The sequence below is a fragment of the Felis catus genome, chromosome B1, assembly GCF_018350175.1.
Source record: "Felis catus isolate Fca126 chromosome B1, F.catus_Fca126_mat1.0, whole genome shotgun sequence".
In the NCBI taxonomy this organism is placed as follows: Eukaryota; Metazoa; Chordata; class Mammalia; order Carnivora; family Felidae; genus Felis; species Felis catus.
In genome coordinates, this window is record NC_058371.1 from 83,193,192 (window position 1) to 83,337,370 (window position 144,179).

The 144,179-nt window shown below is 37.0% G+C and overlaps 1 protein-coding gene and 2 long non-coding RNA genes across 4 annotated transcripts; 1 reads left to right on the forward strand and 2 right to left on the reverse strand.

The window, feature by feature from the left end:
* Positions 1-17,796: 17,796 nt before the first annotated feature.
* Positions 17,797-44,911, reverse strand: LOC109498958. Its single transcript, XR_002741765.2, has 5 exons — positions 43,644-44,911; positions 39,032-39,123; positions 30,520-30,703; positions 25,078-25,131; positions 17,797-17,982 (listed from the first exon to the last, which is right to left on the reverse strand). It is a non-coding gene; the product is annotated as an uncharacterized LOC109498958 (long non-coding RNA).
* A 9,510-nt stretch (positions 44,912-54,421) lies between these two features.
* Positions 54,422-87,821, reverse strand: USP38 (ubiquitin specific peptidase 38). Of its 2 annotated transcripts, XR_006596727.1 has the most exons (11): positions 86,559-87,821; positions 84,820-84,955; positions 77,954-78,083; positions 75,909-76,010; positions 72,134-72,292; positions 68,366-68,559; positions 65,452-65,545; positions 63,002-63,108; positions 60,517-61,870; positions 57,868-58,011; positions 55,419-55,620 (listed from the first exon to the last, which is right to left on the reverse strand). XR_006596727.1 is itself a non-coding variant. In XM_003984982.6 (10 exons), exons 1-10 carry the CDS (start codon positions 87,238-87,240, stop codon positions 55,459-55,461), a joined length of 3,120 nt encoding a protein of 1,039 aa, XP_003985031.2. In that variant the 5' UTR covers positions 87,241-87,820; the 3' UTR covers positions 54,422-55,458. The 2 variants fall into 2 exon arrangements, 1 of the variants encoding a protein (XP_003985031.2); XM_003984982.6 differs by lacking the exon at positions 57,868-58,011 and having other exon boundaries at positions 54,422-55,620; positions 86,559-87,820.
* A 4,626-nt stretch (positions 87,822-92,447) lies between these two features.
* Positions 92,448-107,646, forward strand: LOC123384927. The gene is made up of 3 exons (XR_006596728.1): positions 92,448-92,649; positions 104,056-104,143; positions 104,686-107,646. It is a non-coding gene; the product is annotated as an uncharacterized LOC123384927 (long non-coding RNA).
* The last annotated feature ends 36,533 nt before the right edge of the window (positions 107,647-144,179 follow it).

Below are 144,179 nucleotides of genomic sequence, written 5' to 3' on the forward strand. Positions count from 1 at the left end.
AGGAATATGTTGTCTGGAATTCATATTTGAATACATCTCAGACCCAGTTTTGTGCAAAGGTATTTGAGGAAAGTCTCCTTGGGGCTTCTAGGAAGGAACTTTTCTCCATGATAAGAAAGACACATGAGGAGAAACCCATGTCCCTCTCTCCCTGCTCTTAAATATCATTGTGTGAGAACAATATTCTTGTAGTTGTTGTACCCATCATGGGACCATGAGGGGAGACATGACCAACACTCTAATGTTCAAAGAAGGGGAAAAATGGAGTCTGTTTGATTATGGGGTGCTGCCCCATCCTCTCTGGAGAGTAGTGTATATGCCCCATATTAACCTTTTAAAAATCTGAAAGATTCCAAATTCTGAAACACATCTGGCCTTCAGGGTTTTGAATCATGGATCCTGGACCTGTACTATAATTTGTATCCTGCATAGGGTAACAAAATCTCGTTTCTAGGGTGAATAGTACCCCCACGTTCCAGGAAAACTTATTTTTCATATGCTAACAAAGAAGCAGCCTTTCGGTAACCAGCATCTCCCCAGAGTCTTCATGGCATTGAATTCAAAGCAACAAATGAAAAGAAATTACTGGCTACTACCCGTGAGAATTCAGGGGTAGCTTCTCCCTTGGCACACATTTACTTATATGTAGAAAATTCCACATAAGGGTATAACTAGCTGGAAGTCTCCTTCCTTCCTCAAGGTACAGTGGTGGAATGCAGCAAACCAATGTGGAGTCAGAGATCAATTCTCTCTCCTGACATTGTGTGCAAATCAAGCTGAAATATGCAATGATAATATGTGACTTATCATTCTCACTGAAGCTTCTCATTTCAACAAATTTCTCCCATTTTATCATCAAAATCACTATATCTGCTTGGCTGATAAAATTCTGTTTTAATAAGGCCTATCTACTTTGGGTGGCCTACAACAAATCTGTCAGGGCAGTAAATTGCATCTTGGAAATGCAGGCTTTTTGGAAATGCGTCTGCATCAGGACTCTGGGGGATTTAAATGCTGAGGGATTTGCAAGGTTTGCATTTTTCATTCATTAAGACTGTGTTGCTGCCAAACTTCTCTTCCTGTTAGTCATACAGGGAGGAGGGCTCGACACAGCGGGCTGGTCATAAATTACTGTGTGGCTTAAGGCAGCCCAAATGTAATACCGAGGGGGCCATAGATCTTGGCACAGGTTTTGTGAATAATTTCTGAGAAATCCAAATGTATTGAAAAATCACATGTTTACAGAAGAATGAAAGACTCAGACTGTCTTTAAATTGAGCAGTCCAAGAATTAAGCTGGTCCTTTATCCAAACCAGTGTGAGAAACCCAGAATTAGATGACTGTAAATAGTCTATTTTTATAGCATTCCGTAGAAAAATTACTACAATTAAATGATTCTTTAGTCCTGATCTGTGGTTCTTAACCTTTTTTTTTTATTTCGTTGAGACTATGAAGAAAGCCCTAGACCTTCTGACAGAAATTGCCCACAAATACACATGCAATTGTGTATACAATTTCAGAAGGTTCATGGATCTTCTGAGGCTCATCCGTAACCCTCAGGTTAAGAATCCCTGCTCTTTATACTGGAAGCTCCTTGATGGCAACAATTATGTCTAATCATTGTATCTAATTATGTCCAATCTGCATAATATTCCTCCTGTTCTTGCCTAATACCCCATTATATCTTAAAAATCTTAGTGTTTCCTGACGTGAGCTTATAGTAAAATAAAGTTCTATTTTTACAGTCCTCTTTTGAAAAGTCCAAGGTGTTTATTTGATTAAATGTGCAAGCTTTTCCTTTAAGTGAGTTCTACAAGGTATCATTATATTCCCCTGATATGGGAAAATTAGTAAAAGGGGGTTACCTCCTCCCTAGCTCCAGAATTGCCCTGAACCAAATTTACACTTAGGCAAAAATGAAAGTGCTATTGTTGCTGCTGAGAATTGCCCACAAGCTATTCAATTTCTGCTTCACATGGGCTTTGAAAGGTCTCCCCTTTTACTTACATCTCCCCAGAGTTACAGAATAAAATTTCCCCGCAGGCATGGCGCTGATCAATTCCAGGGAGCATCTCTCACCCATGTTACCATGTGGACGTGAGTCCTCACTCAGTCCTGTTAATGACGACCATTGCTGAATCCTTACTGTGCTAAAGATGTGTATTATCTTTACAGCACCTGGCAGGTTAGATGTTACCTCCATTATTCACTTGAAAAAAGAAAAGCCAAGAAAACAAAAATAATCTGCTCAAAGCCATAAAGCTCATGAGTTGCAGAGTCACAATTTGAACCGAGATTTTTTTTTATGGCAAGACCCTTGCACTTAACTACTACACTTTGTATTTCGCACTCCTTTGCACTTGTAAATGTGCCAAAGCAAGTCAAATTAGAGAAACAGGCGAGGAAGAGATCAATTATCCACCTTCCCATCCCAGGCAAAAGTTCCCAGAAGGTGTGTCTGAGGAGCTTCAAGGTAATTGACACTTCTTTTTTTTTTTTTTTAATTTTTTTAACGTTTTATTTATTTTTGAGACAGGGAGAGACAGAGCATGAACAGGGGAGGGTCAGAGAGAGGGAGACACAGAATCTGAAACAGGCTTCAGGCTCCGAGCTGTCAGCACAGAGCCTGACATGGGGCTGGAACTCACGGACCGTGAGATCATGACCTGAGCCGAAGTCGGCCGCTTAACCGACTGAGCCACCCAGGCACCCTGGTAATTGACACTTCTGTACATACTAGCCAGCATGCCCACTGAAAGTGTGCTGTGATGTGCATGGGATGGCACCTTTGTGAACAGCTTGTACTGCTGGAGAGAGCTGAAGAGAAATGGTTGAAGATTCTCAAGAATGACCCCAGGAAAAACTGTAAAGCAGACAGACATTGTCTTGGGCCCCCTCAGCTTTTCTCTCATCCTTCTATCACTTGGTAGCACCACTCTTTGCACGGGTGGAAAGTGTGCTGATGTGGGGGCTTTGGGTGTTTTCTCACTGACCTATAGGAAAGCGACAGCAGTTTGCTATACAGGCTTTCATTGCCAGGCAACAAAGGAGGGGGTCCACGTGAGAAGAGAGACAGAGGAGACGACTGAGGCTGGGAAGTTCAAAACCTGATACGGGTGTTATGGGCAGGGGGCGGGGGATTTGGGGTATGCAGGAGAGGCACACGTGCAAGCTAGCTAAAATGAATCGATTTCTCTTTTCTCAGGTCTGGCTTGTCTAGGACGTGCCCCTGGGGACATCCCATTGGAGAAAGATTCGTTCTCTAGTCTGAGAACACTAACCATATCATCTGGATCTCCCAGCTCTGTTCCCTGAGCCTCTGATTAGGCTGTTTCCGAGGAAAACCAAGAGGTCATGGGCAATAACAACATCTGGACTAGTTGGTGAGAAAGCTGAAGAATAACCAAATACTGTTCAGTTGTGTACTTCCAAGCTGGACTTCAGATAATGGAAATAGATTATCCTGGAGTTTATGCCTTAACAAAGGGGGACCAGACGGCAGTTACCTGGTTGAAGCCGAGGTTGACAGCGTGTGCGGGACAGAGAGGAAGGAAGAGGAAGGAGGCTGCATTGGAAAATACTGCGAGGCAATGTCCCGGACAGAAGCATGAGAGCCAAGGGCAAGCCTCTCCTTAGCCTCACATCACCCTTGGACAGGGGCCAAAGTCTCCTGGAAACTGTGCACACTGCCGCAAATGGACTTCTCCTCCTTCAGTTGAGGCCATCTGGGAGTGCTAGCACCCTGTGCACAGAAGGCTGGCCCCGACCCCTGATGGGCAGTGGTGGTGTGGGAGGAAAAGCCTCTGCAGCAGAACTTGGGTGAGGCTGGCTGGTGGGGAAGTCCACTCTTGCTGTAAGGTGAACCGGTAAATTACTTAGTAAAATTAAAATGCCTCAAGCGTAATCGGGCAAAATTTAAAAACTTCACGTGGAGAATCTTTCCTGATTGCCGTTTAATCGGACATTTTGATTGGGGTCAAAAGAAATCAAGCTGGTCTATACTATTGCCTGGCAAGGATTACTAAAGCACAGGATGATAGACTCTGCTGTTGAAGGTCCTCAGAGGTGAGAAAGTCACCAAGTATAATTTTTTTGGACCAGATATAAAGCCTTGTAGGATTAACCTACAAAACCACTAAGCAAGTCAGTGTGGGAGACGAATAAACAATCCTGGTTATCTAAATTTTAGTCTCCTGTTACTTCTTTTTCTGCATGGTGAACGCTAGCCTGTGCCCACTCTTATCCCTCCGGATGAGTATTGTCATCCCTGGGCAGCATCACAACTAACTGAGGGGAAAGCACAAAAACAATAACTTGAATTTCATATTCAGGACTTTAGCCCTTTCACTTCCCTGAAATATGGGAACAGCTTAAAAACCATCCTTCTTTCCCTTTTCCAAGGGAGAAAGAAGGGAATATTCTAGGATTATTTCTCTTCCTTAGCCTGCTACTATTTTCTTCTCACTTCCATTAAAAAACACACTTATTGACTATCTTCTGTGTTCAAGACATTGTGACAAGCATTGATGAAGGTACAAGGGTGGGGTGCCTGGGTGGCTCAGTCAGTTAAGCATCCGATTCTTGCTTTCGGCTCAGGTCATGGTTCCACGGTTCGTGGGTTCAAGCCCTATGTCTCGCTCTGTGCTGACAGACTGCCTGGGATTCTCTCTCCCCCTCTCTTTCTCTGCCCCTCCCTTACCTGCACACGCACCCACTCTCTCTCTCTCCCAAAAATAAATAAACTTAAAAAAATAAAATAAAAGTACAAGGATGGACAAGCCTTGGTTCCCCTTCTGGTGGGAGTTCTGGTAGGGGGAATATGGCAATATGAAACAAAAAGAACTATATATCAGAGTCCTGTTCAATAAATATGAAGATAGTGCTTGAGAGGCTCAACAGGAAGAGATATGCTCCTGTTGGGAAGGACCAGGAAAGACATTCTGAAGAATGGACCTTGATGAATGACTGATATTTAATGAGTGAGAGGAAGATTGAGGGCTGAGTGTGTGCCTGGAGGAGGAAAGGGCTTGAGTGTAGGCCTGAGGTACACCAGAGAAATAGCTGAGGTACACCAGAGAAATAGGTGTAGGCCTGAGGTACACCAGAGAAATAGCTAGGATGCTGGTGGGACTGAAATACATGTTATGGACAGAAGAGGGCCTCCAGGGCAATCATCTGCAGTAGCCCACTCTTCCGATGTCACTAAAAGCCTGCCTTATAGCAGGTGCCTTAAGAGCCAGTGATTGGGCGGATTACAGAGTAGTGATAGAAAACAGGTGGTAGGGTTTTCTGTGACCTCACCTGCTTTTCCTCTCCCCACTATTTGTATTTACCCCTCCTTCTATTTCCAACTGTAGTAGGAAGCAAGCTTAGCTTTTACTACCAGTAAGGGACTCCACATCCATTCTGCTTTGGAAAACATACCATTGGATTTTTAAACATACAGGCAACTTTTACACTTTCACAACTTTCACAAGGGGACTCCAAGTCTTGGACTGCCCATGACTAGGGAAGAGTGAAAATTGATAGAGACAAGAAAAAATACATTTTGAAAACCCTCCCAAGCTCATAAAATTCCCCACGCAGCATTAGCAACTTAATAAAAGCTGTAAAATACATATATCTCTTTGAAGAGGTGAACCTGCTTGTCATTCAGATAGCACAAACTACTTTACTCAGCCACAGTTTACTCTCATTTCGCAAGCCGAGGTAAGGAATGTGGAAGCGTTGGAAGGGTTGCTAAGAGGTTGGTAGTGGGAGGGGAAGGGTTCATTTTTAAGCAAGGGGCGCTTGCCTCCCTACTATTGGTAGGTGGGTTTCTTCCTGTACAGTGGAGTGGATGCTAGTGTAACTACATGGTCTTGATGACATTGAATGAAACCACATCAGGGCTCTGGAAGATTCCAGGAGCTGGATGGGAACTCTCCTAGAAGGGACAATGTAGTCCCTGGGTGGCAGGAGAGGGAGGTTGGGAGATGGGAAGTTTGTAAACCCAACATCACCTACTTCACAATGTCGCTCAAGGACCTGGTGGTGGGAATTATTCCTGACGCGGGGAAAGACCTGAGAACTTATTTCCCACTCAATGTCTGAGTGGCTTAATTGTAGAGCTGTTTTGAATTGTTCCCTTTCCTGTAGTTAATTAGAGGGAACTGGTGGAGAAGATGGTTACTTTTGAGCGAAACAGGCTCTGGTCCTTTTCCTGGTTCTGTCATTAATGTGCTGTGTGATGCTGGGCATATTACTTGACCTCTCTGAATGCAGAGGCAATAATCCTGACTTGCAGCATTAATGTTAGAACAAAATAATGTATGTTAAAAAAGCTCAGCAGGATACTTTGAGTAAATACTACACTTCTTTCCCATAATGCTTCATTTCATTTTGGAATTGTGGAAGGACAGTCTCACAGTGAAAAGAGCAGGGCATTAGGGTTATTCTTTATAGGTCCTCCAGATCTCCTCAGCCGCAGCCCACACCTCTAGGGCCCTGAAGCTGACTCATTCTCTCAGGGGAACTGGGAGCAGAAGAAGAAATGGACTTTGGTTAACCGCCAACTGGAGCAGATCCTTTCCAGAGCTGTCCCAAGCCCAAGGCGTTTCCCTGGAATTGGACCAGCCATGAATGGAAGAGTCCTGGCTTCACTGTGTTTAGCTTGTGTTGTAGTTTCCAAAGAACTCAGCCAGGGTCCTGCCAGAGATGCTGTTCCCTTTTTCTTCAGAGCTATTTATGTTAATTAATCAAGGCATTTTGAAGCAGAAATTCGTCATGTAGAGGATATTTCCCACAAACATTCCTGTAAGACATCTTCCAAGCTAAAATTATTTTGTATATTCTAACCCCTAAAACTTTATTGATTTATTTTTATGTATTTTTACTTAAAATTTTTTTTAATGTTTATTCATTTTTGAGACAGAACGTGCGCGTGGGGGAGAGAGAGAGAGAGAGAGGAAGAGAGGTGGGGGGAGGGGCAGAGAGAGGGAGAGGAAGACACAGAATCCAAAGCAGGCTCCATGATGCTGTCAGCACAGAGCCCATCGTTGTTGCTCAAACCCACGGACTGTGAGATCATGGCCTGAGTTGTCGGACGCTTAACCGACTGAGCCACCCAGGCACCCCCTAAAACTTTATAAATTACCATTCAAACTGGAAGCAGTGATGATTTATTTGTACATGTTCCTTAATTGAATGTCTTTTGAGGTGAAAAAAAAATCAATAGTTATCCCAGCAACCATCTAATGCATTATAGAATTAACTCGAGCCTCTCTAATTTGCATGATTAAAAGCACTTGCAGAGACCATAGGCCTAAGAGAAAAAATAATTACAGAGTTACCATGTGTTGATGTGTAGATTCATTTTTGTGCATGTTTCTTGGAATGGTCGGATAAAATTTCTGAAAAGATATTTTTAGTAGACATGCCAATTCCTTTACATTATGGTAAATGTCTCTGCAAAACATAGTTCTCCTGACACAGACCGAGGCTGTAAACCTTGTTAATGGCACGACTAAGCTTAACCCCGTTCCCGCATGAGAAAGGAAGATCAATAATTAGGTCGTTGTGATAAGAAGTGGCGTTCCTGGGGGAAAAGCAAGGAGGTTAACCATTTTTTCCTACTCTTTGGTGTACTCTCTGGAAGGGGAGGAGGACTTACTTTGATCTTCAGATTGTCCTTTCAATTTTTTCTATTTCTTTTTTTTTTTTCCATGTGGCTGGTTCAAAGAGAGGTAAACTGAGGTAGCCTGTCAATTGGCAGGGAAGTCCTGGGCCTTTGGAAGTCCTGGAGGGAAGTGAACGGGGCTCTGAGAAAGGGAGGCATTTACCAGCTGTTCTTGCCCTGGTGTGGAAGTGCCCTTTCCTTGAATTTGTCTTGTCTCTTCCTGCTTCTGGAGATGTAGGACCCTGGAGTCAAGGCCTGAGTGTAGGTCTACAAGACTGATTCTCAAAATGTGGTCCCCAGACCAGCTACATCAATCAATATCACCAAAGGACCAGTAAAAATGCAAATTCCCAGGCCCCAGATCTGCTGAATCAAAAACTGGGTGGAGCCCAGTGAGTTATGTTTTAACAAGTCTACAAGATGATGCTAAAGCAGGTTAAAGTTGGAGAACCACTAGCCTAGGAAAGTTTAGCCTACTTCTAGGCTAAGCTTTAATTAAGTTAGAGGGGCTGTACTTACCCAGCTCAAAAGTGGAAGAGGGATTGGGGTCAGAACCTCAGTGAGTGATGAAGTACTTGGACATGGGATGACTCTGTAGATACCCTTACGGAACCTGCAGTAAGTAACTGGTGGACGAATCTGGATTTTGACTCAATTTGCTTCTTTTTTACAATTTTTAAAAACTTTTTAAAATGTTTATTTAATTTTGAAGGAAAGAGAGACAGACTATGAGCGAGGAGGGGCAGAGAGGGAGGGAGACACAGAAACCAAAGCAGGCTCCAGGCTCTGAGCCGTCAGCATAGAGCCTGATGTGGGACTGGAACTCACAAACTGTGAGATCATGACCTGAGCTGAAGTCAGATGCTTAAATGACTGAGCCACCCAGGCACCCCTGACTCAATTTGCTTCCTGAAGACACAATTTAAACACTAGCTCTGTCTTCCAAGTATATTTTCTCTACTAGCAGCTGGGCATCCTGGGCCCCATTGCTGGTTTAACCACTGCTTTGCCGACAGATCTTATATAGGCCATTCTCCACATGTCACAGGGGAGGGCTGCTAGCCAAAGCAAGCCTGGGTCCAACGGTTGGGATGAACCTTGTAGCTGAGGACGTTTTCTACTTCACCCGGGCATCCAATGCCCTTCTGTCACCACTTGTATACTGAGACCTCTTTTGACTATCTCTCAGGCCTCTTCCCCCAAAGCTGATCTGCTATCATGCCAGTTATCCCAGCTTGCTCCTGATACCAACTAGTTCTTCTAGTCAGATGACTGAAAGTGTGAAAATTTCAAGCCCTAAGTCAGCCCAGCGGTGAAGGGTTCTGGGCACTGGACCCATTCAGATTTCTTAGTCTTGTGACTTTCCATCATCCAATATTTTTGAGAGACTGAGAAGTCATCACATGAAGGGTTGTAAATACAAACAGCTCTTTGGCATAGATATTAGTGCAGTAGGAAGGAAGTGAGTATATAAAGACCTAGGTTTGAATTGAGGTTCTAGTACCTACTAGATCAGCGATCTTGAGCAAGTTGCTTAGTTTTAGTTTTGTCAACTTGATATAGGAATAATAATTTCTAATTTCTAGATAGAGCTAACATGATCCATACTTAATGGTAACTTTTATTGTTGGAATTAATAAAGTGATAGATCCAAGCTTTTTTCAAGTTGGGTCTTTTCTGTTTGACTTGGAATGAATCAGATATCTTGATGTTGTTTTCCCATTTTGGTTTTATTTTTGCAATGCTATGTTTTGGGGCTAATATTAATATGATTCTTGTCAATGAACACATACATTGACAGGGCCCTGAAGCTTACTAGATATAAGGAAAAGGCCAGAATAAAATGTAACATTTACTGTAAGTAGCTGACAAGGTGTAAGGCTGGATAATTGAGCCAAAGTTTTAACTGTTTTTAATCATGCTTTTAAAGAAAAGGAATGTTTCCCCTTCATTTCACTCTGATGTTCGTTTCATTGGGAAGGGAATGCCTTACCAAAGGTAAATGTGGTTCAAGAGCCTCACTTCTGGCAACTGCTAGCTGTATGGCCTGGGGCAAGTTGCTTAACCTTTGAGACTTATTTTCATCATCTATAAAAATAGACTAACACCTAGTTCAGTGCTGGTGTAAGGTTAGAGATTCCAGGTAACCCCAATTTTCTGCCTTAATGGAGGAGAGCAATAGATAATCTAAAGAGAATGAGTTTCTCTTTCGCTTTGGAGGCATCATATGCTTCCTTTTGCCTACAGATTTATATTCCTAATTCTTTGCTCATGCCAAAAGGAAAATTCTCTTACATCAAGGGACTCATCCCCTTGTATTGTGGGAATACACCTAAGTGGCAGGAGTTTGCCAAGGAGATGCATAAGCCTTTTGCAGATAACTGAGAGTTGGCTGTCAAACATTGTTGGGTTCAAAGGTCACAGGCTACTGGAAACATCTTCAGTGCTCATTTAGGTGCCAGCTAGTGTGTCTGGGTGCCAGATGGAGGGTGAGCAGAGCGGGGCAGAGCAGGTGAGTGGAGGTAAGTCTGTGCTCAGGGAACAAGACAGTCCTGGTGGGTGAGAGAGGACAGCCTTTCATGTTGGAGGGGACAGGTTCTCACTCAACACAAATGACTGCTCCAGAGACACCTTGGGGAAAACACAAGGGTCATTGAACCTCAATTTTCTCATCTGCAAAACAGTGATCTAGCATGTACTTTACATTAATGTCCTAAGGATGGAATGAGATAGCTGTATACAGCCAGCTTATAACAGACTATTTTATAAAGGAGTCTCTTTAAATTCTTGTTGGCCTTGAGTAGTTTTCATGATTCTATGTTTCCCTGTTCTGTCCCAGAAAAGCAACATTTTTAATCTGTGAAGCGTAAACATACATTATTTCCCTCTGATATGTCATACTGTGGCTAAAAAGAAAACACCTTCATTTCTTGAGGAGAGCTAGCTAATTCTTTCATTTTTTCATACTGCAGAATACAGCTTTAGCCTAGTCTAGGTAAGAGAGGTGCTGCTGGGGTCTGAGTTCAAACACAAACTCACAAAAACTCCCAAGGTTCTCAGGGCCTCCTTCTGCTCCAGTGTTGGAAGAAAGAAAGACTAGGACAAGGACCTCTGTGAGCATCCTCATACCTGCTTTTTTTGGTCTCAAGTTCAAAGTTACTTCATCTCATTTTCTGAGACTCCTCTTGAGAGTAACTTGGATTTGTTCTTTTTTTTTTTTTCTTGAAATATGGTAAATCAATGTTTTCCTTGATGGTTGTTTTATCAATCTCCATATTTTAATGAGTGCCATAGTAACCTGTTTATTAATACATTTTGTTCTGTAATGCAAAATGGAGACACAGCAAAATGGCAGCATGATGCTGTGGGAATTATGCATGCTTTTAAGTTCAATAGGCTGAAGTTCAATAGATTCAGTAGAGTCTGTTGAATGCAGCTGTAGGACTTCAGAGAAATCACTTAAACTCTCTGGCCTTCAATTTCCTTGTCTATGAAAGGGAAATAATGATGCCTATTTCATAGGATTATTGTATAAGTTAAAGACAGTATCTTAAGGGACTTTGCATAGGTAAGCAAAAACAGAGTATAGCTATGACTGATTCCTAACACTAGAAATTTTAGCACTTATCTGAAAATTTAACGTTCTCTTCACAATTACCCTTTGAGGCCCTACTGTTCTCTTTTTGTAGATGAGGGAATGAGGCTCGAAGTTAAATAATGTGCTTAGAGGTATGCAACTAGGAAATGGAAGAAGCAGGATTCAGCCCAGACTTTTCACCCTAAATTCACGGCGTCTTTTACTCTACACTGCTGTCATGATGAAAACTTAATTCTTTGTGGTATCATAGGACCAAAAATTGCGGAATGCAAAAGACACAGACTTTGTCTGTTCCCGATCACCTTTAGCCTCACAGTCTGATTACTTACTCATTTGTAAAGTAGCCTATGCAAAAAATATATCTCTCAAAGCAGAGGCTGATTCTGGGCAGTTTTGTATTCTCCAGTACAGGGCCTTGGGCCCAGCGTGTACTCAACATATGTGCATTGAATAAATATAGAGCTGAGTGGTATAAGTTTATATCCAGCTTTGCAAAATGGTTACACCAGCATGCCACCCCACTCCTCTTTTGTGTCCCTCAGAGCTCATGTTTTAAAAATACTTTTCTACACCTGTCTCGATTTCCAAAATGCTGGAGGTGGCTCATCGCTTGAATTAATCTGTACCTGATTTCCCTGACTCACTTGGAGAGATCAACAAGTTTGCACACCGATGTGAATAAAGAAGAGGGAGGGAACAGGCATTTTCTAATTTATCAAGAGACAAGCACTGACATATCAAAAATGTTGTATGCAAATGAAACCATCTTTTAAATAAATCAATTAACAGAAGTATATGTTGCAATCATTTCCAAGCAATGCCCTGAAAAAAAAAATTAATGTAGTGGAAGGACTTACCAGATAACCAAATCGAAAAGCATCCGTCTGCTTGGCTAAGTCGTCCTGTGGGCTCCTCCTGCACCCATCCTGCCCACAAGCCTCCTTGCTCTTAGTAAACACTTTATAGTATCAGTGATTCTGCACATAAGTTATAGGCTTGCTGCTCGTCCATTTCATACTACATGGACGTGCCCCCTTTGAGAGAAGAGTTGGTCTCAGAAGTTCCTTAGTGAGTCCCAGGAAAATAACACCAATCAGACATACTGAACACAGCCAAGCATCCAGTACATCATGAGGGAAAATTTATATTGACCACTGAGTCCTAGTGGTTATTGGTCAGAACTAACCAACCCGAGGAATAAATTAGGGACTCAGGGGAATAACTTAGGGACCTGCACGACTTTCCATGGAGGTAGGCAGCAGTGGTGGTAAGCGTCACCTGCTTCGGACTCAAGAATCATCATTTTCTTCTTCCAGTTTGGCCACTGTTTTCTGGCTGGTGCTGTTGTGCAAGTTTATTGACTGCTTTGTCCTTGGTTTATTCATTTAGAACAGTGTTTCTCAACTGGGGAAGATTTTGCCCTCCAAAGGACACATGGCAATGTCTGAAGACATTTTTGGTAGTCATGACCAAAAGGTAAGGGGGTAGAGGGGGTAGAGGTAGACCTCTAAGGGGTAGAGGTCAAGGATGCTGCATTGCAGGGGATCCCGCCCCCCCACTCCCACCCCCCCCCAACAAAGAATTAATCAAGCTCTAAATGTCAATAATGCTGAGGTTGAGAAACTCTAGTTTAGAAGGACCATGGTAATTTCCTAAATCTACCCCCACCATGGAATGTTAGACGATTTTACTTTTGTAGAATACTTTGAGATCCTTGAATAAAAGTTGCTGTGTAATTTTTTTTTTCTTCTTCTCTTCTTTTTTTTTAATCATGTTGCTACAAGTCCCCAGGCCTCAGTGAAGCTTGCTGACAGGGTCTGACTCAGCCTCTTCCCACATTTTAAAGGGTTATCTTTGTTCTCCTTGGAATGTCACTTTTTTAAAAATCTTGTTTTTCTCCCCAAAGTACTTTATATTTTAAAAGTTTGGTCTCAAACCACCTAATTATCTAAGTCATTTCTGGCATAATTACCAGGATCCTTAAAAAGAACTTTTCAAACTGGTCTTCATTTAAGAACTAACGGATACTTACTTTCCTGAGGTCAAGGAGCTAGGTGAGCTTTCAACGATAATCCCATTGCTGGCTGACTGACAGCTCACCCACAAGTAAGAAAGAGTTACGTTAGTAAAAGCAAACTGAGTCTTTCACTGACTCTTCTCTTCCTTTTGCTCCCGGAAAATTTTCTTCAGCAGCCCCTTGGAATTCACACAGAGAATGACAAAGAAGGGAAAAAAAAAAAAAAAAACAACAAATTTCCAAAGTAGACACTCACAAAGAATTGGATTTATTTTTTCTGGAACCATCTAGGAAAAAAGAAAACAATCAGACAGACAAGACAATTTTAAACCAAGCCTGCTTCTGATTTAAGTCATTTCCTTTCTGCTAGCCTGTCAAAATTCAACTGCATCATATCAAGTAGGTCTGAAAAACAGATTGGTGCGTGAGGTATTTTTGGAACTCCTCTGACTTTAGCAGACTCTAGAAAATATCAAATGTGTCAGAAATCTGGGAGGTTAGGGGAATGGAGAAATGGAGTTTATTTTCATGGAAAGTTGGTTGTATACTTAGGTTGCTGGGAATATTTTTCCCTATGAAAAGATGATTTAACTAAAGGCTGAAGATTGGGGGGGAAATTAAACCACTAAGGACCAGGCAAAGAAGTAGAATTTCTACGTAAGAAAATTTCTTTTGGCATAGAAACTTCAATCTCATCAGCCAAGGAAGAGCTTCCTACCAGCCCATTAATAATAGTTCATTGCTGTTCAATGAATTCCTTTAGTGGACAGCAAGAGCCATAAATATTATGAACTGGAGGGTACCACTGGAAAGCATTGGGGACGTGTCCAGGGAGGCAGCTCTGAGACCTGAGAAGCAAGGGCTGCAGAAACAGGCTACCCATTTGTTGTGAAGGCAGCACTGCTCTCAGTCTCACCTTTTAAGTCCCTGGGATAGACATTTCTCTCATTTTCTTCCTTCCACTGTTTCAAGGAGACTATGAGACTGCAGTTGGATCATGGTGATGACATTCGCATTATGAATAATGCTTGGGGGCTAGAAGAAGGGTGCTGAGAACTGACTCTTGGATTCCCAGAACATTTGCACAATGATGTCTGGGATGCCAGGTCAGCAGAGTAAGTGTCAGAGGAAATGCAGGCAGCAAAAATCTATTGGAAGAAGATGTTAAAGACTAGATATTTATACAGAATTTTGCAATAGCTTCTTTGTTTTGTTTGCATTGTGGCATGGTGATGTTTACCTTGCCATCACTTTGTTATTCTTTATTCATAGGATTATGTAGCTTGAAACAAATATTCTCTTGATGCTACTTAAGTGGGGTCTCTCTCTTGGCTTGGTGTAGGATTCCTATAATCAGTCATGGTGTTGGCAGAAATGTGTGTTTTATCAAGAAACTAGCAGTCATGTCTATGTGCTTGTTTATGGTTTTCTTTCCCACATAGACTAGAATTGAATTAGACAAGAGTTTGACTTGATCTGATTGGTAGAACATTAAGTAGGAATGAGATTTCTTTTGCAGGCTGGAGGTTGCAAGCAGGGAAATTGAGAAAAAGAGATGTGGATCAGGAATATTGGTTATGTCTACAGTGAGGAAAGAAGGCCTGTCAATGTTGGGATTATTATTTTTCAAAATGAAATTTTAAGGAAATTGCTACTACCAAATTAGGGTGCAAAGTGATATAGAGCAGGGGTCAGCAAGTGTTATTATAAGGAGTCCGACAGTAAATATTTTAGGCTGTGGGCTGTGAGGTCTCTGTAGTGGCTGCTCAACTCTGCCACTGTGGTGGGCATGCCACATAGACAGGTAAGGAAACGAATGGGCATGGCCGTGTTCCAACAAAGCTTCGTTTATGGACATTGAAATTTGAATGTCACATGCCACAAAATAATTATTTTCACACGTCACGAAATGGTATTCTTCTTTGGATTTTTCTCAGCCATTTAAAGGTGTAAAAACCAGTAGTCTGCAGACTGTGAGGTGGCCCAGTGAACTTGGCGTGTGGTCTGTAGCCTGCAGAGTCCCGGTTTAGAAGAGAGAACGGTGACTTGGGACTAAGATAGACTCAGGTTAAAAATACAGCCCCATGACTAAAGCTGCTTCATTAGCCTAAGGACAGATCATTTTTCTAAGCTTCAGTTTCTTTATAGTAAAATCTTCTATTCATGGTTAAAATGAAGATTAATAAAAGTAACACAAATAAAATGCTTAGTACTCTGTTCTCCCTTAACAATTGGTAACAATTTCATAAAACTATTATTGTTAGCTACACATACCAAATTTTCACCCATATTTGTAGTTGGAACATACCATTGTACATTTCTTTGAATGGTAGCATAAGATCAGATTTTTGAGGTCGGTCAATTTAGTTTTATTCCACAAGGATTTTCTTCATCCAAATGCATTTCTGTGGTCTCCTGCTAGAGTCTACAGATTCAGACTTAATACGTATGAAGCCTGGTTGACATATCCTTTCCCACAACATTCAAAACATGTTTTTCCTGAACCTTCTGACATTGCTCTAGGGAGAAGCTTGTCAGGTTCATAGTGCATTTTTTTATATTACTTTTTAAATTTTATTTTAGAGAGAGTGAGAGAGCAGGGGAGAGGGCAGGAGAGAGAATCTAAAGTGAGCTCCACACTCAGCACGAAGCCCAATCCGGGGTTTAATCCCACGACCCTGAGATCATGACCTGAGCCTAAATCAAGAGTTGGATGTGCAACTGACTGAGCCACCCAGGTGCCCCTCAAATTGCAGTTTAAACCTGGGAGTTGCTGTGTTTCTGTTTTGCCCTTCTCATCAGATTTGGCAGGACAAGAGTCTTTGGTTTCATATTTGGGCCTTACATCTGTGACAGAGCAAGAGAGAACCAGGAGAAAATTACTTGCCTGGCTTTGGCTAGATGACATCAATGAGCACTTGGAGGAAACTTTACTCAAAGTCTTCACATCTGATTCTTCAGGTACAAGCGTTTCTCTAACCATATAATCTGCGAAAATAGCTTCTCAAGAGACCTTCCAGTCCTAAAAATCTGTGTTCACCTCAACTGAGACACTTAATTAGACTTTCCATTTGAAAGAAGTATTTTTTCTCCATCTCATTTTCTGAGAAGACCAAATCAAATTTTGATGAAAAGCCTGGTCTATGAGGCCAGGACTAGGGTAAGGCATGAGAGGCAACCCCCTCAAGGTACAAAATTTAGGGGACACCAAAAAACACAGTAATCAGGATAAATAATATTTAAAAAATAAAAAAATCCAGGATGAACAGAATTTTAAAATATTAAAGAAAGGCAGGATCAGTAATAGTGCTTGCCAGCCCATACTGGAACTTAAGACACAAGGAAAAGTCAGTATTACTAATCTTATTTAGGATCCTTTGTAACCCTTTTTTTTTTTTTCCTTGAAAGCTGTGTCTAAAATTATCACCGTGATTAAAAACATAGGATTAGAAATTGAGTTGATCTTGTTGCACTGTTTTTCCCTCTTCACTGCTTGCTCTTTCTTTCCACATACTCTTCTTTGACGATTCTTTTCTTTCCTCTTTATTCTGTTATCATTCACTCACATTTCTTTTTGCTACTTTCTCTCTGCCCATCAGCCATGGCCTATTTACTCTCCCTCAGATTTTGTAAGGAAAACGGTCAAAGAGCTCTTTCGCTTATAGTAACTGAGTGGTTTCCTATAAGTCAATACGAACTCTAAGGCTAAAAAGCCTTTCATTGGTGGTGGTTTATGTCCTTTTGGCTTGAAGCCAAAATGGTGACCTCTTTAACAATTCTCATGATTCCCTGGGGGTATGGAAGTCTCCAATCTGGGAAACATTGTGCTCTGTGAAAGCTGATAAACCACAATATGGTCCAGGGATTTCCCTTTATTCTGTCAGTGGCAATCTTAGAGTAAGTGTTCATGAAAGTAGTGTAGGACTCACTCCTCTGTGATTCCTGACAGTTCCCAGCACATCCTTTAGAGAGGAGGGCTTGAAAACCAAATGTTTGAAGTAAGCACCATTGGGATGTACAGGACAATTAATGTGGCAGGATCTGGCATTTATAATCTGAACAAAAGCTCCCTCCCTTTTTCTTAATATTTATCCCAGATGAGAGCATGGCTCAGTACCAAGAAAGCATCCAGTTTTTCTTCCCAGGGAAAGCTAAGCCAGAAGCACAGAAAGCCACAGGGAAGTGGCCATGGGAACAGGGGCCAGGCTGTCATATATTCCATGCAGTAGTTAGAGCACCATGGGGACATAACCTCTGAGGAACAATTTTAAATGCAAGCAATTACATGAACACTGATTCAATCCAGCCCTGGGATTCTACAGCAGATAATCGGGCAGAATCATGATTTGGGAGTATTTTCACAATTATACAGTGTTTAAAAATGTATTTGGCTCCTCTGTTGCCCAAGAGTAAATATATGTTATTGTTCCTTGAGTCCAGAAGTTTAAGTTCTAAAGCAGTAAAATAAACATGTCACATGTTTACTCACATATCATCTAAACACACACCAAATGCTTTCTGTGGTTGGTTTGAAGTTTTGATTCTGGTTTTCTGTATTTATTTATTTTTGTTTAAAGAAACAATGTGAATATCCTCTGCTGGGTCAGGGCGGGGGTCAGAAAGGTGACTCTTTCCAGATGATGGGAGAAACCAAATTTAGTTCTTCCAGGCTTGGAAAGCTTCCTGCATTAAGTAGCATTAGAGATGAGCCTGAAAAAGACAAAAAAATGGGGGGGGGGGAAGAGGGGAGGGGGGAATGTGTTCTCAGAAGAGAAGAGAGGAAGACTTTCTTGTTCAGATGAGAACTAGTGGCTTTCTGAGGTAAATCCAAGGGCGGTATAGAGATGTGTCTTCAAACTCTGCACACATCCAAATCACCCAGGAGAATTGGTAAAAATGAGAGTCACTGGGCCCCACCCTCAGAGTTTCTGATTCAGCAGGTCTAGATGAGGCTTGAGAGCTGGTATCTCCTTTCTTTTTTTTCTTTGAGAGAGGGAGAGAGAGCATGCATGAGTGGGGAGAAAAGCAGAGAGAGAGAGAGAGAGAGAGAGAGAGAGAGAGAGAGAGAGAGAATCCTAAGCAGGCTCCACGCTTTGCATGGAGAGAGAGTAAAAATTTTATGTCTATAATTCAGTTTCTTTATATTTTTGTCACCAATATTTGCATGTTTAAATAATATATTTTTTAGTTTTGCCTTGCTTTGTATTTTCTATAAATACAACCATAGTTTATGTATACTTTTATACTTGCTTATTTTATTCTACATTATGTTTGTGATATTCAACAGTGTAGATGTAGTCCCTTCCTTTTCATTGCTGGTTAGTATCTATATTTTATTTACCCAAATGTTGGTCATAGGCTTTGTGTTGTTTTAAGTTTGGAGCTATTGTGAACAATCCTGCTTTGATTATTCTTACACTTGTCCCCAGGTGCTCATGGGCATGAATCGATGATCTAGGGTACATATGTTGGAGTGAAATTACTAAAACTGCAGTGTATGTACAAATTTACATTTACTAGTGATGAAAAATTGGTTTTCAAAAACAGTTATACCCCATTTCTACCCCCTAAAATGCATGAAAATCTCTACTGACTCACTTCTTTGCATTTGGTTGTGGCAGATTTTTAAAATTATACAAACCTTAAGGATATGTAATGATATTTTATGATTTTTATTTGCATTTATCTAATTATTCATAAAGTTGAATACTTTTAATATGTTTGTCATTTGAGTTTCTTCTTTAATGACACACATGTACATATCTTTTGCTAAATTTTATCTTTTTTTTCCTTTATGTATTAATTCAATAGCATTCTTATATATTCTTACCCTCCCTCCAGTGGCAGCAGACCTTTAACTTATACCAGTACAGGAATATGAGCCCAGGAGGTACTCCTGTCTTTTCCCTAGGAGCAGGGCTTTTATTTCTTCTTCTTCTTCTTTTAAATTTATTTATTTTGAGAGGGTGGGGGGAGAGAGGGAGAGAGAATGAATGAGCAGGGGAGGGGTAGAGAGAGAGGGAGAGAGAGAATCCCAAGTAGGTTCCTCATTATCAGAGCAGAGCCCAATGCAAGGCTCGAATCATGAACCATGAGATCATGACTGGAACCAAAATCAAGAGTGGGATGCTTAACCAAATGAGCCACTCAGGTGCCCTGCAGGATCTTTATTTCTACCCTCCCTTCAGGAAGTAGGTCTCAGCATGACGGTTTGCTTCCCCTATCCAAATGGTATAGAGCTTTTGCTTCATATGAAAGAAGGGTTTAGGGAAGCAGGCAGTGTTTCTCACCTTTTCCTCCAGCATCATCTCAGACCAAGAGGTCCTGACCTGACCTGAAATCAAGTCAGACGTTCAGCAGGCCGAGCCACCCAGGTGCTCCCCCACTACATATTAGTTATTAATTTCAAAGAGAAACATTGCTTTTACCACAGAGAAATCTGGCAGAAACTACCTTAGCCAAATGATCAAATTCAGCATTACCACAAACTGACCTTATTTGCCCATGATATGGTTCACTGAGAAGGCTCCACTTTGTCTAAATGTTATCCTTTCCAAAATGTTTTACCTGCATCCAATCATGAGGAAGCAATAAAATGAATCTAAACTGAGGGACAATCTGCAACAATAACTGTCTGTCCTGGACTAAAAAAAAAAAAAAAAGTCAATGTGATGAAAGGAAAAAAGTCATGTTGGGGAAGGGGAAGAACATATTTTGTTAGGTTCATACATTAGCTTGTCCCTGGGTTTTATTTCAAGTCCCCATTGTGGGTTTAACAGAAGGAAAAGTCTTGAAAGAAGCAGTTTTGAAAGCATAATTGAATTTAAATATTAAAATTAAAATTAAAATTATTTTAAGTGAAAATATTTCTTTTTTAATTTTAATTTTTGTAATTATTTAAAATTTTAGTTTATTTATTTATTTTGAGAGAGAGAGTAAGCATGAGAAGGAGAGAGGTAGAGAGAGAGAGAGGGAGAGAATCCCAAGCAAGCTCTGCACTGTCAGCATGGAGCCTGATGTGGAGCTCAAACTCACAAACCCTGAGATCATGACCTAAGCCGAAACCAAGAGTCAAGACACTTAACTGACTGAGCCACCCAGGCACCCTAAGTGAAAATATTTCTAAAATATTTCCCTGTCATATTTAATAGAGATTATCAAGCATAATTTAACTTTTTTTGCTTACTCAGAATAATCGTTGTGAGTATCCTTGGACTTCTAATCATAACAATAACCCTACCAGGAAGATATTATTAAAATTGTTCATTAAAAAAAACCCATAAGCCACTAAACTGAAGTTCTGAGAATACCAGAGAGAGAATAAGAAATAATAAAAATATTCCCAGATGATAATTTTTATTATTGGTGAGATCCACAATTATTACATTTTAAAGGATGTATTCTCTCACTGACATCTTTTGAGGACATTCAGTCTTGCCTTAAGAGACCATTGGGGTGAAATACTAATAGCTTATGTTTATTGACTTCTTTATTTGCCAGCATCACTTTATACACTTTCACCCTCACAAAAACTTTATGTGGTTGGTGCTAGTTTTATTCCCATTTTATAGGAAACTAAGGAACAAGGAAGTTAAGTGATTTGTTCAAAGCCACAGAGTTACTATGCAAAAAATTGAAATAGGAACCCAGGAAGTTTGGCTCCAGAGCCTATTCCTTTACCACAATAAGTTCAGCTAGCATCCACCCTCTCATATAGATACAATAAAAAGAAAAAGAAAAAAGAAAAGAGAAAAAAATTATTTGTGTGATGAGAACTCTTAGGATTTACTCTCTTAATAACTTTCCTACATATCATACATCAGTGTTAGTTATGTCATCATGTTGTACATTACATCCCTAGTATGCATTTTTTGTATGACTGGAAGTTTATGCCTTTTGAGAACCTTCCTCCTTCAAGTCTGATCTCTTTTTGTGTGAGTTTGTTTTTTTTCTTCTTTTTTGATTCCACATATAAGTAAGACCAATATTTGTCTTTCTCTGTCTGACTTATTTCACTTAGCATAATGCTTCAAAATCCCTCCATATTGTTGCAAATGGTGGAATTTCCTCTTTACCACCACACCATGCTACCTTTCACCATGCTGTTCTGCACAGTGACTGAATGGAGAAAGCTGTTCTCTACTCTTAGAGAATAAATATTAAATAAATAAAATAAATCTCCACCTCTGGAGACAGAGCACTTGCATTGTTTTCTTTTCATTGTTGATGATGAGATTTCAAATCTCCAGAACATTTGCAAGATGAGAGCAATGAGCAACTATATATTTATCTATTTATCTAGGCTAGCTCATTTTTAATCCTTTGCTTCTCCATTTCTCTCTTTCTGAGCCATCTGAAAATATCATAATCCACCAACCCTTAGGAGGTACAAGTAGCTTGTGTATGAAACTATTCTCTTATATATGGCCCATTATCAAATTTCTGTAATTATCTGAATGATATCCTCTATAGCTTTATTTTTTTAATCCAGGATCCAAAAAAGAATAACTCATTGCATTTAGTTGTTGCACTTCTTTAGCCCACAATCCAGAACAGTTTCCTATCCCTTTTTTTTTAAAGGCTGAATAATATTCCATTGTATATATATCTTAATCCATTCGTCCATCAATAGACACTTAGATTGTTCCTGTATCTTGGCTATTTTAAATAATACTGCTATGAACATGGGGTGCAGATATCTTTTTGAGTTGATATTTTTGTTTATGTTGGATATATTCTCAGAATTGGAATTGCTGGATCACATGGTAGTTCTATTTTTAATTTTTTTGAGGAACCTCCATACTGTTTTCCATAGTGGTTATACCTATTTACATTCCCACCAACAGTGCACAAGGGATCCCTTTCCCCCATATCCATGCCAGCATTTGTTTTCTCTTGTCTTTATGATGATGGCCAGTTTCAAAGGCATAAAGTGATATATCATTATGTTTTAATTTGCATTTCCCTGAGGACTAGTGATGTCGAGCATCTTCTCATGTACCTGTTGGCCTTTCATATATCTTTGGAGAAATGTCTACGCAGGTCCTTTGCCCATTTTTAAATTGGGTTATTTATTTATTTTTGCTATTGAGTTGTATAAATTCTTTATATATGTTGGATAGAAACCCCTCATCAGGTATATGGTTTGGAAATATTTTTTTCCCATCTTATAGGTTGTCTTTTCACTTCTTTCATGGGAGAAAAAGAAGGGGAAGGAGAAGGAGAGGGAGAAAAAGAAGAAGGAGGAGAAGGAGAGGGAGAAAAAGAAGAAGGAGAAGGAGAAGGAACAATCCCCAAACTCTAAAGTAACCACAGATTTTATAGTTGTAAGATAACTTACGTGCAATAGGTCATCAATAATTATTAATTGAATGAATAATTCATAATTTCTGTTTCCATTTTAATTTTCTTAGTGTTATCTGAATGCTGTTTTTTTTCTCAAGTTTTGATAATCACTTACTCATAGTTCAAATGAATGTGTGTTGAAACTACGTTGTATGCTCTGTGTGTTTCCACAGTTTCCTGTACTTTCCTTCGTGCAAGGGATATCTACCAGCGCAGTTCATTGAACTCCTCATGAAAGATGAAGCTCGTACACGTGTTAGCACAAGCAAACACTGGACTTCAGAAATATGTAGAAAGACATTCATTAAAAGGAACAATCAACAAAGCTGGGGCATTGGGGGTTAGAGTTCCCTCCTCCCCATCCTAAAGCCTCAGGGTACCTGTTGGGACCTTTTCATTTTAGTGCATACACAGTCTGAGTGTGAGGCTCACGTGATTCTTATCAGACTCAAAGACAAGGAACTGACATCTGAACTCACCCAGCTTTCCATGAATTTATATTCAATCTCATATGGAATGCTACTGAACAAACTACACTTCAGGTATTCATACCCATGAGGTATTCATAATGCAGGCATGCCACGGAAATGAGCCCTCCTTGAACACCTCAACTCCTATCCCAGGATGCATGGCATTTTGTTGTTATTGCTTATTCAATCGTATCTCTTATACATTCTAGATTTTAAGCAGGAGGCAAAGAGTACTGTACTAATTTTGTTGTCCATTTTCTGTCTGGTAGCTTACACAATGCCTGACGCATAGTACAAGTTATTATTAACTATTCCAGACACTGTGGGGGCAAGGAGGAGTCAAAAATGTGAAAGAACTGGTTGTTTCCTCCCAAGAACTTGTAACTTTGGTGAGGAAGATTGATGGGGAAATAACTAACAGTAGTGTAAGTTAATAACATAAATGCTAGGAAGAGATTAAAATTATCAGCCCTGGTAGTCTCCAACACAGGGAAGTTAATTGCTAATTTATGGGATCAAAAAAGGTTTTACAAAGGAGTGGTTTTCAGTTGCATCTGCAAATAATGTAGTCTAATATATAGTGAATTCCCCTTTTCCGGACTTCCAGTCTTTTTCCTGAAAGGAGAAATTTTTAGAAAGTCTTCCTGTTACTAAGGGTCTGCTTCCTGAGGAAAGTCCTGAATAGCAGTTAATGATTTAAAAAACAAGAACCTCTGTGTGACAATAATGGATCCAGATCTGGGTGCTTCAGTCTGGAAGGAATATATTAACCAAATTTTCAACCCAAATGCTATTCCAGAGCCTTTGGGTGTCTGTCTCTTTGCTTTAGTTTAAGCAATCGGTTTTTGACTCACAAATAGTTTCAGATAATAGCATTTCTAATTGTATTTTAGTCCTCCTTACTATCATTCATTCAAGGGTGTGAACATTTATTTTTCTTAACTGGATTCATAGTGTTTCTTGAATGCTCTGATGACCAAGATAAAATATATAGACTTTAGTAATTGGGTTTTCCAGCTGAAGAGCTATTACCTCTCTCAAAAAAGAGAGAATATACAACAAATCCATTTGAACTCTGGTATTTTCTTAAAAGAACTACACATTTTCATAAAATATTTTGCTAAAATACTACAAGTTTTGGTGGGCTATTTCCCTGATTTACATCAGAAACTCAGTTGAAAAGGTGAAAAAGAAACAAATCATATTATTTTTTCCTTTAAATGATTTCTTCAGCACAGAAAATTTAAGAGACTTGCTCTTTATCACACAGAAAACCAAAAGCAGAATCATTAACTGTGTCCTATATTATGTGTTTGCTTCATGGCTATAAAAGAGATTAGAAAAATTTTGTCCCTAATAATACAGTTTTCACTAACCACTCAGAAAATGACAGTGAGAAGTGGAAGGAGTTAAAATGAATGTCTTGAAAAAGGCAAGAAGAGGTGGAAAAGATGAAGGCTGCCTGAAAGAAGCAGGATTTCTTGAAGCAATCTCTAAGGCCACACCATTGGCCCATGCCATCAAAATGGTGGGCTATATAACATAAGAAGAGGCTGAGACCCTGGGTGACCAGTGACCAAGAAAGAGCTGTGGCACAGCTGACTACATGAGGGTTGTTGAAGGAATTAAACATTTCCAGGCCTTTTCTCCTTTCACCTGAAATAGTTTATGTGCCATTCTCTTTAACAAAGTTGTCAGGGTACAAAACATTTATGGTCTGTATCTTAAAATTAGCTCTCATCTATTCCCTGTAGTGCTATCTATACTCCTGAAATGGATTGTAGTCACTTTAGGGACAAGGACAGGGGATATACATTGCATCCCCACAGGATCTGGTACAATTTCTTCTACAAGTTAGGGAATCAATAAATATCTTTTGATGGTATTTTGTTTAATTTAGATGTAAGGGATATACATTGTGCTTATTGCTGTTTAAGACAATTCCCTTTTTTTTTTTTTTTTTTAAGGCTGATGCTCTCCCCTTTCCCACCTGTGAATCATCAGATGAGGCATCAGAAGCCATACTTTCACTCTGAGGTGCTCTCTGAAAGGCAAATGGAACCAATAAGACTCTTAGACATTTGTAGTTTGATCTAAGGAAAAAAACAGACATTTGAGTTTCTTGTCAATGAAAAGTTTATAGAAAAAAAGAAGGTTCACAAACTCCCTGGTTCCCATATGTGTCACACAATCTGGTTGTCTACCTAGAGGCATAGCTTCTATTCTTATCCATTATCAAACACCACAATTTCCCTCCAGTGTTAGCTGAAGACTCCTTGATCTCATAGAAAGTGGTCCTAACTTCCAGGCTAGGGATGGTCATAACCAAGTTCAGTCTAATAAGTCTAATAATAATCATAAACTCAGTTTTATTTACTGTGACACAATAGGAAGTGTGCTAAGTGTCTTCTGAGAAATGCTTATTACTCCTTGAGAAAAAGAGAAAGAATAAGTTCCTTTCTACCCTAGCCACCATCCTCACCTACTGCTTTCTGTCTTTGAATGGAGTACCTGGTGTCAAGGCAACCATCTTGTGACCATGAGACAACTAAGCCCCCAAATGGCTGGCATACTGAGGCTGGTGAAATAAAAGGATGGAAAGAGTCTGGCTCCTTGATAACATCGTCAAGTGGCAGAACCAGCCCTGGAATATGTAGAATATTATTTTGCTAGATAATTAAATCTCTTTATTTATAAAGCCACTCTTAAATTTTCAGTTACTTGCAATAAAATATATCCTAAATGATAGACCATATGACCCAGAATCTTCCTTATATTTTATTAGATTCATTAGTATACTGCCTACAAATTCTTTTTCTCACTTGGGTAACTAATGTAAATTTATATTTTGTGCAGCCAAAGAAACATTAACTTATTATATAGGCTTATTAACTCATATATAAGCTTTTCACTAAATATTTGAGGGTTTTTGGTTTTTTTTTTTTTTTTACATCACAGGAGAAAGTCAGGAAAGGGTTTATCAAAACACAAAGGATAAATGATACTTCCTTTGAGTGTTTTCCTCTGCAATTTGATTTACATTTGGATGAAAGCAACACAAGCTCATAAACTGCTATTGCTCTTATACTTTCCACTGTAAGAGTCGCGAATGAGGGGCCCCTGGGTGGCTCAGTTGGTTGAGCCTCCAACTTCAGCTCAGGTCATGATCTCGTGGCCCCACATCGGCTCTGTGCTGACATCTCAGAGCCTGGAGGCTGCTTCAGATTCTGTGTCTCCTTCTCTCTCTGCCCCTTTCCTTTGCACACTCTGCCCCTCTCTCTCTCAAAAATAAATAATAAAAACATTTAACAAAAGAATTGCAAATGAGTAGGGAGGTAATTTGAGCATAGCTTAATCAAAGGTAGGTGCTCTTGCTAATAACCAAAGAAATGCAATTGAGAGTTATTATTTTGTGTCATCTGGGTTGAAAGTAAAGTAGAGATATAAATATGTAGCGATGAGCATTTCAAATGGACATATCTCCTTTTTTTTTTTTTTAATGTTTATTTATTTTTGAGACAGAGACAGAGCATGAACAGGGGAGGATCAGAGAGAGAGGGAGACACAGAATCCGAAACAGGCTCTGGGCTCCGAGCGGTCAGCACAGAGCCCTACGCAGGGCTCGAACTCACGGACTGCGAGATCATGACCTGGGCTGAAGTCGGACGCTCAACCGACTGAGCCACCCAGGCACTCCTGGACATATCTCCTTTTAAAAGGTATAAGGTAACCCTAAGTAAAACCTACAAAGACATTCATCTCATTTGACCAAGTAATCCTATGCTAGAGAATTTTTTCTAAGGAAATATTTTGACAGATGTAGGACAGATGTTTTTATCTGTAAGAGAAAAAAAGAAAAAGAAAAACATTAAATATTCAACAATAAGAAAAGAATGTAGCTAATTACAGATTATAAATGAGAGGGACTCTAGTACCACCATTAAATATAGTAATGGTTATGTAAGCAAGTAAGAATACAGAAAATGTGATGTACTTTTTAAAAGCACAATAAGTAATGACATGTAAACTGATTGCAATTATAGATAGGATCTACACAGGAAAAAATAAAAAATAGTTTTTGGAGTGAGGTGGAATTGAGGGTGATCTCTTTCATTTGTTTGGTCTTATTCCAAAATGCTTTACTGTTCATGGCAAGCATTATGTCATGCCAAGATCACCACCTATGCATCGAAATAAATGTTTTACCTCTCTCCAAACATCATGTGGACTTAAGGATTTGCTTTTTCTATGTTCTCATGCTGAATAATCTGACTAATGGAAAATTCTTGATGAGGACAGACCTGAGAACTGATAAGACCACCATCACAAGGGATAGAAATGTTCAACACAAAGCTCTTCAAGGCCTTAGCATGATTGATGAGATAGTATCTGGGTGGTATCAGAGTGGCCTACTTTCTTCCTAATCCATAACTTCTCCCTGTTTCCTCCCAGGCAGCTGTTTGTCTCTTATCTTTAGGAAGGTTCCTGAGCCTAAAAAGCCCTTTCCTAGGCCTGCTGAAATTCTTTCATGTGGCTGAGGTTGCACCAGATATGCTGCTGGGAAAAGATCTCAGTGAATAAAAGTAGTTCCTCTTACTAGAACTGAGAATCCTTTTCTTGAAAAGAATGTAATTGGTGCAACAGCAATATCTAGGGAACACTTTCTTTTTTAAAAAAAATCTTTCTTAATGTTTATTTTTGAAACAGAGAAAGACAGAATGTGAACAGGGGAGGGTCAGAGAGAGGGAGGCACAGAATCTGAAGCAGGCTCCAGGCTCTGAGCTGTCAGCACACAGCCAGACATGGGGCTTGAACTCACGGAATGTGAGATCATGACCTGAGCCGAAGTCGGATACTTAACTGACTGAGCCACCCAGGCGCCCGTAGGGAACACTTTCATTTGTCCTTTCGGATGAGGAAGTGGTATAAAGTGATGAATGTGTACAGAGCTGCGCTGAGAGAACTTGAGAGGGAACTCCTAGGTGAAGAAAATACATTTACTTCTACTTCCACATTGGTCTGTGTCTTTATATAAGATAGGAGAACACTAAACAACACTGATCATGTGTAATGGTCAAAATGGGCCCACGTTCTATAGGAACCATGTCTTCAGCAGAGAGGAATACATCGATGGAGAGAAATCACCACATTCTGAGAAGAAATCTTGTGTCCCAGCCACAAGAAGTATAAATTGCCTTTTGGGATTGGGAGAGATAGTAGTCCGTACAGAAGCATTTATTAGAGGCATTAGTGCTTCTCAACCAGAGGAGTACCACCTCCTGGTAGGCATTTGGAAATGTGGGGGAGAATGTGTGATGTCAGAATGACTAGGAGGTGTTACTCAATGTAGTGAGTGAGGGCTGGGAATACTAATGTTGTCCTATAGTGTCGTAGACTGTCCTGAATAATGAGGAATCATCCCCCATAGAATTCCAGTAATGACCCTATAAGAAAACGCTAGAAGAGCAAAGATGGGAATGATCATGAAATTATCATCAAAAATGGAAGGAGGAGGGGGACTACAGAAGAAAAACACACTTCTCTGAATATCAAGTTTTGTTTTGATGGTAATGATTCCACAGTGCAGGAATGTACCTAGTATATTAGGAAGGGCTTTATTAGATACCCTTATGCAACATCATCCAGGGAGAAAACAGCTGCTTTGGAATTCTCCAGTTAGAGTCTGAAAGTGGTAACACTGTGAAATTTATTTTAGAGAGAAGCTTACAAAAAATCAGGTTTCAAAAATATACCTGCTGGAATTTTTATCAGCCTTTATACTTTTTCTGGGCTTTATAATTTTATCTAGACTTCTGGGATGGCAAATTTGAATACAGAGAAGGCCAATCAAACAGATAAAGAATATTTTTCATTTACATTTTTCATTTTGAGCCTAATACTTACTCGAAACAATCCAATAGATAAAGAATATCCAATGCACGAAGATGTGGTATATATACAATGGAAGATTACACAGCCATAAAAAGGAGCAAAATCTTGCCCTTTGTGGTAACATGGGTGGACCTAGAAGGTATTATGCTAAGTGAAATAAGTCAGACAGAGAAAGACAAATATCCTATGATTTCACTTACATGTGGAATGTAAAAAAAACAAGACAAAACAAATGAACCGACAAAACAACACAAAACAGAAACAGACTAATAGATACAGAGACCAATCTGGTTTGCTGGAGGGGCGGGCCATCTTGGGATGGGTGAAATAAGGGAAGAGAATTAAAAGGTACAAACTTAAAGTTATAGAATAAAGCAGTCATACGGTTGTAATGAACACAGGGAATATAGTTAATAATATTGTTACAACTTTGGTAACAGATGGAAGCTAAATTTATCTTGGTGATCATTTCCTAATGTATACAAATGTTTAATCACTACGTTGTACACCTGAAATTAGCATAATATTGTATGTTAATTATACCTAAAAAAGTCCAATAGTCTATTGGCCTAATATTTATTGATTGATTGACTGATTGATTGTCATTGTCGTTCCAATTTGGGGAAAGTTGGGTTTGTACTAATGTGTTTAGCCATGCAGCATGATAGGCTTTGAACTAAAACTGTCACACAGGGGCGCCTGGGTGGCTCAGTCAGTTAAGCGTCTAACTTCGGCTCAGGTCATGATCTCACAGCTTGTGGGTTGAAGCCCCACATCAGGCTCTGTGCTGACAGCTCAGAGCCTGGACCTGCTTTGGATTCTGTGTCTCCCTCTCTCTCTCTCTCTCTGCCCCTCCAGTGCTCATTCTTTGTCTCTCAAAAATGAATAAACGTTAAGAAAAAAAACTATTGCTTAATGAACTGATTGAGCATAAGGACGTTTCTGTAACACATATTCTTCATCTATTGGCTTCACGCAAAGGTATTCAGGCAATCACACAACTGCAGCTATGTGCTCAACCTGTAGTTTTAGGATTTGACTAAGCCTTTTATTTTAATCTTCTTTTCCCTGTGACTGATTATTCATTATTACAGAAGATTATTATAAGGGAAGGTTTAGTCTACTGATGACCCTTCCTTAATTGCATTTTATACTATATAATGAGGAAAAGCACAAATCGAAGCATACCACCCACTGAGCTGAGAGCAAGTAAACACATTGAAAAGCGATGTATTATCAACTTATTTTCAGTCTTTTCTGTATGCCACTGATATATTTGAAAGTGTTTGCAATCCTAAATCTAGGCTTCCTCATATAAGAGACTTTAGTTTCCCCTAAAGAAAAATTAAAATCTTCTCTCTCTCCTTCATTCACTCATCACTCTCTCTCCCTCCCTTCCTTTTTCCTCCTTCTTTTATGAAGAGGATTCTAGTGCTTTGGCTACTTCTCAATGTGTTTTTGTTCTCCAAGTGCTTCATTTTTATCCGTCTTGAGTAATGGAACCCAGGGAAGAAGAAATAACTTTAAAATCTTAACACACCTTCTCACCCCTCTGCTCCTCTCCTGGCACGGCTCCTACCATGTTGCTTTTGGCTAAGTCCTCCGGTACATTACTGCTGGGTCTTGAGGGGTGTGGGTCTTAAGTTGGCCATGGGTCAGCTTCCTAGGTGGCTTTTTGGAGCCTGAACTTCCACTGCACTTACAGGAGAAAAACTCTCTAGGGTCTGGTGGGAAAAAAGATAAAAGAATGTTTTTCTTAGTTTACAGATCAGAATAAGAAACTGATACTTGAGCTTTGTTTTGGGGGCTCCCTAACCCAGGGAAACTGGTCAGAAGAGGGAGGGCAGGGAGTTTCTCTCCACTTAGGAGGCCATAATCCAGTTCCCAGAGGCATTCCCTCCAGAGCAGAACACTGCTCACAGCCTGGGTGGCCCTTAAGTTCCTCCTGGAGAGATGAACTGAGAGTAAGGGAGTGGTCAGAGCAATGGGTAGGTGAGTGGTTTGTGCTCATTCTTCCCCACACTGCCCAGGGGGCTTTTGTTTGGAGCTTAAGTTGGGAGGGCTGCTGGAAATAATTTCTTTTCTGTGTTGTTTTAAATGAGAGAAATATGATTGTATTATTCCATTCTTTATCTTTTCTTCAGCCCTACCTCTAGAGTATGCCTTTTTTTCTTTTTCCTCAACAGATATCACTAACTTAAAGAGTTTGTAATGTAGGTTTCTTAAGCGGATATGAGAAAACATGCAAGGTGGTCAGGGGAGACATGTTTTCCCCCTTCTGTTAAATTCTAGGACAGGCTTATCACACGCTGTTTCTGTTGCTTTCACTGTCCACTGCTTTCTTGTCTGTTCAGCGACTACTACTCTGCAAAACCTTCCCTGAGAGCATTTCCTTTCCATCTTGTTATGACCTCCCAGTGACTTACCCTGGTGGAAATAAAGCTTTATTGAAACAGCATTCTCTGAGCAACCTATAGGCAAGCTGCTTAACAGGTTTTTGTCCCTTCTGGGACAAGTGGGAACAAGTTGAGCCCACCCAGTCCAATTGCTTTCTGTGATGGTACCTAGAGGGGTTCTTAAATGAGATTTTTAGAAAGACAACAAAAACAACAGAACTACAAAAGGAAGATGACTGAATCTACATGATGAATGAAAACAATTTATATTTAGCTATATTCTTTTTTTGGGGGGTTGGTTTTGGTTTTTTGCTTTTGGGTGTTTTGTTTATGTTTTTGTTTTATTTTGTTTTCTGTTTTTTGTTTGTTTGTTTGTTGGCTATAGTCTTTAAAAAAATTTTTTTTTCCCAACGTTTATTTATTTTTGGGACAGAGAGAGACAGAGCATGAACGGGGGAGGGGCAGAGAGAGAGGGAGACACAGAATCGGAAACAGGCTCCAGGCTCTGAGCCATCAGCCCAGAGCCTGACGCGGGGCTCGAACTCACGGACCGCGAGATCGTGACCTGGCTGAAGTCGGACGCTTAACCAACTGCGCCACCCAGGCGCCCCAGCCATAGTCTTAACTTAAATATTTTTGTTGGATTTTCTGTTGGGATCTAAGCAACATTGCAACTCCTCTCCATTCCTCCCTGCATTGTACGTTTGGAAGCCTGGAAACTACTTTTTAAAAACTGCTTTGTCATCAGGCTTCCAGTATAGGTTCCAGAAATGAGAAGGCACTCCTTGAGATTTACAACACAACAGAAGGAAAAAAGAGAAGTAGAAGCCATCATTGACTCAGTTGCTGTGGATAAGTATGTGAGCTCTAGTAACGGGCAGACATGAGGCTTTGCCAGAAGTTTCTAAGTATTCTTCTAGAAATCACCCACTTTGGTGCTGCAGAAAGCTGAGATCAGTGGCAGAGATTTCTTCTGATCCCTGCACTTTCTGAATGCTGTGAGGAGCTTCCCTGACCTTTATTCTCTTCACCCTTAAAGTGGTTTTGTGTAAGAGTTCTGACTGTCTGTATTAAATACCTTACTGCTTGAAATACCTAGAGTGGTTTCTGTTTTCTTGACCAAATTCTGACTGGTACAATCTATATAACCAAGCAGAAGAGACATTAAGGGTAAAAGGGTAGACTTTTGTTATGCGATTTTAGTTACTACTCATCAAGGCTCATATGATTAAAACAAGAGTCATTCTTTTTCTTATACTATCCACTGTGCTCATTCTCTTGTGTGTTCTACTCCTGTTTTGTCTTATACCTGTATTGTGATTTGCTTTTCACATAAGAGCTCTTACTTTTATTTATTATGATGGTCTGCACATAGTAGGTCTACAATGACTTATTTCTTGAAATAAAAAGATAAAGTATGCTTATGCTTTTGCTTTGAACTCATTTCAGATATAATATTTGGTAGCTGAATAGCAAGTGAAAGAGGCAACTATACTTCTAAAACATTTTGCAAAATGTCTGATAGTTACACCAAGGAATAGTTTATCCATCAGTGCAAATAATGTTGAATCATTGCTTACTCACTTTTTGCATATATCATTCACTCAGTAAATATTTATTGATCATCTGCTAGGTGTCAGGAATCGTTATAAGTACTTGGAACTTATCAGGGAACAAAACAGGGAGAAATCCCTGACCTATCCAACGCACTGCTCTGATGTGAGTTTTGAAACTTGAGATAGGATGTTGTTTCCTTTGCTTCTTTGTGTTAAGTGCTTCATTGTGACTAAGGCAGTTATTCTTGGTGGGGTAACAAGTGTCCTGATTGTGGATCCAAATGGAAAACAGAGTCTCCATATTAAGAAGCATAGAGTCCAAAGCCCTGTTGGTGAAACTCATCTTCCTGGGATGCTTAATAAAGGGATGGCACTTTCTGTCTTCCTTGCTACTCAATGTCACATGCATATCTAGACAAATTTTTTTCCCGTGTGAAGATCCAAACTTCTTCCTCTTTATTAGTAGCGAGTAAAGCATAGTTTCTCCCCAAGTCTTGGCAAGTTGTTCTCCTGAGATGGATAATATGCAGAAGCACTCACTCAAGTTCTTACTTGTCTATGGTTTATAATATTGCTCTTATTGTTTATATTTAGACATAAAATAGTTTGGAGTGGTTTCTTATTCTATATCTTATTTTTGGCATGTCTCCATGAAAAAGTCCTCATTATCTTTGCTCGTACGCCACTTCTGAGTGATTTCTTGGATGAGACTGACTCATTACTTATGACTATCTTCAGTAGATTTTCTTTGGAAAGGATTATAGTTAATCCTAATACATCTGAAATATTAAGTAATTTAATTGTGGGTAAATGATGGAAATGTATTGGCTTCATGTATATATGTGTTGTCCTTCTTAGTAAATTGAATACATGAGGAAGAGAATTCACCCAAATATCATTTAGGTTAATTTTACTTCTTTTCATGAATAAAGGAGGCTGACATAGTCACTATACTCCCAGTGGTCTCAAAGAGTGGCCAGAAGGAAACCAGGGACTGTTAGCATTTCTGGATGTTAAAGAGTCCTGAGTCCTTGACATAACATCTCTACCTTTATTTCCTTATTGAGTCTTTAGTTCCTACCTTACACCAAAGGCGCGATCCTCTAATGAGGGCTGAGAAGGGCAGGGCCAGGAGTGGTCAAGGTATGATCTGTGGATCTGAGCCAGAAGAGCCATGGGGATCCAGGCAATAGCATGGATCCAGCCTAAAAGATGGTTGATTTGGGCAGCTAGAATTTGGCTCTATTCAAAATAACCTGTGAAAGTCATAACAAACATAGGCCAACTGAACTTGGATTTAAAAAATTTAAACCAATTGGTACAGCATGGCTTTTCAGAAGGTGGGAAACCTACGCTTCCCAAATTTTATTCTCTGTCCAAACATAAAGATAGAAAACAGCAAGTCAGGACAACTGTCTTTTATAGTGTGCATATCATGCTGCCTGCATATAGAAACTGACTGAACTAGATAGCAGAAAGACCAAAAAATTGAGAAGGGAGTAGGCAGAGAAAAAAAAAAAAAAGAGCAAGGTATTGGGAAGACTTATAAATCATTTATAAAAAAAAAATACAAGGAAAGGAAATACTAAAGGCCTACTTTCATCAATGCCTATGAATGGTCTTAAATCAATAAAAGAACCCAAGCAAAAAAAAAAAAAAAAAAAAAAAAAAAAAAAACTAAAATAAAAACAACAACAACAAAAGAAACCTGAAACAAAAAATTAATTTTACTGTGTGTCGTATAAATAAAATCATAATCAACAATTTTTTAAAACTCAGGAAAAAGAAGTGTTCCAAGCCTGAGGCAGAGCTGGAAGAAGCAGAAAGATGAGGCTTAATGATTGCTCTCTCTTTTGTAGTGTGTTTCCACTTTAATCCGATCTATTAACATTCTGTGTGTTATTTATTCAAATAGGGGAAGGTATGTAAATACACTAAACATAGGAAGGCATAGGTGGAGATGTGCCAGCTTTGAAAATGTGGTAGGTAAAATGGCAGTAGATCTCTCCTGGCAGGCACATTCCAGTGTCCTTGGCTAACCAAAGGGCGGTACTGCAAAGAAATCCTAAGCAAATATTTTTTCAGTTAATGGGAACAATTACTGAAATTTCACACAACACTTCCATCTTGCTCTGCAGTTCAATTTCCCTTCCATACTTAATATCCAACCTTTAAAAATAAACATTTACAGAGCTAAGTTTACTTTAGCAAGTTTTGAAAAGTCCCACAAAATGGGTGGAAACATGCTTTGGCTTGTTTCAGGATGTGAATTTCTTCTCTTTCCCATCTCTTCTTTCTCCAAAATTTCCTGTCCTAGTTTAGGGAATGTGTTGAGGCAGGGAAGCAGGTGGAATCTAGAGGCAAGACTAGGTAAGGGAGGTTCCTGGGGTACTTGGGTGACTCAGTTGGTTGAGCCTCGACTTTGGTTCAGGTCATGATCTTGAGGCTTCTGAGTTCGAGCCCTGTGTTTGGCTCTGTGCTGACTGCTCAGAGCCTGGAGCCTGCTTCGGATTCTGTGTCTCCCTCTCTCTCTGCCCCTCCCCTGCTCATGCTCTGTCTCTCTCTCCTTCAAAAATAAATAAATGTTAAAAAAAATGTAAAAAAGATTAGGAAAGGGAGGTTCCTATATACTATCTGGGGTATCTTTTCTTATGATGAAATCTTCTCAGGCAGTATCTTTTAGATATCAATCAATATATCTTTAATATCTTCTTTATTTCTACCAAGATTATTTCTACTAAGAAAGATATGAGACAATTAAAATTACAACCATATACAATTTATGGAATAATAAGATTAGAAAGTAAATTTAATGGCCATCTGCTTTAGGAAATGAAAATATAATGGACTATTGCTTATATTTAGATCTTTAGAGTAACCAAAACAAGACAAGAAATATATGCATGTATTTATGGAGTGAGATTTTGCAATTTCCCCAACTCTGTATTTGAACACAGAAAAGCCCTCATAATAATACCCAAAATGTCCAATTATATTATCTTTGGTATCTTCACCCCCAAAATTTGGTGATAATTAGTTTTATTTTGGCTATAGTTACTGTGATAATCAAAATATACATTAAGCAATAGTCATGCTGATGGAGTGAGAGACTATTTGTAAACATGTCTAGGGAGATGGAAAGGTGATGTTAGCATATGTAATTGAGGAGTCTGGCTCCAGACCAGAATTCTATGTATGATCTTTCAAGCCCAATCATAGGCAATTAGAAAGGTTTTATCTGGTAGGCTCCTTGGGGGAAAGCTGTCCTTGCCATACTTGATAACAGTCTGGAGGGAGTTTCAGACACTTGGCACCTGCCCCCACAGGCCAGCCGCGCTGTTACAGGTTTCAACATTCCTAGTCCAAAGGCCTCTATTCAGAGGCCTCCTTCTCAAGGGGACTTCAGGATGCTTTCTTACACCCTGACTCAGTGTTTAGTGCTTTTCCACTCCTTGTCCTCCTTCCCATCCAGAGTTTCCCCAGCAGTGAGACAATCCCCTAAGCTGTGCTGTTACATTTGAACCTCACCTGGAGCTGACCTATGAAAGGAAAATAGAACACTGTGGGAGCCAGTGCTTTTTATTATTTTGCCTCTTTGTTATGCTATTGCAACAAGTAAATGCAGGCTTAATTGTTACTCTCGGTTTGGCTTGTTGTCTTAGTTGACCACTTCAGCATCTGTCAGCTCAGTTTTTTCCAGTTTAGCTCTTGACAGTAATTAGACCTCAAACTTTAGAACAGAGATACAATTTGTAGTTCTAACTCTGGGCTAAATGTATGTTTATCCATAACAATTGGGCAGCTTCCCTGAATTCCAGAGTCCTTCTGCTCATTGAGAGGAATTGAAAAACATAATGGTTCCATGGACAAGAAACAGAACAAAATGTTGAGGTCTTGGGTTCTAATATACCTTGCTCTGTAATTTGGGCATAAAACATCATCCAAATTTCTGGGTTTCAGTTTTCTCAATTATAAAATGGAGACTTTGGACAAGTGGATATCTAAGATGCCTTTCACTCCTGATTTTATGAAGAGAGTGATTGCTGGGGTCATCACCACTTCATTCATGGATGTAGGTCATAGTATCTATCGCTAAACTTTATTAGGGTGTGGGACAGATGGAGAAAGGAGGTTGGGGCAGAGGGAATAGTCCTCAGTGTCTGGTCCTTGATCATTCAATGGGGAGCTCTAGAATTTAGATAAGAATTTGGGTTTCTCTGAGGACAAGAGTAATTTGGCCTGGGAATTATACAACTTTATACATATTTTCCAGAGCAGACAAGCCCATGATTTAGTTTTAGGGCATCCTCAGGTTAGTTTCTAGACATTTGGTAAATGATACTTTATTTATGGACATAGGGGATTCCTATTCTAGTATTTACAAAATATGTAGATTTTGAACAGACATGGAGGTTATGGACTGGATTGTATCCTTCCAAAATTCATACATTGAAACTCTAATGCTCAGTGTAACCATGTTTAGAAATGGGGCCTTTAGGGATGTAACCTTCATGTAATGAAGGTTAAATGCAGTCATAAAGGTAGGGCTCTAATTCTATAGCGCTAGTGTCCTTATAAGAAGAGAAAGATCTCCAGTGATAAGGTCATGTGAGTATACAGTGAGAAAGTGGCCATCTACAAGCCAGGAAGAGAGATCTCACCAGAAACCAACTCTGTTAACACCTTAATCTTGGACTTCCAACCTGCAGAACTGTGAGAAAATATGTATCTGTTGTTTAAGCCACCCAGTCTTTGGTGTTTTATTATGGGAGCCTGAGCTGACTAATACAATAGGAGAAAACAATCATCTGTATAAAACTCATTGTCTAAATATGAAGCAAACAAAAAATGTGGCATAATAGTGAGTGATTAATGGAATATAAGAAAAGAAAATTTGTTTTTGATCTTGACATTGATAGAGGTTTCTTCATGTAGCACAGGTTTACTGACATAAGCTTACATTTCACTTTTTCATTCGTTCTGCTGAAAATAGCATTTCCTTAATCACATTTTAAATATTTACAGTTGTTTTTTAGTTTTCATAATTTGGCTTTCAGACAAAGTTTAGGACACTGAATTATAATAATTGCATGCATGGGCATGTATGTAAATCTATATAAAATAAAAATACTCTAAACTTCAATACTATAAAATTAAACATAGAGCTGATAAGCTGGAGGATAGTGTAGAAGGAGAGTTGGAGCAAAAATGTAGGGAACTAATTCCTCATATATTGGGCAGTTGAGAAATACTATCTGAAGCAGGTGGGTTGAGAAATAGAAGATACTGTTTTTTTTTTTTTTAACATTACAAAGATTACAAGTAGTATTATGATAAGTAAGTGGCTTTGGAGTTTCTGAAGAGAACTAATCAATGGAGCTCCTCTTTCTCATCCGGTTTCTGAACAAATTGCGGAATAAGGCAAGGAGTAGGGTTGATGGGAGATTCCAGGGTTACTTTATTATTCATAAAGGCTGAACTGGAGTACCTGGTGGCTGGGAGAACTAACAGGCTTGTTTAATGCATGTCAGGAGGAGGAACTTGACCCATGCAGTGATAAAAGGGCTGTACTGGGGCAGAGCCCACAACTGGGCAGCAGCAGAGCATGCCTTCACCCTGAAGCTCTGGTCTCTAGTTTCTCTTTCTCAAATTCACCACTCGGATTAAGCCATTTTAAAATAAATTCCAGGGTGGAATGGAGAGAGGCCAGGACTGACATCCCCACATAGAAGGAAAAATCAGGAATGGGGAGTTTTTCCTTTAGCAGTTGTCTCTGGGGAGTTGAACATGTGTAGGGTGTGGGGTGGGGGCAGGAGAAAAAGTTTACTTTTCACTATATACCCCTTTGTTCTCTCTCTCTCTCACTCTCTCTCCATCTATCTATCTATAGATATAAAGAAGCAATTGATATCTTTATACATATATATATAAAGATATATACATATACACATAAAGATATATATATATATATATATATATAAGTATTTAGCTACCATATATATATATATATATAAAGAGTGACTCATAACAATATAAAAATAACTTGGGAAGACTAGCAATAAAAGGTAAGAGGTGAGTGAGGGCTTGGTGTGTGTCTTACCTTCACTGTGGCCGATTTTTGTTCTTATTTTGCCCTGTCTTAATCCCCTTGGATTTAGGCTGGGCCAGGTGAGAGGAGGAGATGATGAAAGACTAAAGAAGAGAAGAACAAATGCCAGCTCAGTACTGTAAGTCATTCTCCTGAATATTTATCTTCAACCCACATCACCTCTAATGTAGAAGCCACACCTCAGTCTCTTTCAGTAGATTTACCTTTATTTTGTTCACTAAGACATGGGCATGAGGTGACATCTCAGCCACCGTGCCCTGTTTTTTGGATTCTCAACAGCTTTGCTTTCTTTTCTTGCATTTGAATAACTTCTAATAAGGGTGAGAATTAAGGCAGGACCCTCAGACCCTTTGAACAGACTGAGGTGGGCTACTCCCAACAACACAGATCTTCCCTGACTTAAGATGGGGGTTATGTCTTGATAAAACTATCATAAGTTAAAAATATCATTAAGTCGAAAATGCATTCAATACACCCAACCTACCAAAGATTATAGCCTAGCCTAGCCTATGTTAAATGTGCTCAGAACACTTACATTAGCCTACAGTTGGGCAAAATCCTATAACACACAGCCAATTTTTATAATAGTGTTGACTATCTCATGTAACCTACTGAATCTGTGCTGGAGTGAAAAGCAGAATGGCGGCATGCGTGCAGAATGGTTGTGAATGTATCGGTTATTCACTCCCTTGATCACGCGGCTGATTGGGAGCTGTGGCCCGCTGTCCCTGCCCAGCATCACAAGCGAGGTTTGCGCTGCACATGGTGTTGGGCAGCTGTGGCTAGAAATGTTTGACATGAGAATACTTAATAATTTATGTTCTCAGAAACCAGGAAGTGCTGGACTTGAGGATTTCATTTTTGAGGAGGTTTTATTTCTGGTGACGCTGCCTGCAACCCACTTACTTTATCAAAATAACAAGGTTTCTGAAGGAAAAGAAAGACCTCCTTCAACCTTCCACCAAGAGACAAAGGAGAAGAAAACATGAAATCCTTGAGAATGTTGCAGAGTACAGTTGCCCACCCCCCTCCATTAAGTGGAGTGAACATGATGCAGGAGGATAGGAAAGGGTAGGAGGAAAGAGAGAGTGAAAACCTCCCCAAAACAGAGGAAGGAGAAAGCTCAGAAATGGAGGACATCTAGGGAGGAATGACAGAACTCAAAGGAACTGCAGGCTGGTCTTCGTGATAAGGCAACAGGGCCCTGAACCCTCTGCAGTCCGTCCGTATAAGCACAAGGAGTTAACACTTCAAAAAGAGGGTAACAAGCAAACAACCCAATGTTCACCGATGAGGACTAGTCTAATGAACCATTGTCTATCCACACAATAGGATGATTCTGGCTCCAAAAGGGAGAGAACACTGTCTCTCTGTACTATTGTGGAGTGATCTCTAGGATATGCTTTTTTAAAAAGTAAGGTGGATAAAATCATGGATAGTGTGCTATTATTTATCTAAGTATCTATCTATCATCAGTCAATCATCTATCGTCTATCTATGTACCTATCTTTAATATATCTATCTATCTTTAATATAATAACACGTGAATAATAATATCTATATCTTTAATATATTAATACTTTAATATATGTATCTTTAATAATATAGTAATTGCTTTAAAAAACCAGGAAGATAAACTATAAAATGAAACAAAATGGGTCACTATTAGGGAAGACCCTAGAATGGGGAAAAGGGTAGAAGTCGAACTTCTTTGAATACACCTTGTTTTATACTTTTGCTTTTGGAATCATGTATATGTTTTACATAAGTATAAAATAAAATAAATGTTTTTAATTCACAAAAATAGAAATTAAGAAAAAGACAAATGAATCTAACTGTGAATCAAGTTAGAGGCACAATCATACAGTAACTATTCTAAATGACTTTTTGTAATAGTAATTTGATTGTAATCCCAGAGGGATACTCTCTATAAGAAACTATAAAACAGGGAAACTAGTTTATTCAATGACAACAAAAAATTTGCAAGGAAATTAAAAGGCAGAGGAATGGAGAGGGAAACCCATAGACTTAAGTCTGAGAGGGCATATCTATGTCCATTGCAATGTATAGATTATATTTAGATTCTGATTCAAACAAAAACAAACATTCTAAGAAAAAACATTTCTAAGTAATATATAAAACAAAACATTCTAAGACACTAGGGGAAATGATACTGACTGGAAATTTCATGATGTTAACAAGCAATTATTAATTTTTTAGATATGAAAATTTTATTGGTTAAATTTTATTTTAAAAAGAGTTCTTAGGCCTTAGTGATACAAATGGAAATATTTAAAGACAAAATTATGCCTAGCATTGCTTCAAAATAATCCTAGGAGAGGGAAAGTGGTGATAAGTATATGGAGGCTCATTTATACAACTTTTTATGTCTTTGAAATTTTCCAGTCTAAAAAATAAGTTGTATACAGGGCAGCAGGAGACATAAAATTCTCCCTGAATGGTACATTTACAAGTTTTGTGAGTGAAGTTTTCTTCACACAATTGAGGTTGTTAGCCAGATTTGGATATTTGTGTCCTCTTCTGTGAATTTCAAACCCCTCCAGATAATGTACTCTTTCAGACCACAAGAGAATGATGAAGGCTTTGAGGAGATCAGTATTCAGAGGTTCTTGGGGCTGATTTTAAAACTGGCCTCCACATTTGCTTCCTTCATTCATCTTTTTTTTTTCCCTTCTGCCACCAGCCTAATTCTGTCTTTGCCAATTATGCCTAGGCTATTATAGTCACTACCTTATTAGTTTTTCCTACAGCATAAGGCTAACAGAAGAGAACCATCTCTATAGCAGATTTAGAAGATCTCCCTAAATATAAATGTTTAAAGAAGTCTAACCAAAAAAGTCATAGAATGGAGAGGCACTATTGATGAAAAACATTTACACCAATGATCAGAATTTATTTAGGCTTTTTGTCTAGTTAGGTAAATGATGATTTTTATTTTATTTTTATTAAAATTTTTTTTAATGTTTATTTATTTTTGAGAGAGAGAGAGAGAGAGTTCAAGCAGGGGAGGGGAAGAGAGAGAGGGAGACACAGAATCTGAAGCAGGCTCCAGGCTCTGAGCTGTCAGCACAGAGCCCAAAGCGGGGCTCAGACTCACAAACCGTGAGGTCATGACCTGAGCCCTTTTATCTCTAGTCCCTCAGTTCTCTCTCTGGAAGCATTAATACTAACAGTTAAGGGGTGCCTGGGTGGCTCAGTCATCCTACTGAGTAGTTAATCATCCTACTCTTGATTTCAGTTCAGATTATAATCTCATGGTTTGTGGGTTTGAGCCTTGTGTTGGGCTCTGCACTGACAGTGTGGAGCCTGCTTGAGATCCTCTCTCTCTCCCTCTCTCTCAAAATAAATAAATAAATAAATAAATAAATAAATAAATAAATAAATATTTAAAAAAAGAATATTTATAAAAAATACTAATAGTCTATTGTATATTTCTTGAGATATAAATATATTTGCAGAAAATACAATTACATATCACAAATGGTAGATAATTAAATATAATTATTGAATAGTCTTTAACTTTTTCCACTCTGTGATTTTTTAGGGCTTCTTTTTATTTCTGGACTATCATTTGCATAGCCAGCTCAGAAAAACAATTCTGAAAAAATGTTTGCCTCACATTTGTATTTTTCTTTGGTTTTGAAAAACCCACAAAATGTCAGATACAATCATAGACATTGGGATGCAAAGATGAAGAAGGCATTCCTTCAGAGGGAATTCAATCTAGTTCAGACAGTCATGTTTTCAAATAAACAGAGCTAACGACTGACTGTCTTCATGTACTCAACACTTTAATGGGGATGGTGTTAAATATATATTTTTAAAACCTATAATGGCAAAAAAAATCACATTACTCAATTTACTTGAAATATGAAAATTAAAAACAAATTCCCCCCTAAAAATGGTGTACCAGAGAATGTTTACAAATAGCTCAATACATTAATGATTGATGTTTAAAGTTATTTGACAACCATAAAAATACCCTCATTTGTTAACAAATTTTCCTAGTGATGAAGAAAACCAACTCACTCTTCTAAGTGCTTGATTATTGGATCTATAGATGATTCAGACCCTTAATTTTTCCATTTTTCTGTGGCCTATTTTTGGGATACTTTACTTCTTAATTAAAATCTCTCTTTAAGATGGCTAGGAGGAGACAGGAAATGAAGGTTAAAGCAAAGCTCAAGTGCATTTAGATTAGTCATGCAACTCCTTGCTAGCAGCTCCGTTCAATTCCTATGGAGAGAGTCAGGAAAGTCACCAATGACTGTGAGCCTTTGGGACTATCACTGAAGTCTTGTCAATTGTGCTCATGTGTCTTTTTATCGAGATCCTCTTTATAAAAAACACTGTTAACTCTTTCATTGTTCTTTCTCAAAACCAAGCCTCCAATATACTAGGTGTTGTTAATCGACACTGGGTTGCCTAGAAAATGGAGATACGGATTGTTTAAGGCACTTATCTTGAGTCAGTGATAGATCTGGGAAGATAATTTGCCAAATGGCAGCCATTTGTCTCTAGTATCTAATTTTGTCTCTAGTATCTAATACAAACTTAGCCCATACATACTTTATATACTTACAAGTGTTTAACTATGATGTTCCAACAAGGGATAGTGACTATTCTGTAACTGTTTCAGACAATTGCTGACCTGTTTATATTGGTAGCCAGTGTCCTTGCTGAAGACAAAATAGACAAAATGGCAAGATTCTTAGTTTAGCTAGGAATGTTTTCTTTATTACTATTTTGGCAGGATTTAGGGGAGGCCAGTGGTGACTGAAAGGCAAGTTTTGTATTATTATCATTATTATTATTTCACTTTTAGTTTTGTACTCATTTTAGCTATGGGTGAGGAAAATAATAAACTTGCCTCTGGCTGTTGGCTAGTTTGATTATGCTGTTGCTTCTGTTATTACTGAACATCAAGAGAGTGGACATTATCCAAGGCAAGAAATAATTCAACAGAGATATACAGAGGTGTACCAAAAATTACCATAGTAAATTACTTTTCCATGTTTTGAAACTCAATTTCAATATTTTCCTCATTAACTCTGGACAGTGTTTGAAAACAAACTGCTCCTGACAGAACCAAATGAAGGTCAAGCCTGTCTTTCACACCTGAAAATGAAGTTCTCTGGAAATATAAGCTGTCAAAATATAGCATGAGTAGTATTTATAATCAATCATGTGCTTTGGACTTGGTCAACTATAGACCATTCTAGAGAAATTGAATGGTGGCAGTGCTCTCTACTGTCATGCTGTGATTTTGATATCACAAAGCAGACATCCTGAAAAATATTCACTTCTGTTTTTGTCTGCTTAAAGAAACTAGGATCAGTGCTAGCAAGTGGAGGAGAGAGTATAACTCCAAACCCAAAGAAATAAAAATAAACTTAAAAAGAGGACAAGATGTTCTAATAGGGCAAGCAAGCATTATGAGCTATTTCCTTTCTTGTAGCCATGTGCAGAATGGTTAATAAGTGGCCAACAGAAGCAGCACTATAATAAGTCTATTGCTTTGTAGCATTAATACTTGGGAAGTCATTAATATTGTTATAAGTTCCTCTTTTAGAAGTCATATATGGTCCATTCTCTAAGTAGGATTGAGCCTGAAATTTCCAGGAAGATGGGTACCCAGAGTTATTTTCTTAAGTATTTTGATTTATTTCATAATTAGAGAATAGATATGTATTTAATTTTTTAAAAGGGTACCCAGATAATGGGTATTCAGGTTGGGAATGAGGCATAAAATTACAAACTGTAGTTTACCACCATTAAGTCATGTCCATTATGGTAGCCATGACCACATGGGGCCACCATCACTTAAAATATGGCTAATGCACCTGAAAAACTGACATTTTAATTTAATTTAAATTTAAAAATACTAGGGGCGCCTGGGTGGCGCAGTCGGTTAAGCGTCCGACTTCAGCCAGGTCACGATCTCGCGGTCCGTGAGTTCGAGCCCCGCGTCGGGCTCTGGGCTGATGGCTCAGAGCCTGGAGCCTGTTTCCGGTTCTGTGTCTCCCTCTCTCTCTGCCCCTCCCCCGTTCATGCTCTGTCTCTCTCTGTCCCAAAAATAAAATAAAAAACGTTGAAAAAAAAAATTTAAAAAAAAAAAATAAAAAAAAAATTTAAAAATACTCAATTTAAATATATGTAAACAATTCATTTTCATCCTCTCCAATTTTCTGCAACTCTCCTCTTAGTTCAAACCCATCATTTATCATTGGGGTTCTTGCAATAGTTTCTTAACTGCTTTCTGGCCTCTAGTCTTTTTTTTTTTTTTAATGTTTAGTTTTTTTTTGAGAGAGAGATAGAGTGTATGAGAGTGAGGGGGACAGGGAGAGAGGCAGAGAAAGAGGAAGACAGAGGATCCAAAGAGGGCTCTGTGCTGACAGCAGAGAGCCCCATATGTGGGGCTCAAACTCATGAACCTGAGATCATGACCTGAGCCAAAGTCGGCATTTAACCAACTGAGCCACCCAGGGTCCCTTGGCCTCTGGTCTTATACTCTACCCTGCTAGGCCAGTCTCAAAAGAACTTCCAAATATAATTAAATTTTCAAGCTTTTCTTGAGGTATAAAAGGCATACAGAAAAGTACAAAATTATAAGTATACAGTTTGATATGTTATATCATAAAATGAACACAACTGGTAAATGAACAACCAGATAAAATCACACTGCAGAAGTTCCTTCCCTTTCATGATCCTTTTTGATCACTTCCCTCTTCCTTTTCTCCAAAAGTAATATCCTTACTTCTCACACCCACAAATGACCTGTTTTATATAAATGGAATTGTAAGATTATGCATTCCATTATGTCTGGTTTATTTTCTTCAATATTATGCTTATGGAATTCATCCATATTATGATGTATATCTGGACTTCATTCATTTTCACTGCTGTGCAGGAATTTAACATATGAATATACCATGATTTACCTATTCTACTCTTCATACAGCCTTTGGATATTTCAAGTTTTAGGCTATTATGAATAATACTACTTAGAACATTTAAAATTTTGTTTTGTGCAGACATTTCTATTTAAAAAAAATTTAGTGTTTATTTTTTGAGAGAGAGAGACAGATAGAGACAGAGCGTGAGCAGGGGACAGACAGGCAGAGAGAGAGAGGAAGACACAGAATCTGAAGCAGGCTCCACACTTCAAGCTCAGCACAGAGCCCGATGTAGGGCTCTAACTGTTGACCCATGAGATCATGACCTGAGCTGAAGTTGGACACTCAACCAGCCACCCAGGCGCCCCTTGTACACACATTTCTGTACAATCTATTCGTAGAAGTGAGTTACTGGCTAGTAGAGTATGCATATGCCCAGTTTTGGAAGATAATGCCAAACAGTTTTACAAAGTAGTTTTTATCAGTTTACATTGCTGTAAATAGCATATGAGAGCTTACATTCTACATCCTCATCAATGTTTGATTTGTCAATCTTTTTTTTCAATGATTATTTTTGAGACAGCAAGAGCGGAGGAGGGGCAGAGAGACAGGGGGACAGAGGATCTGAAGCGGGCTCTGTGCCAACAGCAGAGAGCCTGGCGCAGGGCTCTAATCCATGAATAGTGAGATCATGACCTGAGCTGAAGTCGGATGCTTAACTGACTGACACACTGAGGCATCCCTGATTTGACAATCTTTATTTATTTATTTTTTTACATGATATCCCCCAAATTTCCTTTTATTAGTTTTTTTGTGGGGCTTTTTTCATGTTTAAAAAATTTTTTTAATTTAATTTTTTAATTTAAATTTTACTTAGTTAATATGCAATGCAATATTGGTTTCAGGAGTAGAATTCAGTGATTCATCACTTATGTATAACACCTAGTGCTCATCACAACAAGTGCCCTCCTTAGCACCCATCACCATCTCTCACACATCTCCCTCCATACCATAGTTTGTTCTCTATCATTAAGAGTCTCTTGTGGTTTGTTTCCTTCTCTTCTCTTCCTCCACCACCCCCACTTCCCATATGTTATCTGTTTTGTTTCTTAAATTTCACATATGATAGTGAAATCATATGGTATTTGTTTTTTTCTGATTTATTTCACTTAGCATAAAATATTCTAGCTCCATCCACGTCATGGCAGATGGCAAGATTTCATTATTTTTGCTGGCTAATATTCCATTGTGTGTGTGTGTGTCGTAGGGTAGCTCCATCTTTGGTTACTTGAGGAACCTCCATACTGTTTTCCAGAGTGGCTGCACCAGTTTGCATTCCCACCAACAGTACAAGAGGGTTCTCCTTCCTCTGCATCTTTGCCAACACCAGTTGATTCTTGTGTTGTTAATTATAGCCATTCTGGATTTATCAACCTTTTTAAGTTTATTCTGTGAACATTTAAAGGATTACTGTTGTGCTTTTATTTACATTTCTTGATGATTAATAAGTTCAGCACCTTTTTGTATTAGAAATTCGTTCTTTTGAACTGCCTGCTGAAGTCTTTTTCTCATTTTTCTATTAATTGCCTGTTTTTTTAAATTGATTTGCAGCAGTTATTTATATATTCACTTATGAGTTGCAAATATCTTCCATTCCATGGCATTCTTTTCTATTTTTTTTTTAAAGTTTATTTATTTTGAGAGAGAAAGCGAGAGAGAGAGAGAGAGAGAGAGAGAGAACGCACGCCAGCAGGGGGAGGGAGAGAATCCCAAGCAGGCTCCACACTGTCAGGGTAGAACCTGACTCAGGGCTCGATCTCATGAACTGTGAGATCATGACTTGAGCCAAAATCAAGAGTTGGATGCTTAACTGAGCCAACCAGGCTCATTTTTTTTCATTCTTAATGGTGTCTTTGATGAACATAAGTTTTTATTTTGTTATCCATTTATCACTGTTTTCCTTCATGACAAAGACTTTTTGGGTCCTATTTAAATCTTTCTATATTCCTAGGTTTTGAAGATATTCTAAGTAATCTTTTAGAAGTGTTATCTTCTCTGCCTTCTAGATTTACAATATACCTGAAGTATATTTTTGTATATAGTATGAGGTAAAAGCTAAATTTCTTTCATTTTACCTGATTATCCAATAGCCCCACTATAATTTATTGTAAAGTTTTCCCTACCACTCTAAAGCACTACTGTTGTCTAGGGTGACCAACTCATTCCAAATTTTCCTAATTTTAGCTCTGAAACTCCGAGACAGCCTCAGTCTCAGGCAAACCGGGATGTATGTCATCTTACTTTTGTTATAAATCTTATGTGCATGTAAGTATGGGTCTATTTCTCAATTCTTTCTCCTGAACAGAATAATAAGCCCACTTTGTCTTTATTTTAGCTTTATAATGACTTATTATCCTGTAAAGAAGGTCATCCTAACTTGTTCTTGATTTTCAAGAATCTTGGCTAATTTTTATAAATTTTCCATTTCTATTTTAGGACCAGCTTCTCAATTAATACAAAAGAAAAAAGAAAAAAAAAAAAAAAGAATCCCAAGATTGGGAATGCATTGATTCTATAGATCAGTTTGAGAAAAATTAGATTTTTATAATATGAGCTTTTTTTTTTTTTATTTAAAGGTTTTTTTTTTTTTTTTCAACGTTTTTTATTTATTTTTTGGGACAGAGAGAGACAGAGCATGAACGGGGGAGGGGCAGAGAGAGAGGGAGACACAGAATCGGAAACAGGCTCCAGGCTCTGAGCCATCAGCCCAGAGCCTGACGCGGGGCTCGAACTCACGGACTGCGAGATCATGACCTGGCTGAAGTCGGACGCTTAACCGACTGCGCCACCCAGGCGCCCCTATAATATGAGCTTTCTAAGCCATAATTTATTTGGGTCTGCTTTAATTTCCTAAATGTTTCATAGTATTTTGTGTGGAGGTCTTATACATGTATTGTTAGGTTAAAAAAATTTTTTTTTTTATATTATTGTATATAATACCGTTGTTAAATTGTACTTTCTAATACTTGTTCCTGTTGTATAGATATATACTTGAATTTTATATATTGGCTTTATATTCAGGGAACTTAAACTTATTAATTCTAAAAGTTTCTATGTAAGCTATATGTAACATTCTTATATTATTTTGGATTTTCAAATAAGTGGCTGGCTCTCACAGCGTATAGTTTGCTGAATTCTGTTTTAGTCCATGTTTATACTTCTTTTCCTGGCAGGGAGTCTCTTGTCTCTATGGTGTGTGCTAGATGCATGGTAGATGCAGTAGAAGATCCAAATTGCTGCTCATGGGCACAGAGTGAGCCTTGAGCTATTCCAAAGCTGTTCCTCCTTTCCTCGATAGTCTGTAAATTGAGTCAATGGTGCCAAATCTATTCCCAGTACTCGTCATTCATTTATGTAGATCCAAGGTTCCATCTGGTATTCTTAAGCCTGAAGATTTTCTTTTTTTCACATTATCATGGGGTGTAAATATTCAAGGAAAAATTCTTGCTGTTGTCTACAAATATCTATTTCACCTTCATTTTGAATGACATTTTCACTGATACAGTGAATATTTACTGGTTCACAATTTTTTTCCTTCTGCACTTTTTAGATCTGAGTCATTCCATTACCTTCTAGCTTGCATATTTTCTTATGACTTTTTTTTTTTTAATCAGGAGTCACTATTTTTTAAAAATAGTATGTTCTAGTAAATATTTTTGGCATTCTGACCATAATAGTCTCTGTCAAAACTACTCAACTCTGCCTTTTTAGTGTGAAAACAGCCACAGACAATAGGTAAACAAGTAGGTGTAGCAGTGTTCCAATAAAACTTTATGAGAAAACTGGAGGCAGGACAGATTTGGCTTGAGGGTTGTATACAGTTTGCTGACCTGTTTTATATGTAATGTGGGTTTTTTTTTTTTTTTTTTGGCTGCTTTTAAGAATTTATCATTGCTTTTAAGTAATTTGATTATGATGTCATTGTATGATTTATGTTATTCTGCTAGGGTTTAGCTTCTTGAATTTTCCACTGTCTTCATTCTGTTCATGTTTTTCTTTACATTCTTTTTTTTAAAGTTCATTTACTTATTTTGAGAGAGAGAGAGAGAGAGAGAGAGAGAGAGAGAGAGAGAGAGAGAGAGAGAATGGAGTATCAGTATGGAGACTGATGTGGGGCTCAATCCCACGTACTGTAAGATCATGATCTGAGCTGAAACCAAGAGTTGATTACTTAACCCAGGTGCCCCTACATTCTTTCAAGCTCCTAGTTTGTCAATTCCCTTTCATAATTTCTGAAACTGTTTGGTTTTTTTTTTCCCCTTTAGGTGGTATATTTTCCTCCTTTGAATGCTTGATAATTTTTTATCAGATGCTGGAATTTTACTTTTTTTTTTTTAAATTAGTTTTAGAGAGACAGCAAGCATGCTCAAGCAGGGGAAAGGGGCAGAGAGAGAGAGAGAGAGAGAGAGAGAGAGAGAAATCCTAAGTAGGCTCCATGCTGATGATACAGGGCTCCATCCCATTACCCTGGGATCATGACCTGAGCTGAAATCAAGAGTCAGAGGCTCAACTGACTGAGCCACCCAGGTGCCCCTGGAATCTTACTTTCTTAAATGAGAAGTTTATTGTAAAGTGCTGCAGTTAGTATTTGTACTGCCATTAAATTACTCACAGATGAGTTTGATCCTTTCAAGTCCCGCTTTTAATCTTCGTTGGATGTAAATGATCAGCTTTTTCCCTAGGACTAATTTCATTCCACAACTAAGCCATGGTCTTTTCAAGCAGAAGCATAAGACACAACCCAAGATAAAATGGGAGACTAATCAGTTTGGCAGCTTAGAATGAGAAGACTTGAGCATAGTGAAAGGTGAGTAGCAATGAGTCAACAGAAAGCAGGGAGGGGAGAGTAGAGCAAGGGGAATGGTATGCTAACTGACATTTGCATATACAAATGCCTAGAGATGGCAAGTATATGATTTTGAATAAGAATTATGCAAGATCCAATAGGATTGAGGGAGGACAGAAAGGGAAAAATGGAAGAGATCAAGCTAGTAAAGGAAGTGGAATTTAACTTCCTTTACTTTAGGAAATGAGTTTGCTCAACTGTTTAGATCATTACCTGTAAGTTTTAACAAAGTAGATCTCACTTTTTCTTTCTTTCTTTTTTTTTTTTGAATCATATTTGAAGGGTATAAGGAGAAGTGAAACAAATTTTATTTCATAAAATTTATTGGAAGCATTTATTAATATGTAATTTGCATAAGTCTTTTGCTCACATTTTTCTCCCACTTGTTACTATCTCTCCATTAGAATACCGACTTTGGAGTCCTTAAGCCTTGAGTTAATATCTCAATTCTGATGTTTAAAAATCTCAATTTTTAATTTTTTAGCTGCGTGATTTTGAGCAAATTCCTTCATAAGACTTTATTTATTCAAGTGTAAAGGGCTTAGGGAGAGCAAAGTTATGAGAAAAAACACACAGAAATGTCAACCAGTCTCCAGCACATGGTAGAAACTCAACACATTAGTCCTTTTGGATAAAAGCACCAGGAAAAAACTCCTTTTCTAGCCCAGAAGTTCTCAACCAAGGAGGCACATCAAAATCACATGAAGAACTTCAAAAAAATATTGATGTTCAATCCTCACATAATTTAATTGGTGTGGGGTGAAGACTGGATATGCTATTATTTTTTATAAACTCTCCAAGTGATTTTAACATGAATGCAAGGTTGAAAACTGATCTAGCTAGGGACAACTTTTTCATCTCTCTGAAATTCAAAGGCTGTGTGTTTGTGGGTGTGTGTGTGTGTATGTGTGTCTAGCACACAAAGCAAAATGTGAAAACATGAGATCTATTACGAGAAAAACAACTGCAGGCCATAACTGACACTGAGGAGTGCTGGCAACACACTTGGCTGACTTCTTAGATTCTGTTTTCAATGTCAAATCCACACTGGTTATATAACATTGGGGCTAAAGGTTTTACATAACAAATCCCTTTGAATTTGTAAAACCCAGATTGTTGATTTTATAAAAATCTTTATTTCATTTCTTTAAAAATTATTTCTATAGCAATTTCTTTACAAGATAGCTTTTTTATAAAGCCCTGTTTACTTTATATCTTTGTTTTTTAAATCCCCCATTCATTTTGAGATTCTAAAAAGAACTCTATAAAAAAAATTAATGTAAAATGAAATAAGGCTAACACTATGATGGAAAGTGACAGTTTGGTAAATACTTAAGAATGTATATATATATATGGAGCAACTTCTATTTTAAATTTATTTTTTAAGTTTCATTGAGATAATTTTTAATTTAAATTTGCTAGCTGTTGTACTTTAGCTTCTTAGATTAACATTACCCAAGTTATTAACCTTACTTCTCCAGATGACGTTACTGAGTTGTTAATAGAAGTCAGCTAATACTTCCTAGTAAGTTTTTATAAAATGTGAATAACTTATCCTTCTTTACTTTAGTAATAGTTTTAGAAATCTAAACTCATTAGCAGAGGATGAAAGGATATAGAAAGTATAGCATTCATATGAAAAAAGATACCATACATAAGTGTGCAGTATTATTTCTTCTGAAACAATCACTTAAAAAGCTCTTTGTATAGAGTATATTATGTGAAGTGCACAATTTCAGGAAAAAGATATACTGAGAATTAAGAACTGTAACAACGTATATGACATCAAAATGGTCATTTCCATTAAGATTTGAATACTAGACAGACTGTGCCAATTTTGTTTTTCTTCAACTGTCCTGCACACTCAAGAAGCATTCAGAAAGCTTTTAAAGAGGAAGTATACAAAAAGACAACTACTTTTGTAAATAAACATTATCATAAAAAGAACAAAACTAATTGAAGAAGATTTAGATGAGCTTCTTATTTAAATATTAAAAACTTAGTTTTTAAATATTTTTTGTTCTTTCTAGATATGAGTTAATAATAGGCTTTTGGAACCTGTTACAAGGACTCCCAATACCTCTAGACATCATGAGGGATCTTTATTTCTACATCCAAAAGATTCTTCTGGAATCTTAAGGTATGGAGACAAAAGTCAGATCTCTAGCCCAATGTTGCTTTGTTTCTGATTATTTAGCGAGAAGAGAGGTGGAGATAGAATTTGCAAGAGGAAGAAGAAAGCACAAGGGTTAGGAAAATGGGAAATGGAGCTTCTGGTTATTCTGGTTTCAATTTCAGCAAATGATTAATGTTATTACATTTTTAATCTTAAAAGTCTTTAATTTCAAGTCTTTGGAACTGGTATGAAATTATCATCTGCATAGTCCCAGTATTCTTATATAACTAAAATTTATATCTTAAAAAATTTTTTTAATGTTTTATCTATTAGAGAGAGGGATAGAGAGGGAGGGAGAAGGAGGGAGAGGGAGGGAGAGAGGGAAAGAGGGAGAGGGGAGAGGGGAGAGGGGAGAGGGGAGAGGGGAGAGAGAGGGGGGGGAGAGAGAGAGAGAGAGAGAGAGAGAGAGAGAGGGGGGGGGGGGAATGAGCAGGGGAAGCACAGAAAGAGGGAGACACACAATCTGAAGCAGACTCCAGGCTCTGAGTTGTCAGCATGGAGTCCGACGCGGGGCTTGAACTCAAACAAATCATGACCTGAGCCGAAGCCGGACGCTTAACCAACTGAACCACCCAGCCGCCTCTAAAATTTTATCTTTTTCTCATTTTGAAAATTCTATATTACCTTGACACATAAAATCCTTGAATTGTTTGGTATTCATAAATAAAATCATGTGTAGGTCTGTCTTTAAGAAAGTTCCTAGAAGTAGCTGAGCCCAGTATTAATACAGCAAGTATTAAATGACCTCACCAATTTCAATAAATACTAACACTGATTAATCATTAATAAATCATTAATTAGCCAGTGGATAACTGAACACATAGGGTAGTTTAGGAATTCACTATTAAGATAAGAGGAAGCTCACAGGAAAGACAGTGTGATAAAAATTTGTCTGTTTCATTCATTTATAGAAAAGACAAATCTCAACAAATGCTGCAAAGAAGGTCCAATTTTAATCCAATCAGGTTTCCTAATTTTCCTGGTGACTGGAAACAAGTTAGAAGTGGGACATAGTGGAATGAAGATGAGGAGTTCTGCTTTTAACTACCCCATTAAAAGCTTGGGAAAAAGATAAACTCCAAATCACCAAAGAACAGTCTTTCCTTAAAATGTTTTCAAAATAAATATGAGACCAATTTCAGAACAATGTACAATCATGGATAAGTTAAAAACCTTTAGGAAAGGGGACAACTGGGATAACTCTTGAATATGTACAATCAAGACCCAGGAGAAATGACTTGTTTCCCATTCTCTGGTAAAAGAAAATGTGGGATAGTAGGGTCTGACATTTTACCGTTTTATCTGAAACTATGAGACAGAAACAACTGTGCAAAACACAAGATTCAAATGGAAAAAAAAAAAAACCCAAATGTACAACTCTAGAAATATGCAATTGATGTTTAATAATCTGAAGATGAACAAAATCAAAGATTTTTTACTTGACTAGGTTCATTTCCTCTGAATTCTTCTAAGATTTAAAAATAATCTATCACACTTATTGATTTAGAACCATCAGATTTTACTTCAGGAAAATCTAATACCTTTCAAAAAGTTATAATTTTAATGTTAACACAAAAAATTACTTCCTAACATTTCATTTTTAAAAAACTTTTCCGCAGCCAAAGATTCCTATTTTTGAATTACAGTACTGCAAGGCACATACAGAACTCACCTCCTTCAAAACACAGAGAAGATATACTCCCTGAAATAGAATTTTAAAATCCTTAAACAATTAGAAATACTACAAAGTTAGCAATTTTTAGGTAAAAATGTTGTTTCTACAGGATCATGCACCTTTCTTAAAATCAATTCAGCATATATGTATAAATAATCCTTTTTTAAAACATTTGTACTTGAAATGCAGATACAGTGATGCTGAGGACAGCACTAAACAAAAACCTGAAAAGTACTATAGTTGATAAATTTTATGTTATTGCCTTCATTAGAGACTGTATTATCTTTAGCATTTTAAGAGATCTGAATTTAATAATGGGGTAATATACAGGAAACAAAATTTTTTCCATCATCTCTAGCATCAATTCTTTTATAAAAGAGGCTAAATGAGTTATACTTTTTGTTTAGTAAAACTGAGAACGAGATCATTTAAATGCCTCTACTAAATTTAATGCAGCTTAATTAGGGACCAGGTACATACTTTCCTCTGAAAATTTTTGGTCAAGCATGTCTAACCATAAAAGTAAATGGAATTTTAAGAGGTAGTTTTTTTTTTCCCATGATGCATCTGTTAATAAATGTATTGTCAAGAAAATAAAAACAAGCACTGAGTGTGTTTTCTTAAAGTAAAAGGGTCTAATGAAAAGAAAAATAAAAGATAGGTATGATATTTGTTACAATCTGACATTTTAACAGTCATAGTAATAGATGTTTTGTGACCAGTGCATTTTGGATTCTCTCAGGATTAAAATACGAGTCTGCCAACAGTATTAAATCCTCCTCCACCCCCTCCACCAGTTGGTCCACAGCTTCCTGGTGGGTCATTGTCATCAAATCCATTGGGCCGAAATGAACATGAGGCAGATGCAGCTTGTAGGGCCCGGGCACGAGCGTTCAACTCTTGTTCCTAAATTTAAAAAGAATTTTTATAAAATTAAAACCCTAAACACAGTGGATGAGTATATCATCTACATACATTTTAAAACTGACTTAATCCTTAATAAGCATCCCTTAAATTTCAGTATTTTAAAAAATATTGACTATATTAATCCCTGTCAAATCTTACTAAAGTACATAATCACAGATGGAACAAATAAGAATGTAAAATCCTGGGGTAACTCTACAGAATGACAGATCCTAAAGGCCATTCTGTTCAATACCTCAGTTTGCAGAAGAGAAAACTGAAGCCCCACATCCTAAAATTCCTCTTTGGAAATATTAGTGTTCTTGCAAATACTCATCAACACATATGGGAATAGATTTCCTTTCTAATATACTGAATGTAGAATTTTATAGGTTATGACGATGGATTATCTACTCTTTATCAAGTGGGGCTATTTTGTAAGTGGGTGATAAAAGGTATAAATAATGAAAAATGGCTGAAAGTTTCCTACCCTTAGAATACTTCTCAGTAAATAAAAGTAATATTTCAGTAACATTCTTAAAGAAAATGGAGCCTATCTTCTTACAGTATTACTTAAAACTTTTCCCTACCAGTATCAGAACTTTTATCAGGAACCAGTCATATTCATTTACGTGCCAGACACATATTAGGTGCTCAGTAAATATTAATGATCATAGATTAGAACACTATTAGCTACTTAGCCTCAAAAGAAGCAAATGTAAATAAATAATGGCAAATTCATTTGGCAAGGTGTCAAACCGCATTCTATAACTGGTACAAACTCCTTGGAAAAAAAACACAAAATATTCTGGCATATGCCCATTTTTCTGGGAAACGGTCTATAACTTTCAAATGAAGTCAATGTCAATAAGGTCTAGAAGACACTCTTAATGTGTTAGGCATAATCATCCTGAAGAACTTAAAAATACATTTAACAGTAATCATGAAAACTATACTATTTCCAATTTTCAAATAAGCCCAGTTACTTTGCTCCAACTGGCAAGGTAGTGTTATAGTTTTTAGCTACTTTTTTTAGTTAACTGTTCTCTCCTGTTCACAAGATGCCCAATTTTTTATTATGGAGTAAACCACCAGGCTTACTTGGACGTCTATTTTTCACGTTATGAACCCCTAATTTCTCAGTAGCATATAGCAACAGCTGTGTGATTCCCAATAGAAAACATGATAAAGAATCACATACTTTTATAGCTGAATTTGACCTTACATAAAAAATCCTTGTAACAGAATGGTCTAATTAACCAGTCTCTGGCAGGGCTTAGACAGGCTTTTAAAACTTAATTTGTAAGATACTTCTCAAAAACTTTTTTTTTTTTTTTTTCCTTTCCATTTACTGTGCTGGTTCCTCTGTATAATGTTTTTCAAGAGACAGTTTATTTTTTAATCTGTAAAAATAAAATAAGAATTTTAAATAGAATAAAATTTTTAGTTTTACAGATAGAAAATAAAAGCTATGGATATGTAAGAAATAGATACAAAATAAGAAACAAAATCCTCATTGCTCTAGCTCTATAACCTACTGAAGTATCCAAACAAGCAATGAAAATCTGACTCTGTGTCTAAGATCTGGTTTCAGATATAGATCATGTTCCCTAATGAAATAAATAAAACTGAATATGCAAGGTAGAGTTCAAGAAGTTCTGCTCCCAAAAGATAAGGCAAATTTCATTAAAAAGTAATCCCACCCCCCAGAAGTAGTGTTAAAGGACATACATAATACAAAATTAACTTCATTGCTTCTGAGACACATGAAAACTCTATTATATTTCAAGACAGAGATTCCCAAGGAAGGGATATTCCTTTTTTGCTTTCTTATCTACTTATATAAATACATAGCTGACAGACAAAAATGTAGGATATTCTGTTTTCAGAAAATAAGCTTAATAGATAGAAGCAGGGAAAACTGCCTTTCATTTTCTTTTAATATAGATGTGAGCATTGTGTGACATTGTGACATTATATGTAAAAAAATATGATTCTCATAGCATCTAGAATTTATATTCCAATTTTACATCAGGTATTAAAATCCGTTATTTCAGTAGTGGACTATCGGCTTGGAGTTAGTTACTGTTGCTTTGGGACAAATAACTTTCAGAATATTTAGATCTCTCACTCAAGTAACTATGTTAACATTACAATAATCCATCTTTTATCTTTCTTTAAACTACACATATATATTACGTATACTCTTCTGTATGTACAATAAAGAAAAATACTAAGACATTAAGCTACCATGTCCTCTAAAGAAACAGGAAAGAAACCAAACAGGAAAGGACAGAAGCTCTGTCTGTAGTTGATGCAGGACATGTGGGGATAGCTGGTGATCTTCACAGTGCCGTGCTGGTGCTACTTTCACAATCTTTGTCTCACTGGATCCTAAACAAAAGCATAATTTTTATAGTCCAGACACTAAAATAATAGAGATACTCCTTATGGAAGTTGGACTGAAGGGAAAGAAAGAAAGAAAGAAAAAAGCCCTTCCCCAAATTTACTTTGAGATCCACAATCTGTACTGCTATCCTATGTGCACACACAGGCTATGACACACACAGAAAATGGTTTGGTCATACAGGATTTTTGCCCAGGCTTTTCAAAACTACTCATCTCACTAAGTTTCTTTCTAACACATGTCAATCTAGATGTGATTTTAGTAAAATTTAAAAATGGAATCCCAAAAAGAGCTTGTTAAAATGATACAAGATGAATTTCTAATGTAATGTGAAAAACTAGAAAAGTAGCTACCCTGATATGTACTAAATTGGTAAATTCATTTGCAGTACTACTTAGTAGCAAAGGAACTCAAAATGTCCACTCCACATCCTTACTTTACTTAGACTGGATTAAATTTTTATAATTGTTTTAAAAATAGGTATAAAGCTGTATCTTAAAACTAACATATTCTTGACACAGCAATCTATTTTAAAGCATTATTACTATGAAATGAGCACAGACTTTGAACTATATCTCAAAAATGTAAAAAAAAAAAAATAAGAACAAAACCATATATATACATGTTCCACGTGTTCAAAACAACATAGTCTCTTAACACAAACTTAAAATACTAGGATGATTCAGTTAAATAGTATGAGTAGTGAGAACCATCACAATTCAAATCAGCACAAATCAATTACATGATTGTATTTAAAAGCAAATAAGACAAATATAAATGTTTAAGTTTCTAAATAAGAGTTGAGTATTTATAATTTGCTTTAAAAAGGTACTTTGGTAATAAGCTTTGACTTAATAGCCTGTCTTAATACTGGAACATAAAAATCTTAATGTAAGATTTGGCAGTATCATTTTTACATTAAACAACTTGCCAATTTGAGACTTACGATGGAATTTAGAACAATTGCAAACACTGAAAAACTGAATTAACAAAGTACATAATAGTTTCCTTTATAGTGACATAAAGGCCTTAAAACAATAATGAAAAGAATGGCTCCTCACACTCAGATATTGTAAATATTGTAATGGGGTAAATAGTAAGAATAAGAAAATCATTTAGAGGTAGGCTGTAATGAAGTAGTTGTTATGGTTATAAGAGTTTTTGGCAATCCAATCACAGAAACAGAGCAGTTCCTCATCTTTTTAAAACCCATGTCCCCCCTTTGATAAATATGCTATTTTACTCAATCATTGATAAATAATCTGCATATTGCTATAAATCAAGATTGCACTGAGTCTTATTTTCTACATTTTAAATTACAGAAAATTCCTATTCCAACCTAACCCTCTTGCCCTTACTCCTATTCTCTAATCTTCAAGAATCATGACTATTAATATCTAGTGCTTATTTGAAATCTAGCAAGAAGGATAGGGTTGAATACATTCTATTACCTTGATCATAAGCCTTCTGACTGGATGTAATAATCTTTGGTGGTAAATCAGGTTTAATAAATATTCTGAGTTTCTAATTTTTTTCTGTAAAATTTATTATTTTTGTGTTACTCTAGAACATTGCCATACTCGTTTAACAATGTATCATGTATCATTATTTGAATATTTTACAATGCAGTCAATTTGAAGACCTTTGAGAAAACTTTCCTCTCAAAATAAATACTATAGTGACCCAATTCTTCTCTTACTCCATCTGTATTTTTCAGCTTTCTGAGTTTCAAACACAAGATTTTTAGAGCTTACTTATGTAGACTCATAAAATCATTTGGACTACCCAATGAATATACCTACAATTTCACTGATAATTTAGTTTTGGTCCTTATGCTGGTAACAAGTTGGCAGGTTTCAAAGAAAAACACTTGCAGCAAGGTCTTTATTAACTTTTAAGTAGTAAAATCACTAACTTCCTGCAAAAAGTATATTTGTAAGTAAGTTCAGCTCACATGAAACCTTTGTTCCGTGGCTTTTATACACTAATTATTCTATTATCTTCTTGGTTTTATTGCTTAAGTCTTTAAAGAATACAAATACCTTTTTTTACATATTCTACCTTGCAGTGTCTTTTATCTTACTCACCCGAATGTTAATAATTACCCTTAAAATATTTATACAATAGTCTAGAAGGAGTAAATACCAAACAGTAGTTGTTTCCCCCTGGTAGGTAGGATTGAAGGGAAGAGGGAACTTCCTATATTTCAGTATGGAATGATTTTACAATGATCACATCTTTTGTAAATTAAAGACAAGTGAGGTCCTTCACACTGCATCTAATTGCAACTATTCATAATTAATTCATAACATTAGAAAGCAAGATAATTTATATAGGCTGAACCCATTTCACATACACCCAGACTCAAATTTCAGAATTACTACTCTGTAAATTCCTTGAAAATGTCTAAGTTGGGTTTTAAAATTAGGGCACTCATTTCACCACTGTCACTTGCTTCACCACAAATGATGAAGCGTATGTTTCCAACTTACCTGTAAATATAGTTTATTGTCTTTTGTTATAGCATCCATAAGTTCTTTCTGTAGAGGTGGGTCGCCATTTACCCAGAGTCCACTGGTTGAATTGTTACCACTTAAACTATTAGTGCTACTCTGTTTTTTATACAAAAGCACATAAGCTGTGTCCTTTGGAAACCTACTCGTAATTTTCTGCACTGACTGAAATGAAGTAAATGTAACTCTGCTGTCATTAAATAAAAACCATTCTTTTGACATTTCCTTATTTTCTAAATCTTGTTCAATAACTGCACTGGGACTATTTCTCCCGAGTAAATGACTCTGGGAGGACGCTAATGCCAGAGTTTCAGACTGGTGGCACATCTGGTATGAGGACTCTGTACCCGTGATGTTTCTGGCATAAGAATAGTAATGCCCACTTTCAGAGGAGATACCAGAGTGAACGACAACAGAACTTAACAGATACGGCACCAATCTGGAGCAGCAAGCTTCTTCAGTTCCAGAAGACTTTAATTTTTTAGCTAGGTTCTCACTAATATCAGTGAAGTCAACATCTATCGACCAACTTTCTGACAATGAAGAGAAAGTAGTTCTTTTAACTGGCAACTCCAAAACCAGTGGCAGGGACACATTGTCTAGGATTTTTCTTCTCACATGATACTTCTGATCATATGAAAATCTCAGGAGAGTAAGAATAAGGTATTCAGGCTCCTCTGTGATTTGCATAGTTTTCTCGGCATTCTGCAGAGAGGCACAGTTTTCACAATAATACTGGTTGTCGCCAGTAAGAATCTCTGGAGCCAAAAAATAATTTAGTAAGTCGGTGACTGAAGGTGTGCTTCCACCTCCTGGTCTCTGAGGTACATCTTTATTAACAAGAATCTTGCTAGATTCATGAGGGACAGAAGTGTTATCAGTACAGCAAAACTCATCAGGAGGACTGTGTGACATTCTTTCATTCACAGCTGAATCACAAACAAAGGCAGCTGTTGCTGGACTATAAACTCCTGGTTCTTCTGAAGGTATACTGGCTTGCATTAGATCGCCATCTTGTGTATTGGGTGATGATGCTGCATCTTGAAAAGATAAATTTTCGATAGAAGAGGAAGGACAAAAGGCCAGTGAAAGATCAGTAAAGGCTTCCACTTTTTGTGAGGTACTCCTGCAGTTCAAACAACATATGTGAGTTCGTAGTTTTCCTCCAAACATTTTTTCTATTAAAGTCTTCTCACCCTCACTTGTACAAGGGCTCTCTGTTAGTACAGCTGTCTTGCTTGCCACTTCTTGGAAAGAAGTTTCATTGCACCCCAGACTTGAAGGAGGCTTGTGTGAGGACTGAACTTGCAAGATCTTTTCTTCTTCATGTAGCCTGTAGGAGAGTATATCATTATATAGCTACTTCACTTAAGTTTAAATGTCACTTATTTAAAAATATTGGGGCCTTATATAAACAGCCAAATTATTTTCATCAAATGTAATGCTTAATGTAAAAAATCAAGTTTCTTCTCTTTCAATCAATAGGACCACTGAATAGTTTGAGAATGTAGATTACAAGTTAGGGGTTATCACTACCTTATATTCTCATACTTTCTTTAGTAAATTATATATGCCTATTATTTATCTTCTGTATCTTTGTCTGCCTGACATCTCATAGAAAGCCTGGAATAAAGAAACCACTCAACATGTCCTTACCTGAATCAACAGAAGATTGCATATGTTGAGTTCAACTAACTTTACTAGTCATTTACGTAACAGAAGGGAGGCAATCACAAAGAGAAGGAAAAAGATACAGGTTTTATTAACTAAGTGGTAAGAAGACCATTAAATATACCAAACCCATCTAAATATGAACTGGTCTAAAGGAGCAAATATTAAATTTTTTGGTCTCAGGACCCCTTTATACTCCTAAAAGTAATTGAGGAACCCAAGAGCTTTCATTCGTGTGGTTATATCCACCAGTATTTACTGTATTCAAAAGCTGAGAATAAAAGTAACATTTAAAAACAATAATAAAGCCATTACACGTTAATGTTAATAATATTATGAAAAAATTGTATTTTCTAAAACCAAAAAATTTAGTGAGAAGAATGGCATTGTTTTATATTTTGCAAATATTTCAAGTATCTGGCTTAATAGAAGGCAGCTGGATCCTTGTATCATTCAATCTATTGTGATATGTTGTTCTGGATGAAGCATATGAAGAAAATCTGGCCTCAATTACAGATCTACAGATACAGAGTTAGAAGGGAAGACCCCTGAAAATGTTTGACGAACTCACAGGAGGTCTTTGTACTACACTATGAGAACAGCTGTTCCAAAGTAAGAAAATCAACAAAAGAAACCAAATTAAAAACAAAAGAACACTTAAATACATACAATGAATGCAAGGTATTTTAAAGATTAACACTTGAAATATATTTTTAAAGGCAAAACCAATATGCTATAGAAATAATCTGTTATGAAAGAAAATTTAAATCATAACTTTAAAAATGCTTTTTACCTGTCTAGCAGAAACCTGAGGTATTCAGAACAGTCTTGCTGTGATCTGGGGGTAAACCATGGAGGTCTGGAAGCCTCAAAGAACACCCGAGGTGCATATGCTTCTCTCTTTTGATATCAGTAGAGAAAATACAAGGAAGTGATTCTCACACCATGAATCAAATAACTGAAATCTTAATATAGGTTTAATAAAATTACACTGTGCTTAACCTTACTACAAAGTGCTACAACTAAATTTAGGTAATCTTCAGCCACAACTTCTCATTCTGCAGGTAAGAATTATCATCTAAAGAAACATGTGACTTGCCCAAGGTCATACAGCTAAATTAGTGCCAGAGGGAGCCAATTAGAACCCAGATCTCTCGAACACTTACTATAATGTTACTGGCATTATCCCGCCTATGACAGTCACGTGCTTGAGTCCATAATTTTTTGAAAAACCAAATTTGAAAAAGACATGTTAATATCTATATATAATTATATATCTATATATAAATATATCCAATATATATTTTGGATAAAGTAATAAGGGGACAACTCTACAGGGCCATGCATATCTACTTTGGGTGAAAATTTCTTTGACCAGGTACACATTTCATAAATGTACAGAATGTAAGCACTATGTTTAGGGTCCTTGTTGATTTTATTTTTTTAGCATGGAGTTTAGTGAAATGGTTGCTCATGGACTTTGTAGCAATCTTGGTTCAAATCCTAGATTCTGCGACAACAAAAAGGAATTAAAAGGGCATCTGAAAAGATGTGATTATAACTTGAAACTTTAGAATTCTGACATTTTGAATGTATGTGGTATATAGCAGACTACTCAGTTAAGAAAAAACTTATCAAAGTATGCGTATTGATAGTATTTTGAAGGAACGAACTTTAGCATACTGACTGAACATGAGTTCTAGAGTCATTTAGTTCACATCCCCACTTGTCACTTGTTAGCATGACCTTGAAAAGCATGTGACATAAACTCACTTCCTTCATCTATAAAACAAGGATACTATCTATCTCGTTACCTCATAGATGGTTTTTGAGGATTAAGAGATAATACATGTAAACTACTTTGCACAGAAGCTAGGCAAATTTAAATGCTCATTATATGTTAGCTTTATCAACTGAAAAAAAAAAAAAAAGCCTTTTCAATTATATAGGGCAATCTACCTACCTAAAATAATCCTTGTTGGCTTGCTATCAGACAGGGTCTCAACTGTGACAGAACTTTAATTAGGTTCTCTTGTGTGTTCTTTCTTCTTTTCTAGGGAACATGGAACTCTCCTATTGTGTTTTTTAACAACTCTGGTTTAATAATGTAATACAGTACACAATATAGTATATGTAATGTATTTACATCTACATATACACAGATATATATCATATACGATATGCAGTAAATGTAGACTAGTGATAAAGCAAATATATAAGTCAATTTACTTGGAAAAATACTATTTGCCAGTTGGAGGGTAGAGATTTCATCTCCCTTGGTCCCGAGATGTTAAATTTAATTTGTGAACATACTTCCCTCAGAAAGTGAATAAAATTATTTCTGAGTATATTGCTACTTATAGGCCATCGCTCATATGTTAATTTTTTTCCATTTAAAAAGTTATACTTGAGCTATTTCATAGCTTGTAGATAGGAAACAAGGCATTCTTATCAACTTGTCCCACCAATCTTGAAGCTATCTTTCTGCCTCTACCTACCTACTCCTTTAGACCTTTGTGAAACTAACATAATCAGAGCAACACCAGGAAATAATATACATCATTTATAAATGATATATATGTATCATTCATATGTATTGCTCAAAACTTAAAGTTCCTTGAGCATAAGGATTCCTCTTTGAATACTTATCAGACTCCATATTGTGTCTCTCAAAAATGTCTATTGAATGAATGTTTACTATATGTGACTTTCTTGCCAGTAGCATAAATTCACTTCCTTGGATTAATGTGTGGATATAAAAGATCATCTTAAAATTTTAGGTCCTAGAACATAACAGATGAAGTTGTTTATCCATTAAATTCAAGAGCTTAACATTTTGGACATAGTGAGAAGGTACATATTATTAGAAACAGGAGAAAATGAAGCCAATGTACCATAAAATTATTTTAATTGTTCATTATTATGAAAAATATATCCATTTAGTATCTATAACCTATTAAATATGCATTTAAAAAGACTTATGTAGAAGCTTATTTATTGGATAGAAAATCAGATTTTATCTATAATTAGAACAAAGGGTCAGTATAATATTCATCTACAAGAATGGAAAACAGGAGGAAGAAAAAAAACTTCGATCATATCGTGATTTTAGGCAGGATCTCTTTAGTATATCTAAGTGGATTTAATATATGTTAAATGGTCACATATGTATTAAAAAGATTCACCAAGTTTGGAACAATGTGCAAGGAAGTTAACATATATATAACTACACACACAACTCACCTGTGTATGGGCCAAAAAGGCAAAAAGATGCTGTAATTTTTTCATTAATGAATTGCACCCATTTAGATTTAAAGATAATACTTGCCTCCTGAAACTGAAAGAGAATAAAACATAGTGATTTTTGTACACATGTGTACACACACATGCATTTATTAAAAGCTAAAAGGAAGTTAGTTCAAGAACTTATTATCCTCAAAGTAAAATTTGATTCATTTGATGGCCCTTCACTTAGCAAAGTTACTACTTACAATGAAGTGAAGAAGGAAGGGAAGAATGACAATAAATTAACAGTTACTATGGGACTGGGCAATGGCCCATGTACTGTTGTAAATTATTCCTATTTTCTGGATTAGCAAATAGAAATGAATTACGGTATCAGTTAATAACTTAAATTCTTTCATACCATCATGAAATAAAAAAAATGTGTTGTCAACAAAACATACTGTAAAGTTAGAGTTATTTAATGGGTATGGTACAATACAGGGTGGGAAAAGGATAAATTATTCAAAAAAGATAACAGAAACAATTGGGTATCCATTTTGAAAAAAGTGGAATTAGATAAAATTTTACATTATTACAAATGCCACAGAGGAATAATGAGCTAAATGTGAAATACAAAACTACGGAAGTACTTAAAAGGAAAAAAAGGGGGGGGGGAATAAGGAGGGGGAAGACTTCTTATAATTCAGACCCCACAAATGAGAAATAACTGATCTCGCTGTATAAAACAAAAACTATAAATGAAACACTCTACAAATTTGAATCACACTGATACGAAGAGAGAATGTAATGAAAGACTATCATCCAGAGTACATATAAATCAATATGAAAAAGAAAAAGACCCAAAAGAAACGTGCACAAAATTAAAGAATAGGTTATTCAGGAAACAAACACAAGTGAACAAAGAAAAATGGGGGGGGGGGGGAACTCTGTAATGGTCAGCGATGTTGCAAATTAAAGCAAAAAGACATTTTTCCCCCAATTAGAAAATATTTCAAAGACTAATTATATCAAGTACTGCTAAAGGTATGGGGTCACAGGTACAATTATATATTAGTATGCAAGTTCAAATGCCATAGTCTTTCTGGAGAGCAATTTGGCAAACCCTATTCAAAGCAAATCCTATACATCTGCACAAGAGCAGAGAGATGTTAATTATGAGTAAAATAATTTAATATTCACCAATAGGAGTATGGTCAAATAAAATATACAGTACATCTATTTATTCAGAATGACAGTTCTGTCACTACCCTCTCACGGGAATACTTCCAACTGGAATCATTAAAAGATAAAAGCAAGTGCTGGGAAAAAGCATATAAATAGGATTATGAATATTTTTTAAAAAACATTTTAAAAATAAGATTGTAAGTATTTAAAAAAAACTTTTTTTAAATAGCATTTGTTGGGGCGCCTGGGTGGCGCAGTCGGTTAAGCGTCCGACTTCAGCCAGGTCACGATCTCGCGGTCCGTGAGTTCGAGCCCCGCGTCAGGCTCTGGGCTGATGGCTCAGAGCCTGGAGCCTGTTTCCCATTCTGTGTCTCCCTCTCTCTCTGCCCCTCCCCCGTTCATGCTCTGTCTCTCTCTGTCCCCAAAATAAATAAACGTTGAAAAAAAAAATAGCATTTGTTCTTCTTCCAGATAAAATCTTATAACTGTAAAAACATGGTCTGAAATGATGCACACAAAACTGCTAACAAATGACCTTTGGGGATGGGAATTTTTTTCATGTCTAATTTTTATTTTATACACTTCCAAATTTAATTTTTTAAACCACAAATAATTTACATTATTACCAAAGGAAATAAAATATACTATCTGCCTTTTCTTAGACAGTATCATAGTATCATACAAAAAGATGATACTCTTTGAAGCTCTTTGAATTGCTGTTCCTGGTTATAATTGCTTTGGGTCTCTCCTTTCACTATCCTCTGTAAAATGAGACAGCAGGCCTAGATGACCTCTGGTGGTGAGATACAGATTTGAATTTAGTTTCATGCATAGTATTACTTGTGAGGAAGAGTATACATTTTTTTTTTAATTAAAAATTTCAAATACAAACAAATTAAAAAAATAAAAGAAAACACTAAGCCAAACAAAAAAACACCTTAGTGTTGGTAGTAGATTCTGGGGCCAGAAAATAAACCTAACTCTTCATCTTTTAGTTTGTGATTCCTCTAGGTAGGCATAAAACCTTACAAAGGCTTGGAACTCAATTGGTAAAGATCTGTGGTCAAGTTCCATAAATACTCTATTGGTACTGAAGAGAAAAATTCAACCAAGTTTTTGCCTTTTGGAAAATTTTATCATTATTTTGTACCTTTACAGATAGCACTCACATAGCTAACAACCTCTGATTTCCTATTTGCTTGGCTGCAAAAGAAAGTGAATTTGAAAGTAAATCTGTACGAGGACAAAGATATACATTTATACATTTGTTTATTATTTATCAACTTGAGGTGGGAAATAGAGCTTAAACTTTAGCAGCAATGAAGAAGTTATTAATCTGATAAACAGCAAAATACCTGCAAGCAGGAAAAACTAAACATAACTCCCTTAAAAGACATATAGGTTAAAAATACACTGTCTTACAAGATAATAATAAATTAGTACTTGAGGACACTTAAACTCTTTGGAATGTGCTCACTTAATCCCTGTTATACTAAAAAATATCATAATTCAGAATATTCTAAATGCAATACATAATATAAATGTAAAGTAGAATTTATATAAGTTAACATTTAATAGTTCCTGAGCACTAAGAGCAATTTCATTTCTGAGTAAGGCAATTATATAAAAATATTAAAATTTCTGCCATTTATAATAAATAATGTGAAGACAAACCCATTATCTTACATTTCATCGCTATGTATCAATTTCTAGAGTTAAAAAACAAAATGTTCAAATTTAAACTTACTCTGTGGCCATAAACAATGCTTGTATAACACTGTTCATATAACATGTATTTCCTAGATTAATGAGGCCAGTTTTCCCAGTTTCAGATTTTCCAGAAAGTCTAGACAAGCAAGATGCCAAAGAATTGGATTGAGAAGTCCAGGCACTTTGATTGAGAATTAATTTAATCTTCTCTTCACTGGGCTTAGGAAAATCCTGCAGATCATAAAGAGGAGAAATAGTTTAAAAATATAAACCATTTTTGTTATTAACACCATAAAGAAGATTCTTCTGCTGACATTTAACCTTTCTTTCCTTCCACTTATTTTTTTTTAATTTTATTTTTTAAAATTTACATCCAAATTAGCATAGAGTGAAACAATGATTTCAGGAGTAGATCCCTTAATGCCCCTTACGTATTTAGCCCATCCCCCCTTCCACAACCCCTCCAGTAACCCTCAGTTTGTTCTCCATGTTTATGAGTCTTGTCTGTTTTGTCCCCTCTCCGTTTTTATATTTTTGTTTCCCTTCCCTTATGTTCATCTGTTATGTCTCTTAAAGTCCTCATACGAGTGAAGTCATAGGATTGTCTTTCTCTAATTTCACTTAGCATAATACCCTCCAGTGCCATCCACGTAGTTGCAAATGGCAAGATTTCATTCTTTTTGATTGCCAAGTAATGCTCCATTGTATAGATATACCACCTCTTCTTTATCCATTCATCCACTGATGGACATCTGGGCTCTTTCCAATAGTTTGGCTATTGTTGATAGTGCTGCTATAAACATGGGGGTGCATGTGTCCCTTCGAAACAGCACACCTGTATCCCATGGATAAATGCCCAGTACTGCAATTGCTGGGTCGTAGGGTAGTTCTATCTTCAGTTTTTTTGAGAAACCTCCATAATGTTTTCCAGAGTGGCTGCACCAGCTTGCATTCCCACCAACAATGCAAAAGAGATCCTCTTTCTCTGCATCCTCGCCAACATCTGTTGTTGCCTGAGTTGTTAATGTTAGCCATTCTGACAGGTGTAAGGTGGTATCTCATTGTGGTTTTGATTTGTATTTCCCAGATGATGAGTGATGTTGAGCACTTTTTCATGTGTTGGTTGGCCATCTGGATGTCTTCCTTGGAGACGTGTCTATTCATGTCTTTTACCCATTTCTTCACTGGATTATTTGTTTTTTGGCAGAAGCTTTTTATTTTGAATTTTTTTAAATTTTATTTTATTTTTGAGAGACAGAGACAGAGTGTGAGCAGGGGAGGGGCAGAGAGAGAGAGAGAGAGAGAGAGAGAGAGAGAGAGAGAGAGACAGAGACACACACAGAATCTGAAGCAGGCTCCAGGCTCTGAGCTGTTAGCACAGAGCCTGACACGGGGCTTGAACCCACAAACTGCGAGATCATGACCTGAGCCGAAGTTGGATGCTTAACTGACTGAGCCACCCAGGCGCCCCATCTTTCACTTACTTACTTTTGAAATCACCTATAGAACTTGACCAGTCATCAAAAAATTACATTATTTTACATGGAAAAAATAACTGTGTCCTAAAATAAATATATACATCCTAAGGGTAGAGTTTATTAAGTTGAGGAATATTCAAGAACACAGAATTCAAATCACATTTGAACTATTTGTGTTTCCAATTTGTCAGAAGAATGTTTCAAAACTTTGAGATCAAGGTATACTGTAGTGCTATTCAAAGGCAACAGAACACGGACTTAACACATAACTGAATAAATAATTTGCTTTCAAATTTTCTAGTAAAAATAAAAAAATATCTCTTTTTCATTCACTAATATTTATTCAATATTAACCCTTAGAAATAAAAGCTCAAAGTAATCTGTGCATAAAAAATGAAAATCATCTAAGCACAATGACCGCTGACTTTGAAAAATAAAACTCAATGTCGTGTTTAACAATATAGAAAATTATTACAAGATACAGATTCTTTTATGTGCTCTATGACATATGAGATACAATTTTAAATCAAAGTGAATTCAAGCACGAATAGAACAATGGAGAATAATGAAAGTTGGTAACATCATTCAACCTTTTTTGGACTGGTATTACCATCTGGTACTTAGACCTTAGAAAACAAATATTTTCTGAAAGAATTTTAATCTCTTGATTTTCTTGCTATTGTTGCCAGCTAATAGAAAAGTGCTTCCCTTGGGTTTAGAGTGAGAACCTTGCTTCTTCTGAGCCTAGTTCAGTTATCAGAATTCTCAATATGTAAACCACTGAAAAATAACAAACAGCAAGAGGTTTCATCTATGGACACAGAAAGACATCGTAGAAAGACATTAACATTACTATTGAATCTATGATAAAAAGCTCCTTTACACAAAGACATATATAAATATCAAAGTGCCATACCAGGGGTATACATTAATTGTGCAAGAATCTTGTGTTCTGGGTTCAACCAAAATCAATTTGACTTCACCCATATAGTAAAAAGAATAAGCTTTGCATTCATTTCAGATACAGAAGAAGTAATAAAGATATTGAGATTTATCTTGTATTTAAGATCTCAAAATTTAACATTTCAAAAAAAACATTACTAACACAACTGATTTCTAATAACTTCTGATTAGTTCTGGCTGAGGAAAGTTCTCCAATTCTTTTGCTATACCCTGATCACGCAGTAAGTTTACTGAGTAAAGTGTACACATTGTGACCCATTCTTTAAGACAAACAGAATCAGTGCTTTTTAGCACTGTTAAAAAAGGAGGGTTACAAAGTTAAAAAAGGAGGGTAAGTTCACTAATAACTCAAGTAAAGATTCTATAAAATATGGATATTCGTGAATAGTCCACAGCAAAAATGGAATAAAAACAGGTAAGGAAACAAAGTCAAATATTTTATTAAACTGCCTTTCTGGATTCTAAGATATTCTTTTTTTTTTTTTTTTTTTTTTTAATTTTTTTTCAACTTTTTTATTTATTTTTGGGACAGAAAGAGACAGAGCATGAACGGGGGAGGGGCAGAGAGAGAGGAGACACAGAATCGGAAACAGGCTCCAGGCTCCGAGCCATCAGCCCAGAGCCCGATGCGGGGCTCGAACTCACGGACCGCGAGATCGTGACCTGGCTGAAGTCGGACGCTTAACCAACTGCGCCACCCAGGCGCCCCTAAGATATTCTTAATGTATTTTAACACTTCTGATATTGGAATACAATGGTGATGTATGTATTTACATAATGTAGCATTTCTTTTTACACTTGATCTTTGCCAAAAGTCTGAGAAGCGATCGTGTGCCATTTCTTTTTAAACAAATTTCCCCAAGAGTTGTTATAAAATTTTTTTTTACGTTTATTTACTTATTTTGAGGAGACAGAGAGAGAGAGAGAGAATGAGAGAGATGGGAGTAGAAAGAGAGGGAGAGAGACAGAATCCCAGGCAGGCTCTGCAGTGTTAGCACAGAGCCCAATGCAGGACTTGAACTCACGAACCTGTGAGATCATGCATGACCTGAGCCAAAATCAAGAGTTGGACGCTTAACTGACTCAGCCTCTTAGGTGCCCCACAGGCTGTTACAAATTTAAAGATATGCCTCATAATTGATGGCATTGTAGAGCTAAAGAAACATGGTTATTAACTCAGATTAGTTACAGCAAGTAAGAGATTACTTCCCAAATATTAATGAATCCTGATTCCAATTACATTTTTCAAACAAAATGCATATTATATAGAATAGTAAATTGAATAGCTGGTTATAGAAATCTTTCATTCATCTATCACATCATGGTCTGCAGCTGCATAAATACTGGTGCAACTACCATCATACCTTTATTGCTTCCAGAATAGGTTCGTAGAGATCTGGAAATCCAGAATAATGATACATCATACACTGTATCAATTCTGTTAACTGCACTAAGAAGGCTGTACTGGAAGGCAGACCATCGCTTTTGAAGGAGTGAACCAAATTAACTACATGAGGAACAATCTGAAGAGAAAAAAGACAAACATTCTTCAATTTATACAAATTGGCAACAAATTCTCTAGCCTACAAATGGAATGCAAATGTTACATGATCAGCAAATACTTTTCTGTATGTTCAGTCACAGCCTTTTTCTAAAAAAGCCAAGAAGTTAAAAATTTCGAGTGTCAAAGTAAATCTAGTTTCAAAGTCACATATAATTTTAATTCCACGAGACCCCTCTCCTCATCCTTATGCTCCATCTAAAACAAACTAAGGTACAAAATAGAAGGCTTAGTCACTCCTGCCATTCTGAAAAATGCCTTAAGTTGAAAAATGTTAGGATTATTATATTTACCAGATTGTTTACAATAGAAACAAATTTTTAAAAGATAAACTGAGAATTAGCTTAAGGGCTCCATCTAGTGTGAACTTTAGATTTTTCACTTGAAAGAATTAAATGCTGTATATACTTTGCACATTGAAGTCTACTTCAAGAAAGTAAAGTAACTAAAATTATAGCTCAGGCTATAGGATTACCTTTCTTTTAGATAAGCAAATAAATGATGTCTTATGTTAGCATGGTTATCCTTATTAACAACTGCCATTCTCCACCTCCAAAAATAGGAGATGGTTCTAAAAGGGAATCAGAAATTTCTAAGAAACTGGGGTTAAAAATAAAAGGGAAATCTAAAATGCTCATTGCTCAAAAACACACAGAAAACAGCACTGATAATAAGCACAAGAGTGTCCATTCATTATAAAATTAGGCTAAAGTCAATACACTGCCATTACGTATTCAAGATGATATTAACAAATAAACCCTGTTTTGCTTAAATGGTTCATTCCATTAGTACAGTGGTATCCTTGTCCCAACTAATTATTAATTATAATCTATTACTATACATTTATACTTCATATGTAAAAGGTATCTAAGAATATTATGTTCTATTTCTAAAACAATTTTTTGGTTGCCTAGTTGTAATAAAAGTGAAGTTAAAGTTTTATGGTCTCCAAATGGCAAATTACAGTAGTATCACAATCAACTTTCTTTCCTTCCTCCTAAAAAGAACAATCATATTCTTAAATTAACGCTGCTATTCTCTTTTTGCTCTGATTCTATGCTGGAGATCTTAAAATTACATTTTAGCTTTTGCACTACCTTCTTTAATCTTACCTCCATCAAAGGTATTAATTTGACCACGAAACCATCAGTTCCTAATGAGTTCACTCTGCTGCTATTATCTCTACATTTCTATGCAAAGCTGAGTTATAATTTTGCTCCATAAGGCCATTTCTACCAGATACTCTCTTGCTAAAATAGTCAGAAATCCAAAATTATTTTGTTTCCTCACAGGTGAAAAGAAAGAGAGAGAGAGAGAGAAGTGGAAGAGAAGAAGAGAAAATAACTAAAAAAATGATTAATTTATTTCCAAATCTTCCAAAAGCCTTCCTAGTGTAGATCTGGTCTTTGCAATCAGGTAATACAGTTGTCTGCTATACATCCTATATGGTTAAAATTATCACTGACATAGAAATGAGACTAAGTTTTTCATAGGCATAGATATATATGTGCAAGCAGGCTATTACCTTCTAAATGCTTGGAAGTTGATATTTTTTGAATGAGAAAACCTAAATATTTGTCAACATTACTGTAATACTCATTAAACTTAAGTTACTATTTGAGACAATGTATATAACTTATTAGAAGCTTTTTATTTTTCTTTTGTATAAATTTCTTTCCACTTATAAAAAGCATAAGAAAAGTAATTTGATCTATAAATACACACATTATAACATCAATCTTGGTTTGCTCTAAAATAGTATAAACAGGTAATGTAATGAAGAGTGATGGTGATTCCAGATTATTGCCTATACTCAACAACTTCTAAACCTGAATCCTTCACTGAATTAGTTATAGCTGATTTAACTACCACATGATTTAACTACCACTAGATGCTCAAGTTCATTTTAGTTGAGTAGCTGGTCTGGCTATACAAATATACATATATATGTATGTATATATACATATACCATGCTTATAGTATGGAAGCAATAGTTAGATATCAGTTTTTAGAATTTACTAAGCCAGATGACAACTTTTAATTTCAGATCTAATGATTTCTTAAATAAATGATTTCATATTTCAATAAGCTAAATATTTCAGTCAACCATTTTTTTTAAACTATATATTTTTTTCAGAATATAAAAGCAATACAACAATATGGAGTATCTTCCATCTTTTAAAAAACTGTGAACAAAGAAATGGGTTTAGAGTATGGCATAAATGACTAATCAGACAGATTAAGAAATGTCCTCAGTTTGAGGAGCAATGAACATTAGAATGGATGACTAAGTTATGTTAGAGAACCTCCTTTCCAGAAATTCTGAAAAGAAAGCTTTTCTCAATTGGCCTACATGATTGTGCCTGAAGAGACACAAATAACTGATGTTCTTTACCTTTTTAAACTTTGCTAGTTCACCTGATGTATTAGCTCAAGTTTTGAGCTTTGCTTGTATAACCAGCAGATATAAGGTTATTGGTTGATGGTGAAGATCACCAATTAAACAATTAACTGTAGAAATTCTCACTAGACTCTGCTAGTATACCTGCTATATTAGCTTAAGTTTTGAGTTTTGTTTGTGTAACAAATATAAGGTTACTGGTTGATGGTCAACATCACCAATTAGGCAATTAACTGTAGAAATTCTTGGAATAACACAACCTAAGTGACAATGCATAATGTAATTACTTGTTGGTAAGGTTTACTTTCTACAAAGCCTGCAGATTTTCCTTCAGTGGCAGTGAGGCACTGAGCTGCCTATGCATGTATATGGTTCTCGGAGGCTAGTTAGTTATATTTCTAGCTAACAATGAACAACTGGGATTCAGCACTTATTCATCAGTCTCCTTTGAATCTGCTTGTAGTGGGTCCGCATTCCTAAGATTTTTACATTGTGGCTGGATTGATAATGAGGTTCTAGTCCTATTAAACTGAGGATCAGACCCTGGAGGAAGCAAGTAACCAGATAAAGCACTGTCTTTCTGTGATGTGCTAGATAGATAAGTGGACAGGTTCTTTGAATAACATTTTATCATTTCCACCTGTAATAACTGATAACGAAATAACTGAAATCAGATCAAATCAAAACCAGTGATGTAGCTCATTAAAAGTGGTAGGATTCCAGATATATTTTAAAGGTGGAGTCAACAGGATTTGTAGGTTATACGCTGGGAGAGAATGAAGTCTTAGTTCTGGGGCTATAAAACAATTGATGTTTTCACGTTTCTGAAATTCTAGAGCAGTCAGTGGTTTTAAACCATTTTTCTTCTACACTGTTCATACATGAAAAAGACAACCATCAGTGGTGTGGACATGTGACATCTCTCGTGTAGAACAATAACTTTCAGTTGCTGGTAGTGGTTGCAAGTGGAGCAGTTTTGGTGAGACTCAGACATTCCGGAAACATATTCTTTGGAGGGAAATCCCATCACCTCAATTTTCTAAGAAATCATAAAGCTACAAGAAAATAGATTCAGGACTAACTTACGATCTTTTGACTACATGTAAATGTGACTCAATATTAAACTAAAATTTTAAAACAAAGCTTTTCAATGTAGAAAGCTTGTGTCCCAACTTACCAAATGGAACGCTTCTGGAGAATGCTGAAAACTAAGCAGCATATGTGAAAGAACTGCAAGAGCACCAGGTCTCACAAGAGGAAACCAAAGTCGATTAAAAACCTTCAAAAAAGATAAGACATCCATCTTAAAGAGTTTCTAGGGAAATCATTAACCTAGTCAGCGGTTATTTTCCTTGGACCAAAAATACGTACCTGAGTACCCCCTTTCTGGAAAGTTCTATCATAACATGTTATTAAACTCTGGGAGAGAGAAAGGTGGGAGATAACAACATGACTGACATCAAGGGAATGCAGTGGCCTAAATAACTCTTAAAACCCCTTGATCAAATAAAAATCTGTCACACCTTATTTACAAAGTGATAGTTCCTTGACTCACGCTTCATTCAATTCATTCAACAAATATTTACTGAGTACTTACTACTGCTCGGCATTGTTCTAGGCACTGAAGATACAACGGTGGATTAAAAGAAAAACTCTGATCCGATCAGGCTTACTGTCTACAGGGTGGGTAGACAATGAAAAGTAACATGGAGACAAGTGCTATGAAGAACAGGGACTGAGTAGCAACGGGGTCTGCTATTTTATTATGATATTCAAAAAATTACTCATGTAAAAGATGACATCTGACTATGAAACACTGAAGGAAACGAGAATAAGCCTGGCAGATACCTGGGAGAAAAGCATAATAAGCAAGGCAAATGCCAAGCACTACAAAGGCCCTGAGGCCTGCAGCTTGCTGTACTAGAGATACAGCAAAGAGAGCAGTGTAAGCAAAGCACAAAGACTGAGGCAGTAATAGATTTGATGAGAGAAGCAGCAGTGGGCGAGATCACGTAGGAGTTGTAAGACACCTGTGGGGGACCAAGGGCAGGAGCAGGGAGACTACTGCAATCAGTACATCGAGGCATGATAATGGCTTTGGACCAAAGTGATAGTGATGTAGCTGGTTAAAAGTGATAGGCTTCTGGATATATTTTAAATGCGGCATCAATAGGATTTGTAGGATAACAGCTGAGAGAGAATGAAACGAGAGAAGGATAGCTTCAAGGTTTTGGCCTGGGCGAGTGGAAGGATGAATTAACTATGTAAGATGGGGAAGACCAGTCTGGGAGGGAAAAATCAGAGGTTATCATGAAAAAGTTGAATTTGAGACTGAAGTATAGACAGGTGGATACGTAAATATGGAGTTCATGGGAAAATAACGAATGAGAAATAGAAACCTGGCAGTCGTTAACTTAGAAACATTATTTAAAGCCATGGAACATATATGCTCTGAGTATGGATTGAGAAGAAAATGGATCAAAGATGAAAGAAACTCTAAAGCACTCTAAAGTTAGAAAGATCCACTATAAGAGACTGAGATGCTAGTGAACCAGGGCAAAAAGAGAAGTGAACTGGGACAAAAACTAAGTGAGGAAAGTATTTCAAGAGGGAGTGATCAACTGTCAAATGCTGTTGATAGGTTAAATGAGAGGAGGCCTGAGAAATAACTCTGAGTTTAGCAATACTGGAAAGCACTGGTGTCAAAGATAGTTTTGGTTGAATGATGGTGGCACAAGCTTGATTAGTTGGATGCAAAGGATAATAGAAGGGGCGCCTGGGTGGTTCAGTTACGCATCCAATTCTTGACTTCGGCTCAGGTCATCTCAGTTTGTGAGTTCGATCCCCACATAGGGTTTTAGTGCTGACAGTGTGGAGCCTGCTTAGGATTCTCTCTCCCTTCTCTCTGACCGGCCCCATGTGCGCACATGTGCGTGCACTTGCACAGGCACTCTCTCACTCAAAATAATAAACATTTTTAAAAAAAGGAAGATAATGGGAGGAAATGTTTTCATATTCAACACTTGAAAACAGCAAAACTATTTTAATTACCTATACTTAAATACTATTTTCAGTTTCTAAAGGCTGTTTCAAAATTATTATTCAAAACAAACCCAAAATAAGAACATACTCAACATTAGATACTTTACAGGGAACAACTCAAAGATAAAACCATTGATTAGGAGACCATTCATTTTAACAGATTTAAATACTCCCACTTACCAGTTCTATTTTCAGTAAAGTAACATCTATCAAAATAGTAAACTTCTGGACAGCTGCTAGTCCTTTCAGGAGTGCAATTACCCATGTGTCCACATGCTGAGCCAATGGCCAGGACAGCCAGTCAATCATTCTGAAAATTGAAAAACAAAACTATTAATCTTGAAAATATTTTCAACATCTTTTAGTTGGAAATAACAAGGGTTAGAGTAGATAACCACTCCCTTTGTGACTCAGTATTTACTGAGTTTGCTTATGAAAAGCATTGTTTTAGATGTAGAAATGAGGGGTGCCAAAGTAGCTCAGTTGGTTACTCGGCTCAGGTGATGATCTCATGGTTGGTGAGATGGAGCCCCACGCCAGGCTCTGAGCTGACAGTATGGAGCCTGCTTGTGATTCTCTCTCTTCCTCTCTCTACCCCTCCCCTGCTTGTACACTCTCCCTCTCTCAAAATAAATAAACATTAAAAAAATAAATAAAATTATAAGATGTAGAAATGAGTATAATGGGTGCTTGTACTCAAAGAGTTTCCAATCTTGTAAGCTGATAGTTTCTCACATATTTCAATAAAAAGAATTTCTGATAAAGGGTCATTTCACATAAATGCAAAGTTTTAAGTTGAAGTTACATAGTGGAATCTAGAATTTATTAGGCAAACTTACTCTAAGAAGAACAGTTCAAATGTAGTTCTCTAAGATACAAAGGAACAAAATTTCTCCTTTCTGGTAACTGCAGTCTAAATATGAAATGCACTTTTAAAAAAGACTGTATTTTGAATTGTGAAACAGGTCTCTTCACCCTTTCAGTATCCAACCATACCAAGAAAAAAGGAAACGTCAAATAGATAAAAGGGTACTGAAGTGTAAATATACCATATATTGAATTACTGAGTGTTTATATTGAATTAGTGTTTTTCTTCTTGAGTAGCAACCCAGTTTAATGGAAGTAACAGCAAAGTAAGATGGAGTTTGACAGAGACTGTCCCCAATGTTAGACATCAATCACAATGAAGAGTGGTACAACTCTTTTGGAAAGCATTTGGGCCAAATGTTCATATTATTTGATCCAATGATCCAATTCTGGGGATTACATAAGAAGAAAATAGTGGTGGATAAACAAGTTTTTAAAGTCAGAGTGATCTAGTTTCAAAATCTCAACTTACCATTTATTAATTGGCGGGGGGGGGGGGGGGTGCTCTAATACCTGATTAAGTTATTTAACCTCTGTGTCTCAGTTTTCTCATCTGGAGACTACAGGTAAACATGCTTATTTTACAGAGCTGATGTGAAGACTACATGAGTTAATGTATGACACTGGAAATACTCAATGTGCATGCTTCTCTTCTACCAAATATTAACATATGTGGCAATAAATAATTGAACAAAATGTCCAATATAAATACTAAGTATACAAACATGACCAAAAGAGCAACGAACATGTTTAAAAAATGGCCTTCTAAATTGACTTGGTCATTTTCACAACAGTTACGTTGTAACTACCTACGTTAACACTGGAGTGTTATCTTTTTTAAGGTTTTTGCTCTTAAGATTAAAATGTTCCATCCGACATCAAGAGTGGTCCAAAGTCCAAATGCACATTAACTACTAGTTATCTGTATGTTCCCTATGCTCTCTACACATATTAATTTCTCCTCTTGTTTTTCTGGCCATCTTCTTCTAACAATGATGGTTATAAATCATTTAAGTAGTCCCTGACAGCTGTTCCACATCTTCCAACCATTGTTAAGCTGATTTTCATAAAAGTTTATAGTCACTCTACATACATAGAGAGACACTTGCATTTGTGTACAACGAGTAAATTCACTGCAGCACTGTATTTAGGATATGAAAAACATGCAAACAATATAAATGTCTATAAATAAGGAAATAGCTAAATATACTATGGAACATTATGTAGAGTTTTAAAGAATAAGATGGATGTATATGAATCTATCCATGGGGGTCCAACATGGAAAGATCTGAAATACTGTTCAATTAAAGAAGAAAAAAAGTGCCAGTAAGTCTTTTAAAAACTGTTTTTGTTTAAAAGAAAATCATGTGAGTACATATTGTACATTTTTTGAGTGCAAATATGCACACAAAAAAAGATGTGGTTCAGAGAAGGGGTATATGGGAGCACATCTCCTGGGCTCTATGGACTCTGCCTTGTAGGGAATGGCACTGCTGGAATAGAAACTAGGCTCCCTGGAACACAGGGCCCTGGGCCAGAACTCCCCTTAGGTCAGGTCTAAGGGGGCAGAGTAGAAAATTCCACTTAGCTAAGGTTCTTCATTATACCTAATCACCCTATCAGCTTTTTCCTCGCCTCTCCATTTCTAGCTTCCCATCTCATAAGCCTCTACTCTTTACCTTATCCCATATGTCCCCAAACTCATGACCATCCTAAAGAAACTTCAAGTCAGAAGTAACATGAATTAGAAGCCATTCACTCAACAAATATTTGAGTGCCTATTATAAAACAGGTATTCTATTAAATGCTGAAAATATAATAGTAGTTACAATTTCTGCTTTCAAATTGCTAAGAAAAGTTAGGAAATTCGTCAATAGTTACACAATTAATAAACAGTAAGTAGTACTGCTATTTGAACTAAGGTCTGCTGGTAAGTAGTGGAACACTTTTAGCTACACTTTAATTATATTCCAATTGTGCTTCAATCTGACAGGACTAGCATATGCCCAAATCCTTTCAGGCACAGGCATTGTGAGATGAGTTATTTTTATGGTTAACGACAGTAATCTTGTCCACCATGCATTGGTTACTGCATGAATTTTAAGGACACTTAACCTTGATATATCAAGTTAATTTCTTACCATTTAAGAACATTTAACTGTAGTTGTAATTTATGTACTTTAAAGTCTTTCTTCCTCCATTAGGCCAGGAGCTTAAGAGCAGTGATCTTACTATTGGGTTTTTGTTTGTTTGTTTGTTTGTTTGTTTTTCTATCTTTAATCTTTGGACCCCCAATATTTAGCACAGTGCTTGGCACTGAGAAGGAGCTCAAATTTGTGGAATAAATAAAACCATTTCTTTCTAGAGCTAAAAAATTTGCAACTTGAAAACCCTTAACATTAAAATTAGCAATATTATATAGGACATAAAATAGATTTATTCTTAATTTGTGGAGAATAAAACCAATTTTCACTTTTAGAAGGCAGCTTCATGGCTAGATCCAGCCTCAGTTGTGTATTTGTTACACCGTTTCAAAAATTGGGAAATTTCACATAAAAAACTTTCAGGTTTCTTTTGAAAAATCAGATCAGCCACACTGAACTCAAATTTCCTTGTGGCTCAAGAAAAATGGAGTTGAGGATCAGCTTCCCCTTTTGGAAGGTGATTGTGCACCCCATCCCTTATTATTTCTGTTACATACAGCCTATTTCATACTTTAATGTTACTTATCTGGTCCTGGTATGGTATTTGGATTTCTTTGTATTATAGAAAATAACTGTTAAAGCATGGTAAGTGGTCTGTGTGGGGTAGTACGGAGTATGGGGAATTATAAGGTGGGAGTATGATAAACTAATCATAGCTATTCTTTTCAGTTACATTTGCAACATAAGAGTAATTATTCCAGATATGCTGTAGGTTAAATAGGATCATTCACGATAAATCAGAAATGCAATACAAAAACTGGATCACAACTTCCCATCCAAACAAATAGGCAAAAATTAATTATTGATTATATTTTATTTTAAAAAATTTATTTATTTATTTTAAGCAATCTCTATGCCCAATGTGGGGCTCAAACTCATGACTCCGAGATGAAGAGTTGCGTGCTCTTCCTACTGAGCCAGACAGGTGCCCCACAAATATATTTTAAAAACAAAACAAATTCATGGGGCACCTGGGTGGCTCAGTCGGTTGAGCAGCTGGCTTCGGCTCAGGTCATGACCTCACAGTTTGTGAGTTCAAGCCCTGCATTGGGCTCTGTGCTGACAGCTCGGAGCCTGGAGCCTGGAGCCTGCTTTGGATTCTGAGTCTCCCTCTCTGCCCCTCCCCTGCGCTCTCTCTCTCTCTCTCTCAAAAATAAATAAATAAACATTAAAAAAATTTTTTTTTTAAACAAAACAAATTCATAAGTTGGATACTATGACTGTTTGAAAACATTGAAAAAATAGGATTAAGAGTGCTGACTGCCAAGAATTGGAATTTGCACTTGATGTAGCAAGTGGTGAAGTCATTATAATTTGTTGATCAGAAGGGAAAAATGAATAGGTCAGGATGATTTAGAGAAGAGAGCTAAGTCAACTGCTGGCAAAAAGACCAACTAGAAGGTTCTGTTGTAATGACTTAGGGCATATAATGAAAAATGTTGAATATTATTCCCTATGCAATGAAGGTGACAGACCAATTGATATCTAATTTCACTTTCAGCTCTGAAATCTATAATTCTCTGAATCTTCCCATTTTATTTAGAAGACCACATAATTTATGATATATTCATCTCAAAGAGAAAGAAATTTTAGTGCAGTTGTAGTCACACTGACAAAGGAATATTACTGCTAGGCAGGACACAGAAGGAATTTCATTATGGAGAGATGGATGAGATATGAGTGTTTCTTAAAAATAAATGAACAATGAGAACTTTACATAAAGACTTGGAATTCAACCACATATAGAAGAGAATTGATAAAATGATAAGAATAAATGGAGAAGTAAAAATAGAAAGGACAATATGAAGAAAATCCTAATAGAATGGTGTCACTACATTTCTAGAACTTTAAGAACTATGAATATAAAGATACCAAGAAGATGAAAACAACAATACAGACCACCAAATATGGCAAAGAGATCACCATAAATTGAAAGTAGTGGGGATAGGGGTACCGGGGTGGCTCAGTCAATTAAGCACCTGACTCTTGATTTTGGCTCAGGTCATGACCTCATGGTTCATGGGATTGAGCCCTGTGTTGGGCTCTGCTTGGGATTCTCTCTCTCCCTCTCTCTCTCTGCCCCCTCTTGCTCTCTCTCTCAAAATAAATAAATAAACTTAAAAAAAAAAAAAGTAGTGGGGATAGAGGCCATACAGCAAGAACGATTTATATAGATTTTTCTTCAATATACAAAGCAAATTCACGTATCTATGGAAATTAAGGAGAGAATAAGCAATGAGAATCTGAAAGTAATAGTTACAGATAAATTGATTCAGTTAAATTTAAGAGCACAAGGAAGAAAGAAGGAAAGCAAGAAGAGAAAGTCCTTTTTAAACACTAGACAAAAAAGGGAAAAAGGTAGAAAATATCAAAGTCCTCAAAGTTTGTGTTACAGACAGTGAGATATGTATACATGTAACTTTCTGAGAAACCAACATAAATACTTAAGTTTATGTCATGACTGTAATTTTATAGCAGGTACACAGAAACCATTTTGTTCCAAATCCCTGTGTTTTATTTAGATGTGCTATACACATAGATACACACAGATACACACAGACACACACACACACACACACACACACACACACACACACACACACAAATTACAAGAAACCCCAGGCAGATATGAAACAAAAATAGGTAGAGAGGAAAAGCTCAATTAGAAAGACTCATTGAAATAAAGAAACATAATAGTTGGAATAAGCTCTATAAATGGGTACCTTTGAAGAAAAAAATATAGCAAATTGTAAGACAGTTCTGATGTTTTTCCCCTTAGCTCTTCACAGGGTTTGCTCCCTTATTTCATTTACATCTTTACTTCATCAGCACTGTCTCATTGAGGCTTTCCTAATCCATCCTATTTAAAATTCCAAGCCATTTCCTCATATTTTATGTCTTTCCTATCTACTTTTTTCCCAAAGCACTCATCACTATTCAACATACTAAATTATAATCTTACTTATAATATTTAATAAAATCTAAAACAAAATCAACTTTAGGATGTATAATTAGTTTACATATCACTAAGGCAGGAAAAATCACATCTACAGCAAATGACTGCGTATTTCCACATTTTAACATCTCTGAAATCAGGATGCTTCTTGGAATCAATAAAATATGTTATTAGTTTACTGTATGCCTTTCCATCTAGAAAGTAAGCCCATGAAGACAGATAATTTTATCCATTTGTTCAAGGAGATTCTGAAACACTGCCTGGCACTTATGATAAGTGTCCAATAAATGTGATTTGAATAAATAAATGAATGAGTTAATAAAAGCATGAAAATGTTGAGAAGGATAAATAATATTAAGTTTACACCTACAGATATATGAATAAACTGCAAAACATCAAGAAGGAGAAAAACAATCATTAGCAGAAAAGCCTAACTACTGACAAAGGAATGACAATTTGACTGACAGCAGACTCCGTATCAGCAACAATAGTTGCCAGAAGACAATGCAGTATTATTTTGAAAATATGAGGAGAAAATGACTATCAATTAGAATTCTATATCTTGCCAAGTTCTCTACTGAAGATTAAGGAAGAAAAAACGTATTTCAAGCAAAGGTCGAGTGCATTACCCAGAAATTCCAGTTGAAAGAGAAAGTAAAAGTATATACTTAGCTTAAAAACAAAACAAAACAAAACAACCCAGAGAGAAGAAATAGGTTCCAGAAACAATAATGAGTAAATAAATTAGCAAAATATATTGATAATCTAATATACAGTAAGCATATATGTCTATATTTTTGGAATTAAAGTTTAGTTGAAAATGTTCTTTGAATTACTGGAATGCCTGTCAAATCTATAGTATGGTAAATAATTCATTCCAATTACTTTGGAGAATCTTTATGCATTTGATTCTATGATTTCAATTTTAAAAATCTAAGTTTTTCATTACCCACACAATACAACAAAATATCTCCTCCTCCCAAATCTACAACACCATCTATAGTGTCATGAAGAAGTACCTGCAAAGAGCTTGGGTCATACTTGCATCTTTTACATTTGGATCCGTAGTTAGGCTCCTGATGAGAACTGTAATCATCTGAAGAGGAATATGCTGCACAAGGCTTGCCAATGCTACAGAAGGTTCAAATGATGCATCTATTTTTTTAATTAAAAAAGAAAAAGGAATATGGCAAGAAAATTCAAGTAAAGTATTTAGAGAGAAACAATTTACCAAAAAAAAAAAAATGTTATTGCAGCAAAGGTGTTAATCAGGAAGCAGTTGTTAATGTTTTACCTCATGGGTAGATGTTAAATTACAGAAATGAGAGATGGTGAATAGCAATGACTGTTCATTACACAGAAAATTACTACAATATAAAAACTATGGTTCGCTATTGCCAGATTTAGTCTGTAAGTTACTTTGTTTTCCTGTATTATTTAATATTAAGTTACTGTTGTGCTAAAATTTTCATTTGTAAGTCAGCAATGAAAGGTATCATTTCAATTCCCACTTTAGACCCTTCAATGTAACTTATAACCATGAATTACAGTAGTCATTATGTTGTTCTAAGGAAGATTTAAAAAATATCTTAATGAAGTGAAAATTAAGGTGAATTTTGAGGGAATTTGCTTAAACTACATAATAATTGAACAATTCAAGGTGAGCACCTTTAGTGCTACAGCTGACAAAGTTCTGGGGAAATCTTACAGTTCTAGCTACACTGGTAATACAAGAAAAATTACAATCAAAAGAATAAAACAACTAAGATGCTGCAAATATACACTTGGTAATTCTTTCCTAAACATATTTAATTCATCACAATGCATGAAGCTTGTTAAAACTCTACTCTTATTTCTCTCTGGTTCTCAAGATAAAAGGAAGACACCTCCTTAAGAAGTTGATTCAAACAACAGCCAGGGAGAATGACTGTACCAAGAAGAGAGGAAGTAAACAGTTTTGGATCTAGTGTCACAAATTACAGAGCTGAAAGCTCCAAGTCCAAAAAGGAATGTAGATACAAGGTAAAATCCCTGGTGAGAAAGCATATTCTTGCCAATTATTACTTGGCTCCTTCCCACTTTCTAAGGATGTAGTTCATGGGCTATACCCTGAGCACAAAAACACCTATTTAAGGCCTCATACTCTTTCCTTTCCCTCATTCTACCTGCACCCTTTCTTTCCTACACTACAGCAGACAGAAAATGTCAATATTTAAAAAGTACATAATTAGCTGGAATAATCCAGTAATAAAACAAACCGCACAGCCCATGAATAAAAAAGTGGGAAAATTAAAAAAAAAAACAGGGGAAAAACTCGTAACGACAAGATGACAGAGTCAAAGTACAATAATAACATGATAAACATTATCATGCTGTCATTAGTCACTAATGAATAGAAGCTTTATATAGTAGTTGTCAATCCTCAAAGCATTCCATAACTTCAGCAGAGGCTGGGCAATTAAGCAACTTATTTAGTGCCAAAGATCTTAGACCTCAATGTTCTCAACATTTAAAATAGGAACGCTGTCTTTTTTTTAAGGCACAAAGGGACAGCTTAAAAAGGGTAGTGAATAGGAATACAATTTTGGATGAGGGTACGGAGATTTGTTTTCCATTGAAAATGTTTTCAGGGCAGAGAACCAAACATGGTTGTGTGTGTGTGTGTGTGTGTGTGTGTGTGTGTGTGTGTACGTGTGCGTGTGTAAGAGACACAATGAATTTCCAAGAGAGATTTTTTTTGGAATATAATAACACTTACCTGTGGAAGAAATGCTTGCAAAAACTTCTTGCAGGGAAGGGAGGAGTGTGGAGGGCTCGGCCTTCCAGATGTTCTGCAGCAAGTTACTCACTTTTGTCACCTGAGACACATATTCCCGCAGCTCCTTCTCCTGGGTGGACACGCACTGGAAATGGCCTATCGTTCGAACAAGCTGTTGACAGAAGGTGATTGACAATTTTCCCTTGGGGATGCACTGCACGAAGTCGCTCAGCAGGTCGCTCAATCGGGCACACAGCTGCGGCTCCGGCCTCTCACACACCATACGTAACACCTCCACTTGAAGCAGGCTGAAGAGGTCTAGCACCGACGGGCAGCTCATGATCAGCTTCAGGCCGTTGTGAATGTAGTCCAGAATGGCTACGTCCTTCCTGTCCAGCGAGTGGTAACCCTGCTGAAGGAGGCCCAACACGAACGTCTTGTTGAAGAAGGACTCGAACTCCGGCCGGTGGTACCGTGCATAGGCCTCCAGCACTTGGTGCCCCACCTGCCGTTGAAAGGGGTCTTGGCCCTCCAGGATGAGCCGGGTAGTCAGGTCAAACATGGCTTCGCACTGCGCCTCGTCCAGCCAATGCTCTGCTGATTCCACCACCTTCCGCACAATCACCCGTTTCAGGGGCAGTGGGTGCGAAGAACTCACCAGGCCCTCCAGGATCTTGTCCATTGTCGCCAAGCTGCAAGGCCAGGGCCACGGGGTTAGGAGCGGGGGCCGACAGTCCCGACGTGGGGCACGAGAGTCCCGTGGCAAAGGGGAACTTGGGGCGCAGCAGTAGCGGGACCGACCACCGCCACCACAGTCTCAGCAGCCACATTTATCGGGTAGGGGAGCCCATCCAAGTCCGGGTGGGGGGTGGCAAGCCTGGGTAGCGTAAGAGCCAGCACCGCCCGTCGCGGGCCTAAGGAGCCAGAGGCCCGCACTCCGCAGACGCCCCGGGCCTGCGTTCCTTCTCAGCATCAGCGCGGAGGGGATGGCGGGGACCCTCGGCAGCGGCGGTCACATAGGGCCCGGGGCTGCCAGCCAGTAGGTGGAGGAAGCTCGCCTTCGCTTCCTGGGGCAGGTGTGGGCGTCCGGCCTTTAGCAGGTCATAAGATGAAACCCGCCCTAGGTTGAGTCAGAAGCCGCTGTCACTGAAGGTGCCGGGTCAGCTCCGGAGAAGAGAAGAAGCTAACACACTTGACCCGGATTCAGAAGGTCCCACAAACAGGAAGTGGAGGACTAAGACCCTCCGGAAAGGCCCGCCCCTCCGCCCCTCCGCCCCTCCGCCCCTCCGCCCCTCCGCCCCTCCGCCCCTCCGCCCCTCCGCCCCTCCGCCCCTCCGCCCCTCCGCCGTCCCGCCCCTCTTTCCCTCTCCCCCTCCTCCGCCCCAACTCGCAGACTCCCCGCCCCCCACCCCGTCTACGCGCGGAATCCCTTCCCGTCTTGCCACTGCTGCGCAGGCGCGGCCGCTGCCTGTTGAGTCGCGCGGCGACGCTTGCGTCAGTGGCCACCGTGTGTCGAGTCACAGGCGGCTTTCTGGGAGGCGCGGCCGCGAGCGGAAGCTGAGGAGGTGGTCAAGATTTTTAGGATTCCTACTTCCTGATCTCTGTAGGTTCTGTCCGGGTCAGGTTACTCGTGGAAGCCCGAGGAAATGCTATTTATGTAACATTTTGTGAATAAGAAAGTTTTGGAAACGCGAGAAGAGCATTTAAGTAAAAAGGAAGGGAACGCAAAACTGGGATTGAGGAGAAAACGTTTAAGGTCTTGGCTCATTCATCGAGAAATGAATTAACGCTGCTTAACGCGAATGCCTTTCTCCTATGTTGTGGTTATTAAAGTAAGGACTGTACTGGCAGCTGCATACACATTTTAGGAAGGTCAGTATTGGTAGAGGTTTGCTTCGTCAAGCGTCTAAGTCTTTTTAGTGAGCTTTTGGAACATACGGAAAACCTAAAAGCCGTCCCCAAAATAGAAGAGTAAGGAAAATGGCAGGTGAGAAAGGATGAAAGGCATATATTTGCCTATGTCGTAGTAAAGAGTATTTAGTACCTCTTTTTCTTGCACTTCACTTAAAGTAAATAGTGCTTCGCAGATACTGGGATTTTTATAAATTGAAGGTTTGTTGCAACCCTGTGTCAAGCAAGTCTTTTGGCACTGGCTTTCCAGCTGTTATTGCTAACTTCATAGTTCTGTCGCATTTTGGCAATTGTAATATTTCAGACTTTTTGATCATTACTTGTTAGGGTAATCTGTGAGCTGTGATTATTCACTGGAAGCTCAGATGATGGTTGGCATCTTTTAGCAGTATAGTATTTTTATTTTATTTTTTTTATTAAAAAAAATTTTTTTTTCAACGTTTATTTATTTTTGGGACAGAGAGAGACAGAGCATGAATGGGGGGAGGGGCAGAGAGAGAGAGAGGGAGACACAGAATCGGAAACAGGCTCCAGGCTCCGAGCCATCAGCCCAGAGCCTGACGCGGGGCTCGAATTCACGGACGGCGAGATCGTGACCTGGCTGAAGTCGGACGCTTAACCGACTGCGCCACCCAGGCGCCCCATAGTATAGTATTTTTAAATTAAGGTATGTTTTTAGACATAAAGCTATTACACACTTAATAGACTACAGTGTAGTGTAAAATTAGCATTTATATACCCTAGGAAACCTCAGAATTCATTTGACTCCATTGTGGGAATTCATTACAGTGGTCTGGAACTGAACCAACAGTATCTCTGCTCAACAGGTATGACTGCATGTGTGTTTGCTGACATTGGAGATGGTTTATAGCAAACAGATGCAGTCATCATGCTTGTACTCTTTCAAATTAAATACCAAAGGTTCACAATAAGAATTTAGGTTTTAATCAGAGGCCTTTAAATTGGGAAAACATTGCTTCATTATAGCCCCATTCAGGTTTGCCTAATATAGTTGTGAAATTTGGCATAAATAGCCTATAATGGTGACCAAATTTTAAAGAAACGGTTTAAGATTGCTTACTTTGCCAAATATTGTTTTGCTTTTACCCATTTACAAAATGATTACACCAATATATTTAACATGTCAATTAGGGTAATCTTAAGAATAGTTTAGATGAGGGTGGCCTGGGTGGCTCAGTCGGTTAAGTGTCCGACTCTCGGTTTCGGCTCAGGTCATGATCTCACAGTTCTTGAGTTGGAACCCCACATCGGGCTCTGTGCTGACAGCACAGAGCCTGCCTGTGGTTTTCTCTCTCCCTCTTTCTGCCCCTCCCCTGCTCGCTCTCTCTCTCTCTCTCTCTCTCTCTCTCTCTCTCTCAAAATAAATAAACACACTTTTAAACAAACAAAAATAGAATAGATGAGAAAAGAGTTAAGTAGAGGAAACTTGAGACTTAGTTGGTAGGAAGAAACTGAAGATAAAAGAGAAATAAAACAATTGATTTATCATGCTAGAGCACAGGAATAGCTTTGAAATTCTTCCTTTTCAAATAGACAGAGGGTAAAACCACAGAGAAAAGTTTGACTTTACTGGGAATGGTGCCACATTGGAAGACAAAAATCATGTAGAAAGTAAAACATTAAGAGGAATGAATGGTAGGATGATGAATTTAAGGTGTAGCAGAGATTTGGAATTAGCTTAGTGGAGAATTTGCTAGGGAGCCAATTGAGGATGACAGAAGATTGCTAAACAACAGTGAGGTAATTACCCCAAAATAGGCAGGAAAAAATATTGGTTGGTTAAAAACTTGACAAATAACTTTAAATCATTAATGACATTTCATTTTTTCTGTTATGTCTTGAGAAATTGAATGTTGTAAAATAAAATATGTGAGAGGACGTAGTGCAAGTTGTTCTCAGTCTGCATAATACAGATAGCATAGTTTTATACTTATCAGGCTTCCAAAAGCACCATGACTCAGTATTTTAAAAGTACTTCCTGAGTGATAGGTTCATGACAAAAAATATTTACTAGGGGTTTTATGCTAAAGTATTCAATGCATGTTTCCCTGTTTGGCCATTGGTTAAAAAAAATGTACATAATATGCTCCTCTTGTTAGAAGATTTAACTTGAAAGTGGTCAACTTTGTATAGTTTATTTTATACCACGACTAAAAGTTGTATAATAGTACCATGTTCTTAGCATCTTAAGATATTTTCAGAAGTCTATGGAAAGGTTTTGTTGGAAGTGGGTTATGCCACTGATCATTGAATTAATAGGTGCTATTGCTACAGCCTTTAAAATTTTGTATAAAGATTTACTCTAAGGCCCCAGTTGCAAATTAAATGGTTTTATGAATATCTTAGATCTGGGAGTGGGAGCTAAGTGATGGGGGTAAAAGAGAAAAAGCTCAAGATAAGGAATTATTATTTACCAGGCACCACTATTTGCTTGGGACTCAATATAGTATACTTTATCCTTAGTTCTCAAACAGACTTTTGGAGGTAGACATTAGGGTCTACATTTTATAGGTAAGGTAATGAAAGTGTGAGAAGTTAAATAAATAGCTGTTAGATGCAAAGTGTGTGTGTGTGTGTTTATATGTTTGTGATAGGCAAAGAGGAAAGGCATTTCCAAAGGCAGTGGTTAGAGTTGGCCAACTGCAACCATGCTACTATGAGGTTGTTTTTCCCCAGGATGTTGATATCATCCTATAGAATCAAAAGCAAATTCATTGTGTAGATTAGAAAGAGCTGTGATTAATAAATCATCTTGTGAATGATGACTAATCACTTTATGCAATTTATGTTCATGTACATTTTTTTTTAATTTTTTTTCAACGTTTATTTATTTTTGGGACAGAGAGAGACAGAGCATGAACGGGGGAGAGGCAGAGAGAGAGGGGGACACAGAATCAGAAACAGGCTCCAGACTCTGAGCCATCAGCCCAGAGCCCGACGCGGGGCTCGAACTCACGGACCGTGAGATCGTGACCTGGCTGAAGTCGGACGCTTAACCGACTGCGCCACCCAGGCGCCCCATGTACATTTTTTTTAAATTGTAAGAAAAAAGGTGGAAAGATACCAATCACTTTGATATGGTGGTATAATATTTTTTATGATTTACATAATGTACACCAAACTTCCCTAACTACTCAGTTTTAAAACCTTCAGTGCTTTCCATCTTATTTAGAATAAAATTCAAGTGCTTCCATTAACAATAAGACTCTTGAGTCTTTTCCTACCACTTTCCTTCTTACTATGTGAGCCACACTGGTCTTCTTATGTTCTTCATGTCAAACTCTTTCAGGTCTTTGGGCTTTTGTACTTACTGAAACGTTCTGCTCTGGCTGCTGTAATTTAAGTCTCTGCTCAGAAGTCATCTCCTCGTAGAGTCAGTTCTAGATTATCTACCACTCTATTATGTTACTCTGTTTATTTCTTTCTAGTACTTAACCACCATGTGAAATTAACTTAATTGTTATTTAATTGCCTGCAGTTCTTTCCACATTTCCTGTAGAATCGAATCTAAGCTCCATGAGGTCAAGAAATCCCAATTTTCTTAGTAAACTCCATATCTAGTAGTTAGAACAATAGCTGGCACAAAGTAAATAACCTAACAATTTATCGAACAATTTATCGAACTTTTTGTTAATTTTTTTAAACACGATGAATCACATATTTAAAAAAAATTCCAAGAAATCTACAAAATAACTTCTAGAATTAGTGAGTTCAGCAAGGTCTCAGGATACAAGATAAAAGACAAAAATCAATTGTACTTTTATATACTAGCAACGAGCATGTGGGAACCCAAATAAAAAAATATAACACCACTTATAATTACCCCAAAACAAAAAATTTAGGTATAAATCTTTGTTTTTTTAATTTTTTAATGTTTATTTATTTTTGACAGAGAGAAAGAGAGAGACAGAGCTTGAGCAGGGGAGGGGCAGAGAGAGAGGGAAACACAGAATCTGAAGCAGGCTCCAGGCTCCCAGCTGTCAGCACAGAGCCCGACATGGGGCTCGAACTCACGGACTGCGAGATCATGACCTGAGCTGAAGTCAGACACTCAACTGACTGAGCCACCCAGGCACCCCGGTATAAATCTTATAAAACATGGGAATTAAACTGAAATCAGTAAAACACTGATGAAAGATATCAAAGGAAATATATGAAGGTACGTATTGGGTTCATGGATTGGAAAACTTATGGTAAATATGTTAATTATCCCCAAACTGATATACAGGTTTAACATAATTCCTGTTATAATCCCAGCAATTTTTTTTTGTAGATACAAAACTATTCTAAAATTTATATCGAGAGGCAAAGAAACTGGAATAGTAACAACAATTTTGAAAAAGAAGAACTAAGTGGGAGTAATCACTCTACCCAAATTGAAAACTTATTATATACTACAGTAACCAACACAATGTGGTACTAGCAGAGGGATAGACACCTAGATCAATGGAACAGGTTAGACTATCCAGAAATAGATGCACATAAATATGCTCAGCTGGGTTTTGGCAAAGATGCATAGCCATTCAATGGAGAAAGGATAACCTTTTCAACAAATGGTGCTGGAGCAATTGGGTATCAATAGGCAAAGAAAAAAAAAACTTGACTTAAACCTCACACTTTATACAGAAACTAACTCAAAATGGACCATAGATTTAAATGTGAAACATAAAATCATAACACTTTTAGAAGAAAATAGGAAAAAATATTTGGGACCTAGGGCTTGGTAAGAGTATTTTGGCATGATACTGAAAGCAAATCAATAAATTGGACTTCATCAAAATTAAAAACTTTTCATTAGTGAAAGACCCTGTTAAAAGAATGGGGGGAAAATAAGCTATAGAGTGGGAGAAAATATTTGTAAACCAGGTATTTGACAAAAGACTTGTATCTAGGATAAAGACCTCTCAGAATTCAATAGTGAAAGACTTTTGTGTATCAAATGACAGTATCAAGAGAGTGAAAAGACTAAACAATGGGAGAAAATATTTGCAAAGTGTACATCTAATAAGGGATTAATATCCAGAATATATAAAAAACTATAATTCAACAACAAAGCAACCCAATTCAAAAATGGGCAAAGGAAGTGAATAGATACATTTGTAAAGAAGATGTACAGATATACAAATGACCAATAAGCACATGAGAAGATGCTTAACATCACTAGTCAGTAGGGAGATGCAATGAGATACCATTTTATACCTATTAGGATGGCTATTATTTAAAAGTGGGGGGGGGAGCGGATAGCAAGTGCTGGTGAGGATGTGCAGAAATTGTGCATTGCTGTTGAGAATGTAAAATGATGTAGCTGCTGTGGGAAACAATTTGAGGATTTGCTCAAGTTAAACATGGAATTACCATGTGATCCAATCGAGGAATTCCACTTTTAGGAATTCCCAAAAGAATTGAAAGCAGGGATTCAAATAGATACTTGAATGCCAGTGTTCATAGCAGCATTATTCACAATATCCAAGTATTCATTAACAGATGAGTGGATACACAAAATATGGTATATATACACAAGAATATTATTCAACCTTAAAAAGGAGTTAAATACTACAATATCAATCAACCTTGAAAACATGCTAAGTGAAATAAGCCAGACACCAAAGAACAAAAATTATAGGATTCCACTTATGTGAGGAAAAGTCCAATTCAGAGACAGTTGAGTAGAGGTTACCAGAGATCAGGGGAAGGAGGAGCTTGGGAATTAATATTTAGTGGGTACAGGATTTCTGTTTGGGAGGATAAAAGTGTTTGGAATTTGATAGTGGTGATGATTCACAACATTGTGAATGTACTTAATATCATTGAACTATACACTTAAAAATGATTAAAATGTTTTATGTGTATTTTACCACAGTAAAAAGTTTTAGAAAATGAGCAGTAAAAAAATTAATCCAATTAAAGAGCAAAAGACATGAAGACATTTTACTGAAGAGGATATACAGATGGCACATAAGCACAAGAAAAGATGTTAAACATCAGTAGTTAGTAGGGAAATATAAATTAAGACCACGAGATATCATTTACACATCTATTAGAACAGGTAAAATAAAAAATAGTGACAATACCAATGCTGGCAAAGATGCAGAGAAGCTGGATCTCATACATGCTGGTAGGAATGCAAAATCATTCAGCTACTCTGGAAAATTATTTGGCAGTTTCTTAACAATTAAATATGCAACTACCTTATGACTAAGCAGTCAAACTGGGTTTTTATTCCAGAGAAATGAGAACTATTCATACAAAACACATACACAGATGTCCATAGCAGCTTTATTTGTAATAGCCAATAACTAGAAACAACCAAAATGTTTGTCAGTAGGTGAATGGCTAAATAAACTGTGGTATGTCCATACCATGGAATATTACTCGAAATAAAAAGTAAACTTGATAGACACACAACTTGGTTGGAACTCAAGGACATTATGTTAAGTGAAAGAAGCCAATCTCAAAGATTATATAATGTATGATTCCATTTATATACCATTGTCAAAGTGAGAAAATTTTAGACATAAGGGACAGATTAGTGGTTGCCAGAGCTTAGGGATGGTGGGGTTGGGGAAGAGGAGGGTGGGTATGACTATAAAGAGATAGGACGAGGTTGATTTTTTTGGTGATGAAACAGTTTTGTGGTGTATTAGTGTGGGGTCTCTACAGAAACAGAACGGGTAGAAACAGAACAATATGACATTTATTACAAGGAGTTCTCTCACATAGTTACAGACACTGAGAAGTACTGGGATCTAAAGTTGGTAAGCTAGAGTCCAAAGAGAGTCAATGCTATAGTTCTAGTCTAAATCTGAAGGCAGGTAGAGAGAATGAATTCTCTCTTACTCTGCCTTTTTGTTCTCTTCAGGCTTTTATTGGATTGGGTGAGGCTCACTCACATTGGGTAGAGCAATCTGCTTTATATAGTCAGTCTAGTGAATCAAATGTTAATCTCATTCAGAAATATCTTTGCAGGCACACTAGAGAATAACAGCCAAATATCTGGGCACTCTGTGGCTCAGTTAGAATAATACAAAATAAACTACACAAGTCCACCCTTTATCAACTTGGCACCCACAAACATCTCCTTAAACCATATTTAATCTCCAAATAAAGACAATAACAAGATCATAATTTTACCAAATATCCTGAAACTTTAACCATTGATGTAAAATTAATAGTACTTACACACCATATGTTCCATCTTATGTTACATAAGGGAATAAGAGGAAAGAAAAAATTCCTGCTGCATATATTAATATATATACTAAGCAAATACTTTAGTTATATATACCATGCAAATATAGTACACACACAAAGCTAACAAATTCAGGAAAATACTTATGATAACTACAGTCCTCAATTCTGTAACTGGTCATGCGGACATAGCTGGTACTTATAAGAACTTTTTCTCACTGTCTTTATTCTCTTTGCTTTCAGCAAGCACTTCATCTGGTTGTGGCTCTTTGCCTGGTAGAGTGACTCAAACCTTTATTCCTGAGGAGTCTGGGCCATTAGTAGTCCTGCTTGGATTCTATTATAGATTTCCACTGACTTTAATCACTTAGGGTATATACTAAGAGATGCCTTAAGGTATCTTAAGGTATCTCTTGTATTCCAGACGTATATTATTTATCTCTACCATAGACTAGCAGTCTGATTTCCCTTTCATGGTCAGTATCAATCACCACAACCAGCACAGCAACTCTCTTCTTTGCCTGTTGATTCATAGGTGTGAGGAATCCAATGTGTCCTAGTGGCATCCTTAATTCTTAGTTTAGTGGAATCATTGTGTTTCCTGATGGAAGCATTCCTCCATTTGAAGGAGCATTTGAAGGAGCCAGCAGAGCATAAGGCCACAGAGGTATAACAAATTTTGCTAGTAGGTCACCAAGGGTAATAGTGAGTGGTGCCACTCCTACCTCTATCCCTTGATTTCTGGACCTGTGAATCCTGGCTGTGAGAGAAATAGCACCATGTATCAGATGCAGAATCAGAGACTATATAGCCTTCTGGAGAACTTTGTTTCAGCCCTGCAAGTTATTGTCACCTAATTGGCACTGTAGTAGTCTTTAAAAGGCTATTCCACTGATCTGTCAAGCCAGCTATTTCAGGATGTGGGGATTGGGGCTGGTGGGGGGGGAGGTAAGATAATTCCTTAAGTATGGGTCCATTGCTACATTTTGTTTGCTGTGAAATGAGTTCCTTGATCAGAAGTAATGCTATATAGAATACCATGATGGTAGGTAAGGTATTCTGTGCATTCACGGATTGTTGTTTGGGCAGAAGCATTTTATACAGAGAAGGAAAACCCATATCCAGAGAAAATGTGTATTCCAGTAAGAACAAAACACTGCTCCTTCCATGATGGAAGCAGTCTAATGTAATCAATCTGCTGCCTGGTAGCTGGCTAGCACCTCAGGGAATGGTGCTGTATCAGGAATTAATGTTGTCTCTTGCCATATTGGACACTCAGCAGTGGCTATAGCCAGGTCAGTCTTGGTAAGTGGAAATCTATGTTGCCAAGCCTATGATAACCTCCATTCCTGTCACCATGACCACTTTGTTCATGAGCCAATTGGATGATGCCAGGGGTGGCTGGGGAAAAAGTGATTGCCCACAGTCTATGAATCAATATGTAATCATATATCTGGCCATTTCTCCTTCCAAGCAAAGTGAACAACCAGGTTCACTGCTCAAAGTTCTGCCCACTCGGGGGAGGTTTCCCTTCACCGTTGTCCTTCAGGGATGTCCCAGAAAGAGGAACTGTAGTGCTACAACTGTCCATTTTTGGGTGGTGTCTGCATATTTCCCCAAACCGTCTGTAAACCAGGCCAGAATCTTCCCCTGTCAGCTGATTGTAGGGAGCTTCCCATGAGGCCATAGGTGCAGACTGGGAGAGAGAAGGCAGTGCAACAGGAGTGAGGACCATGGGCATTCGGGCCACTTTACAGGTAACTTGTGCCTTCAGGGCCTGCTTAAGTCTAATCACATATATACCATTTTCACCTGATAATGGAGTGCCACGGTGCATGCCACATTTGTGGCTTGGTGGGTCAGATAACACCCAGTTCATGATGAGCCACTCAGGTCACATGCTATCTTGGTGACCCATGGTTACACATTCAGTCTCTACGAAGACCCAGTTGTAGGCCAGGAGTTGGTTTTCAGAAGGAGAGTCAATATCTGCAGAAGATGGCGGGATTGTACTCTAAAATCCTAGGGGCTTGTTTTGTGGTTCACCTCTAGAGATCTGTTGAAAGCTCCAAATACCATCTCTATCTGCTACAGACATTTCAAGGTCATTGGATATGGCGGATCATATGGCACAAATAGCAGAGCTGCCTGCACAGCCACCTGGACCTTTGGCAGAGCCTTCTGTTCTAGACCCCAGTCAAAACTAGCAGCTTTTCAGGTCACTCAGTAAATTGGATTAAAAAACCCAAATGAAGAATATGTTTTCTCCCAAATACAAAGAGGTCCACCAGCGGTTCTGCCTCTTTTTTGGTTGTACAAGGGGGCAGATGCAACAACTCTTACTTCACCTTAGAAGGGATATCTAAACATGCCCCATACCAGTGGATTCCTAGAACTCACTGAGGTAGAAGTGAACATTTGGCATATTTATTTCTTACTTTATGACATACAGATGTCTTACCAATAAGTCCATGTTGCTCACCAGGTCCAATCAGCATTTTGTCATCAATGTAGTAGACCAGTGTGATGTCTTGTGGAAGGAAAAGGTGATCAAGATATGTGTGAACTACCTTATGACCTCTATGTTGGGGCTGGAGAGATAATAGCCTAAGATCGGATAGTGAAGATGTATTGTTTGCTTGCTAGCTGGAAGCAGATTTCTTTTGGTGGTATTTACTAATAGATGTTGAGAAAGAATTTGCCAGATCAAAAGCTGCGTACAAATACCAGGGGATGTGTTAATTTGCTCAGGCAATGGAACCACATCTCGTAGAGCAACAGCAATTGGAGTCTGCACCTGGTTAAGCTTGTGATAATCCATTGTCATTCTCCAAGATCATCTGTCTTCTGTACAGGTTAAATAAATGAGTTGAATGGGAATGTGGTGGGAATCACACTCTTGTAACTTTCACGTCCTTGGTTGTGGCACTAATCTTTGTAGTCTTTCTAGGAGTATGATACTGCTTTTGGTTTACTCTTGTCCTATGTAGAGGTGGTTCTAATGGATTCTACTTGGCCTTTTCCACCTTAATAGCCCTCACTTCACTCAGGTCAGGGAACCAACATGGGGATTCTGCTAGTTGTTGAGTACATCTGTGAATTCTGAACCTGGGGAAATAACTACAGAATGGGCTAGGGAACTCACTGGGCTTACTGTGAGACAGACCTGAACTAAAATTCTGTTATTCTATTCCTTCATAAGCTCCTACTCTGATTGGTAGATCACAGTGATGTTTTGGATCTCCTAGAATTAGTGTCAGTTCGGAGTCAGTGTCTAGCAGTCTCTGAAGACTCTGATTATGTTTTTCCTGCAATGTAGTTAACCCTGGCAAAAGCCTATATGTCACTTAGAGGAAGGCTGAGAGAAAGATTAACAATATAAATATTTGGCAATGTACTGGGGTTCTTCCTCAAGGGTATCCAGCCTTCCCTTCATTCAAAGGGATCTGGATCTGTAAACTAGCTCACAGTCTGAGAACTAATTGAGGAGTCATGATTTTTATGATTCAGGTTGGACTTTTGTTTACCTGACCTAGAACCTTCCTGTTTATACACATCAAGTAAGAATTTAGTAGGCTTCCTATCTTTCTCTATTTCACTTACAGGAATACCGTGATCAGTAGCCAATGTCATACATCTGTGAAAATCAGGCTATTCAGATCGCTACTTTGACTGTGCTGTCCATTATGGTAACCACATCTTGACTGTCAGTTGAGGGCTGCCACTTCACTTCTGCTGCTACTGCTACTTCTCCAATTACTCTCATTGCATTTAGATTTTCTAATTTGGTGACTGCGGTCTACACTGTAAGGTCAGGCCTATAGAGATCAGCAATCACTGAGCATTTCAAAGATGCTGAGGCTCTCCTGTCAAATTTGTTTTTTACAGTAGTAGTGAAAAATATGTTTTATGGACCCTCCTGGTGTGGGTAAGTATATATTAAATGACAAGTCCACTTTAACATTCCAATCTCCCTAAGCCTTTGAATCCCTTTTCTGCATTAAAGCAAGGTAGGTTTGGTATTTCTAATTTGCTCACTGTGGGGTGACTGAGATTGCTAAATAAATTAGTATAGTTAGAAGAAGAGTAATCCCTCTAAGCTGGACAATCCTACTTAAGGTATTCAGAATACTAGAAAGAAACAACAAAAGAGACTATGAAGAAGGTATAGTGTGATGGGAAAAAACAAAACAAAACAAGAGAGAGTAGTACCCTGGAAATCATATGAAGAAAACAATTAGCTGCATCTCATATTACTAAGTGGTCTGATATGATGAGGATTGAGAACTGACTACTGGATTTAATAACATTAGGATGAGTGGTTGGATGGAGTGGTAAGTGTTAAAGCTTGATAGTAGACTCAAGAGAAAATGGGAAAGAAATTGGTGACCTCAAGTATAATAAACTCTTTCAAGGAGATTTGCCAAAGTGAAGGGGAAAGGATGGGGTGGTAGCTATAAAGTGAAACAGGACCAAGTAAAAGTTTCATTTTAAGAAAATAGAAAAAGCATGCTTGTTAGCAAATGGAAAAAAAATCTAGGAAGGAGGGAAAATTATTGATATTGAGGAGAGAAGGAAGAATTGCTGAGATCATGCTCTGGACTAGATGGGAAAAGACCTAGTATACAAGTTGAGGGGTTTCTCTTTGCTAGGAGCATGAACGAGTTCACTCAGTAGTAAGAGAAACGGTAGTTGCAGGTAGGTGGGTGAATGTGGTTGTGGGAGTTTGCAGAAATTCTCGTCTGAATGCTTCTGTTTTATCAGTAAAATAGAAAGCAAGGTCATCAGTTGAAAGTAAGAGTAAAAGAAGAGTTGGAAATTTTAGGAGAGACATCGGTGAAGCTATGTAGGAAACACAGTATGACTCCTAGGCAGCATTAAGGGCCCATTTGAAATTGGAGATCATGAATGTAAAAAAAAAAGACCGGTATATTTATTTATTTGTTTCCTCCAGCTATGTTTACATGCACAGGTGGAAGTATGGAATAGGCAGAGAAAAGGACAAAAACAGGGTTGTGGTCTATCCAAATACAAGGAAATAAGAGAAGGGCAGGGGAGTTCAGGGTGTGTGCAAGGAAGTGATTATGATTGACCATGCAATGCAAGGTGAATAAGGATAGAAGTTAAGATATGAGAGGGTGAGAGACAATGAATTGTAGAAAAGATGTTAGAACCAATGAATTATAGATTTTGGTGGGGTCAGAGACTTGTGGGAATTCTTCAGATTCCAGCAAGAGGTAGTTAACTAGAAATATAGGAGATGGTGGCCAGAAAGTGGGATGCCTCAAATTTAGATGGTTGAGAAACTAGTTATTCGGGATGACAAAGATGGAGGTATGGTCATGTAAGTAAATAGCTGAAGTAAGGTGGAGGATAAAATCATCAGAGGAGAGGAGGTCAAGGACTGAATGACAAGGTACTAGGTGGATCATCTATGTGGACACTGAAGTCAACTGAAAATTATGACATGAATAGGGTGTGAGATGGTGTTGGAGAGTTAAGAACTAAAATCTTGAAGGAGTAGGATGGAGGAGGAGAAGATTGAGCACTGCTGCAAGGAAAAGGGAATTAATGCTGTAGTTTAAGGTCATGAAATTTAAATGGAATGTGTTTATGGAAGAGGGAAGAAGAATGGTATGGAGCAACAGGAAACAAGAATGTTTTCTTCTCTTACCTCTAGGCCTCCTAATGGTGGATTAGGACTTTGAGCTGCAGAGGAGAGGGCTACAGGCTTGATCAAGCTTTAAAGCAAGAAGTGAAGAAAATGTTCAAAGAAGGCCATTTTGCTGATGACTGAGTCTCAAAAGGCACAGTTGAAAGATTTAAGGTGTTGGATAAGGATAAGAAATGGGGGTAAAAAAAGTGGATATTCAGAGCCTTACAGGAATTAGAGTCCTGAAGATGAGAGTTTACTTTGGCTTTTTGTGAAAACTAAAATCAATAGGCATAAAGGGCATTCTGAGATTAATCTTGATGAAAGTCTTTGATAGAAGCCTTAAGTTCAGAATTGAAACTATAATGAAACAAATGTGCACCCTTGGTGCCTATTCAAGGACAAATTTGGGCTTAGTTTACTCATGAGTGAAATACCTGTTGGCAAAATGTCTGCCTCTAAAGGGAATAGGGTAGTATATGAGGTTATGAAGGAATCTGAAGACCTTGAAGGTAATCAAGGCATATTATTCATTGCCTTTAGTTTACATCGTATGGCAATTATTGCTGCTATCTCAAAGATTTTCATTATCATAAGGAGATTTTTCTCAAAAGCTAAGCAATAATTTTTTCCCTTTTACCTGAGAAGAATATGTATAACAGTAGCATCTTTTTGATTTATAGACATTTTACCTATTGTTACGTTCAAACAAAATTTAAAAATTTTTAAAATGTTTATTTGTTTTTGAGAGAGAGAGAGAGAGAGAGAGAGAGAGAGAGAGAGAGAGAGAGAATCCAAAGCAGGCTCCAGGCTCTGAACTGTCAGCACAAAGCCCGATGCAGGGCTGTAACCCACATTATGATCTGAGCCAAAGTTGGATGCCACCTAGTCACCCCTCAAACAAAATTTTCAACTTAAAATTTGATTAAAATAAATCCCAGAAGATTAAAGCAATTATAACTGGATGAACATAAATTCAAAATAAAGAAATGATAGGGGGACTCCAAAAATGGCCCTATAAATTGGACAGAAATGTTTATAGGTACATAAAAAAACTGTAACATTCCCCTATGTTTCCTAGAATCATCTACAAATAATACAAGAAAAAACAGTGGGGGGAGGGAGTGTTAAGTTTTGTGTATGTCTTGTTTTCGTCAACCCACTTATCTTCCCTAAGACTAGACCTGTGTGTCTCCTCTTCCTCACTTATTTATAACAGGAACTCAGAAATAACCATTGCTACTGTTAAATGTTGAAAGGGAAGCAATATTCTGGTTGGAGACAACCAAGGTATTGCCTTGCTTGGAGAGAGGTATGTAACCACAGGACAGTACAAGTGAAGTGTACAGTACAGTAGGAGCGAAGCAGAGAGTGAGAAAGTAGGGAGCTGTGGCATGGTTGTAGTTTTATTTTGTGATTGGGGTCTTTGCATGGTCTGAAAATTTGTGTTTGTTTAAACAGGGAGAGGGCTGGAATAGATAATTGTGCAGTGTTTGTGTATAGGTTTTGAAGATTTAGATGAACAGCAGGACTGAGAATTTTTTCACTTACTGTTTAGGTTTTTTTTTAAGTTTCTGCCCTAACAATTCATGTGCAAGACACACTTTGGCATGGCACATTTTAGAAAGAATAAAACTAGGGTCTGTCAATAGGTACCTCATAGTTTTATAAAAGTAAATTAAATAAAATGTGCAAAGTACATAGCCCGGTGCTTGGTTTAGGTCGAACTTTCTTTCTTAAAAATTTCCCGAGAAATTTCCTATTCATTTTTGAATGTATTATAGAAATAAAATAATGACTTCTGGTTGCAACAAACTTCTCTATTATTTAGATAAGATCTTTAATGTTGTACTATAAAATATTCTCAGAGCATGCTGTATCTCTGTCTAGCACTCAACACAATTATAATTATTTTTTTCTGTAATTCTTGAATATCTTTCTTCAACACTAGGAGTAAGTCCCATGAGGACAGGGGTCATATTTATCTTGGTTCCTGCTCCTTACCCAGCACGTGACACAGTATCTCCCAGGACTCAGCACTCAATTATTAAATAATTAATCTTGGTTTTAGTCAAGATCCATTTGGGGATATGCTCATTTGACAAAAATAAATATTTTTAAAGAGAGATTTGACAAGAAATAAGTTCTTCAGTGGTATTATGAATCTTTAGGAATTATGCATCTTAACTTCCTTTGCTGTAACTGGAATATATGTGTGTGCATATACATATATATATATATATATATGTATATGCACACACATACATACACATGTATACGTACACAATTGTATATATGTATATATAGCTATATATGTATACATAGGTACATATATGTATCTATGAGTTTTCTTAAGATAATGTGGACATAGTCTGTAGGTTATTAAATATTTAAAATAATGTTTCATTGTCTTATTTCTGAGGCTTTGTACATACTGTTTCTGAAAGATATATCACCAGCTAGTTTTATTTCTTAGCTAAAACAATATGTGATATTCCGTTACAGGCTCCAATGTAGAAAAAAAAATATTTGTATTTTAGGAAAATGGTACTTAAGTCAAGTTTAGCTATAAAGCACATTCATGTGAAGAGCAATCCAGAGTATTTATTTGAAGTATCCCTTCAAGCTCTAAGTGGTGGCAAACAAAGCACCAGGGAATTAGGAACAAAGCAGAGCACATTGTCTTTCTGTTTTTTAATATGTCGTATATTTTTTCACTTTCAGTTGCAGATTAGTGAAGAAAAACTATTACTGTTTTTCAAAACAGACCAAAGTGGATTCACTCTATCCTCTCTTTTATGGTGGGCCTTGGGTAAGTTACATAATTTTACCTCAGCTTCCTCATCTGCAAAATGAGGATAGTACCACCTTATTCCTAGGAATGTTCTATGGATTAAATAATCCAGTGTTCATAAAGTGTTTGACACATAATAACACACAACAAATATTTCTTTCCTGTCTTTTATTAGTTGGTAGTTTGGCTGAGAAAAAACAGATGTAGGATTTTACTGAGCAATATTCTTTGACACTTAGACCAGGTCTTCTCCATCCCTCCCCTCATCTCCATTCCCCTCCTCGCCCTCCCTTTCTTTCCTCCTTTTTTCCCCATTCTATCAGAAAAGTAAAGGTTGTGCTTTGAGTTGTAATTTGTTTTTATGAGGAAGGTCACTAGGGGATGAGAATAATGAGGGATACATTCTCAACTATCCACATCTGGATCTTGGATTGGTTTAGAAAGCTCAGAAAACTGAGGGATTGTAGTAAGTTTACTGGGAAGAAAATGTTTAATAAAAGCATTGAGGAAAACAGTTAATAGATTATTAAATATATTTATTATTCATGACTGTACTATAGGTGCAAGAGCTTATTACAGAGTTTCTATATTACAAAGGGACCCATGAAAAGAGACGGGTAGGATTGGTAGGCAGACTAGAAATCATTTTTTGTTTGTTTGTTTTGGTTGTTCATTGGTTTGTTTGAGATAAAAAGGATAGTGATGCACTTTGTTTCTAAGCTTGTAATCAGAACTTTGAATGTAATCTATAAGTATGTTCTTCCAAAGCGAAAGCCTGTCCCCTTTTAATGTCATTTGTAAGGTAAAGTCAGTGTGACTGTATTTATCTAACAAAAAAATTTTCTATCTAATGTTATCTCATAATTCCATATTTTGGTTCTGGTCAAATCATCTGGAGGTGATGGATCACAAGGATATATTAACCACTCTACTCAATTTAGCTTACAGTAGATGCAAATTCCAGTTATTCATATTTTTCATTTGTTCTACTCCAGAGTTTTTTGATTCTTACCAGTGATATGTACCACAGTAACTTTAACTCCCTGTAGGTTATTATACAGTTAATAAAAGATCTTCCTTAAGAAAGGGAACAATTTCAACTAATCAGCAGTCACAGGCCCCAGGTATTGCATAATTCAGTTAAATTTTTATTAATTTGATTCAAATGCTGGGTCAACTCTATAATTCAATTCTCTTACTCCCTGACTGCTGAAATATTAAGTCAAGAAACTGAACTAATTGATTACATTTCTAGTTCATGTTATCCACCCATGAAATAGGTGTGTTCATTGCTGTTAAACAAGTTTTATGTTTTACTCTAAATATTTTGTGTTTCTCCAGCACTCAATCACCCCACCCATGATTTTCTTTGATAATATCCTTCTTTCTTCATTGGAAAGATTGAGGACTATCACATCAATTCTATTAATTTTCCTCTTCATTGGAAAAATGTTTTTGAATTTTTACATACTTTCCATTTTCCTTCTAATCTCAGAAAAGAAAATTTCCTCGTTTTGTTAATTCTAATGCTTGTGCCTTCCATCTCTTCTCACCTTTTGGTGATATTTTGCTTCATCAATTATATCCTTGTATCATCAGTCTCTTTCCATTCTCCTCACTTTCCCTCAACAGACATGTTTCTTTCGTTAATCTTGTTATCTTATTTATTTGCCCTTCAATAGCTCACGGTATTTAAATAGCACTTTATAAAGTAATATATGCCTTACATTGTCTAAACTATATGAAAAAGATTGTACACTTGACTCTTGTAGCTTAGGAGCCTTACTGAGAATTAGTAGTAAAACTAACCTTAACCGTGCGATTCATTTTGGCATATGTACTTTTAAATGATTGAAAATAGGTTTATGTTAATTATTTATGTGATTAGATGCATATTCTAATTTTACTAATTTAACAACAAATTATTTTCCTCTATTCATATTTACCCAAGAGTGATCTATTAGACAAAAATTGATATAATTTACCAGAAAAAATGGGTGTCATTATTCTTGCAGGAAGAACCCCCTCTTGGGTACTTTTGTATCTCTCTGGGCTTATGATTTTCTACCCTGAAAATCAGACTCATTATTTCAGTGACTTTTTTGTAGTTATACTACAAAATACACTACTGAGATACTTTGCTGTCTCAGAAATTAATCAAGGCCAACCCTATCCTACCAAACCTAGAAATAACAGCAATATAACCTTTTGAAAACCAGTTAAAAAAACCCTCATGCTGCTTTATATCACTTAAATACCACTATGCCATAATGAAATAGCCAAACAACTATGTTTTCATCGCATGGCAAAAATATATGTCTCATGAGATTATGAGAACTGTTGTGATTAAAACACATCACTAACACAATCAAAGCATTATTACCTATGACAATCTGTTGGCATATGGGAATAGCATCTTCTATAGAACAAGAGAACAGGGTTGCCTGGGTGGCTTAGTTGCTTGAGCATCCGACTTCAGCTTAGGTCATAATCTCATGGTTTTTAGGTTTGAGCCCTGCATCAGGCTCTGTGCTGAAAGCTCAGAGCCTGGAGCCTGCTTTGGATTCTGTGTCTTCCTCTCTCTCTCTCTGCCCTTCCCCCCTTGTGCTCTGTCTCTGTCTCTCAAAAAATAAATAAATAAACATTAAGAAAAAAAAGAACCAGAGAACAGATTTACATTCATACCTAAATATGTAATTCCAAGAATTAGAGAAATAAATACACAGAAGATACATAGTAATAAAGTTCAAATGAAATATACAAATGTTAGGTTTTTAATGTAATTTGGAGGCGCTTTTTTGCAGGTAAAACCTATACAATTATTGAATGTTAAAAACACATTCTGGAGGATTCTTGGAAGATGGCAGAGTAAGAAGCACCAAGAATCTGTCTCCCCATTGAGACAACAATACACTGGCAGAATTTGTCTGCTGCAACTGTTTCAGAACTCTGGAATCTATTGAAGATTTGCAAATTCCAGAGGATATCTTGGATGGCAAATTGCAGTTATTTTGGTCAATTTCAGGTCTTAGCACAGTAGTAGCTACCAATTCCCTACTCCTAGCCACTATGGCAGGCAGCTGTGCACATGTTACTGGACCAGTCTGTACATAGCTTGCAGGAACCAAACTGGGCAAAATAGACCCTGTCCTCCACATCTCAAGGTCTGATCACAGAGATCCAGGTGTCCATTGTTGTACCTCCTCCCATTGTTGTATGACCCCATCCCCCCAGATGGAGTGACTTTTAGAGGATTTAAAGGGCCAACAACTTTTTCCTCTCCCAGTCATTTTTTTCTTTCTGCCCTTTTGAGAGCAAGACATTAAAGATTAGGACATTAAAAAACAACTTCACATATGGGGAAAATTAGAATGTGACTATGCATACTAAGAGAAAGGCTCAGAAAAGACCTGGAAGACCTTAATTTTTTTTTTTTTTACATTTTTATTCATTTTTGCGAGACAGAAGGAGACAGAGTATGAGCGGGGAGGGGCAGAGAGAGAGGGAGACACAGAATCTGAAGCAGGCTCCAGGCTCTAAGCTTTCAGGACAGAGCCTGATGAAGAGCTCAAACTCACAAACTGTGAAATCATGACCTGAGCCGAGCTGGACACTTAATGTACTGAGCCACCCAGGTGCCCCAAGACCTGGAAGATCTTAATTTTACATTTGCAGCTGATTCTTGGCACAGAGATAGCCTACAACAGCAACAACAACCACTACAACCACCAAAGACAATAAAAACAATAACAAAAAATAGTAAACCCTTGAGAAAGAAGAGAATCTGATTTCCAGAGTTATCACATTATTACATTCAAATATCTACTTTAAAATTTTCTTTTAATGTTTATTTGGTTTTGAGAGAGCAGAGACAGAGTGTGAATGGGGGAGGGGCAGAAAGAGAGGGAGACACAGTGTCCGAAGCAGGTTCGAGGCTCTGAGCCATCAGCACAGAGCCTGATGTGGGGCTCAAACTCACGAACTATCAGATCATGTCCTGAGCCAAAGTCAGAGGCTTAACTGACAGAGCCACCTAGGTGCCCCTCAGATATCTACTTTTCAACAACAAAAAATCACAAGGTATACGAAGAAACAGGAAAGTTTGACTCATTAAAAGGAAAAAAAATACATCAACAGAAACTGTCTGTAGAAACACCTAATGGCAGAGGGTCAGTTAAGTGTCTGACTTTGGCTCAGGTCATGATCTCATGGTTTGTGGGTTTGACCCTGCATTGGGCTTTGTGGGGACGGCTCAGAGTCTGGAGCCTGCTTCAGATTCTGTGTCTCTCTCTCTGTTTCTTGCCCTGCTCGTGCTCTTTCTATCAAACATAAATAAAAATAAACATTAAAAAAACTAAGAAGAAGAAAAAGAGAAAACACCTAATGGCAGGTGTACTACACAACAGTTTTTTAAAAATGTCTTAAAGATGTTAAAAGAACTAAAGGAAGATGTGGAGAAAGTCAAGAAAATGATGTGTGAATGAAAGGAAAATGTCTGTAAAGACAAAATAAAATTACGGAGGTGAAAAGTAAATAACTGATGTGAAAAATTCCCTAGAGGGATTCAACGGCAGATTTGAACAGGCAGAAAAAAGAATCAGCGAACTTGAAGATAGGATAATGGAAATTATCAAGACTGAGAGACAGAAAGAAAAAAGATGGAAGAAAAGTGAGCAGAGCCTAAGGGACTTAATGGGACATGATCAACTGGATCAACATGTGCACTGTGGCAATTACACCTGAGAGAATATTTGAAGAAATAATGGCTGAAAACTTCTCAAATTTGATGAAAAAAATGGATACAACGACCAAGAAACTCAGTGAACTCCAAAATGAACTCCAAGAAACCCTCACTCAGACAATTTGTCATCATAATTTCCAAAGACAGTGAAAGAATCTTGAAAGTAGCATGAAAGAAACAATTTGTCATAGACAAGGGATTCAAAAACTAAGATTATTTCTAATCAGAAACTTTGGAGACTAGAAGACAGTGGGCTGATATATTCCAAATGCCAGAAGAAAAAAAGAAAAACTGTCATCCAAGAATCCATATCTGGTAAAACTGCCTTTCAAGAGAGAAGAATTAATTAAGACATTCCCAGATAAACAAAAGCAAGGGAGTTAATTACCAGTAGACCTGCCCTGCAAGAAATGCTTAAGGGAGTTCTGCAGGGTGAAATGAAAGGATTCTAGATAGTAACTTGAAGCTATATGAAGAAATAATGATCTCAATAAGGGTGAATACATGGGCAATTATAATAACTAAGATTATTATAATAGTTTGTAACTTTTTGTTTTCTACATGATTTAAGAAACTAATTATTAAAAGCCTAATTATGCTAAAAACCAGTATTATTATAACATTTTTTTACATAATTTCAGAGACTAATGCATTTAAAAGAATTATTAATTTATTTTGGGGGCACATGATGTATGAATATAATTCTGTGGCAATAACAAATTAATGAGCATGAACTTTAGACAAACAGAATTTTGTACGTTATTAAAGTTAGGTTGGCATAAATTAAAATTAGAATACTATAATTTTAGGATATTAAATGTAATTCCTATGGTAATCACAAAGAAAATAGCTACAGAATATACACAAAAGGAAATGAGAAAGGAATTTAAACACATCACTACAAAAAATTAAATACAAAAGAAGAGAGTAGTGATGCAGGAATAAGGGATAAAAAAAGCTATAAGGTATACAGAAAACAGCAAAATGACAGAAGTACAACCTAACAAGTCTGGATCATGAAGAAAAAAAATTGAACAGATCAATAACAAGTAAGGAGATTGAATAAGTAATCAAAAACCTCCCAACAAAGAAAAGTCCAGGACCAGATGTCTTCATGGGTGAATTTTATCAAACATTTAAAGAATTAATGCCTGTACTTCTCAAATTCTTCCAAGAAATTGAAGAGGAGGGAACACTCTCAAACTCATTTTATGAGACCAGTATTACCCTGATACTTCAAGAAAAGATAACTACCGGCCAGTATCCCTGATGAATATAGATGCAAAAATTCTAAAAAAAAAAAAAAAAAAATTCTACCAAATTGAATTCAACCATGCATTAAATGGATCATACACCACGATCAAGTGGACTTTATTTCTGGGATGCAAGTGGCACAACATACACAGATTAATAAATGTGATATAGCACATTAATAGCATGAAAGAGACAAAAATAATATGTCTTAACAGATGTAGAAAGAGCATTTGACAATATTCAACATCCTTTAATGATAAAAAACTCTCAACAAATTAAGTATAGAAGTAACATGCTAGAACATAGCATAGGCTGCATATAACCAGCACACACCTAACATAATTCTCAATGTATTCAAATCTTTCTCTCTAAGATTAGGAACAAGACAAGAGTGCACACTATTCCTATTCCTATTCAACATAGTACTGGAAGTCTGAGCCAGAGCAATTAGGCAAGAAACAGAAATAAAAGGCATCCAAATTGGAAAGAAAGAAATAAAACTGCCTCTGTTTGCTGGTGACAAAACACTGTTAGAACTAATAAACAAATTCAGTAAAATTTCAAGATACAAAATCAACATACAAAAATTAGTTGCATTTTCATACACTAACTATAAACTATCTGGAAAAGAAATAAAACAACCCCATTTACAATAGCATCAAAAACAATAAAATACTTAGGAATAAATTTAATCAAGAAAGTAAAATATTTGAACACTAAAAACTATAGTGTTGATGGAAGAAATTGAAGAAGACACAGATAAATGGAAAGAAAGCTTGTGTTCATGGATCAGAATAGTTAATATTATTAAAATGTCCATACTCAAGAGCATCTATAGATTCAATGCAATCTCTACTCAAATTCCAATGACATTTTCTATAGAAATAGAAATAACTATCCTAGAACTTGATAGAAATCACAAAAGACCCCCAAATTCCAAAGCAGTGTTGAGAAAGCTGGAGACATTACACTTCTTGATTTCAAATTATGTTACAAAGATAATAATAAATGGGGAGCCTGGGTGGCTCAGTCAGTTGAACATCTGACTCTTGATATCAGCTGAGGTCATGATCCCAGGGTTGTGGGAATGAGCCCTGTATTGGGCTCTGTGCTGAGTGTGGAGCCTGCTGGGGATTCTCTCTCTCTTTCTCTCTCTCACTGCCTCTGCCCCTCACCTCCCCTTGTGCTGTCTGTCTGTCTGTCTGTCTGTCTCTCTCAAACAAACAAAACAAAACAAAACAAACCACAACATTAAAAAAAAAGCTAATCATAAAAGCAGTATGGTACTGGCATAAAACAGACACATAGATCAAATGGAACAGATTTGAGAGCCCAGAAATAAACCCATGCATATATGATCAACTTATCTTTGTCAAGAGGATCAATAAGGAAAGGATAATTTTTTTCAATAAACGATGCTGGGAAAATTGGATATTCACATGCAAAAGTGAGTATTTTTCACTGTCTTAACACCACTCACAAAAATGAACTCAAAATGGATTAAGGGATTCAATGTAAGACCAGAAATTGTAAAACTCCTGGAAGAAAACATAGAGAAAGAGCCTGTTGGCATTGGTCTAGGCAATGATATTTTTTTGGATATGATACTAAAAACACAAGCAATAAAGCAAAAACAACAAGTGAGACCACATCAAACTGAAAAGCTTCAGCACAATAAAAGAAACAATCAACCAAATAAAAAGACAACCTATGGAATAGGAGAGAATATTTGCAAACTATATATCTGATAAGGGATTAATATCTAAAATATATAAGGAACTCATACAACTCAATAGAAGAAAACAAAAAATCCAATTAAAATTAGGTAGAGGACTTTAATAGACATTTTTCCAAAGAAGACATACCAATGGCCAACAAGAACAAGAAAGGTGCTCAACATCATGATCAACAGGGAAATGCAAATCAAAAGCACAGTGAGATATCACCTCACATCTGTTAGGATGACTAGTCTCAAAAACACAAAGGGTAACAGATGCTGGCAAGGATGTGGAGAAAAGGAAACGGTGCTCTGTTTGTGGGAATGTAAATTGTTACTGCCAGTATGCAAAAAGTATGGAGGTTCCTCAACAAATTAAGTATACAACTACCATATGATCCAACAATCCCACTTACAGGTGTATATCCAAAAGAAATGAAATCATTATCTCAAAGAGATAGCTGCATTTGCCTGTTCACTGTAGCATTATTCACAATAGCCAGGACAGGGGAACAACCTAAGAGTTCATCTTGGTCAAATGATGTATTAGGATGAATGGATAAAGAAAATGAGGTATACAACTGACCTTTGAACAACATGGAGATTAGGGTTGCTAACCTTCCCCTTCCCCATGCAGTTGAAAATCCATGTGTAACTTTTGACTCCCCACCCAAAGGTAACTACTAATAGCCTACTGTTGACTGGAAGTCTAACATACAGTTGATTGACACATATTTTGTATGTTGTATGTACTGTATTCTTACAATAATACCTAATTAAAATTTTTCAGTATATCTAGGTTACCCATTTATGGATTTTTTTCAAGTTGTCACAAATCTCCAAAAAATTTTTCAACATACTTATTGAAAGAAATCCACATATATGTGGACTCATGCAGTTTAAACTCGTGTTGTTCAAGCATCAACTGTATATATATGGAATGGAAATACAATAATCCATAAAAAGGAGGGAAATCCTGCCACTTGTAACAATAGGGATGGATCTTGAGGGCATTTTGCTAAGTGAAATAAAGCAGACAAAGACAAGTACTTTATGATCTCACTCACATGTAGAATCTAAAAACATCAAACTCACAGAAACAAAGAGTAGAATCATGTTTGCTGGGGGCTGAGGGGGACAGAAATAGAGAGATGTTGGTCACATGGTACAAACTTTCAGTTAGAAGATAATTTCTAGAGATCTAAGGTATAGCATGGTGACTATAGTTAACAATAGTGTATTTTATACTAGGAAATTGCTATGAGAGTAGAACTTTTACCTTGATGTTTATAGCAACACTATCAACAATAACCAAATTATGGAAAGAGCCTAAGTGTCCACTGACTGATGAATGGATAAAGAAGATGTGGTTTATATATACAATGGAATATTGCCCAACCATAAAGAAGAATGAAATCTTGCCTTTGGCAATGATGTGGATGGAGCTAGAGAGTATTATGCTAAGAGAAGTAAGTCAGTCAGAGAAAGACAAATACCATATGATTTCACTCATATGTGGAATTTAAGAAACAAAACAGATGAACACAGTGGGGGAAAAAAGAGGCAAACCAGGAAAAAGACTTAACTGTAGAGAAAAAACTGAGGGATACTGGAGGGGAGGTGGGCCGAGGTTTGGGTTAAATAGATGGTGATTATTAAAGAGGGCACTTATTGTGATCAGCACTGAGTGTTGTATGTAAGTGATGAATCGCTAAATTCTACACCTGAAACTAATATTACACTGTATGTTAACTAAATGGAATTTAATAAAAATTAAAAAGAAACATTATATTATGAAGATAAAAATAAAAAGAGTAGGGCTTTAATGTTGCCACCATAACAACAACAACAAAATGTTAATTATGTGAGGTGAAGGATGTGTTGACTAATCTTATTGTATTATATATTTCACAATATATAGATGTATCAGGCCATCACATTGTATACCTTAAACTTACACAATGTTAAATGTTAATTATATCTTAATAAAACTGGGAAAAATGACAGAAGTCCTTCCTTACTTGTAATTATTTTATATGTAAATGATAACCAGAAAATGGAGATTGACAGAATGGATAAAAACACATGATTCAACTATATGCTGTCTACGAAAGACTCACTTTAGATTCAGAGACACAAATAGATTAAAAGTGAAGGAATTGAAAAGTATACTCCACTCCATGAAAATAGTAACCAAAAGAGAGCAGAACTAGTTTATACTAATATCAGACAGAATAGACATTAAACAAAAAAAGCTTACAAGAGACAAAAAAGGAGATTACATATTATAAAAGGTTCAGTACAGCAAGAAGATATAACTATTATAAACATTTACACACCCACTGACATTAGCAAAAACTGACAGAATTAAAGGGAGGAATACATTATACTAAGTGGAATGTCAAGTAGACAAAGACAAATACTATATGATTTAACTTGTATGCGTTTTTTTAAAGTCTAAAACCCCCACAATACTCAGAAATAGAGAACAGATTGGTAGCTGTCAAAGGCAAGGGAAAGGATAGGGAAAATGGGTGAAACTGATCAAAAAGTACAAACTTCCAGTTAGAAGACAAAGAAATTTTGGGAATGTAATGTACATACAGCATAACTGCAGTTAACATTACTGTGTTGTATATTTTAAAGTTGCTAAGTCTAAATCTTAGAAGTTCTTGTTACACCAAAAACTGGAAATGGAGGAAAAGCTTCCAAACTCATTCTATGAAGCCAGCTTACCTTGATTCCAAAACCAAAGACCCCAACAAAAAGGAGAATTACAGGCCAATATCCCTGATAAAACTGGATGCAAAAATTCTCAACAAGATACTAGCAAATCAAATTCAAAAGTACATTAAAAGAATTATTCACTATGATTAAGTGGGGTTTATTCCTGAGCTGCAGGGCTGGTTCAATATTTGCAAATCAATCAATGTGATAGACTACATTAATAAAAGAAAGGATAAGAACCATATGATCCTTTCAAAAGATGCAGAAAGAGCATTTGACAAAATACAGCCTCCTTTCTTGATAAAAGCTCTCAAGAAAAGCCTTATATGAAAGTCCCACAGCTAATATCATCCTCAATGGAGAAAAACTGCAAGTTTCCCCCTAAGGTCAGAAACACGACAGGGATGTCCACTCTCACCACTGTTGTTTAACATAGTATTGAAAGCCCTAGGCTCACAAACCAGACAACAAAAAGAAATAAAAAGCATAAAATTGGCAAAGAAGTCAAACTTTCACTCTTCTCAGATGACAGGATACTCTACATCAAAAAACTGCTAGAATTGATACATGAATTCAGCAAAGTCACGGGATATAAAATCAATGTACAGAAATCAGTTGCATTTCTAAACACCACTAATGAAGCAGCAGAAAGAGAAATCAGGGAATTGATCACATTTACAATTGCACCAAAAGCCATGAGATACCTAGGAATAAATGTAACCAAAGAGGTAAAACATCTGTACACTGTAAACTATAGAAACATGTCAAAGAAATTAAAGAAGACACAAAGAAATGGAAAAACATTCCATACTCATGGATCGGAAGAACAAATATTGTTACGATGTCTGTGCTACCCAAAGCAATCTACACATTTAGTGCAATCCCTATCAAAATAGCACCAGCATTCTTCCACAGAACTAGAACAAACAAATCCTAAAATTTGTATGGAACCAGAAAAGACCCCAAATAGCCAAAGTAATGTTGAAAAAGAAAACCAAAGCTGGAGGCACCACAATTCCAGACTTTAAGCTGTATTAAAAACCTGTGATCATCAAGACAGTATGGTGCTGGCACAAAAGCAAAAAAACATAGATCAATGGAACAGAATAGAAAACCCAGAAGTGGGCCCACAGATGTATGGCTAACTAATCTTCAAAAAATCAGGAAAAAGTATCTAATGGAAAAAAGGCAGTCCCTTCAACAAATGGTGCTGGGAAAACTGTACAGCAACATGCAGAAGAATGAAACTGGACCACCTTCTTATACCATCTACAAAAATAAATTCAAAATGGATGAAAAACCTAAATGTGAGACAGGAAAACTATCATAGTCATAGAGGAGAAAACAGGCAGCAATCTCTTTGACCTCAGCCAGAGCATCTTCTTACTAGACATGTCTCTGGAGGCAAGGAATATAAAAACAAAAATAAACTGTTGGTACCTCATCAAAATAAAAAGCTACTGCACAACAAAGGAAATAAACAAAGAAAACAACAAAACTAAAAGGCAACTGATGGAATGGGAGAAGATTTTTGCGAATGACATATTGGATAAAGGACTAGTATCTAAAATCTATAAAGAACACCCAAAAAACAGATAATCCAGTGAAGAAATGGGCAGAAGACACCAAAGAAGACATGCAGATAGCTAACAGACATATGAAAAGATGCTCAACATCGTAATCATCAGAGAAAAAGAAATCAAAACCACAATGAGATACCACCTCACACCTGTCAGAATAGTTAAAATTAACAACCCATGAAACAACAGATGTTGGCAAGGATGCAGAGAAAGAGGAACACTTTTGCATTGCTGGTGGGAAGGCAAACTGGTGCAGCCACTCTGTATGGAGTTTCCTCAAAAAATTAAAAGAAATACCCTACAACCCAGCAATTGCAATACTAGGCATTTATCCAAAAGATACAAAAATACCTATTTGAAGGGGCACATGGACCCCAATGTTTATAGCAGCGCTATCAACAATAGCCAAATTATAGAGACAAATGTCCATTAAGTGATGAATGGATAAAGAAGATGCAGTATATATATACAGTAGAATATTACTCAGCTATGAAAAAGAATGAAGTCTTGCCATTTGCAACAACATGAATGGAGCTTGAGTGTATTATGCTAGGTGAAATAAGTCAGAGAGACAGATATATGATTTCACCCATGTGGAATTTACGAAACAACAGATGAACATAGGAGAAGGGAAGGAAAAATAAGATAAAAACAAAGAGAGAGGCAAACCATAAGAGACTCTTAGAACAGACTGGAAGTTGCTAGAAGGGAGGTGGGTAGGGGATGGGCTACATGGGTGATGGGCATTAAGGAGAGCACTTGTTGGGATGAGCACTGGACGTCATATGTAAGAGATGAATCACTGGGTTCTACTTCTGAAATAAATACGTTAACGAATGTGTTAACAAATGAATGTGTTAACGAACTTGAATAAAGAAAAAAAGACCAAGTGATCATTTTGCAACTATACATATATGAAATCATTATGTTGTATACCTTACACTAACACAATATATCAATTATGTCTCAATAAAACTGGAAAAACAAGGCAGAAATAAACATTTCTACAATAATATTTCAAGGACTTCATTATACTCAATATAGGGTAGAACAAACAGACAAAAGATAAGGAACTAGAAGACTTTAAGAATGCAATGCAATAAGTGGATCTAACAGATATATACAGAATACTCTACCCAACAACAGCATACATATTCTTAAGTATACATGGGGCATTTTCTAGGATAGGTCATATGTTAGGTGGCATATTATGTCTCAGTAGTTTAGAAAAGACAGATATTATGTAAGTATCTTCTCTGACCACAAGGGGATGAAATTAAAAAGAAATGAACTATTGAACCATAAAAGGACATGGAAGAACCTTAAATGCATGTTGCTAAGTGAAAGAAGCCAGTCTGAAAAGGCCAGTGAAAAGCCAGTCTAAATATTTTATGATCTCAATTATATGACATTCTGGAAAAGATAAAACTAAGCAGAGAGTTAAAAGATCAATATTTGCCAGAGATTAAGGGGAAGAAAGAGATGAAAAGGTAGAGTGTAGGGAATTTCTATGGTATTAAAACTATTCTAATCTATGTGATACTGTCAGGATGGGTACATAACATTATGCATCTGTTAAACCCATAGAATATGTACAACATAGAGTAAACTCCAATGTAAACTATGGGATTTAGTTAATAACAAAGTATTAATATTTGTCAATTGTAACAAATGTACCACATGAACACAAGTTGTTAATAATAAAATTGCGGGCTGAAGGTATATGAAAACTTTAAACTTTCTGGGGGAATTTTTCTTTAAATCTAAAACTGCTCTAAAAAATAAAATCCATTAAAAACACATTATGAAAGATGCTATTTATCTCATTTGTCTATTTTGGGCCCTGAAATTTTTATTACAGAGTGAAGCAGGGTTTGTTGGTTTTGTGACTTGATTTTAGTATGCTTGCAAGCTAATAAGTTAGCCTGGTAACTGTTTCATCAATGCATGAGCATCAGTATGTTTACATCAGTTCTCCTTGCCTTTCATTCACATGAAGGTGGCACAGAGGACTACACGCCTACTCATGCAGTTGATTGTGTTATGAGAGAAGAATACCACATTTGAGAATCCACGGCTTTTATAGCAGGCAGTGAGCAAGCCTGCTCTTTGGGATGAGTGCATTACCCTCTCTCTCAAGATTGCTCACTGTAAACACAACCTTTAGAAAAGGCCTAGGCAAAGAGTGGTCAGGGCTTTGCATTCTTGGCACACTCTGCAAGAATGTGCAGGATCCTAACTACTCATGGTGCATCACCTCTCTCAATAGGTCCTTTCAGTTATGGTATCTCTTTCTAACAATGCTTAGAGAAAGAAATGCTTCACATTAGGATTTTTAAAAACAACAAATATGCATTTTCATGTGCAGTTGAAAGGTATATCTATATATAGGTATATAAAATAAAGTGTAAATTCTTCACAAATGGGATATGATGTCAATTTATATTTATTCTTAATAAGCATTTTTCTCTGTTCTGGTCCAATCTAGATTTATTTTCTTTTTGGTCTTCCTAATCTTGCTTTGGAAGTTTCCATGCACACTTTCCATGGAATGGTGACTTTTCTTTTTGTAGCAGAGCCTTTATTATTTGCAGAAATTTCTTCTTCTATGCATTTTGAAGTTTCTAGACCTTACTTTAAATGTGGTCTTTTCCTAATATGGCTGCTATACACCTTATTTTCATTGTTATACCCTGGTTTCTGCAATGAAAAAGGCTATGGTCTACTTCCTTTGGCAGGAAAAATTCCTTCTTGTTTGATACCAAGACTGAAAACAGGACCACAATGGGCAGAAACATGGCTACCATAATCCTTCCTGGGTAACATTTTAAAATAATCTCCTCCCAGTTACTTGCATCAGTTCCAGGAAAATTGTTGTTTAATTATTTTATTTTCAATTTTATGTAGGTTGATAAAAATCTGTGGAAATAGGATTCAATATCCAATCTACAGGTGTTTTTTTAAAAAAATAAATGTCCTTAATGAGTAAAATGGAATAAGACTAAATTGAGTACCTGTAGTTTATAAGTATCATTTATGTAATAAAGGTTGTGGGATGCCTATGTCATTTCTAAATGTAATTTCAAATCAAATCAACACTCTTTTATCCTTCAAAATAATATTTAGTCATACATGTTGATCTAATTATTACTTTTAACAAAGTTGAGAGAGTTGCTTGTATCTCTGCTTATCCCTACTGTGGTATATGAGAAAGCAATGGGGAGATGAAACAGCTTGCATAATCTATGAATACAGAGAGGAAAAAGAAACTCACTTAAACCTCTTGTTAATTTTCTTAAAACTCCAGTTTTATTTTATTGTTTCAGAGTTGACTGGCCCATGTTTCTTTTTGGAGTACCATAAGGGAAGGGTGAGGGTTATGCTCAGTGGACTATCAAAGGCTCATTATGTTACAGGTTTAGTTAGACATGGCTGAGGAGGGATAAAGCAGGTGCTGGCCACACCCTTGGTGTACCCCCATCAAGGATTAACAGCCACATCTTCAGAGTCACCTCTAAAGGCTAACAGATCAGGAAAGGCCTAGCTACAGAGCTGACTGATAAGCCACAAGGGGACTTCTAAGAGCTGAACAAGTGCACGGAGGGTGCAACTCATCCTCAAGTAATTTTAAGGTCACAATAGAGCTCATTAAAACTCTGTAAATATGCAATACATAAATAAATACAATTATAACAGAATGCATCATGGGTAGTAGGTACATGCGCAGACACCAAAATGTAATATAATCACCAGCTGTGAATCATAAATGTTGATCAAAGCCAAGTTTACATGTACACAAAGCAGTCTTAAAAGGATGCATGCAGCAAGAGCTTCTCTGGGCCATTGCCACTCTTGCTCAGGCAGTGGCCTGCTTTCACTCTTGAAAATGTGCTATACTTACCTACTCAATAAACTCTATCTGCTCATTTTGGTCTTAGGTCTCTAATTCTTTGGTGCATCTGGGACAAGAGCGACGTGACCTGGTAGCAATTACATTTTGAGAAATGGAGTAAAAACACTAGTTTTCTCAATTATTATTATTTTTTTCACTTCTCCTGATGTTAGTAGGTCCCTGGATTGAAGTCACATTTATTTAGAAACTGCACTAACATAAAATTTTTTTTAATGTTTATTCATTTTTGAGAGAGAGAGAGAGCGAGAGAGAGCGAGCAGGGAACAGGCCGAGAGAGAGGGAGACAGATTCCGAAGCAGGCTCCAGGCTCTGAGCTGTCAGCACAGAGCCCGACATGGGATTTGGACACACGAACTGTGAGGTCATGACTTGAGCTGAAGTCAGATGCCTAACCAATTCAGCCACTCAGGCGCCCTCACAAAAGGTAGGTTTTTTAATAATGACACATTTCCATTTTATACTTAGGTAGTTTTTGGTACCTGAACCCCAAATCCCTAGATTCTAGATTTGTGTACTATAAGCAATCAAAACAGATGAGGTACGTTTTGCTGCAGGCTTTCCGTAGATAAGGACTGTATTAGTTTGCTAGAACTTCCATAACAAAACACCACAAACTGGGTGGCTTAAAAAACAGAAATTATTTTCTCAGAGTTAGAGGCTAACAATATAATATCAAGGTACCATCAAAGTTTGTTTCTGATGAGGTCTCTTTTCCTAGTCCTAGGTAGTAGGCTTCTCACTCTATCCTCACATGGTCTTCCCTTTGTGCGATATGGAGAGGTACAGAGGTCTCTTGTGTCTCTTCCTGTTTTTTTTTTTTTGTTTGTTTGTTTGCTTATTTATTTAGAGAGTGCAATTCAGAGAGGGTCAGACAGAAGGGAGAGCGAGAGAGGATCCCAAGCAGGTTCCACACTGTCAGCACAGAGCCTGATGTGGGGCTTGAACCCACAAACTGTAAGATTATGATCTGAGCCAAAGTCAGACACTTAACCGATTGAGCCACCCAAGCGCCCCTCTCCTCCTGTTCTTATAATGACACCAGTTCTATTGGATTAAGGCCCACCCTTACGACCTGATTTAATCTTTATTACTTTTTATAGGTCTTGTCTCCAAATATAGTCATATTAGAAGTTAGGGCTTTAACCTAATTGAATTTGGGGGGGGGGGGGAGGAGACGCATCCAGTCCATAACAAGGACTCTCTCACTAGCATCATTTGGTAAAATGATGATTTGGCATAATTAGTGTGTTTGCCAGTTTTGTCATTAGTATGTTCATAAGGAGATTTGACTTGATCAACTTCCCTCTTTTCTAGGGGCCTTCCTGTCAAGGGAGAGAATGAATTGCAGGAATATTGCTAGCTGGTTTCTTCCCAGGCAGGCACTGGTATTATTCCTATTTGGAGGTTGAAGAATTGGGGCACAATAAGTTTAAGTTAGGCATAAAGTCAACCAGCTAGTAAACAAAGGAGCCTGGATCATAATGATTGTGGTTTATTAAATACCTACATACATGAGGCACTAAATTGCATATAAATCCTCAACCAAATTCACATTTAATTTCTCAATAGCTTAAAATTTGAAAGAAGATATTCTTATAGGTATATAAAATATACACATGTATAGCAATACATTGTGAGAGAATACTACACAAACTTAGTCTAGTTTTTTCTTTCTCAGCAATGGCAACACCATCTGCTTTTGCAAATCAGAAATGTAGGAGTTGTCCATGGTACTTTTCACTTCTTCATCCCCATATCCAATATTCTGTTGTTTCTACATTTAACAAACTTCTGTAAGTGATGTGTTTTACTCCACTTTTCCTATACCTCTCGTCTAAGTACTATCTTTACCCTCCTGAACTACTGCAATAATAAATTTCCAGGTAAGAAAATAGCCTATGGCAGCACACTCTTAAAAAATAGTCTCTACATCACTTGCAAAATGATCTTTCAAAATGAAAATCTTATCATGTCATTCTCTACTTAAAATATATTAAAGATCCTCATTCTTATCATACTTATGGAAGTCTTTATTATGGTCTGTGAGGCACAACCTGGTCTAGCTCCCAACTATTTTTCTAGCTTTGATTCACACTATGCTCCTCCTTGCTCTCTGTATTCCAGCCACTCTGGTCATTTTGCAAACTGTTGTGATTTTGGTGCTTTTTCCTTCCAAATAGTTTTTGTATATGCTATTCTCTTTGTTCCTTTCCCTGTTGTTTGGATGTTTTTAAAGTTATCCTTCTGACATCAGTTATTTTTTACTCAATGAAGCCTTCCTCCACCTGTCTGACAAGGTCAAATTCCCCAGTTTATAGGCTCTCAAGTTATGGACTCTCAATTTCATTGAGAAACAGTTAAGTGAGACTCAATTCCATGAATCAACAATTTACTTAGAACAAATTTGGCAAAAGCCAATTTGCAGATGACCATTTCATCATCCTGGTCTTGGATGGTTCTCTGCAGCTGTCTTTCTGGAAGAGGTAGAGACAGGCAGAAGCTTAACTGTGAAGACAGTAAACTGCATTTAAAGAGAAGCCCACCATTTGCTTACAGTAGATCATTGGACATTAGAAAAGGGCTTGGCATCTGAAATGTGAAAACATGAAATTGATACTCAGCCCAGATAGTCTGTCGAATTTGGGGCTGAAGATCTGTCATAAAAGGACTGACTTGAAACTTCTGTGAAATGAAGACTTCAAAAAAATCCTCACTAATTCAGTGAATTGGTCATTTGGTGAAATGATGATTTGGCAGACTACTTTTCATCAAATTGATTTTCTAGAAATTGGCTTTTGGCGAACTCACTTTCAGTGAATAGTCTGTTAGGGAATTCAGTGAATCAGTCATTTGGAAAATTGACTTTTGGCAAATTGACTTTCTGCAAATTGATTTTTGGCAAATTGGCCACCTTACAGCATCATGTTCTTCACCTTGTACCAGTTTTCATAGTTAATGTTTTCTATTGGTTTATGATTATTGGAACTGTGGTTCTCTCCTTCACTGTACAAAAGCAACACAAGGGGAAACAATCTGTTTTTATTCACTGGTATATTCTCAGCTTCCAGCGCAGTGTGTGGCACATAGTTAGTACTCAATAAATATACGTAGAATGAATGAAAAAAATAACACAAATCAAAAAATGGAAAAAGAATGGATTTGTGGCACAGCTTAATGGGACTTAATTATTAAATATCTGAAGGACCTGCTTATGTGGCAGTTGCTTATAGGTTAAGTGCCTACATGAATGCTGCATATATATAAGATGGTACCATTTTAACTTAGATAAAGGTTAATAATAGCTAACGTTTATATATTCAAACTTTAGGAAGGTGGGGGGTACCTGGGTGGCTAAGTTGGTTAAGCATTCGACTCTTGATTTTGGTTCAGGTAATGACCTCACAGGGTTTGTGAGAATGAGCCCTGTGTCAGGCTGTGCACTGACAGCTCAGAGCCTGCTTGGGATTCTCTTCCTCCCTCTTTCTCTGCCCCTCCCCTGCTTGAACTCTCTCTTTCAAAATAAATATACACTTTTAAAAGATTAGATGGTAAGAAATGAACAGTTTATAACTTTGAATATCTCTTAGGATAGGCATGGACACGGGAGAGGAGATAGGTTATAAGAAAAGAAGTGTTCCGGATATAGATACAAACGTGATCTAAGAATGCAATTTTGAAAAGTGTCATGGAAGCTAGTGGTTGATGATAGGCTAAATGATGGCATGGAACAGTAAGTAGAAGGGGATTTTTGGGTCTTGTGTATCTACACCAGCACCCTGAAAAACTACCCCTCAAACATATAACATGTGAAACAGGGTCCTTGCTTGTAAGTATAGCATCAATGCAGAAATCCCTCTATTTACACTGGAAATAATGTCCTTGCTGTACAAATTGAACTTTAAGACAATTTTCCCAAGGTCTCCTTCTTACCAGATCATTGTTCCAAGTCCCTTCTATATAGAAATTCTAGAGGTGGGTCCAGTTCTCATAGGATCACCTGGGTGGGAATGAAAGCAACAGAGGTGGAAAATGTATCAATGATAATATGGGGAGTGAGGAATGAGATTAAATAATTCATGGAAGCTTTCTTAGCATTACTAAATAGCAATAGTAATAAAATTCTCAAAAAAAGAGAATGAGAACTTGTTGCTTTAATGTAAACCTTTGTATTTGGTGAGGAGAGGTACTTTCTATATGTACTACATCTAATTTTTATATAAATTTGCAAATGAAGTATTATTCTTCCTTTTTTATGGATAATGAAACAGACTCAGGTTTCTCAAGGTCCTATATTGAGTGAGTGACCTTGGGATTCTAACCAATGTCTGTCTTATTTCAAAGTCATCTAATTTCTACTGTACCACACTACCCTTGTAGGATATTGTTAGTTAGGAATGATAATGATGGTGTTGAAAATTGAATGTTTATTCTCAAGCACATATTGTACAAAATGTGAAGGAAACAAAGTTTAATCTAAGAAATGAATGTTGGTGACTGATACAAAGAGTTAGATACTGGGTGAATAGAGCCTGTTTAACTGGAACGATATGTTCCCATAGCCATTTATCAAAACATAGCAACAATATATTGGCAACACATCTATCTTTGGTTTGAAGATAGTATTGACTGAGAGGCTATTCTTGAGAACATGCCATTGAATTTATCTCTAGAGATTGAGTGTATATTTGAAATAGACTTGGTACATCAAATGAAAGATGAACTGTTCTTGCAGTTTCTTTTCTCAATAAGATGAAAATGTTGATTATTCCTAAAGATTTTAAGAATGTAATAGTGACAGTCCAAAACTGAAATGTTCAGAATGATTTATGAAGCTTTCAGAAAGCTTCAACAGTAGGGAATTGGTCCTGTAGGGAATTGTTAATTTCATCAAATTTTATAAAGGAAACTGGAATGGATTACGTATATTTCTTTCATCACATTATGTTCACTATTTTTCCTCTATTATTACCTATGTGAACTGCTGTTGTTAAGCCAGAAGTTAAATATATTATTAGTCATATTCAGTGTTTAGATTAATTTGAGTTAAATACCAGTTTTTTTCATATGTACTAAAAACAAACAAAATACATTTTTAGATTTGTGCATTTATTCTAGACAGAACTAAGGAAGGTATAAATTCGGGCTCCAAATATTTTAGAAAGAATCCAATGCATTATTTACCAATAATTTTTTTGAAATAATATTTTTGTATACTGGAGTAAGGCAGGATTTTGAAAAATGCTTTTCTCTTTAGAATTGCCTCTAGTCTTTATCCATTAAAAAAAAAATCTGAACAATTTCCCTTCCCAACTCTTCAAATGCATATACACACGATGACATAAATTTGTGACCAAGATTTGTTGTATGATGATATGGAAACTCTGCCTTTTAACTTTTTTCCCCCTAATGGCAGTAAAAATTGTACATTTCCTTTTTCTTTCTGTGAATAATGCTGCTTCATTGATTTTGTGGTGTCATCTGTGAAGGAACTAATCTTGATCTTCCAATCTCTATCTTTTATAACTTTTTAATGACATAGCTCAAGATGGGATTATATTACAGTGCAAATTATTTCCAAAGAAAGCAGTAATTACGATATTAACTCTTCTGGAAGGTTTCAAAGCAGAGCTTACTCAACAATGAAAAATAAGGTGTTCTGAATATTTCTTTGACTCTTTTGAGTTGAGAATCAGGACTATAACATTGTCTTGTTTATTTAAAGAGTGAACAGTATTAATTTTGTGTATGTTTGACTAAATATGTGATTAGATAAATAATGGAAAAAATGGCATTTATGCAATTTTTTTCAGAACATGGTAAAAAGATCAATTAAATACTCCTAGTTAGTTGCACACTTTCAGGTTAATTCTTTTGCTTTGTTAAGCCAAACCAAACCAAACCTTTCTTAAGGAGAATTAGATATAGATGGGGCAAGTTTATTATATTCCAATCAAGACAAGACAAAATGTTACTGATCATAGACAATAAGAGGTAGGCTAATATCTAATAGATCAGTATTTATGGATACAAATGATATTAGCCTGTTCCAGCCTATCAGGTAAAGAGTAATTCTCTCAACTTTTTCTGTAAGGTCTCTCCCACTTTAGAATTGGAACACAAAATTCAGTGGTATAATTTTTCTCTTTAATAAGATTTCCATAATATATCAAGTGATAACTATTTTACCATTGCCCAAACTTTTTATGGTTAAATTCTTATGTTAAACTAAAAAATTCCGAGTAAATCTTTTCACCCTGCATCTCTTTCAATACCCAAAGTTCTTCAGGTTGTTGACAATTAAGTTTTATTCATTTATTTATTTAAAACAATATTTAAAGACAATTAAGAGTTTTAAAACTGCTTTTCAAAACTTCAATACTACCCAGCTACTCTTACTGGTGGACTTCCCTGGGTATTGAAGATAGTTATAAACATTCACTTCCTTTATATTTTGAACAATCAACAAAGAACCAAGAACTAGAGTCTTGTGATAAATGAGCTTAACCACGTGTTTTGGTTAGGCCAAGCTTACTGGATATAATAGTATTTGCTGTGAAGGAAAGTTTGCTAATATTTTGGGAACACAATTTCTGTCTGAGAGTCGATTATAAGTCTACCTGCTAATTTTCAGGTAGATCCAATATGTGGAGACTTTTTTTCTCCATACATTATTAATTAAGAGACTATGAACTGTTCACTTTATAGTGTACTGTACTTCTATTTTATGCTATTTTGTTTTATTTTTTATTTTTTTGTATGAAATTTATTGTCAAATTGGTTTCCATATAACACCCAATGCTCATCCCAACAGGTGCCCTCCTCAATGCCCATCACCCACTCTCCCATCCCCTCCAACCCCCCATCAACCCTCAATTTCTTATCAGTATTTAAGTGTCTCTTATGGTTGCCTCCTTCCCTCTCTGTAACTTTTTTTACCCCTTCCCCTCCCCCATAGTCTTCTGTTGTTTCTCAGAATCCACATATGAGTAAACATATGGTATCTGTCTTCTCTGCCTGACTTATTTCACTTGGCATAACACTCTTCAGTTCCATCCATGTTGCTACAAATGGCCAGATTTCATTCTTTCTCATTGCCAAGTAGTATTCCATTGTATATATAAACCACATCTTCTTTATCCATTCGTCAGTTGATGGACATTTAGGCTCTTCCCATAATTTGGCTATTGTTGAAAGTGCTGCTATAAACATTGGGGCACAAGTGCCCCTATGCATCAGCACTCCTGTATCCCTTGGGTCAATTCCTAGCAGTGCTATTGCTGGGTCATATGGTAGTTCTATTTTTAATTTTTTGAGGAACCTCCACACTGTTTTCCAGAATGGCTGCACCAGTTTGCATCCCCACCAACAGTGCAAGAGGGTTCTCATTTCTCCACATCCTCTCTAGCATCTAGAGTCTCCTGATTCATTTATTTTAGCCACTCTGATCGGCATTAGGTGGTATCTCAGTGTGGTTTTGATTTGTATTTCTCTGATGAGGAGAGACATTGAGCATCTTTTCATGTGCCTGTTGACCATCCGGATGTCTTCTTTAGAGAAGTGTCTATTCATGTCTTCTGCCCATTTCTTCACTGGATTATTTGTTTTTCAGGTGTGGAGTTTGATGAGTTCTTTATAGATTTTGGATACTAGCCCTTTGTCTGATATGTTATTTGCAAATATCTTTTCCTATTCCCTTGGTTGCCTTTTAGTTTTGTTGATTGTTTCCTTTGCAGTGCAGAAGCTTTTTATCTTGATGAGGTCCCAATAGTTCATTTTTGCTTTTAATTCCCTTGCCTTTGGAGATGTGTCAAGTAAGAAATTTCTGTGGCTGAGGTCAGAGAGGTTTTTTTTTCCTGCTTTCTTCTCTAGGGTTTTTGATGGTTTCCTGTCTCACATTCAGGTCCTTTATCCGTTTTGAGTTTATCCTTGTGAATGGTGTAAGAAAGTGGTCTAGTTTCATTCTTCTGCATGTTGCTGTCCAGTTCTCCCAGCACCATTTGTTAAAGAGACCGTCTTTTTTCCATTGGATATTCTTTCCTGTTTGTCAAGGATTAGTTGGCCATACATTTGTGGGTCCATTTCTAGAGTCTCTATTCCATTGGTCTATGTGTTTTGTTTTTGTGCCAATACCATGTAGTCTTGATGATTACAGCTTTGAAGTAGAGGCTAAAGTCTGGGATTGTGATGCCTCCCGCTTTGGTTTTCTTCTTCATTACATCTTGGTTAGGTTTATTCCTAGGTATTTTATGATTGTTGGTGCAATTGTGAATGGGATCAGTTTCTCTATTTGTCTTTCTGTTGCTTCATTATTAGTGTATAAGAATGCAACTGATTTTTGTACATTGATTTTGTATCCTGCAACTTTGCTGAATTCATGTATCAGTTCTAGCAGACTTTTAGTGGAGTCTATTGGATTTTCCATGTATAATATCATGTCATCTGCAAAAAGTGAAAGCTTGGCTTCATCTTTGCCAATTTTGATGCCTTTGATTTCCTTTTGTTGTCTGATTGCTGATGCTAGAACTTCCAACACTATGGTAAACAACAGCAGGGAGAGTGGACATCCCTGCCGTGTTCCTGATCTCAGGGGGGAAGCTCTTAGTTTTTCCCATTGAGGATGATATTAGCTGTGAGCTTTTCATAAATGGCTTTTATGATGTTTAAGTATGTTCCTTCTATCCCGACTTTCTCAAGGGTTTTTATTAAGAAAGGATGATGAATTTTGTCAAATGCTTTCTGCATCGATTGACAGGATCACATGGTTCTTTTCTTTTATTAATGTGATGTATCATATTGATTGATTTGCAAATGTTGAACAGCCCTGTAGCCCAGGAATGAATCCCACTTGATCATGGTGAATAATTCTTTTTATATGCTGTCGAATTCGATTTGCTAGTATCTTGTTGAGAATTTTTGCATCCATATTCATCAGGGATATTGGCCTGTAGTTCTCTTTTTTTGCTGGGTCTCTATCTGGTTTGGGAATCAAAGTAATGCTGGCTTCATAGAACGAGTCTGGAAGTTTTCCTTCCCTTTCTATTTTTTGGAACAGCTTGAGAAGGATAGGTATTATCTCTGCTTTAAATGTCTGGTAGAATTCCCCAAGGAAGCCATCTGGTCCTGGACTCTTATTTGTTGGGAGATTTTTGATAACTGATTCAATTTCTTTGCTGGTTATGGGTCTGTTTAAATTTTACATTTCTTCCTGTTTGAGTTTTGGAAGTGTGTGAGTGCTTAGGAGTTTGTCCATTTCTTCCAGGTTGTCCAGTTTGTTGCCATATAATTTTTCATAGTATTCCCTGATAATTGTTTGTATTTCTGAGGGATTGGTTGTAATAATTCCATTTTCATTCATGATTTTATCTATTTGGGTCATCTCCCTTTTCTTTTTGAGAAGCCTGGCTAGAGGTTTATCAATTTTGTTTATTTTTTCAAAAAACCAACTCTTGGTTTCATTGATCTGCTCTACAGTTTTTTAAGATTCTATATTGTTTATTTCTGCTCTGATCTTTATTATTTCTCTTCTTCTGCTGGGTTTGGGGTGTCTTTGCTGTTCTGTTTTTATTTCTTTTAGCTGTGCTGTTAGAGTTTGTATTTGGGATTTTTCTTGTTTCTTGAGATAGGCCTGGATTGCAATGTATTTTCCTCTCAGGACTGCCTTCGCTGCATCCCAAAGCATTTGGATTGTTGTATTTTAATTTTCATTTGTTTCCATATATTTTTTAATTTCTTCTCTAGTTGCCTGGTTGACCCATTCATTCTTTAGTATGGTGTTCTTTAACCTCCATGCTTTTGGAGGTTTTCCAGACTTTTTCCTGTGGTTGATTTCGAGCTTCATAGCATTGTGGTCTGAAAGTGTGCATGGTAAGATCTCAATTCTTGTATACTTATGAAAGGCTGTTTTATGACCCAGTATGTGATCTATCTTGGAGAATATTCCATGTGCACTCGAGAAGAAAGTGTATTCTGTTGCTTTGGGATGCAGAGTTCTAAATATATCTGTCAAGTCCATCTGATCCAATGTATCATTCAGGGCCCTTGTTTCTTTATTGATCCTTTTTCTAGATGATCTATCCATTATTGTAAGTGGGGTATTAAAATCCCCTGCAATTACCACATTCTTATCAATAAGGTTGCTTATGTTTGTGATTAATTGTTTTATATATTTGGGGGCTCCTGTATTCGGCACATAGACATTTATAATTGTTAGCTCTTCCTGATGGATAGATCCTGCAATTATTATATAATGTCCTTATTTATCTCTTGTTACAGCCTTTAATTTAAAGTCTAGTTTGTCTGATATAAGTATGGCTACTCCAGCTTTCTTTTCACTTCCAGTAGCATGATAGATAGTTCTCCATCCTCTTTCTTTCAATCTGAAGGTGTCCTCAGGCCTAAAATGAGTGTCTTGTAGACAGAAAATAGGTGGGTCTTGTTTTTCTTTCATCCATTCTGATACCCTATGTCTTTTAGTTGGAGCATTTAGTCCATTTACATTCAGTGTTATTATTGAAAGATATGTGTTTAGAGTCATTGTGATGTCTGTAGGTTTCATGCTTGTAGTGATGTCTCTGGTACTTTGTGGTCCTTGCAGCATTTCACTCATAGAGTCCCCCTTAAGATCTCTTGTAGGGCTGGTTTAGTGGTGATGAATTCCTTCAGTTTTTGTTTGTTTGGGAAAACCTTTATCTCTCCTATTCTGAATGACAGACTTGCTGGATAAAGGATTCTCGGCTGCATATTTTTTCTGTTCATCACATTGAAGATTTCCTGCCATTCTTTTCTGGCCTGCCAAGTCTCAGTAGATAGGTCTGCGACTACTCTTATGGGTCTACCTTTGTAAGTCAGAGCCTGTTTATCCCTAGCTGCTTTTCAGAATTCACTCTTTATCCTTGTATTTTGCCAGTTTCACTATGATATGCCGTGCAGAAGATTGATTCAAGTTACGTCTGAAGGGAGTTCTCTGTGCTTCCTGGATTTCAATGCCTTTTTCCTTCCCCAGATCAGGGATGTTCTCAGCTATGACTTGTTCAAGTACACCATCAGCCCCTTTCTCTCTTCTTCTTCTGGAATTCCTATGATACGGATATTGTTCTGTTTGATTGCATCACTTAGTTCTCTAATTCTCCCCACATACTCCTGGATTTTTTTTATCTCTCTTTTTCACAGCTTCCTCTTTTTCTATAATTTTATCTTCTAATTCACCTATTCTCTCCTCTGCCTCTTCAATCTGTGCTATCGCTGCCTCCATTTTATTTTGCACCTCATTTATAGCATTTTTTTTAGCTCCTCATGACATTTCTTAGTCCCTTGATCTCTGTAGCAATAGATTCTTTGCTTTCCTCTATGCTTTTTTCAAGCCCAGCGATTAATTTTATGACTCTTATTCTAAATTCTTGTTCCATTATATTGCTTAAATCGTTTTTGATCAATTCGTTAGCTGTTGCTCCTTCCTGGAGTTTCTTTTGAGGAGAATTCTTCTGTTTTGTCATTTTGGTAGTCCCTGCAGTGGCTCCAAATAGCAGGGCACTTCCCCTGTGTTGTCGGAGTAACTTGTGTTAGTGGGAGGGGGCCGTAGTCAGACCCGATGTCTGCCCTCAGTCCATGGCTGGGGCCACAGTCAGACTGGTGTGTACCTTATCTTCCCCTCTCCCAGGGGCAGGACTCACTGTGGAGTGGTGTAGTCCCTGTCTGGGCTGCTTGCACACTGCCAGGCTTGTGGTGTGATTCAATGGGATCTGACGTATTAGCTGGGGTGGATTCGCAAGGTGCACAGGGGCAGGAGGGGCGGGCTTAGCTTGCTTTGCCATGGGTGGTTCCTTGCGGGAGGGGCCCTGAAGCACCAGGAGGGAGGCAGACCCGTCAGAGGGATGGATCCACAGAGGCACAGAAGCACAGTGTTGGGTGTTTGCACCGTGCAAGCAAGTTTGTTGACAGGAACTGGTTCCCTTTGGAATTTCCGCTGGGGCATGGGAGAGGGTTTTGGCACTTGCCAGTGCCTTTGTTCCCCGCCAACACCTCTCCCTCCCGGTGTCCTCTCGCCCTCCTGCTCTCGAGCAGAGCTGTTGACTTTTAACATTCCAGATGTTAAGTCCCACTGGCTGTCAGAACTCATGGAGTCTGGCCCCTCAGCTTTTACAAGCCAGACTTCGGGGGTTCTGCCTTGCCAGGCAGACTGCCCCTCCACCGCCCTGGCTCACTCCTGCCAGTCCGTGTAGCATGCACCACCTCTCCGCCCTTCCTACCCTCTTCCGTGGGCCTCTTGTCTACGCTTGGCTCTGGAGAGTCTGTTCTGCTGGTCTTCTGGTGGTTTTCTGGGTTATTTAGGCAGATGTGGGTGCCACATCTAAGTGATCAGCAGGACGCGGTGAGCCCAGTGTCCTCCTACGTTGCCATCTTCCGAGAGTCTCCTCCACATAACTGTTATTACAAAATATTATCATAATTGTTCTTTTTTGTTGTTATTGTTGTCAGTCTCTTACTGTGCCTAATTCATAAATTAAACTCTCTTATAAGTATGCATGTATAGGAAAAAACAGTATATACAGGGTTTGGTACTATCCATGGTTTCATGCATCCACTGGGGGTCTTTGAACCCCCAGTGGATAAGGGGGGATTACTCTAGAGACAGATAAAAGAATTGCCTAGAAACACTGAGGTCCTACCAGGAAACCATTCCTTTCATTTGTAATTGCTTTTTGTTTGTTTCCATCATTCCAACCTATAATAGAAAATGGAATGTAGAGAGTAAGGAGATAATTCACCCAGAATAATTATATTAACTTTTTAGAGTCACTTTTGTTTAGTAGGTAACCTAATAGGAATAGTTTTTGAGGCAAATTTCTTTTTATTTATAAAAAAATAAGCACCTTTAAAGAATTTTTACATTATAGATGGTCGAAGGGCAAAAATAATGTTTGATTTGCTTGGGGTTATTTAAATGCTGAATGAAGTCTTAATCCTCAGCCAAATTCTTCACCATAGATTATTCACACTATTTAGGATACTTTCCAGTTAAATTTGTGGGTCCTAATGTACTATAGGCATTCTCCATAATTTCACACTTAAATGACTAGCTTATCAAAAATAGAATCTGACTCCAGGACATATGGTATTCACACAGGTTATTGTTATGTATTTATCAGTATGCAATTATCATTTGTTGTCTGTCATTCCCCATAAATGAGTTTTCATGATTTTGTGGAGTTTTACAGCTCATATATTTTTTTTGCTGCTTATAACTTTTCACACATTGTGAATTTGTAGTAAATTTTATTATTGACAATAAATAATAGAACAGTAATAAAAATAGGTTAGTGGAATGAATAGCAGGTAGAAATATGATCAACAACTTTTCCAATTTCTCTTTGAATATGATTAAATTTCAGGAAAAGAATGTGTATTAGCCGCTTGAAAAAATGCTTTGACTCCTAGCATTGTGATTTTCATATTCAAGGGAAAGTGAATGTCTTTTTTGGTGCTATGTAGAGCTATACACACACCTTGTTTGTACTAACAGTGCTCTTTTGAGTGAGTTATTTAAACTGGTTTTCCATTTGTCAGATGGGATAATGATACATTATAGCATTGTCATAAGTATAATTCAAGTAACCCAAATAAAATATTTATATAAACTCACTATGCTTTTGTTATCTACTGTGCAAGCACCAGCACCTTGTCCAGTATTCTAAGAGATTCCCGAGGGATATCTAAATAATTTTAAAACACTTATTATGGAAGTGTGCAGAGGTACTTGAAGGGTTCTGCAAACATTGAATTTGAATATAATTTTTAAGTTAAGTTTTTATTTATCACACACAAATACACAAAACTACTATAAGGCTTGTAACAAAAGCAGCAGTTCTTTTGTCCCCCCTGCCTACCCCCTATTCTGTCTCTGCTGCTTTCAGTACTATTTTAGCTTGTTTCTTCTGTTATTTCTACCATATTTCCAGTGTTCTAGTCTTTCTTGGTTTTTAAATTTCACTATTTTTAAAATTCAGAAATAATTATTATAAAACATTAAAAAGCAAAAAAAGGAAATTAGACAATGATGAGATAATAATTTTTAAATTTTAGACTCTGTTTCTATTGACTTCCTATTATGGAAGATGAACATATAGCTTTTGTATTTCCCTCTGTGCTACCCATTGCATAACCAGCCACAGACCAACACATTCCTTTACCCTCTTTCCTCTCCATGTAACTGTGTCATAATTTTTGTTTAAATGAATGATATTTGTACATATAGCTATAAATATGTAAATATTGTTCATAGCTAAGCCTAGTTTGTATTTCCTTTCTTACACAATTTTTATCTTTCATAGAGTTAACAATTATTTCATTTAAAAAATTTGCTTTGTTATCTATGTTTCTTCTTTTTAATTATTATTATTTTTTATTTAAGTGTAGTTGATACAGTGTTACATCAGTTTCAGGTGTACAACATAGTGATTGGACAAGTTTAAACATTATGCTATGCTTACCACAAATGTAGCTAGCATCTGTCATCATACAATGCTATTATAACATCGTTGACTATATTACTTATGCTTTTATTCTTGTGACTTATTCACTTCATAACTGAAAGTTTGTATCTCTCACTCCCCTTCACCTATTTTGCCCATCCCTCCCATGCATCCCTCTTCCCTTTAAAAACCGTTAGTTTGTACCACAGGTCTGATTCTCCTTTAATGTGTTTATTTATTCATTTTTGTTTTTTAGATTCCACATGAGTGAAATAATGCGTTTATTTGTCTTTCTCAATCTGACCTATTTCACTTAGCATATTACCCTCTAGGTCTATACATGTTGTTGCAAATGGCATAATCTTTTTCTTTTTTATGGCTGCATAATATTCCTCTGTGCGGGCACGTGTGTGTGTGTGTGTGTGTGTGTGTGTGTGTGTGTGTATGTACACATCACATTTTACTTGTCTGTTTGTCTATCCATGGACTCAGATTGCTTCCATAATTTGGCTATTATAAATAATGCTGCAATAAACCTTGGGGTGCATATATTGTTTTCAAATTAGTGTTTTTGGTATCTATACCCAGTAATGGAATTATTGGATAATATGGTATTTCTATTTTTAATTTTTTGACGAAACTCAGTACTGTTTTTCACAGTGGGCTATATCAATTTACATTTGCACCAATACTGCATGTAGTTTCCTCTTTTTCCACATCCTCACCAACACTTGTTATTTCTTATCTTTTTCATTTTAGCCATTCTGACAGGTATAAGGTGATATCTCACTGTAGTTTTGATTTGCATTTCCCTGATGATTAGTGATCTTGAGCATCTTTTCATGTGTCTGTTGGCCATCTGTATGTCTTCTTTGAAAAAATGTCTATTCAGGTCTTCTGCCGATTTTTTAATCAAATTATTCTTTTTGGTGTTTCATTGTATAAACTCTTTATATATTTTGGATACTCCTATTGAATATCTTCTCCCACTTAGTAGGCTGCCTTTTTTTTTTAATGTTTACTTAGTTTTGAGAGAGAAAGGGAGAGAGAGCATGAGCAGGAAAGAGGTACAGAGAAAGGGGTAGACACAGAATCTGAAGCAGGCTCCAGGCTCTGAGTTGTCCACACAGAGCCCGATGCAGGGCTCAAACTCAAGAACCATGAGATCAAGATCTGAGATGCTCAAGCAACTAAGCCACGAGGGGCCCCTGCCTTTTTGTTTTGTTAATGGTTTCCCTCACTATGCAAAAGCTTTCTATTTTGGTAAAGTCCCAACAGTTTATTTTTGCTTTTGTTTCTCTTTCCTTAGGAGACATATCTAGAAGAATGTTGCTATGCCAATATCAGATAAATTACTGCTTGTATTCTCTTCTAGGATTTTAATGGTTTCAGGTCTCACATTTAGGTCTCTAATCCACTTTGAGATTAGCTTTGTGTATGGTGTTGAAAGAGGTCCAGTTCCATTCTTTTACATGTATTTATGCAGTTTTCCCAGCACTATTTATTGACGAGACTGTCTTTTTCCCATTGTATATTCTTACCTCCTTTGATATAGATTAATCGACCATATAATCCTGGATTTATTTCTGGGCTCTGTATTCTGTTCTTACATTTATTTTATTAATTTAGCCTCTAAATTTCCTATGGAACTTTGACATGCTTCTCGACATAGTAAAATACATTGATGATTTGTTAGTTTTACGTTCTTTTTCTGGAGCCAGGGCTCTCAGAGCCATTGTTAGACCACAGCTGGGATTAATAGCTCAGTAGGCTTGGTGGGACTCCCCTTCACCAACATGCTGAGAATGTTCTCCCTTTTTGGTTTATCTCTTCATTTTAGTGGAGTTTATTCTCCATCAACTACCCAAGAAATGGTGCACTGGAGTAAGTTATTGAGATCTTGCATATCATGAAATATCTTTTCTGCTCTCATACTCATTTAATAGAGGGGCTGTGTATAGCATTTTAGGTAGAAAATAATTTTCCCTCAAAATGTTGAAGGAATTCCTTTTTTTATCCTTTTGCTTTTCCCCAACAATTCATATGATGAATGAATAAATAAAGAACTTAGGTTTAGTTGCATGACCTCAAGGAACTCAGAGTCTGGAGAATGGGTAGAATATAGAAAGAATGGGTTAATATTTGTATATTTACCTTATGTCAGGCAATAGTATAATATATTATCTAGTTTAGTCTTCATAAAATTTAACTTTATACCAAAGCAACTGAGGTTTGGAGAAGTTAAGTACCCAGGGTCACTCAGTTGAAGTTTTAAATACACGTATAGCTGTAGTCCTTGTTTTTCTCATTCTCTTAGGTTGCCTTCCAGGGATACCAATAACATCTTATTTGATCTCAGTTAGCAGTTTGGTATTGTAGTTTTTAGGGGCATGGCTCCTGGTTTCACATCTGCCTCTTAGTAGCTGTATTATGACTTACTGTGTGTAAAGTACTTAGAGAAGTATAACAGACACTGTATAATGCTAGCTATTGTAAATATTAAAATTGATTTTCAACTAGACTTTTCTGGGTCTTGCTCTCCTCCTCTCTCACTGTATTTGCTTAATTAACTTCTCATTCTTAAAGTTATCACCTCCAGTTTCAGTTCCCTAGTAAAACCATCCAACTAGACAGAGGCTTACTTTCCCCAAAACTAAATGTTTCTATCTCCCTCTCATAGTAAACTTATGGGACTTAGTAATTTTCCCTCCTATCAAAGTTGGTAATTATGTGTTTTTGTAAGTATTTGTTTCAAATCTGTTTTCCCTGTTGAAGTCTGTGTTCCATGTCTGTTTTGCTTGCATTTATACCTGTAGCAAATATTTGGAACATAGGTAGTATATAAATATTTGATGAAATATTAGTTGAATAAATGAATATTGAGCACAGACAAGTCTAAATATATGTTTTTTCTTTACTAAAATGATATATTTTAATAGAAAGTTAGTAAATAACAAACAGCAACTACAATTATTTTTTCTGTGTTTCTTATGCACCTAAGTATAGGGAGAAACTGTTGTTCCTATATGTCTGTGCCAGGGAAGGTTTAGTTTGCAGCCCATTAATGGGTTAATAAATGGGTTGCAGAGTCAATTTAGTGGGTTAGGACCAGTTTTTAAAAAATGATATGTAAGAGAAGGGAAAATATCAGAGTATATCACATATAATAAGGGGGTATCATCTCATGAAATACTTCTTCCAAATTTTATCTACATGTCTATATCTGTAATACACCTATATTATTTTGTGAAGTGGATCACATTATAATAAATAATATTTTTTAGTGTGAGTATGATTAAAAAAAGTCTTGCCAAGTCAGTTGCTCTAGGAAAGAGATTGACAAACTTTTGGTGAAAGGCTAGCTAGTAAATATTTTCAGTTTTGTGGTTCATATGGTGTTTGTGGCAACTACTCAACTCTGCCATTGTAGAATGAAAACAGCCATGAAAAATAAGTGAATGACTGGACATAGCTGTCTCCAGTACAACTTTACAAAAATAAAAGGCTAGATGAATTTGACCTAGAGGTCATAGTTTGCTGACCCCTGCTCTAGGGGAAGAGGTTGGTGGGGAGTCTTCTATCCCTCTCTCTACTTTGTTAGTTGAAGGAGATAGGGAGATAGGCTGCACTCTGAGCTAAGTTAACTCGGGCTCTTATTCTCATTACTTCCTTGCATTTCTGACTATGTGATAGAATTGAAAGAAAGTAGGCAGTGTTTTCTTCTGAGCTTGCCACTGTCCTTACAAGGCTTTTACCTATCTTTGCATGTTATATACTGCATTTTGCTCTATGTGGCTGGAGGCCCTTAGAGTTGTGCCATCTAGCAGCTGGCTGCCTGGCAAGTAGCTTTAGAGTCTACTCTGTGAATCTGCTTCTCTCCAGGAGTGGGTCTTAAGTTCCAGACTCGGTGTTAGTAGGATGCCCACTTAGGTCTCAATCCATGTTCTCAAATCCAGCTGTTAATAGACTTGAATTTTATTTTATTTATTATTTTTTTTCAACGTTTTTACTTATTTTTGGGACAGAGAGAGAGCATGAACGGGGGAGGGGCAGAGAGAGAGGGAGACACAGAATCGGAAACAGGCTCCAGGCTCTGAGCCATCAGCCCAGAGCCCGACGCGGGGCTCGAACTCACAGACCGCGAGATCATGACCTGGCTGAAGTCGGACGCTTAACCGACTGCGCCACCCAGGCGCCCCTAGACTTGAATTTTAAAATGATTGTGCATTTGTCTTGATTGAATAAAATAGATTCTATTTTTGTAAGTTCTTTGTAAGAGTACTTTACAATTTAGAACCCACGGAGGTGAGTTGAAGTTCTCCGAACTTCCAACATTAAAAATCAGGTATTCCAACTATATTTCAAAAGAAGTTAGATTTTCCACTGTCTCCAGAATAATATATGTCTTTCAAACTTTTCTCACTCCAACCAATCTGAGAAATACAACACTCTAGAGTGATTCTTATTTGAAGTGAGAAGGAGTTGTGGAGGGATGAAATCTATTGAGAATAACTGCTTTGGAAGAGTGTGGCAGATGTAATAGATTGGCTACACCAAATTCTTTTGTTATCCCCTTCTCCCCCTTTTTTTTCCTTCTAGGGTGGTTAAAAATCTTAAAGATTCATGTTCTTTAGACTCCCTTGAAGCTAAGGTGAGCCATGTGACATAGTTGAGGTAAATAAATAGAAATATTTTTTCCCTTTTTTTTTTTTCTGGATGAGATGGTTCCTAGCAGGTGCCTGCAAATGCAGCAGCCATATTGCATGCATGGACAGGAAAACTCCCTGCCCTGCCAAGGATGCTGGCACAGGAGATGAAGGAGTCAGTTTGCTTGATAACACCATTGAGGATTTGGATCCCCTATGCCCAGACATCCTGTTTCATGAGCTGAATAGGTTCCTGTGGTATGAACAACTATCAGTCAAGCTTTTAGTTTAGAGGTGAACACAATCCTAAATGATACCAAAAGAAGCTCAGATTGTTAGATGGAAATTTTTGTTATAAAATAATGTTAGGAGGACATAACCTAGATAATGACGGGGAAAAAAACATTTGTTTGCAACTTAATACTTCGAATGAATGAATGATAAGTTGTAAGTTATTTATAATGCTAAATCTTTATTTCTTTCAACACAAGAAGTTATAGTGGGATTCTTAGAACTTTATAATTGTAGAAGTTTCCAAACTAGGGAAAGTTTAGGATCTTTTCATCCACAATGCTCACTGAATACCTGGTGTATATTAGGTATGCCCTATGAATGCATGTTGAATGAATTATTAAAAATATCATTGAAGGAATAAATGAATGTGAAAGGTATTTCCTGGAGGAAGTATCATACATGATCTCACCAAGAATATTTAAAAACACAAGTCAAGAAAGACATAGGGACACCTGGGTGACTCAGTTGGCTAAGTCCTTTTTTTAAAATCTTTTTATTATAATTTTTTAAAATGTTTATTTATTTTTGAGAGAGAGAAAGACAGAGTACAAGCAGGGGAGGGTCAGGGAGAGAGAAGGAGACACAGAATCTGAAGCAGACTCCAGGCTCGACACAGAGCCCGACCTGGGGCTGGAACTCACAAACCGCAAGGTCATGACCTGAATCTCTGAAGTCAGATGCTTAACCAACTGAGCTACCCAGGTGTCCCAAGTGTCAGACTCTTGATCTTGGTTCAGTCATGATCTCTCAGTTCATGGGATAGAGTCCAAGTAGGGCTCTGCACGGACAGAATGGAGCCTGCTTGGGATTCTTTCTCTCCCTCTTTCTCTCTGCCCCTCCCCTGCTCAAGTGTTATCTCTCTCTCAAAATAAATAAGTAAACTTTTTTTTTAAAAAGAAAGGTATAGAAGTTTTTATACTCATTTCCATTGGTGTCTATAGGTTTAAAAGATAAAACATAGAACCTAATGTAAAAAAATTTTCGTGTTCCAAAAAGACACAATCATTCCCAATTTGAAAGTGGGAAGGACAGTTTATTTAACCTGGGAGTGTGTAAGCAAACAAACAAATGGAAACATGACCTTTGATTTTATTATTCAAGTTGAAATTAATTTCTAAAATGCCCATACTTTTGCCAAACTATTTTCTGGAACTGAAAGGGACATAATATATAGTAGGAAGCACAATGACACTTTAAAATATAAAATGATAAGTGTTTCTGACTGAACTTTACAAGTCTGGGAGGAGTCTGAGTTGTATACTTTATTATAAAACTATAATGGTAAGTATAGTGCTTTCCTGAGTTCTATACTAGTGAATTATTGAACCTGAGGGTTGTAGTAACCTTTGGATTTGTAGCCAGTTTGTTAGAAATGTGGGTGTCTTGGGGACCCCCTGAACTTGCAGCTGGCACTGGAAGTGAGGGCAGTCTTGCGGAGGACTGAGCCCTTAACTTGTGGGGTCTATGCTAACTTCAGGTGCTTAGTGCCAGAATTCAATTGAAGAACACCCAGTTTGGAATGGAATCAAATATTTTCCAGAAGAAATGACTGGTGTTTGCAGCTCAGTGGCTGCAAACTGTGTCTTGTCTGCCATTAGATTGACTTTATTAGGAAGCACACTCCTTGAAGGAGATTAGTATGCAGGAGGTTTATTGGTGAGTATTCTTGGAATCAACACTTGCTGAAGGGAAGGAAAGGGAGTAAGATTGGGCAGGGGTGAATTAGAGCTGTGATGCAGTCTCAGTGGAAGCCTGCACTGTCCCTCCAATATATTCCACAGGTAGGATGACTCCTCAAAGCTGTACCAAGTTGGAGTTAGAGGACTGGGCCTTTAAACCATTGTATTGATTCATCATTGTATGTAAGCTACCCTGAAAGTGGATATAACTTTGGATGAGGTTGTTTTCTTTAGCTGAATTGAAGAAGGAAATTGATGACTCAGGATTGTCTGCTGGTAGCACTCCCAGAGGCTGGGATAATGGATTCCTCATTCTTGAAGGAGAGTCTGAGTGGTGCATCACAGAATCCACCACAGTCTACTCCTTATACAGCTCAGATCAGTTTCTTCTCAAAAGTTTTGAAAGTAGTTTCATCAGGATTCTGTTAGCTAAAACTTAGAAGAGAAAAATTACTGGGCGGAACTATAACCTCCACTATTGCTGGCCTTGCAATTGAGTCTCATCCTCTACCCCCTTTATTATCTTGTATTGCCATCACTTTCAGCTAGACCTTGTGGTCTCAATGACTTATTTGGTAACATGGCCCAGGCTCTCATCCCTGAGGGATTTGAGCCCTTGATCTATGGAGTCAATGCATTTGTCTATTTACCATTAAAATTGGGCAAAGAGTACCATGACATACCTGGTACAAAGCAGGATCACCTGGTATCAATCATATTATTTCTTGCCCCTATTGTATAACAGCAGTCCTACTTCCTCTTGACAATTATCCCTGAAAGATGATGACTTCTTTCCTGCTTGTCCTTTAAAACAAATTGCCTGAAATACATAGACAGCCACATCTTATAGTTCAATGGGACTCTTGCTGTAAACCCTAGTGCAAGCATTCTTCTATTGCAAAACAGGAACTCTGAATCCTAGAACTTAGAACTGATGGTATAGGAAGTTTACGTTCCCTACTGGGTCAGTGGAAGTGATGAGAAGCAGGAGCCCCTTGGGTCCCAGGCAAAAGTATTATTCCTGTTGGGGACCTGGCATTATCTAATATTTGTTGATTTGAAGTGTACACTGCATTCTGGAGGGCAGAGTCCTCTATTAAGAAATTATCACATTCAAATATGCTTCTGCTATGCCTTCAGCAGTCTGTCCCCTTGCTTTATGAGACCAGTAGCTTCAGGATGGTATAGTAGGTGATATTACTGTGGATCTCATGGCCTTTACCCAAGTGTAGGTACCTATACTTACACCTTCTTTGCTATTAAGTGGGTCCTTTAGTCTGATGAGATGCTATATCTCATCATGGTGGTGCTATATCTCACTCCCACATGTTGGTGGATCATTCAGTCAACCCTTTGAGAGAAGGGAAGTCTGATGTATTGAGGCAGAAAAGGCAAACCAATACCCAGAATTCTTATAAAGATTAATTGCTGCCCCTTTCTGAGTAAAAGTGTTCCAATGCAATCAGTTTGCCATCATATGGCTCGTTGGTCTTTTCAAGGGATGGTACTTGTTATATGGAGGACTCACCATATAACAATGGTAAGTGCAATGGTAAGTGCATTTTCAACATTCTGTCAATCTGTTGTTGGCAGATTGGACATTCATTTGTGTAATAGCTTAATGAGTTTTGGTAAGTGGGACCTTATGCTACTACACTCATGCATGGTCCCTATCCCTGACACCAGAGATACTCTGTTCATGTGTCCATTACACCAGTACTGGAATGGCCAACGACAGAGAATGTTGACATTATCTGATTGAGTCATTTTGTTTACCTGGCTATTTAATGACTATTCTGTGGTGGTTGCTTTCTGGTGGCTATTAAATGTAAAGCGAGAATTTTCACACTTCATGCCCACTCATATATATCCATTCACATACCTCTACTTTTCTCTACTCTTGGTACCAATTTTTGCAGGTTGGCTTCTCCAGGAAGTAGATTTCTAGATGGAATTAGTGTGTGGGAGATTCATTAGGAATGCTTGTGGGATCAATGCCTGTGGATGGATGTGGATGGAAGAAACAGGATAGGGCAGAATGAAATGCTATGCTGCTGTAATGAAGTCTGAATGGAGGCCTCAGCTGACCATAGCGGGGGTTATAAAGATCAAATGTGCTGAGGAGAAAGGGCTGGGCATTTATACACACAATTTATCAGTTACTGGATATAGGACTGTTAGAACAGAGACATGACTTTGACCAAGCTGGCTTTCTTTAGCTATGACAATTCTTAGAGGATACTGTGGCCTAGAGATGTCTGCCACAGTAACTAAAAATGGGATAATAAGTCCTTCATTTCTGGAAAGGATACTGGATGGCACAATAAAGTATCCACTGCTGTCGAAAGTTGGAGGACTTTTTTCAATTTGCACAATCTTAGTCTCTTTTAATCCTTTTAATCTTTTAAGCCACCTCCATAATTTGAGATAGACCTCCTTCTGGGTGAAGCATCTTCATACGCTACAGGAAAACACCGTTAAGTTTCTTAGTAGCCATTTGTCTAATTGAGAGTCTACTGGGCACTGTCTCAAATATTCTAAGGTCTTAGCAAAGGTCTTACAACGATATCCTTCAGTTGACCTTTACTTTGAGGCCATTTCTTACTTTAAGAGTTTTTTGCTGGAGAGATGTTTTGAGAAATAGTTTTATATTGCAGCCCAGCAAGTCCAGGGACCTCTGTATTTCCTGTATACTGCTTGCAAACTGATTATTATTTTTCGTTGTAATCTCTATCTTCTTATAAAGATTAATTGCTGCCCCTGTGTTTATCATACACAGCTCAAGGAAGATAAGTGCATATTCAACATTCTGATTAACTCATTAGCTAGATTCACAAATTCATTAGGTATATTATCTAGCTTTCAGGTTACTTCAGCTAGCAGTATCGTCAGTTATTACTCCATTACATACCATGAGTTTCCATTTTTTCAGACTCCAATAACAATCATCACCACTCATGAGGTTTACCAACAGTTTGTTTACTATTCTCCCAGCCATCCTTGCTTTGTTTCCAGCTCACTACAGGATCCCAAAT

What these genes read in the sequence shown, in the direction of transcription:
- USP38 (XM_003984982.6), bottom strand. Translation starts at nt 87,240, where the DNA reads ATGGACAAGATCCTGGAGGGCCTGGTGAGTTCTTCGCACCCACTGCCC. An exon ending in CTCCAGAAGCGTTCCATTTG is followed by an intron (nt 72,293 to 75,908) that starts GTAAGTTGGGAC and finishes TTTTCTCTTCAG; the next exon opens with ATTGTTCCTCATGTAGTTAA. An exon ending in GCATTGTTTATGGCCACAGA is followed by an intron (nt 65,546 to 68,365) that starts GTAAGTTTAAAT and finishes ATTCTCTTTCAG; the next exon opens with TTTCAGGAGGCAAGTATTAT.